Raw genomic sequence first — 144179 nt, forward strand, 5'->3', positions numbered from 1 at the left:
CAAAGCCTTCCCCACGCCTTCTTACACTTCTGGGTGTGGAAGATATGGAACATGGTGAGTACTGAAGGTGGTTAAACATGGGCTGCAGCGGCACTCTGTGACCCCGTTGCTCCTCCTGAAGATCCACCAGACGTCGGAGGATGTCAGTTTGATCACGCAGCAGCTCCAGTGTTGCATCCCGCCACCACTGATCTTCCTGCCTACACCTCTGATCTTCCTGCCGCCACCTCTCATCTCGAGCGTCTCTCCTATCCTCACGTTCACTGGCATCTTTCCTGTACTTTGCTACCACGTCCGTCCACTCCCCCAGATGAGCTCTTTCATTGTGGGTTACTTCCATGATTTCTGTGAACATTTCATCTCGTGTCCTCTTCTTCCTCCGCCTTATCTGAGCTAGCCTTCGGGATGGAGTAGGGAGCCTTGAAAAATTTGCAGCTGCATGAGTGGGGGGAAATAGTGATAGAAGAATTATAGAAGATACATTTCACAGAACAATGGTTATACTCTTTCACAGTGAACAACATTATTCACCTTACATAGCACATGTGATTTCACTACAAGGTCGCATTTGGATTCTTTTATTATTGAGTGCCTGCGGCTGTGGTGTAACAGATCAACACAGACGCAGGTCCGGGCATCACAATTCAGCTTGCATGCGGTCATGGTAAACCATATAAAGAGGCATATAGCTTCTCCCTGTGCGTCTTCTTTGCTCTTAACAAGGAGCAGCAGACGCCAAACCCTAAGCCTAACCCAATCCAATTCTCTAGAATTGCTCTACCCCTCCCCCCACCACATGGCTGGTATAATGGAAGATCACTGCTAATCACCCCCCTTTATCCTCCCACCCACCCCCCACTGCGTGGCTGATAGCTGGGAAGATTCCTGCTGGCCAAACGCTAAAAAGCTCAGCGCCATTAACCCACCTCTCCTCCCCCCGCTTGGCTACCTGCAAGGAAGGATTTCTTTTAAGCAACAGGCAAGCAGCCCAGTAGGAATGGCCATCCCTGTCCCCTTAATAAAATTCCTTAATTTCAACCAGGTTACCATGAACGATATCACTCTGCTGAGGATAACAGAGCGAGATAAAGAACGGATGTTTCTTGAATGCCTGCAATCACCGGGACCATACGCAGCTAGGCTTTGTCATGCAATGATACCCGATTACTTGCTACATGCATGGCATGGTAAAGTGTCCTACCATGGTGGATGGAATAAGGCTGCCTTGCCCAAAAACCTTCTGCAAAGGCTTTTGGAGTACCTCCAGGAGCGCTTCATGGAGATGTCCCTGGAGGATTTCTGCTCCATCCCCAGACATGTTAACAAATTTTTCCAGTAACTTTAATGCTTGCTAATGCATGCCAAGCCCTCATGGCAAATCAATCATTAAAAAATGCTTGCTTTTAAACTATGTTTTATATTTACAAAGGTACACTCACCAGAGGTCGCTTCCATGGCTTCACTGTCTGGGCTAGTGGCTTGGGAGGGCTGGGAGGGTAATTCCGTCTCGGTCACAAAAAGCTCCTGGCTGCTGGGGAGAATGGAGTGCTGTGTGCTCTCTGCAAGCTCATCCTCCTCTTCCTCCTCCTCATCTTCCCCCTCCGCTGAATCCTCATCCATGGCTGAGATTATAACCCCCACCTCGGAATCCAGGGACAAGGAGGGGGTAGTGGTGGCGCAGCCCCCTAAAATTGCATGCAGCTCAGCGTAGAAGTGGCATGTTTTTGGCCCTGATCCGGATCTTCCGTTTGCTGCTTTGGTTTTCTGGTAGGCTTGTCTGAGCTCCTTCACTTTCACTCTGCACTGCACTGAGTCCCTGGTGTCGCCTTTCTCCCTCATGCTATTGGAAATTTTTTCAAAAGTTTTTTCATTTCGTCTTTTGGAACGGAGTTCTGTTATCACTGAATCCTCTCCCCTTATAGCAATAAGATCCAGTACTTCCCATGTGGTCCATGCTGGAGCTCTTTTTCTATTCTCAGGAGACTGCATTGTTACCTGTGCTGATGAGCTCTGCGTGGTCACCTGTGCTGATGAGAGCTCCACGCTGGCCAAACAGGAAATGCAATTAAAAAATTTGCGAGGCTTTTCCTGTATACCTGGCCAGTGCATTAGAGTTCAGTTACCTGTCCAGAGCGGCCAGTGGTGCACTGTGGGATAACTCCCGGAGGCCAATAACTTCGATTTGCGGCCACACTAACTCTAAATCGATATGTTAATATCGATTTTAGCATTAATCCTCTCGTTGGGGAGGAGTACAGAAATCGATTTAAAGAGCCCTTTAAATTGATTTAAAATGCATTGTAGTGTGGACGGGTACAGAGTTAAATCGATTTAACGCTGTTAAAATCGGTTTAACAGCGTAGTGTGGACCAGGCCCCAGAGTCAGGCACCTAAGGCAGGGTTTGCAAGAAACACCAGAGAAGCAGGTGACACCACCTACCTTACAGTTCTTAACTCCAGGGCAGAGTACTCACACAGGATGTGCAATTCCCAAGTCCAGGTTCAATTCCCTCTCCCTTAGGTAGGGAGACAGGGATTGCACACCTCTCAGCCAATTGTCCTAATGCAGCTGTGGGATAGCCTATAGAGCTCTCTCAGTTGCTCCTGTTGAAGCTATTCCACTTTAGATAAGTAGTTAAAAAGCCACTGGAGCAGGAGGACTGGACCTTGAGTCTCCCACCTCCCAGATGAGTGCTCTAACCACGAGGCTAGAGAGTCATTCTCGTGCTCTCAGTCAGCATCCTCCCACCCCCAATTACTTTTTAAAAAATATTTATTCACAGTGGAACAGGAGAGACTGAGGGACCCCACATCAGAATATTGTCAGGGATCAGGGCCCGCAGCAGAGTCGGTCTTCTGGGAACCCAACAAGTACAGCTGGCCCGCAGCAGGCTACCTGACTGACTTCATCATCTCACTGGTCAGGAAGGGGAGCTGCTTCTTGTCTTGCTCCTATCTTGTTCCTGCTTCATTTCCCAGTCTTGCTCCTGGTTAATTCTTTCTACCTCACCTTGTTCTTCATTCCAATTTCCTCAGCCTGACCCTGGTTCTTGACTCTGGCTCTGACCCTTGGCGTGTCTACTGGTTTCTGATCCTGGCTCTGATCCTCACATTGGCTTCCTAACTTTGGTTCTGACCCTTGGCATGGCTGCAGGTGCCTGGTTCCAGCCCCGACTCTTGGATTGGATTCACTTCCTGCCTCCTGCTCTGATCCCTAGGTCTGACTCCTGCTCCAACTGCTAGGCCTAACCGCCCACAGCCCAGTCTCTATGGGTATGTGTAATAACCTTAGTCCCAGATTTGGACCTTAGCGTCCAAAATATGGGGGTTAGCATGAAAACCTCCAAGCTTAGTTACCAGCTTGGAACTGGTACCTGCTGCCACCACCCAAAAAATTAGAGTGTTTTGGGGCACTCGGGTCCCCCTGAAAAACCTTCCCTGGGGACCCCAAGACCCAAATCCCTTGAGTCTCACAACAAAGGGAAATAATCCTTTTTCCCTTCCCCCCTCCAGGTACTCCTGGAGAGATACACAGACACAAGCTCTGTGAACCCAAACAGAGTGAATCTCCCTCTCTGTTCCCAATCCTGGAAACAAAAAGTACTTTCCTATTCCCCCAGAGGGAATGCAAAAATCAGGCTAGCCATCCAACACACAGATCTCTCCGATTCCTTCCTCCCACCAATTCCCTGGTGAGTACAGACTCAATTTCCCTGAAGTAAAGAAAAACTCCAACAGGTCTTAAAAGAAAGCTTTATATAAAAAGAAAGAAAAATAAGTACAAATGTTCTCTCTGTATTAAGATGATACAACACAGGGTCAATTGCTTAAAAGAATATTGAATAAACAGCCTTATTCCAAAAGAATACAAATCAAAGCACTCCAGCACTTATATTCATGCAAATACCAAAGAAAAGAAACCATATAACTTACTATCTGATCTCTTTGTCCTTACACTTGGAAACAGAAGACTAGAAAAAAGAAACTACTTCTCCAAAGCTCAGAGAAAGCAGGCAGCCAGAAAACAAAGACTCAGAGACACAATTCCCTCCACCCAAAGTTGAAAAAATCCGGTTTCCTGATTGGTCCTCTGGTCAGGTGCTTCAGGTGAAAGAGACATTAACCCTTAGCTATCTGTTTATGACACGCCCCCCAAATTGCAGACAGTGGGGAAGCTCACTGGCGGCGATTTCCTTCTAGAACTTGAAAATAAACAGATTAATACAACACATAGACCTTTACATATACTCCTAAGTATATAACTAACAGACTTCTACATTTTAAGAACACTTTTTAACTACTGAATTCTGGGAAACTCTCACGGGAGAGTGCATCAGCTACTTTGTTAGAAGCTCCTGTGATGTGTTGAATTTCAAAATCAAAATCTTGGAGAGCTAAACTCCAACGAAGAAGTTTCTTGTTGTTCCCCTTGGCAGTATGAAGCCACTTTAGTGCAGCATGGTCAGTTTGTAGTTGGAACCGCCGTCCCCAAACATATGGGCGTAGCTTTTCCAGGGCGTACACAATGGCATAGCATTCCTTTTCACTGACTGACCAGTGACTTTCCCTCTCAGACAGTTTCTTGCTGAGAAACACGACAGGATGGAAGTTGTGATCTGTTGCTTCCTGCATGAGCACTGCTCCTATACCACGCTCAGATGCATCTGTGGTTACTAGGAATGGCTTGTCAAAATCCGGGGCCCTGAGCACAGGGTCAGACATGAGCGTTGCCTTAAGTTGGGTAAAGGCCTTTTGACACTCATCAGTCCACTTAACTGCATTTGGCTGGGTCTTTTTGGTCAGGTCGGTCAGTGGGGCAGCGATTTGGCTGTAGTGTGGTACAAATCGCCTGTAGTATCCGGCCAAGCCTAAGAAGGATTGGACCTGCTTCTTGGACCGTGGGACAGGCCACTTTTGGATAGCATCTACCTTGGCCTGTAGGGGGTTTATGGTTCCTCGACCCACCTGGTGCCCCAGGTAAGTCACTCTGTTTTGGCCTATTTGACACTTTTTGGCCTTAACAGTTAGTCCTGCCTGCCTGATGCACTCAAAGACCTTTTCCAGGTGTAGTAGGTGTTCGGGCCAGGAGTCTGAAAAAATGGCCACATCATCGAGGTAGGCAACTGCAAATTCTCCCAGTCCAGCTAGTAGACCATCTACCAGCCTCTGGAAGGTGGCGGGTGCATTTCGAAGGCCGAAAGGAAGGACATTGAATTCATACACCCCCGCATGGGTGACGAATGCTGACCTCTCCTTGGCAGGTTCATCTAGCGGTACTTGCCAGTACCCCTTGGTTAAGTCTATTGTAGAGATGAACTGGGCACGTCCCAACTTTTCCAATAGCTCATCGGTACGTGGCATTGGATAGTTGTCCAGACGAGTTACAGCATTTAGCTTACGGTAGTCCACGCAAAAGCGTATTTCCCCATCTGGTTTGGGTACCAGAACCACTGGAGATGCCCATGCACTGGTAGATGGGCGGATTATACCCATCTGTAGCATGTTCTGGATCTCCCGTTCTATAGCAGCTTGGGCATGAGGAGACACTCGGTAGGGTGGGGTTCTGATTGGGTGAGCATTACCTGTATCAATGGAGTGGTATGCCCGTTCAGTCCGTCCTGGGGTGGCTGAGAACAATGGGGCGAAGCTAGTGCACAGCTCCTTGATTTGTTGCCGCTGCAGACGTTCCAGGGTGGTTGAGAGGTTCACCTCTTCCACGCCACCGTCTTTTTTCCCGTCGTAGTAGACACCGTCAGGCCACTCAGCATCATCTCCCTGGACTGTAAACTGACAAACCTGTAAGTCTCTGGAATAGAAAGGCTTGAGAGAATTAACATGGTACACTTTAGGCTTTAGTGAGGAATTGGGAAATGCTATGAGGTAGTTTACAGCTCCCAGGAGCTCTTGGACCGTGAATGGCCCTTCCCATGATGCTTCCATCTTATGGGCCTGTTGCGCCTTCAAGACCATAACCTGGTCTCCTACCTTGAAGGACCGATCTCTGGCATGTCTGTCATACCAGGCCTTTTGCTCTTCTTGAGCATCCTTTAGGTTCTCTTTAGCAAGGGCTAAAGAGTGTCGGAGGGTGCTTTGTAGGTTGCTTACAAAGTCCAGAATGTTAGTTCCTGGAGAAGGCGTAAACCCCTCCCATTGCTGCTTTACCAACTGTAATGGCCCCTTAACCTCGTGACCATACACAAGTTCAAATGGTGAAAACCCTAAACTGGGATGTGGTACAGCCCTGTAGGCAAACAGCAACTGCTGCAACACTAGGTCCCAATTATTGGAGAATTCGTTGATGAATTTTCGTATCATGGCCCCCAAAGTTTCATTGAACCTTTCCACCAGGCCATTGGTTTGATGGTGGTACGGGGTGGCAACCAAGTGATTCACCCCATGAGTTTCCCACAGTTTTTCCATGGTCCCTGCCAGGAAATTAGACCCTGAATCTGTAAGGATGTCAGAGGGCCAACCTATCCTGGCAAAGATGTCTGTTAGGGCCAGGCACACAGTGTTAGCCCTGGTGTTGCCTAGAGCGACTGCTTCTGGCCATCGGGTAGCAAAGTCCACTAAAGTCAGTACGTACTGCTTTCCTCTGGGCGTCTTTTTTGGGAAAGGGCCCAGAATATCCACAGCTACTCGCTGAAATGGGACCTCAATTATGGGGAGTGGCTGGAGAGGGGCCTTGACCTGGTCTTGAGGCTTTCCCACTCTTTGGCATACCTCACAAGACCGGACATACTTGGCAACGTCCTTGCCCATCCCCTCCCAGTGGAAGGACTTCCCCAACCGGTCCTTGGATCGGTTCACCCCAGCATGGCCACTGGGATGATCATGGGCTAAGCTTAAGAGCTTCCCCCGGTACTTAGTTGGAACCACCAACTGTTTTTGCGGCTGCCATTTTTCCCGGTGTCCACCAGAAAGAATTTCCTTGTATAAAAGTCCTTGGTCTATAACAAACCGGGATCGATTAGAAGAGCTGAGAGGCGGTGGGGTGCTCCGTGCCGCCGCCCAAGCTTTCTGAAGGCTGTCATCCGCTTCCTGCTCAGTCTGGAACTGTTCCCTTGAGTCTGGGGTCACCAGTTCTTCCTCAGACTGTGGACTTGGGCTTGGTCCCTCTGGAAGCGATGTAAGTGATGGGGTTGTTTCCGTTGCTGGTGAACCGCTCTCCGCTGGTGCACCTGAGGGTATTTCAGGCTCTGGCTGAGCCTTTTGGGTATGGCTGTCTGTTGCTTCTGCCAGTTTTGGCTCGCTGGCGCCCTCTGGCGTTGAGTTTGAAGATGTAGTTGCACTTGCTGGTGCTGGTTGCTGTTCCAGTTCCGGGCCTGGGACTGGAGATGCTGTGGCTGTTTCAGTGGTAGGCATGGAATCCGGGTCCACTACCTCTGTCTGGGTCTCTGGTAACACAGACGGGGCCTCTGTGGACGGTTCAGGAACAGGAATGGGTCTGGAAGCTTGCCTGGTTTGGCTACGTGTAACCATTCCCACTCTCTTGGCCCGCCTCACCTGGTTGGCCAAGTCTTCCCCCAGTAGCATGGGGATAGGATAATTGTCATAGACTGCAAAAGTCCACATTCCTGACCAGCCTTTGTACTGGACAGGCAGTTGAGCTGTAGGCAAGTCTACAGCTTGTGACATGAAGGGGTAAATTGTAACTTTGGCCTTTGGGTTGATGAATTTGGGGTCAACGAAGGATTGGTGGATAGCTGACACTTGTGCCCCCGTGTCTCTCCACGCAGTAACCTTCTTTTCGCCCACTCTCAAATTTTCCCTTCGCTCCAAGGGTATTTGAGAGGCATCCGGGCCTGGGGATCTTTGGTGTGATGGTGGTGTAATGAATTGCACTCGCATGGTGTTCTTGGGACACTTGGCCTTGATATGTCCCAGTTCATTACACTTAAAGCATCTTCCATCTGATGGGTCAGTGGGCCGAGGTGAGTTACTGGAGACTGGTGAGGTTGAAGGGTAGGGAATCTGTGGCTTTACTTGGGTGGTATGTGGGGTCTTTGGCTGTCCTCGGTTGTAGGGTTTATGGTCTGTGTGCCCCCTGGGGTAATCGTTCCCCTTGACAGTAGCTTTCTTGCTTTCTGCCAGTTCCATCCATTTGGCTCCAATCTCCCCCGCCTCAGCGATATTCTTGGGGTTTCCATCTTGTATGTACCGTGTGATGTCTTCAGGAACACCATCCAAGAACTGCTCCATTTGTATGAGGAGGTTCAGTTCTTCCAAGGTTTGAATGTTGTTTCCTGTTAGCCAGGCCTCATAGTTTTTTGCAATGTAGTAGGCGTGTTTGGGAAATGACACCTCTGGTTTCCACTTTTGGGTTCTGAAGCGCCGACGGGCATGATCTGGGGTTATCCCCATCCTGTATCTGGCCTTGGTTTGAAAAAGTTTATAGTCATTCATTTGGTGCTTAGGCATTTCAGCTGCCACCTCTGCTAAAGGTCCACTGAGCTGTGACCTCAATTCTACCATGTACTGGTCTTCGGGAATGCTGTACCCAAGACAGGCTCTTTCAAAATTTTCCAAGAAGGCCTCGGTGTCATCACCTGCCTTGTAGGTGGGAAATTTCCTGTGCTGTGGAGCAATATTTGGCGCCGGGTTGTTAGGGTTGGCTGGCACATGCAGCCCAGCTTTTGCCAACTCCAGTTCATGTTTTCTCTGTTTTTCCTTCTCTTCATTTTCTTTTTGTTGTTTTTCCATTTCTCGGCGGTGGGCCGCCTCTCTTTCTCTTTCTCTTATTTCCATCTCTGTTTGTTTTATTTCCAGTTGTCGCCTGTGTTCAGCTTCTCTGACTTGCTCTTGGGCCTCAATTTTTGCCTTAGAAGTCATGATTCCTGTTTTCTTGTGTTGGGGTGCCCTCCGGTGTTTATCTTCTGCACTGCAGGTTCTCTGTTGCCTCCTGAAGTCTGCCTAGCAACAGTGTTTTTTGTCCTTTTCTCTCTCTAGCTAATGTTCAATGAAGGGAAACCAGAAAAACCACTTTATTTGCATGCCTATAAGTGCTGGTACTTGCCTCCTAATGGGAGGGCTATTGCATGACAAAAGACCCTTAACATGCAAGCCACAAACTGCGAGAGAGAGCAGAAAAAAAAATTCTCTCTGGTTCCCTTTTAAAACCAACTGTTTCTCTCTGCTAAAAAGCCCTTAGCAGAGAAAAGAAAAATATAATATTTCTACTGGCTTCTGGATTCTGTCTATCTCCCACCAGCTGCCACTCATGTAATAACCTTAGTCCCAGATTTGGACCTTAGCGTCCAAAATATGGGGGTTAGCATGAAAACCTCCAAGCTTAGTTACCAGCTTGGAACTGGTACCTGCTGCCACCACCCAAAAAATTAGAGTGTTTTGGGGCACTCGGGTCCCCCTGAAAAACCTTCCCTGGGGACCCCAAGACCCAAATCCCTTGAGTCTCACAACAAAGGGAAATAATCCTTTTTCCCTTCCCCCCTCCACGTGCTCCTGGAGAGATACACAGACACAAGCTCTGTGAACCCAAACAGAGTGAATCTCCCTCTCTGTTCCCAATCCTGGAAACAAAAAGTACTTTCCTATTCCCCCAGAGGGAATGCAAAAATCAGGCTAGCCATCCAACACACAGATCTCTCCGATTCCTTCCTCCCACCAATTCCCTGGTGAGTACAGACTCAATTTCCCTGAAGTAAAGAAAAACTCCAACAGGTCTTAAAAGAAAGCTTTATATAAAAAGAAAGAAAAATAAGTACAAATGTTCTCTCTGTATTAAGATGATACAACACAGGGTCAATTGCTTAAAAGAATATTGAATAAACAGCCTTATTCCAAAAGAATACAAATCAAAGCACTCCAGCACTTATATTCATGCAAATACCAAAGAAAAGAAACCATATAACTTACTATCTGATCTCTTTGTCCTTACACTTGGAAACAGAAGACTAGAAAAAAGAAACTACTTCTCCAAAGCTCAGAGAAAGCAGGCAGCCAGAAAACAAAGACTCAGAGACACAATTCCCTCCACCCAAAGTTGAAAAAATCCGGTTTCCTGATTGGTCCTCTGGTCAGGTGCTTCAGGTGAAAGAGACATTAACCCTTAGCTATCTGTTTATGACAGTATGTCTACACAGCAAAGAAAAACCAGTGGCTGGCCTGTGCCAGCTGACTCAGACTTCCAGACTTGGGCCCAAGCTGTGGACCCTCCCACGCCACAGGGCCTCAAAGCTCAGGCTCCAATTTGAGCCCAGAAGTCTATATCACAATGAAACAGCCCCGCAGACATGGGCAGCACGTGAACTGCCCCTTCAAGGACGCTATTCCCCAGCCCTGCCCCTTCAACCACCCCACCCCTCTGTCTTCAGTCCCGCTGGACTGGAACAGGAGCTGGGGCCTGAGCAGCAGCCTGGGGCTGCCAGGTCAGCCTCTGGGATCGGAGAAGCAGCCCAGGACCACAGGAGCAGCGGCCGGGGCCGAAGCAGCAGCAAGGGGATACTGGGTGAGCCCCCGGAGCCATAGGATCAGCAGCCAGGTCCAGGTCAGTGGCTGCCGCTGCAGGAGCAGTGGCCAGGACCAGGTGAGCCTCCAGGACCAAAGCGGCAGCTGCTGGTGCCAGAGCAGGAGCAGCGGCTGAGGATAGGTCAAAGATGCAGGAGGAGCAATGGGACTGGAGTATTGGGGCTGGAGCAGTCAGCACCCAGCAGGACTCTAACTGTTAGCACCCCTTAGGGTGTTTTTTAGTAAAAGTCAAGGAAAGATCACAGACTTCCGTGTATTTTTATTTATTGCCCATGACCTGTCAGGGACTTTTACTAAAAATGCCTGGGACAAAACCTCAACTTTAACTATTGTATTCCAGTTAATACAGAGTATAACTTCAGTGATTCACACTAGAACCAAATCTTGGTCCTACCAAAGTTAATGTCTTGCAACTGGCTTCATTAGCACCAGGATTTCCCCTCTGATGACTAAACAACTCAGTGCAAAGTAGTCAGTTTTGTGACTGAGTAAGTAAAGAATCACTTCATTAGGACAATACATCACAAAATATGCAGTTAGTTTATTCTGGTAATTGTAGTTTAGTTTTCATTATTTATAAAACATCAAGAATGAACATTCTGATAGTAAAATAGCTCGTAAATGGACCTTACTAATATCCTCACTGTAATGTTCTCTGCTATTTTATCTCTCATTATATGTGGGTAAATCTTTCCTTAGATGGGAGGAGAGAAGATTGTTTTGTATGCTAATTATAGTGTACGTGTATTAGAGAAGCTCTCATATGTGGTTATTTAACATAACTTTAATCTACAATAACAAAGTAGCACTGTCAGTTGCAAAGTTTTATTTCCAGATGGTTGAACCCTTCATTGCTCTCTAGTGCATGTTAGCAGAAATAGATAGGAATTCATATGCAGATAGCTACTGCAAATTTGACTGGATCATATAGGTGTGATTAACATATTTAACCATTTGTTGTTCTAGATTATCATGAACAGTGCTCACACTGATATATTTTACTGTATTGGGAAGATAAAATCTTACTAGACTAAGTAAGCAAAACAAGATTATGAAACTCTACGTTTGCTGTTAAGATGTCCAGTGCAACACACAGTACACAGATTATTCTCCAAATATATTGAAGTGTCCAAAGCTGTGTGAATGTGAAAGAAAAAACAAACAAATGTTAAATCCATTCCAACAGCAAACTTCCATTTCATCTTTCAAGACTCGATTAACCCCTGTCTGAGCGTGAACATAATTATTCTTCATGGGGAGACAATGACATGAATGTAATTACAATTTGCCAGGTGCACTGAATTAGAGTAAATCAAAAGGTCTGAAATGTGCTTTTCTCTAACAATTAAACAAAAAACAATTAACAGGATTTTGGTGCATTACTCTATATATAATATATCAATTGCATGGCAGACTACAAGGGCTGGTGCAACCATTTAGGGTACCTAGGCGGTCGCTTGGAGCACTAGGATTTGGGGGGTGGCATTTTCTTTGGCAGCGACCACGGCGGCCGGATCTTCGGTCACCCAGGTTGCCACCGGCATTTAGGCGGAGGGAGCTGGGGTAGGGGAGCACGGGGAGGGCTGCCTGCAGCAAGTAACGGGGGAGGGGGGGTGCTGCACGCAGGGGACCTCCCCCCCCCCAGCTCACCCCTGCTCCACCTCCACCCTGAGCATGCCGTGGCTGCTTCACTTTTCCCATCTCCCAGGCTTGCAGCGCCTAAGCTGATTGCGACGGCATGCCTGGGGAGGAGGAGAAGCAGGGGTGAGCTGCTTCACTTCTCCCGCCTCCCAGACTTGCTGTGCCAATCAGCTTAGGTGCTGCAAGCCTGGGAGGTGGGAGAAGTGAAGCAGCCATGGCGTGCTTGGCGTGCTTGTGCGCAGAGCAGGGGTGAGCTGGGGCGGGGAGGGGAGTGCCACAGGGTGGAGGGGGAGAGCTGCCGCAGAGGGGGCACCTCAGAGGGGAGGGGGGGAGCTGCCGCGGGGGGGGGGCGCCTCAGGGTGGGGGCTCGGGGACGGGGAAGGGCGCAAGGTGGAAGTTTCGCCTAGGACACGAAACATCCTTGCACTGGCCCTGCCTGTTTGGTGCTGGCTCTGTGTGTGTGTAGGAGAGGTGCAGAGGAAGTAGGAAGGATAAGAAATTTCACTGACATTTCACTGCAACAGTACGAACTGATGAATGTAACTCTGCACCAGCATCAGACAGACAAAGAATGCCCTCATCTAGGAGCTCATCCAAAGCCCATTGAAGTCAGTGGGTAACTTTCCATTCATTTCAATACACTTTGGATCAGAGCCATAGCTGGTTTGGGCAGAGAATGTTATGTAAATAATGGAGCTGGTCTGAGTATATTTTCATGAAAAAATTGGCTTTTTGTTGAAAAATCAATAATTTAAAACTTTTAGCTGACAACCCAAATTTCAAGTCAGATATGCCACTGTAGTGCCTCATGGGAGTTGTAGTTTGAGTGCTTCATGCCAACATTCTCCTCTATGGGCTAGACTTCCTGGCATGGAATGTATCTTCCATGCTGCCCCATAGCATGGTTCTTCCCCTTGCTGAGCTGCTGCAGTGCAACATGGGAGTATCTGGCCATGGTGCCTCATGGGAGATGTAGTTCAACTGGAGAAGCTGGACTGAAGAGAAGAATTAGGGCATGGGATACCCAAACCAAAGTACAACTCCCATAATGATCAATGGCAGCATGTCCGGATCAAAATAGTCAGTATTCAGCCAAAAAATTATGGTTCGTGGATGAAAACTGAAAACGTTTTGGTTTTTGTTTGTTCAGTTATTTAATGACAAGTCAACATTTTCCTTTGAAAGATATTTTCCATGAAAAATTTATTGTGTTAAAAAAAGTTTTCCATCAAAAGACAGATTCAACAGATAATTATCAACCAACTCTCATAAATAAACAGAAATAATAGTCATTACTCTGATCTATAATTATTTTAGTTAAAATAGTTACTTGTGTTTTCAGTATATAACAGTCCTTTGATACACTTGATTTCAAGACTTTGGCTTTGTATTCAGGAACTGGGTAGACACACTATTGGCTTCCCTGGAGATTATCTATGAGATAAAAGAAAAAAGCAAATCAAGTCACAGAGTATAGGAGGAGGGAAAAAGGAACACTAGCTACTCTATTCTCTTCAGAAGCCTACTACCCATAGAGGCCTAGGAGGAGCAACTCCTGTGAAGTAATGAGCATCTTCATCCACACACTTCACAGGATCAAACGCTAACTGCACTTGCCTTTATACAGAGCTAAAACCTAGCCTTAGCTTTGACATGTTTTCTCTCATCCAAGGGTTAGTTTAGCATTAATTTAAAGCCTCACATGGCTCTATCTCCCTCTTTCCTTGCTACATTCTTAAATTTTATGTTATACTTTTTCTGAATACAAAAAAATTGAAGTGGAATAAATCCAGGTGTCATCCTATGGAATACAAATTACAAGACACATCCACAGTGAAAAAAGAACATAAGAATGTCCATACTAGATCAGACCAATGGTCCATCTAGCTCAGTATCCTGTCTTCTGACAGTGGTCAGTGCCAGATGTTCCAGAGGAAATGAACAGAATAGGCAATTTCAAATGATCCATCCCAAGTTGTCCAGTGCCAGTTGCTAGCAGTTGGATGTTCAGGCACTTCTGGAGCGTGGAGTTGTGTCCATGATTATCTTACCCTGAACAAGCCACGAACCAAGTTTGGGAACCTCTGATTTAAGTGATAGATTATGTATCACAGTTAGTAGTTCTGCACTTTCATATTTATGTTCCTTCAGAACTCTTGGGTGAATACCATCTGATCCTGGTGACTTATTACTATTTGTTTTATCAATTTGTTCCAACACATCTCTACCATCAACTTAAAAAAAATGGTGTGGATGTGGGGATCTCCCCTACATCTTCTGCAGTGACAATCAGTACAAAAGCCACAATGGCTTTGTCTTCTTTGAGTGCTCCTTTAGCACCTTAATTGTTCAGTGGCCCCACTGATTGTTTGCCAGGTCACTTCTGATGTACTTTTAAAAAAAATGCTGTTAATTTTTGTTTCTTTAGCCAGTTGATCTTCAAATTATTTCTTAATCTGCCTTCTTGTATTTTTACACTTGAGTTTATGCTCCTTTCTATTTTCTTCAATATAATTTGACTGCCAATTGTTAAAGGATTCCTTTTTACCTCTAACTGCTACTTTTAGTCTGTTGGTTAGCCATGGTGGCATTTATGGTTTTTTTTTAAACTTTATTTATTTATTTTTATTTTATTTGGAGTATACACTTAGTTTGAGCCTGTATTATGGTGTTTTTAATTATTCTCCCTGTAGTTTGTAGGCATTTCACCCTCGTGACTCTTCCTTTTAGTTTCTGCTTAGCATCCTCCTTTTTTGTGCAGTTCCCTTTTTGAAGTTAAAGTCTATGAGGGTGGTTTTCTTTGGCATTTTTCTCTCTAATAGGATGTTAAATTTAATTACATTATTGACATTATTACCAAATAGTTCAGCTATATTCACCTCTTAGTTCAGATTCTGCGCTTCTCTTTGGACTAAATCAAGAATTACCTTTCTCCTTGTTGGCTCCAGGAGAAGCTGCTCCAAGAAGCAGTCATTTATGGCGTCTAGAAATTTTATCTCTGCATCTCTTCCTTAGGTGACATACACCCGGTCAATATGAAGATAGTTTAAATTCTCCATTATTATTGTGTTTTCTGACTTTGTAACCTTTCTAATCTCCCTGAGCATTTCAAAATCACTGTTGCCATTTTGATCAGGTGGTTGGTAGCATATTCGTACTTCTGTACTCCTATTGTTCAATCATGGAATTTCTATCTAGAGATTATATGGTACAGTTTGATTTATTTAGGATTTTTATTTTATTTGACTCATATTTTATATACTTTCTTTCACATATAGTGCCACTTTCCTATCAGCTCGACCTCACTCTGTCATCCTATATATTTTATACTGTGGTACTACCATATCCCACTGATTATCCTCATTCCATCAAGTTTTATGATGCCTATTACATCAATTTTCTCATTTAATGCCAGGCACTCGAGCGCATCCATCTTAGTATTTAGACTTTTAGCATTTGTATATAAACATTTGTACATTTTGTCAACATTCATTTGTTTGTGTTTGTGTTTCATATTTAAGTGGGACTCTTTTATGTTTGACTGTTCCTCAGTAGCTCTTACTTGTGCTTTATCAATTTCCTTCTTATTCTCTTTACTAGGATATAGAGTTCCCACTATAATAAATTCATCCCTAAGGGATGTCTCCATCCAGACTGTGCTTTTCCAAAACTGTTGGCTTTCCTCCAAGCCTTAATTTAAAAAATCCTCATGTTGAAAATAATGAACCATACTACTGACTACCTATATATTGATTGAATACAGTGGACTTTGTCTAATCCAATTGCTATTTTTTAAAAGTTTATTAGGTTTTGTTAATTGGTTGGCAGCTGCCAATTGTAGGAAATAAAGGACATTAGGAAGAGCATATTGCCGGTGCTGTTGAACATAAAATACTAGATATATTCTGACAAAATGGACTGATTTCAGTTGCAAGGCATCAGCACAAAGATTTGAAACAGGGGACCCACAGTGCAAGTCCTAATGTAAAGTAATTAAATCTTATATGTATCAAAATTTTTCATATTGTGTCAACTAGTCACCTGCACTTAAGGCTGCCCACCACTTCTCATTATTAGACACTTTTTTCAGTTGCTTATAACTTTGCCAAACTTTAACCATTCAGCCTTGATTTTTTTCATGCTTGATATCTGTTTCAGGCTGAAACGTTTTGGAAAATTTCAGGTCAAACAGTTCAAATGTTTCTGAGAACAAGATCAAAGAAAAATATGTTTCCTTACTAAAAAAATCCTTGCAAACATTTTGTTGAGAATGTCTAGCAAATCCATGCTTTCTTTACATTTAGTAGGGTAGTCACTTTAGTTTCAGGGATGTACTCTTTTCCATCCCAGGAAAATTGCCCCAAATTTGGACACGTTATAAATCTATGAAAAAAAATGTAGTTCTCACATGCTCAGTAGAGACTTGTTACAATTTGGCAGCTAAAATCTCTGAAGATTCTATTTATAGTGAGCATGATCCATCCCTGGCCTACCAGAATTGTGCAGGGCTTTCCCTGAAATGCCTTGTAACAGCAGAAGGCCATCACTGCACCAGGAACAGGAACTGGAAGGTCTGATCATATAATTAGAGATTCTATCATAATGCATATGCACAAGGAGGGAGATTACAGTTGCATGTGCAATCTTAATTACGGTATTTCCAATTATTTGAGAGTTTGATTTTGCCACCTTATCATTACTTTAACACAGCTTATGTTATATAATAATAAACATAATGATGTTTTTGCATGTAGCAGTGATACCCATGTACTAAAATGTGGAGCTATATGACAAATTTAAATTTAAGTGCAATTGATATAATCATTAGATCTGTTTAAAATTTTTATTGCAAATTAATTAATCTAATGTTCATCAATACATAAATGGTTCCGTCTTTGAGCGACTACCCGGCCTTTAAGAACAGAAATAATTAGCAATCTCTCCGTCTCTCTTTTTTTCTTTTCCCGGACTATAGACCAGGGATTGGCAACCTTTGGCACATGGCCCTTAAGGGAAATCTGCTGGCAGGCCGGGATGGTTTGTTTACCTGCATCATCCACAGGTTTGGCCGATTGCAGCTCCCACTGGCCGCAGTGTGCCATTCCAGGCCAATGGGGGGCTGCAGGAAGCAGCTCAGGCCCAGGGATGTGCTGGCCGCTGCTTCCCACAGCCCCCATTGGCCTGGAACGATGAACTGCAGCCAGTGGGAGCTGCGATCAGCTGAACCTGTGGACGCTGCAGGTAAACAAACCATCCCGGCCCACTAGCGGATTTCTTTGATGGCCACATGCCAAAGGTTGCCGATCCCTGCCATAGACAAAATACCTTAATTAGTTTAGTTTCCTTTTTTTCTTTGTGTGCATGTGAAGAACATATTGAAGGGTGTCTAAGATGAATAAATAAGTTTTGTGTTCAGTTTTTAAAATAGGTCAGTGATCACTCCTGCAGGAGGGAGTTCTGTAGTCTAGATCCCAATGCTGTGTAAGTTTTATCTCTGTGCAAAACTAGACTCACCCTATTGGTCCACAGTTTCATTTTTCCACTGAACATAGTTGTAAGAGGCCATGGTCATTGAGAGAATGTCTATTTCCTTGGTAGCTAGGGTAGCTTCTTCAGAGGTCTTTGAATATCACAACCAATGCTTTAAAGAAGTTTCACAAAATGCCCTGAAACTTTGATGAAGTTTGAAAATGTTTGCCTTTTTTGTTTGTTAGTTTTAGATTTTCATGGCCTGTGCTTTTATCTTGCTGTATTTCCAGCGTGATTTCTAGACCAGAGATGGTTTTAAATAATAATCTTTGGCATCTAAAATCTCTGAAGATTCCATCTTAGATACTTCTCTGACCTGAACTTTAAACACATTGACATTTCCCTATCATGCTAAGTTCTAAATTTTTTGCATGCTTTTTTCGTCGACCTTCCTGTGATTAACCTATCTGATCTTTTCACTCACTTTCCAGTTTTTCCAGAAGATAAAATCTTTTCTACTTTCCTTTCATCATATATATATTTTTTTAATCTTCAGCTCTCTCTCTCTCATCTCTCAAAAGGATAACAATAGAATCAAAGAATGGAAGATACTTGGAATTCCTTTAGAAACAGGGATATTTAGACAGTGGGTTTACAAGAAAAAGCTGTTTAATGTTGTTTAATTTCTTTCCAATTTTCCACTCTTCTCTCTCTCTTCACCCTTTTTTTAAAAGTACAAATACAGGATAGAACATCTGCTCAAAATGCCAAATTAATGGGACACATGATTCTTGTCAATGCAGCGCCTGCACTTAGGATTTTCAACATATGTCTGGCCAATGAGATATTAGTTGGAAAAGCTTATTATGTGTGATCTAATTTTCCATGTGTCCTGCCCAAAGCATTGCAGGGGTTTGACATTCAAATGTATGGTTACTGATTAAACAGTCTTCTTTTGAACTTTCATGGGAAGGTTTTATGAGAACGAGAAGCTGTTGTGTCACATATCATGTGATATTGGTTAAACTTGCTCTGTGTTTAACAAGTACACAAGTATTTAGCATTTGGAATAGGGAGAAAAAGCAAATGAGGGTCAAGAGTATTAAAGTTGTTGTGCTCAAAGTGAACATTAATGATACCTATTCAGTGTTTCATTATAAACTAATTCTGAATACTCATTTACTGGAAAAAATCCTGCACTCTGACAAATAAACTCATATTGCTGCTGAGCGCGATACTGTGTAATATTTTCTTTTGTATTACTATTTCACAAAAATACTAATACAACTCCTCCCTCAAGAAACAAACAGAAAAATTTTAAAAATACTACAAGAAACAAAAAGTCATCACAAAAATGTTTTTAGATTTTTAAATATGGTCCCCTTATTTACTGTGCACTCAGAATACAAACATAGATCTGAAAGAAGAAAGGGAAGCGATACTAACCAGTTTACTCTGATAGGTTTGTGTTAGGATGGTTTTTTTGTTTTGTTTTTGCTATTGTTTGTTTGTTTTTAATTGAAAAGTTGTTAAAATAACTTACTTCCCAGTACAGTTGTTTCCGTGAACCTGTCATGTTTCTTTTGATATTTTTGCACATCAGCAGTTTACAAGAATCTTTTTACTAAATGTTTTGCAGTTTTTGCATGCTCAAATTGTGTATTTTGTGACATTTGACTGACATACAAAATTTCTCAAGTGGAATTTTCTTGTGAAATCCACTTTCAGTTCAAAATTCGGAGTGGAAAAATATCATCTTTAGCAATTTTGGCCTGTAAAAAGAAAGCAATATATAGGTACCTACATGTACACCATTCAGAATTGACTTTTATCTTTATCATGCTCAAAATCTCCCACCTTGTTGTCTGGTCAAAGTGAAGGTCCTCACATTGTCATCAACAGCTGCTAGATAACTTTTTGACTAAGTACTTTGCTGCATCACTATTAGCTGGGTCCCACTCCTGCCACTCTGCACTTCTCTTCTTTTCCTTACCTCCAGCTATGGAGCTGTAGAAGATTGAAAAGTGAAGCCAAATGAGAATGTATGGACTTGAAAACTGAATTTGGGTCAGGAATTGAGGCTGATAGCAATATTGGTTATTGTTATTATGAGAAAGCAGATACATTAAGTATATTGGAAGTACTTAAGATTATTATAACCAGTAAATTGTAAACACTAAGTAATGAAATAAAAAATATACAAGCCAGTATTAACACAGTCATACTACATGTGAAAATATACTGTAAACCAGCCTCACTGTCACAAAATAATCAATTTAGACATGGGGAACCTGAAAAGGCTCAAATTGTAGATTCTTATCCAAAGCTTGGAGGACTCATTAGAACATGTGGCTCTCTGTACCCATGCAATCTCCATTTACCTGAAAGGACTGAATCAAACCTTCCCTCAGCAACTAATATACCCACTAGTTGTCTTCCTCTTAACGGAAAGGCTGGACAGCCTAGATACCCTCATCTAGAAAAACCTTTTGAATTCTACATGGTCTTTGGTGTGTGCATTTATTACTAAGGCTATGTCTACACTACAATTAAACACTTGTGGGTGGCCCGTGCCAGCTGACTCAGGCTTCTGGGGCTTGGGCTAAGAGGCTGTTTAATTGCAATGAAGATGTTCAGGCTTGAGCTGGCATATGGGCTCTAGCAACCTGCAAGGTGGGAGGGTTCCAGAGGTTGGGCTGCAGCCCAAGCCCAAATGTCTATACCTCAGTTAAACAGCCCTTTAGCCCAAGCTCCCCAAGTCCAAGTTAGCTGGCACAGGCCAGTGGCAGGTGTTTAATTGCAGTCTAGATATACCCTAATTGGACATCCCTCTCACACTGTCCTTCCCACTTTACTCAGGTCCCACTGAGACCTCTTTCCACTCAGCTTTCCAATGTGAACATTTCATTAATGTTTTGATTAAAAAATATTCTGCAAATATTTTTTGCATTTACATTTATGTTCTTATAATTTGTCCAGTATATTTATTATAATGAGACATTTTCCATCTCGTTATAATCTTCCACAATTTCACAGAAGTAATCAGAACCCCATCCTCTAGGCAGATATTTTAGCATAAAATCTCCCCCTTTGTGCTCTAACCTTTGGGTATACTGCACAGCAGAAGAGTGAAAGATTAGTGAATCTATTCACTAGTTGTCTTATTTAAATAAAAATGCTTCATTAGAAGAAGGAAGGAAGTGGCATTGCTTGACCAAAAAACTTCAGCTAAACTGTACTTTGGAGGAAATGTTTATATTTCGTTCCAGTATAACAGTGCTCAACTTGTGAAATTTAAAATAGGAAAGAGAGACTAGACATTTTAGAAAAGTCAGGATATAGTCTCTTGCAGTGCATTTTTTAGACACATTTTGCTGCACTGTGGAGCAAAAGTGGTGCTTCAGAAGGAACTTTAGGAGCACCTCAAAAAAAGTCATCTCTAGCAAAGATGATTTAGCAGTAGCCAAGGAAGGGATGAGCTTCAGCAAAGGCAGAAATATCCCAATCTTCTCTTTGACTTGGCAAGAAGATTACAAGAAGCAGCCCCTGGAAAGCCAATTCTAGCACATCTATACCCTAAGCTAGTCTTCAGGGCTTGTCTTCATGGTGCTTTAATTATCACCACAGGGATGTAAATTTTAGTCCACACCGGCATCTCACTCACTAACTTGTGCATATGGACCCTGCTGGTGCACATTAAAAGTTCTTTAGAGCACATGAATGTAGTGACATTTCAAATAATACTGTTATCATGCATTAAAGAATTTTTAGTGCTCAGCAGCAGAATCCACATGGGCCAGGCGATTTACTGTGCAACACGCTAGTGCACATTTCAATTTATGGACTAACTCACCATGCAGAAAAGTCCTCAGTCCTAGTCATTAAATAATTTCCCTGTTTTTAATTTTTATTTTCTGAACCTTCCATTATTATCACTGACATTTTTAGTGGAGACATTCACCTGACAAAGATCAGAGTCCTCATGCAGTAATACATAACATTTGGAGAAGAGATATGTTGCACTGAAATTTCTGCATAGAGAAGTGTGCATTATTGTTTGTTTTCAATGTGACTGTAGGTATTCTGTAGAAATCCAAAAGTCTTAGAACTCAAAATACAATGGCAAAATCTCTGGCACAAAATTTCATGACAACCCTTTTCACCCAGCTCTACTTACACACACTGAATCAACAACAGATTCATTGCTGTGGGGTTATAATAAGAAAATACTTACCATTAGTGATAGAGACCTTCATTTTGTTCTGTCAATCACATTCACACAAATATCTCATCATAGGAGCATCATAACAGCTTGGGTGAAAGGCAGAGCAGGACCTTTCACCCCCACGCCCTTGCTGTGCACCCACATCAAGTTTAGATAGAATTTATCTCTTAATATGGAGACTTAGGTCTAGTTGCCAGTATAGCTGTACTGGAATAGCTATATCTGAAAAACATTCCTGGCATAGACGCTGCTTCCACTGCCTTAAAAAAGTGCTTTTGCCAGTATAGCTTATACCAGTTAGGCAAGGAAATTCAGCTATACCAGCAAAAGGATTTTTGTGCTGATGTAACTGCCTCTCACTATGATGTTTGCTAGCATAGAGTGTCGCCAAAAAAAATCACACACCCCTAACTGACTGCTGTACAGCAAAAATGTCTAGATCTGGCCTTCTATAAGGTAAAATAATGACAAAGAAAGAGAGAAATTCTGAGTCCTCTCATAAGAAAAGATGATGTTCCGAAAATGGGAGTGTCCATTTCAGTGAGTTGGATTTGCAGGGTTAAAGAGGTTTACTTATTCCAAAACCTGCAGTAGAGTATATATTTCTCTAACTGAGATAGGATGGTTAATTAGAAGCATGCTTCTAAAACTATGGGGGTTTTATCTTTCTTCCTCTATTTTACTCAGTACTGTTCACATTAAAAAAAAATAGAACTAAAGGAGGAATTTGTGATGAATACATTGATTTTGTTCCTATCAAGTAAAAGATATTATCTTAGGATGCGCTCTGTTGGCCAAAACTATTATATTTGACTTTATTTTTTCTTTCTCCCCTAAATTTTGCTTTGCAAAAGAAAATCCTCCTAAGGACATGTCTAATGCCCTGCTACCCATCTCGAATCTTTACAGATGTTTCAACTCTCTTAGTGACCCCATTTAGGCAGCTTTTTAACTAGTGTCAGCTCCTGCAAACTGCAGTGAAGTGAAAGCAAAAACTGGCTGGCAGGTTCCTTGGCACAGTAATGACTTCTGTCTCCCAACCTGCAAGAGACTGAGTGAGAAAGAGATTACCTCCCAACACTTCCTATTAACGGTGATTGACATACCCATAGGATACATGCTTATATTTCCAACCTTGTCCGTCCTCCACTCCCAGAACCAAGTGACATTATATAAGTACTGAAAATTAGTGTAATGAAATATTTCTATAAATATTGCTAACGTAGCATCCTGTGTCTCAACATTGTTGTTCTCTACTCATTATTTTTAATTTGTATGCTTGAAATCAGTACCTAATGGGTAAGCATGTATTATCATTTCAAATGTACAAACACTTCCCTACTCCAAAATATATAGTTTTACTGCCCTGTTCAAATGGATAAAGCTATGTTTTTTAAATAATCCAAGCCATCCATCCCTCAAAATATTAGACAGTCATTAATTTACATCAGTGAGACAGGGAAAAAACTTAACCATTGTACTATTTTAAACAATATAGTCTATGCTGAAATGGAATTAATGGTCTTGGTGAATTAACTGTACTACAAAAACTACAGCCCCCACAGTTGGCATCCATGTTGGCAATTTCAGCTGAAAGGCCAAATACTGACTGGATACAGAGAGCAGTGGTCCCAGATACTTGGACAGGGTACTGGCGAGAAGGTTGCACTGCTGCGGTCTGTATCCTGTATGTTCTGTAGATTGAGGACCTTGGTTTTTAGCAATGTCAACCCATTAACACTCAGGAGCAGTAAGATGTGCTGTATAAAAAGTTATGGTTATAGTCATGTGGGTTGGAATAAAAAGGCAAATGAAGCTAGGATCCTTACAGTGGAAGGGTTGGTGGATTGATCTGTATGTTCTTTTCAGCAATGGGGACAAGGGAAGAGATGGGTAGTAAAATCTGAGGCAGCTGGTTCAATTTATGGGCAGGTCACCTCAAGGCAGAAGGGTGAAAGCAAGAGATATCTGGAAGGCTGCTCTTTGCTTTGGAATGGGAGGTCTCAAAAGGACAGCATTCATCAGTCCAAAGGTAAGAAAACCTGGGTCAGGAAAATACTTCATTCTGTGGGGGAGTATCCACCTGTGAGCCAGAGGCAGTGAGCTAGCACCTGGATCTAGTGTTAAATAATGTTATGTGCCTTACTGGGATGGAATGTAGAAGGACTTAGTTCACCAGTGAGATTTTCCTGAAATTATAAAAGCCTCACTTGGGGGTGCTCTGAGACACAGAATTGGTGCTGAGCTAGGAGCTGTGAAGGGAGGAACTCTCTAAAAGTGTTTTGCCTGGAAATGTTTTATTTAGCAGCTCTTTTGTCTAGAAAGCTATTCCCTCAGAAGCATTTTACCTTGCACTGGTTTTGTCTAGAGAAGCATTCTCTGGAGGCTTTTTATCCCCTCGTGGGAGGGAATGTATTTATTATATGTTTTTCTTAAGATCTTTAAAGCTTACACTATTTTTCACTTGGGCACACTTTATATCATTGCGCAAAATAAATACTACAGCACAGAAGGCCTATAGCCCTGAGCTAGGCTAACTTTCCTCACAGTCGCTCCAAATTTTTCTTTTCTTTTTGAATAAAAGAGAGTTAAGGTTACATAATGCAAAATATATTCTATTCCATCTCTTGAGAGGCTGGAATCAGAGAAGGTAAATAGGTCTTACAATACAATGTGTCTGACACTGAAGTACTTCTTGTCAAAAGCAACATAAATTCACCTGCACATGAGGAAAAGTGCCTGAATCTGTTTGGAGACTATTTTGGGCACCGCATGAAACTAAATGTTTTAAATTTACAGTATTTTGCTTAAGCTCCCCAGAATTAGGTTCATAACTTTCATTTGTATTTCATTCATTCCATAGCACAGTTGTACAGTTGGTCAAATTTTAGGTGTTTTTGCTTAAGTTGCTTGAGTGGCATTGCAACGTGGTATTACAAAGGGAACCCTTCTTTGTACAAGACGTTGATTGTATCTCCTGGCCTGAAACAGAAGAGTATAGACTAGGCGCATTGGAGAAGTGGCACATTCAGGTGTGGGGGAAAGCATGTGGCTTTCATCACTTTCCGGCTGACTTAGGATAAGTACTGGGCTCTGCAGGAAACCACATGTAGCTCTCTTTGTCAAGAGGAAAGTTAACATGGGATTGAATGAGGAGTCAAACAGTAAAGTTCCTCTGAACCTCCCCTCCCTGATAGAACTAAAACAAAAGTGTCTCTGCCTGCAGGTATATGGGATCTTGGGGAGCAATTACCACACAGGTGGGGTGCCAATTAATTTCTTTATTAAAGGAAAAAGGAAGTGGTGGGAATTTAACAATGAAATACGATGGGATGGGGTTTATAGGGTGTTTACAATAGACAATGATGGGGGGGGTTCTTCTTATTGAACAGTGTAGGGAGTTCTAACAGTGGGGTACAGTAAGTGGGGTTCAGCACAATGGGATACAGTACAGTCAATAAGCGTATCAAAAGAAATGCAAAATAAAATGGTAGCTTCTATATAAAATGGTCAACAATCTTAGATAGAATGTATTAAGTGGTTAGTGGCCTTATACACAATGTAACACAATGGTATCAATGCAAATACAAAGTATATCAGAAAAGTGGAAGCAACCAATGGGGTGTTATAATTACAAGTAAAATGTGAATCACAATGCAATAATACAATATGGGTGATAAGTGAAATTATGCAATGTAACGGTATAAAAGAAAAGTAATGACTTAATTTGTCAGGCTAGGATAGCAGATAATCTGTCAAGGAACAGGAGGGGGGAGGGGAGTGAATGATTAGTGGCAACTGATGAGAGGAGAGTGCGGCTGGAAGCAGCGAGAGACTCTGAAGCCCTGCAGGGTAAGGACAACAGAGCAGTGTGATGGTGACCTTCGGTAGGGGAGGGCAGAGGAGAAGTGTAAAGAAGGGCTAGAGAGAGGTTTAAGCAACAAGCGGACACCAAAAACAAAGGAAGAAAAAAAAAGCGGCAAAGGGTTTGGGAAGTTTCACAGGGGGAGAAGCAGCAAGGGGTTTGGGAAGTTCCGAGGGTGATGCAGACGAGGGGCGGGGAAGCAGCAAGGAGTTGGGAAGTTCGGAGAGAGTGCAAATGCGGGGGAAAAAGCAGCAAAGGGTTATAACAGGGAGACAAGGAGAAGCGCACAGAGGGGGAGATTGGAGAGGGGGAAAAACAGACACAGGAAAGTTCAGGGAGAGATTGGGACAGCGGGAAGACGAATTTAAGCAGCAAAAACCTTATCTATAGACACGGAGAAGTGTAGAACTGATAAATGAAATTGTTTTTAATTGTTCACTTTATTAATGTAACTTCTGTTCACCATTCACTACACTTGCCTACACTGTAACTTCTGTTCCATATTGTAATTCAAACCCCATTTTAAAACACTCACTCCATTTTGTAAAAGCTTCCTCCAACCTTCATTTTTGCAAACACTGCTGTAATCTTATTAGTTTAGTTTAGATGTGTGAATGAGGTATGTATGAATGATGGAATCAACCTCCAGCCCCAGCTTGTCCTGATGAGATAAAGTTCAAATACCAACTGCTGAAGACCTAGACAACAGCCCTAAACAAAGTAAGAAGCATCCACCCTAAAAAGAAAAGGACAACAGAACAACAGAAGGAAGATCAAAGCCAGGTTCAAGGCTGAAAGTCACAGTTGCAATTGATGGGTGATCAGTCCAAACCCAGAAGCAGCGTGACACAGCAAGACCTATAGACTTTGAATCCAAACTAAAAGCCTATAAAAAAGAAGGGTGAGATGAGAGACTCTGGGTAACATTCTGCTGCCAACATGGAAGGACATCAGTGCCTGCCCAACAGAGATCCAGCTTGTCCTTGTGCCCGGCTTTCCTGGCCAGTTAGCTGCCACAAGCTACGAACCCAAGCTGCAAAATCAAGCCATGAACTTAAGCTATCTTCAGGACTGGTAACTATGCAGCGGCTGTAGAACACCTGATGAATGTGTGTGTGTGTGTGTGAATGTGTGTATGTGTGTGTGTATAGGTATTAGGTATTATAATGTGAATGTGTGTGTGTGTGTATAGGTACTAGGTATAATGTGTGTGTATAAGAATTAAGATATTAGTTATTAGTCATAAATTGTTATCATAATAAATGTGGCATCTCTGCCTTGTCCCCTTTAATAAGATCCTGCTGGTTTTTACTGGTCTAATATAATTGGTATAACAGAAGTACACAGAGGGGGAGATTGGAGTGGGGGAAAAACAGACACGAGAAAGTTCAGGGAGAGATCGGGACAGCGGGAAGATGAATTTAAGCAGCAAAAACCTTATCTATCTTAACCAACGACTAGGCAAAACAACAAATATCACAATTCTAAGCAAAACTATAACAAGCAACTATACGGAGCAACAAAACAGTAAACTATAACAAAGTAGGTGAACTTACAAGCTCTACAATCTTAACAAACTATGACTTATTAAACTAAAAAAACAAAACCTATGGTGCACCTTATGCTATGGGGAAGTCACAGAGGGCAGAGTGGTATGTGCCCAGGATACAGCTCCCAAGGCAGCCCCCAAGGAAGCCAAAGGATGGTGGCTGTGGCAATGGATACAGCTGAAAGCAGGGAGCCCCGAGGCAAAGCCCACAGGAGCAGAGCTTAGCAGTGGCACAAACTTATTTTTAGCGGCAAAGCGCCGCGGAGTTTAAGAGAGGTTTTAAGACACAGACCGAGGTTTAGCTTGAGTGTGTGTGCTGGGGAAACAGAGCCAGCAGCTAAAATAATAAAATAAATGTAGGGAAAGTTTCACAGAGGGATTCTTACCAGTCCCCAAGGCAGCAGCAAAGGCAGAAGCAGCAGCAACATCAGAAGAAGCAAGGAGGGCTCGGTACAGTCCCAATAATCAGGAGATCTCCCAGGTAGCAATTCATTCTTCGTGGGAGGGGTTAAAAAACTGGGGGTAGGTTCAAAAATAAAATGAGAGCGGAGAAAGGACCCCCCAAAACCCCTGGCTGATCAGACCAGGCAGCAATGCAGGAACCTTTCTGATGTTTGTTTCAAAAATGTCTGTTTTTAAAGGCAAACTTAGGCAATGTCCCGCCAGTAATCCTGACAGGCTCCCTCTGTCACAGGGGAGGAGGCACAGGGAAAAACTGCAGGTGAGCACAGAGACATGTCTGGGCAGAGTCCTGTGCAATAGGTGACTCAAAAGCACATGATGCCTATGACTCATGCCCAGGATCTCAAAAACACAATAGGTCTTGCAGCTCTGGAGATTGCCTGCCCTACACCAAGCCCAGGTTTAACAAGGTGATAACAGGACTAACCCTTTGAACAGGGCAGTGGTCCCACTTAGCACGCAGCACAAGTGGTCTTCCCTTTGAGAAGGGCAATGGCTCTTCATAAACAACTTAAGGGGCCCTCCCTTTGAGAAGGGCAGTGGCCCTGGTAAACAACTTAACAGCCAGGGAAGGGTGGACACAAGAGGAGAACAAAAACAAAATGGAGTATGGGGACAGCTGTAAGAAACAAAATGGAATAGGGGGATAGCTGTAACAGACAAAAAGGATACAAAATTTTGGTGGGAAATATCAGTTAGCACAATGAGATGGGGAGGTGCACTTTCCATAAGTAAACATGAAGCACATTGAAGGAATTATAATATTACTAGCAACAGTTAGCCAATACACATCACCTCTCACTTTCAAAGTGCCTTACATCCAATAGCTAATCAGACCTTATATAACTTTGTGAGATAAATAAGAATTATGTTTCCCTTTTACAGAAGAGAAACTTAGAGAGATTAAATGACTTGCCAATTGCACAGAGGGAAGAAGTGCTAGCCGGACCTCCTTGGTTCCAAGTTCTGGGCTTAGACCACAAGTACTTCTCTTTTCTAAATACAAGGATTGATTCTTTTTTAAGTATCAGGAACTTTTTTCTCTTTCTCAGTACTTCTCCCTGAGCTCTGCTAGAGCTACATTAAGTAATACATAGTTCTTCAATAAGTGTGTACTACCACATTTGGAGGTTTTACGAACCAAATTGGCCCATATCTATTAATGCTGGAAAATATACAATATCCTATTGGCAAACACTGGCTTGCTTTAACATAATGCTTTTTTGTATTCTCTGAAGAATGTCTGTGTAAAATTTGATTAAGGTAAGCTACTGGCAGATTTGACATGCTCTAACAAGGAATTCTTTTTTTTCCTGCAGAAGAAAACCTTTTTATGTTGAAAGAACAGACAAAACATCTTGAACCACATAATGTCTGAAACAAATCACAATTCAAAATGTTGCACCTTAACCATATAAGATTAAATTTGTTTTCATGTTCAAACTTTACTTCACTTTAGCTTTAATTAATACAAAAGATACCAGAACATAACCTGAAGAAACATTTTGCTGGTATCTGATTTTTTTTTCACATGACTCCAGCAAAGCATTAAACCTTTCTAATTTATATAATCAGTCTTATTCCAACTCACTGCATGTGCAAACCATCTAGCAATTAAAATACAGAACATATATATTTAATCTATAAAAGCTTTCCTCACAGTGTCTCTGGGCATTGGATAATATGAATAAAAAAATACTTGTGAGACTTATTACTACCAGGCCAGCCACAAACTTTAACCCATATCAAATACTCCTCTCTCATAATGTAATTATGGGGAGGATAAGTGTCAGATCAGAAGAACTAGTAAAATTAAAAAAAATAATTAATTCCCTCCTCTGTATCTACCAATGAATATTTTCATCTATGTATGTATCTTTTAGGGTGTAAGGTCTTTAAATGTGTCCCACATAGATTCAAATACAATGTTGGAACTTATATCTCTTGGTCGATGCTGCTAACAGAATCAACCCCTGCAAACGAGAACCCTCGGGCAGGTAATTTAATTGTGATCTCTCTAGGTGGAAAAAGCAGAATCACTCAAGTGATCCCATTTTCCTCAACCACAACAGGGAGGTGGGTCAGCAAAAATATAGGGTATTAAATGCTAACAAGTGTAAAGTGTAGTTGTAACCAAAGTCAGTCCCAGGATATGAAAAAGACATATTAGAGAGACAAGATGGGTGAGGAAGAAGATATTTCCTCACCCACATTGTCTCTCTAAGAGGTGTAAGGGCATCAGCAAGGACAGCTAACCTACATTCATTGTTGGATGGTGATCATCGGCCTGCAAGACTAATGCACTCTCAATGCTGTAGCTAGGTCAAAAGGTAGTTAGTTAATTCTGCTATTGCAAAGTCAATTTTTAAGACTCCTATATCAGAAGATAGCTTATTTGGAAGATGTAATGTACAGGTCCAATTGAAATTCTAACTTCTGTGAAGTGTGACTGGATTTTCTCAGTTGCTAGATGTTTCAATTACAGTCATGTTTATATATTTTATGATTTAAGATGTCAGTGCTGCTGAGATAGATATGGTCTTATTTTTAACTTGCCTGCATCACGATTTAGTGCAATTTTATTTATGGCTAGTGATGGCTAGGTTAATAAAATATACACCACATATCACTGCTACCAATTGACATTGCCAAATAACTTACACATATGCTGTTTCAGAGAAAATGTCTTAGTATTTGCCATTTTTTTCTGGGGGTTTGTTGCTGGTTTTATTTTACTTCTACTGAGATTTTTTTTTAAATAAATAGTGCCAAAGGCACTCAGGATAGTAGATTGGTACTTCTTTATTGCCATATACCTAATTAAAAATGTCTGTGCCTTAGGTAAAGAAGGCTACCTATAATTTGCAGTGGCTCCTGTACTTCCTATAAAGAATGCCTAAAGTCTGTTGCAAATACTGATTCATAGATCTTAAGGGCAGAAGGGAACACTATGGTCATCTATTCTGACTTCCTTCATAATGCAGGCCATGGAACTTCATCCAGTAATTGTTACAGTGCAAGGAATTATTTTTCTTTATACTACAGTACTTAAAGGAAGTCTCACTGAGCACAATAACATACAGTTGAACTAGGTTGGGGCTAATGTTATGGAATGTTATGGAAAAGGAATTTAAGTTTTTAAGGATGACTTCTGTAAGTTTTTTGTCACAACTAGGAGGCTTAGAACCTATGTAGAACCTGAATATTTATATTCTGATTTAGAGTTCTTGACAAGCTTGTCTTTGGCGTGCTACTGTTAGTCTACTAGAACTGTGTGACTAACAACAGGGCAAAAAAAGAGCTGGACAGAAATGAAAAGAAATCCACATGTGCAGTCAATAGAAAGGCATAAAGGGAGGAACTTGTTACACCACCAATCAAGGCCAAGAAGGAACACCTGTGATTGACAGAGGAATGAAAAATAAGCAATTTTCATTGTCCATTCTGTAGTAGAAAGAAAGGAGTACTAGACTAAGTGCATAAATTTTAAAATTGTAAAGGAACATCTATTACTTTAGTTTTGGTTGGATCATTGCAATTTCATTCCAGTGTGTTTTCTAGTAATAGTGATGTTTTTGGGCCTCAGGTCTTCAATAAAGCTGCAAGATTGTCTGCTATACTTAAATCTTGCATGTTCTGGGACTTCTCAAATTAGAAATATACTACATATATAATATTCTAGGGAGGAGAGAGTGTTGGGGATCTCCTTGCATTCAGTAAGTAGGTCAGGAGTTTGCTTTTCATGATGAGGGAGGGAGAGTGAGGAGGCATTTAACCCTGCCTGATCTGAACCTTTCAAAATGGTTTAGATTCACTTTAATGCGGGTAAAGAATGAGGTTTGGTATACTCTTCTATGTACCTTAAGATTTTTTTCGTTTGTTTGTTTTTAAGATCTGAAGTGAAATTAAATTGCATTTTTTTTTCAATATCCTACGTTGTCATCTATGAATATAGAGAAAGGGGCATGGTCTAGTTGTTACAGCAAGGAACGGGGCTACACAAATGACTAATTAGTAGTCCCAACCCTTACATTGAGGATCTAATTTTCAGTGCTAGATTTATGCTGGTCTAATGATAGTGCATGTAAATCAGACATTTCCATGCAGTTGATTGATTAGTTACATAACTGGTAATTTCTGTGTAAAAAAATCTTCATTTGCACATAAAATTGTGACAATTGCCTGAGCATAAAGGTACATATAATTTTACGTATATAGTTACTGACTTTCTCTTCACTAATCCTAGACCAGGTCACAGGAATCTGTCAACCTCAGTTTCTATATCTGTACAATAGAGGGAATAATGCTTGGTCATCTACCTCACAAGAGTGTCGGGAAAACTTTTTGGATGATATAAAACACTAAGTGCTAAATCCTATGCTTTTTTTCCCTCCAGCTACGTAGCACAAAAAGCACTGGAGCACTTTTATTATCAACTCAGTTAAAGCCAAATTTGTCTGGAAGTCTGCAAAATCATACTTTCCAATTTCATGTTTTATTTTCCACTTGTGAAAAGTAGAAAAGGACTGACTTGACTGACATTAGAAATTGGGTTAAATCCATCCCAGTAAGTAGAGGATTAATTGTTAGACATTTTTTCCCCTGGTGTAAGTACCTGATATGCTTCGTTTCAGAAAAGCTATATAAACTTGGATGCTTGCCTTTGCCAGTATATCCAATGCAAATAAGGTGAGGACAGGAATTGAGGAACATCACTGGTGTACTATAATATTTTATGGATGTATTGAATTTTGGGATATAGTTTCCTCACCTTCACTTTTCTTAGTCTGAATAATTTATCCATTGGGCCTGATCCTATGAAGCCATCATTATTTTATTTTCATTGTAGTAGAGGCCAGAAGGCCCAATCTAGGACCAGGACATCATTTTTTCAAGGCATTGTATATACATCAGACCCATAATGATAAAAAGATACCCAAGGTTGCTTCCAAAAGCAAGTTAAGACTTTTCCAGTTATTATTGGAACAAGTAAGACTGTGTATTTCCAGGCTAATAAAAATCAAAGTTACTCCAATGCATAATACATAGATCCAAGAGGTCAGCAACATTTGTGTTACTGGGGAAAAACAATCAATTTTAGAATAGAATAGGACATTTTCCAACTATCTGAACTTCATTTGATCCTTACATTTCCTTGGCATCTTCTCCTCATTTTTCCCATTTGTATGTGCAGTTTGAGGATAGCAAAATATAATAGCGTAATTATCCGCATTTTTGGTATGTATATATGTCTGTTGTCTGAATTCTTCTGAGTATCTGATAAGAAAACAGTTCAATAAAAATATTCCAAAACTAAAAAATTCACACCACAGTTTACATCCAGTAATTACCAAAAAGGGAATTATTTAATGGTGATCTGGATGACTATAGGATTAACTATCATATGTACATTGACTTTAATACCAAGAGCTGTGTGTTTTCTGGCTGAAATACAAATACCATCTTGAAGAGAGCAAATCTCTAAGTTAACCATAAATTCAAGCAAGTTTCACAGCTTGCTGTATGCAAGAAGTACATGAAAAGCTGAATAACCTTGCCCCTTGCAGATTTTACAATGTTTAGTTCAGAGTCATGACATCAGAAGAAAAATCTTTTGAAATATGACAACTTAAATTTAACACAGTTGAGCTAATATGAATCCATATTCAATATACAGGGAATGAAAGTAGAGACCCAAAGACTCATGTTTTTGTGTTAATAAAATTAAATTTAAAAAAATCCTATGCAGCAGACTGACTAGTGAAAAAACCTGATTTATTAATTTAGTCAGGTATCCGAGATAATAGTTCTATTTGCTACTCTTTGTGGGCCTGTTTTACTCATGAGTCTTCAGACAACTACCATGTATTTAAAAATGTTTATGAACAGTGACATTTCAATGAAGAATTATTCTTCTGAAAATTTGTAGCAGAATTTCAGTGTTCATTGGTAGGTTTTGTTAATTGTCATTTGCCTCTTTAGACTGTCCAGTCATGCAACAGAATGGATAACATGACTTAGGTGACCAGTTACACTACATGAATAATGAGTAAGGCTGTGAGTCTGTCACAGAGGTTATGGATTCCATGACTTTCCAAGACCTCCGGGACTTCCGCAGTGCCCCCCTTACCGCAGCAGCAGCAAGGCTCATGAGCCCCCGGGTCCCTGCTCCCACTCAGCAGCAGTGGTGATCCTGGGCAGCGCACCACCAACCAGCGCTAGCCGGGGGCACCCATGGTGCCCCTGGGCCACCTCCATAGCACCCATGGTGCTGATAGACCATTCCTGTTTGGCAGGTTTCCTCTTATATCTTATAATGATGCTTAGGGGGAAAGCAAGAATGAAACTAGAAACTGTATAAATATAGAATAAGAGCAAATCTTTGCTCCATACAGCTCACAGCCAAGACAAAAGGTTAGGGGAAAGGGATAGAGTGAACAATGTGATGGTAGCAAATGCCAAAGTACTTCCACAGTTTGTTCTGTTTTGTTTTGTTTTTTGCAATGTTTTTGTTTTGTTGTTTAAATCTTGACATTGGGGTTGTAAGAAGGGGGTTGGGAAGAGCTGGAGTAAACAGATAATCAGCACAAGTTTAGTTGTCTAGAACTGAAACTGCAGTCTGATGACATCCCCAGTCTCCATTGGCCCCTGCTTGAACTGTTCTGTGCAGCTGTCATGCTGACTTCACTCTGCGGCAGCTCCTCCCTGAAGTTTTTATTCTCCCCAAAGGCCACACATGGCTAGTGGGGAGGTCTTAATTCTCCCAGAGGGTGCAGGAGTCTCCATTACACAAATCCAGATGTTACTATCCAAAAGGCCTCACTCTGAAAAACAAAGTTCTTGCAGCCTGTGAATATTTCCTGGAATGGATCTAATTTTGTCACCTTAGTCCATGAGATAAATGTTCTTGGTACTAAGTGGGGATCATCTGCAGGGGCTAAATGGGACATCAGAACTGCTTCCAAAGAAATGAAACATAAAGACTGCAATATTAATGTACCTGTTTCATTGGTTTCAGAGTTACATCTACCAAGTCTTGGCTATTTTTTCTCAGCAATGGGATTATCAAAATGAGGAACTGGTAGGAATGGCTTAAATCCCAGAATTATGTAGCATTTTATACTATATAACACCATTCTGAGAAGTGGAACCTTGCAGGATTGTTTTTCCAGGAACAATGCAAAAATCATGGTGTTAAACTCTGCTCTGGGAAAAGTCATGAATATAACAATAACTGTTCCTCCTACATTCTCCAGACCAGGTTCAAAGATACCCAAAGCTTGCAAAGAAGTAGCAAGGTTTCCTTTAAAAAGCAACTGGACCACTGATTGGTTCCTCGAAAGATAATGCTGTTCATTTCTTTTTGGCTGTTCATTTAGTCTCCTGTATGAGAGATTATAAGATTTCCTGCTCATCTGATTGCTATTAGTTAATATTGTAACTCAGTAAGTCTGTCTCAGCCAAGGGTATTTATCCAAACCTTGTCTGGATATCCGAAACAGTCATATTCCTGAACAAATCAAGGAAACAGTGGAAATCTCACAAGGCAGCCTGCTGTCCTGAGGTTTCCAACCCAATACCCTGCCAAAGAAATGTAGATAAGATTAAAAGTTTATATTATGTTTCCAAGATTATTTGATATCTTATCTGAACTGTGCTTTGAGTGAGATGGAGCACAGTTGGTATCACTGTATATTATCTCTGAGCATATCTATCTGCTTTGCCCACCCATTTTGAGACATAGCAGCCTTCATTGGAACTAAAGCCTCTTGGTGACATTAGCAAAACTCTGGTGGCTATTTGAAGAATACTGGGCTCTCAAGGGAGAGCTACAAGTCAAGCATAAGTGTTCCTCTGCCCCACTCAAACCCACTTTTTTAAAAGAAAGACCTTTTGACTGATATTTTTCGGACTTCAAGCAGAATCAAGGAACCCATCTTTACAAAAATAGCCAAGACAGTCATACTAGATCAATTGTAGTACAAGCACAGTGGCTTAATCAGAACAGGCAGGTAGCTAATCCCAAAGCCTTTACCTGAGATCATATAGACAGACGTCAGAAATTATCTGAAATACAGACTTTGGCTTTGTGAGTCTGAGAAACTTATAGACTCCATGTGTCACACCACATAGAGGTGAAACTTAACAGGTCTGGTTTTATATTTGTGTTGGCTCTGGTGAAACATAGACCCTGTTCAATCCAGATTTATCATTTGAAAGAAACAGCCTTAAAAGGGATCACATATGAGCCCTAGTTGTTAGTGCTATAATTTATAGGACTATTCTAAGTCTACCCATTAAAGCATCAGGTGATGTCTCCGATGCCACAAAAACATAGCTGGCTACAATTAGTCATGAATGTTCTAGGCTGATACCTTTATGCGTTGCCAATGTTCTCCATTACTGAATGCCTGAAATGTAATTTTAGAGGATAACTCCTCATTGATTCAGTGGTTTTCCAGCAGCAAATAACCGTTAGAGATTACAATGAAGTCTAAACGTCTAAAGTAGCTGGGATGCTGGCCAGGAATTTGCCCATAATATACAAGTAATTGCTAACTCTTATTGAATTAGAATAAAAGAAAAAAGTGATTGTGAGAGGACTGATTTTAAACCCAGCCTGTCAGGATGTCTTGTTTATATGCTGTTAAAAAGAAATTGCAACACTAGGAACATTGCTGATTTGGTTAACAATTATCCTCAAACAAATTTACCAACTTTCCATCCTCATAATGTGACTCTCTGCACTCATTAAATGGGCTCTGGAATAACAATTATTTACACTGCCAGTTTATGGTCTTAAACTGCAGCAAGGAAGAGTGAATAATTAGCTCATTTTAGAAGAGAAACTGAGAATGGGCTCTTACTCTGTAAACATGTATTATTCATAGCAAAGCAACAGATCGGAACTGCACCTAATGAATTTGTGAGATAAAAGGCTGCAACTTATAGGATCACATAATATCCAGTGGCATAGAAGAATCTTTGAGAAAGGGAAAAGAGAGTTATTTATATAATATAAAATATGTGGGACTTTAGGGGTCTCCAATAAATTCTGGGTTTAAATTTGTGCAACAGGTGCCTAATCCAAAATCCATTTGAAGTAAATGAGAGTCTTTCAGTTGACTTCAATGGACTTTGAAACAGGCCCCATGTTTATCACTTTAACCTCTCAGAGGCTCAGTAGGACTTCCAGATTGTTCTTTTGATATCTGCATTACTCCTTGCTGGTTATTTAAATTCAGCCATTTAATTTACCAATTTTGAAATGCTTGATGATAAATTACTCCCATTTCATCCACTAAATCTTGACTTTATGAAAAATTCATCCTTTTTCTTCTTTGGCCTCAGTAATAACTTGACTGTTGGAGAGTCACCTGGGCCATCTATTATTCATTCAAACTCTACTTCATTTTCTAGAGGGTGGGGTAGATATAAAAATGATGAATCATTCAGTAAACATCAAGGAAGTGTAGCTTCTGCAGTGCTTTTTGATTTTGTGAGTGACACTACCACTTTCAGGGTGACAGAGTTTATTTCCTGCTCTTCTCAAGATTGATTGGTACTCAGCAAAGCATGCCCCCTGATATCTAATATTGCTTTCCCTGTCAACAGTGTGAATGAAAACTGACATGCTAACTCTTTGAATTCCATTGAGGATAAATGCAGTAAATTGTAATGGTGATACAAAATAAATGTTGTACTATCTTCTCTGGATGGAATTGAGGTCTTTGAAAATAATCCAGCCCTCAATATCAGGACATTGGAGAATGTCAACAGTTTATTTTCCCCTTCTTTTTTAAAAAAGAAATGAGGGCTTCAAATATTCTCTGCAGAAGAAGACATGGTATGTTTTATAGTTTTTATTTTGACCTAGTCTAATCAAATTCTGCAAAAGAAAATTCAATCAGCTGAATTCTCTACTGCTTTAAATAAAATATCAAAACTTATAGAAGAATCTCTGGGAATAGCTTGCAGTAGGAATACTGAGAACTCCATTAATATAAATACAAGCATGTGCCAGGACATTACAGAAAACACCTCAACTCAATATGTATTGATAACACTAATTCCAATTAAATTTTTCTAACAAAAAAATATCATTATGGACAATAGGTTAAAATCAAGCTGTTTGTTCCATATTTGAAATATAAATATTAATCCGTATTCTCTTTAGGGTATTAGTGAATAGGAGCAGATGTGACCCACCTACTAGTGACAAATATTACTTGGGTTTTCATTCACCAAAACCCTGACTTTGGGGGTCAGGGCGGAAGAAATTACTGCATTTTTTATATTAAGAAAAACTTTGCATCATCTACAAGGATAGCTAAACTCAAGCTTGAATAACATCTCCTGCATCTGAATGATCTTCCAGCCTTCTAGCCTTAATATTCGGTTTTCCATCTCTCTCTCTCTACCAGTTGAGGGCCTGACATCCTGCTGCTTCTACAAATGGAATGCTCTTCTTTGTTGTAATAGTTACAGGGCGATCCTTGCCTCAGATCCCTTTTAATCCCTCAGAAGAACATACATTTGGGGCCTGGTTTTGCTACTGTCACCCCTCTTTGCAACCATGTTAACCCAACAGGCCCAAGTGCATTTGGCAGCTGTAAGCCCCATTTCCTCCAGGAGCCTATGACAGCAAGTGATCAACTGACCAGTGCCCCTTTTGATCTGTGTAGTCATCCAAAACTCAGGATCTTGCAGGTAGCCTGCATTCGGAGAAGATAATGATGTTGGAATCAGGTATTTTTTCAAGTAATACTGTTTGTTTACAACAAATGTACACAGAGTCCTGTCTCCCTGAACCAAATAGGAATCAAACACCAGAAGACAGTTTCTTTGCTCACTACTCCAAGTTTCTTTCCAGCTGGCATTTAACCCTAAAGCTCTCTCTTAGGCATTCCCCACTCCCACAGGGAAAAATTGCTTCTCTGGCTGTCTTTGGTTCTCTGCTGCTTCTCTCTGTGTGTTTCTATGGTGTTTCTCTTACACTCAGAAACACACTGGCAAGCCAATCAATCTCCTGATTTCTGCATTTATTATCTGACCTCAAGGAAACCTCTTGGGCTGTGTAGCTTAACTGCAAACACAGCCTTGCATGTGGCCTGTGTTTTGAGTGGTGGCTCCTATTGTTTCAGAAAGGAGCTCGATTGTTTTTTACATTTATCCTGAACGAAGAGTGGCTTACAACCACCAGCTTCAATGAGATTTCATCCAACTCCCAGCGCAAGACTCAAATACAGTTTCCTCAAAACACAGTATTATTTATTCATTCACCCAAAGGCACATAGAAATCAGAGATGAGGGTTAGAACAAAAAAAGTTTATTTCACCTTGCCTAAAACTTAATCTTTCCTTGCAAGCTTTGGTAAATTTAATTCAGCCCAGTTACCTCCATTTCTGGGTTGGAGAGATGCTTGTTTGCTGCAGTTTCTATCTCCTCTATTTATCAGATGAATCTCCAGCATCTGCTGAAATCCACTCAACCCCTCTTACATTTCTACGCCCAGTATCCTTTAATGATTTAATATGCTTTTTGATTCTATGCTAGATTTGCCAGGTGTCTGGTTTTCGACCAGAACGCCTGGTCGAAAAGGGACCCTGGTGGCTCCGGTCAGCACTGCTGACCCAGCCATTACAAGTCCAGTCAGCGGGGCAGCAGGGCTAAGGCAGGATCCCTGCCTGCCATGCCTCCACGCAGTCCCAGAAGTAGCAGCATGTCCCCCCACCCCCAGCTCCTACATGAAGGGACAGTCAGGGGGCTCCGTGTGCTGCTCCCACCTCTGTAGCTCCCATTGGCCAGAAACTGTGGCCAATGGGAGCTGCGGGGGCGATGCCTGCAGATGGTGCAGCGTGCAGAGACACCTGGACAACCCTCCTTGTAGGAGCCGGCGAAGGCTCATGCCGCTGCTTCTGGGAGCTGCTTGAAGTAAGCACTGCTTGGAGTCTGCACCCCTCCTATGACACAAGCTCCTGCCCCAATCCTGATCCCCCTCCCGCCCTCCAAACCCCTTGATTGCAGCCCAGAGCCCCCTCCTGTACCCCAGCCCTCATCCTGGTCCCACTCTTAAAGCCTTCACCCCCAGCCAGAGCCTTCACCCCTCTGCATCACAACTCTCTGCCCCAGTCCTGAGCCCCCTCCTGCCCTCTGAACCCCTCAGTCCCAGCCCGGAGTACCGTCCTGCACCACAAACTCCTCATCCGTGGCACCACCAAACCCCAGCTGGAGCCCTCACCACTCATACCCCAGCCCCATGCCCCAGATCAGAGCCCCCTCTCACATCCTGAACCCTTCATTTTTGGCCTCACCCCAGAACCTGCACCCTGAGCCCAGAGCCCATATCTCCTCCCATACCTCAATCCACTTCCTCAGCCTGGAGCCCCCTTTCATACTCTGAACACCTCGGCTCCAACCCCCCAGCTCAGAGCCCCATCCTGCACCTCAAACCCCTCATCCCTGTCCCCACGCAGGAGCCTGCACCACCAGCTGGAGCCCTCACCCCTTCCCACATGCCAGTCGCCTGAGCCAACTCGGTGAAAATGAGCGAGTGAGTGAGGGTGGGGAGAGTGATTGACAGAGGGAGGGAGAACGGAGTGAGTGGGGACTCGGAGAAAGGGCAGGGCAGCGGGGTAAGGGTGTTCGGTTTTGTGCAAGTAGAAGTTGGCAACCCTATTCTATGCCCTGGCCTAGAAGAATAAATCTTGTTAGCCTGGAGCTAGTTGGGGCATTCCCCAATTAACAGCTCCTCACCATTGTTTCCTTAATGACCCTTTTCTCCATCATTGTTTCATTTCCTGTTTGCTCGCCCCTCCCTACCCCCAATGCCCAGTCTCCTTTTATTTAACTCCTATGAAGTCAGGCAGGATAATATCAAATACGTAAAATGGGAGCATATGATATATATAAAAATTAATATATATAACTCCCTCATTTTCCATATTATCTTTCCTGCTAAGTCTCTCATCTCTTCTCCTTCAAATGCCTCGGTAAACCCCACTGTTTCCAAGTATGCTTTCTGCAATTGTCTCATCACTCTTGAGGTAATTGAACTGTTGTCCTTTTTTGTCTCACCTGTGCTAGACAGATTCTTTCTGTGTCCCATTCTATCTTGTAAAGCTCCATATTTGCCCTACATAAATGCTTATTAATAAGTAAAATAAATAAACAAATAAACTATCTCTAATATCCATTGATCTTAAGTTGTTATCAGTAAACCAGTTCATATAAAATAAGCACTGGCCACCCCAACCCCCCGATTTTTTATTTATTTATTTATTTTTACTGGAACAGATAAATTTATCAACTTCAAGGAAGTTACCAGCAGGCCTCAAGCCATTCTTCTCAACTGCAAACATGCATCTTCCCTGTGATTCCTGACAGGGCCGGCTCTAGCAATTTCGCCACCCCAAGCACGGCGGCATGCCACGGGGGGTGCTCTGCTGCTCGCCGGTCCGGCGGCTCCAATGGATCTCCCGCAGGTTTCCCTGCGGGGGGTTCGGTGGTCCCACTGCTCCGGTGGACTTCCCGCAGATGTGCCTGCGGATGCTCCACCAGAGCCGCGGGACCAGCGGACCCTCTGCAGGGAAGCCTGTGGGAGCTCCACCGGAGCCGCCTGCTGCCCTCCCGGCAACCGGCAGAGTGCCCCCTGCAGCATGCCGCCCCAAGCACGCACTTGGCGCGCTGTGGTCTGGAGCCGGCCCTGATTCCTGAAATGATACCAAGTACAGCAAATCCAGCAGTCTGTCTTCTAAGTCCAGTCCTAATCTTAGGGTGCTTTATGGTGCAATGAACCCTGATCAGGGAGACCTTGGAGACTGCACAATATTTGATTGGAATACTAAAGCCCAATAGAACTCTTCAGAAAGCTCTGCACCAAGGTAAAGTAAACCTTACAAAATGCCATACTTACATCTGACAATGATATAATAATGAAGTCCCAATTAGTTCAGAATGCTCACCAATGCAAGAAGACATTTGAGCATTCCCAACTGAGCAGTATCCTCTGCTTCAAAGAACATTTCTCTGCATGAAAGAAAGTATTGTTCATTATTTAATGTGTGTCTGACATCCAGGATGAATTAATTAAATCTGGAAATTGGCACTGCAGAAAATCCAGGCACAACAGAAAATTTAGTAAACAGATAGTTAATTAAAACAAAACAGGACACTTATCTCAACAGCCTTTGTGAAATAAAAGCGGGATATTTTGGGAGATGGTACTAAAAAGAGTGAGAAGATGTGACTGCAACAACGTTAAAAACATTTGCACATCTGGCTTAAATAAGACAATGATGTATATATTAAATTACAAAAATTAAACATTGATGTAAGGATGGAAGTGTCACACACAAAGAACTCTCCAAGTTTAACTGCTCAGAGCTAGACTATTTTGAGTTCACTTTGGCTCATGGCTGAGTAATTTGTACTAATCTTTAGAGTAACAAAATCTGAATTCCAGTACTGAACCATAGTTAGATATCCATAGATATTATAAGTGACTTAATAACATCAGAGATAGCGTCTGGCTTCTCCCGCACTGAGTGATGCTGCTCAAACTGAGGGAAATAGGGATGGGAGAAGGATCTGGTTTGGTAGTTGGATAAACACTACCATGTCCCTTTGGTGTGGAGAGATGAGGACTTGTGGTGCTGATCTGAAACTTCAGGAAACCAAATAAAGTTTATCTTTCTTTACCTGTCCATTCTGCCATTATTATGCTCACACCTGGGCAGGATTTTCTGGTGATACTGGAGATGACAGTAGGCAATTTTCCTAGTTATCTCTCCCTTTGCATAGAAACTCTGTACACTACTTAAGAACATGATCAATTTCTAGTTGAATGTTTCTCAGTCCTGTAAGAACAGTTCAGCAAATTTCTGGTGTAGCAGAAACTCCAACTGGACCTTGAGTTTCAACAGTGGTGCAAATCTGCTGGGTTCACTTTCATAGCTGACCAAACCTCTTCATTCAGCTGTATGTAGAGAGGTGACCATTAGCAGAAAAACTTTCTGGAATAGATTGTGGGATCATTTCTCCCTCTCCTCCATCCCCTACCTTGCCCCTCCAGCCCAGGGACTAGAAAGCCACCTCTCTTTTTCATTCTGGTACCTTGAAAACAGCTGTGTTCTCCAAATGTTGGATAGACTTTAAAGAAGAAATTGCAAACCAATAATGTAGCCCCTGGAAGGAACTGCCATCCCCCACTCTCCTTGAGAAACTGTGAACATTTTAAATGTTTAAAACATTATTACATGTGTCTTACCATTAGTAGCCTATGCTTCTTCCTCATGGGTTGCAAAAGTAGTCTGAGAACCAGGGATAGTCTATCAGTTGCATTCCTGGAATGCTGAAAGGTACCAATATTGTTATGTGGGGGGATTTCTTGGCTTCTTCTAAAGCAGTGGGAAATATAATGCTACCCTGATCTTTGACTCCCTGGAGGGAAACCATTCCACCAAGAGGGCAGGACAGCACCACAAAGACAGCAGAGAAAGACAGAGAAAGATCCTAAAGGACCTGTTTATTGGCATGGACAGAGGAAATAATGAGCAGTTTGAATTCCTGAAGGCATGGGAGAAGTTGGCTCATCAGCAGGAAGAGACACTGATGAACCAGTTCCTGGAGCAGGAGGCATAGCATAGGAAATGGGAGCATTTCCTCATGGAGACTGATAGAACTGGTAGATGAATGAGTTCAGGGTCCTCATGGCCACTACCTGTGATAAGTGATACTTAAGATCCTTAAGTGATACTTAAGTGATACTGAGTGTTCCGGATGACAGAAGTTTGTAAACAAGTGTGAACAGTTAAGACAAAAGCATTGCACAATGACCGCATTACTACTCAGCCACCAATCTCCACAGCATAAACCCAACCCCAAGCTGTTAACCCAGTGGAGGTGCCCTGTCTGTAGTGTGTAAATTGTCAGAGAAAACAAAGGCTAATGACTTTCAGTTGCAGGGGAACAAACCCATCGAGCTATGAAACCTACCAAATATGTGCTAATGTTCCATCATGTGCTTTTCCAGCAGCTGCATGGGGTGTGAAAGTGGCCCTTGACACTGACAGAGGTCATCCCCAGCCTCCCTGCTGTGCCAAGATGTGTGCACATATAACAGCCCTGATTTCCCAGTGTGCACATACTGCACAGAATTTGTAAACCAGGCTTGTCATGTGCCCACTTGGGATGGAAGCATTCACAAATGCAGCAGGCTCCTATTATATGACAGGTGTTGGCCATATTGGCATCCAGATGTTACGTAGGCAGCAGCCATGAGATTTAAGCTTTCCAAATGTGCACTCCATGACCATTCTGCAGCTATTGAGTTTGTGATTGAATTCCTTTTCTCTGGGTTCACTGATGTTGGGGTCTGGCTTAATGACCCAGGTTAGGGAGCAGGTCCTCCAAAATAACAACTGACACAGGCACACTGTACAGAGCAATGTTGTTTCTGGGGAATAAATACTCTTCTTCCCCTCTCAATTACAATCCTGATCTCATCAGCATCCTGGCATCATGAACCTTTCCAGTGTTTCCCAACTTAGTATTCATGAATCTCACTCTGTGGTCCACGTATCTGTATATGATAGTTCCTGAGAGGAGAGAGGGTCATCCAGATGCCATTGTAGAATGCAGAATGAAACAGCTGCTTTCCAAATCTCCACAGAGTGTTGTAATTGAAGCACTGGGCAGCCAGAAACAGTGAATCTGTTGACAGTTCACAGTCTTCCTCTCCAAACTAAAGAAATATTCTGTGGAAGCATCAGTATCAGACAGCTGGTTTAAATGGGTCCAAACCAGAGCTCTGTGAAAAAGACAAGTTGTTAAACACAAATTGGTCAAATTATGTAATTAACAGTTACCTCTACTAGGTTTCTCATTGTTCTTTGGATCTGTGTTCCTTAGCTGAAGAACAGACCGAAAATTATTATTAGCTAAAATAGCTTTTAAAGCAATCAAGAAATTACAGAAAGATGGTTAGACTATAGTGTAAACAATGTCAAAAATTGAACTCAGCATGGGATATTACAATTTTCGAGAGATAAGATGCATCAGTTCACTCAATGATTTAACAAAATCTTGTTACAAAGGCAAACTTTTATCCTATACTAGTCTGGCTAGGTGACTTTGGCACCAACATGGTGTGATGGGTTCCCCCTGGGGTGCCACCTAGAACTGGGATACCACTGAGTCCCCCTGACCCACCATCCTGGGCTCCCTTTTATACTGCACTGCTATGACAAGCTGCAGACATGCTCTCGGTCTTACAGAGGGACCTAGACAAATTAGAGGATTGGGCCAAAAGAAATCTGATGATGTTCAACAAGAACAAGTGCAGAGTCTTGCACTTAGGACAGATGAATCCCATGCACTGTTACAGACTAGGGACCGAGTGGATAGGCAGTAGTTCTGCGGAAAAGGTCCTAGGGGTTACAGTGGACGAGAAGCTGGATATGAGTCAACAGTGCTTGTTGCCAAGAAGGCTAATGGCATTTTGGGCTGTATAAGTAGGAGCATTGCCAGCAGATCGAAGGATGTGATAATTCCTCTCTATTTGGCATTGGTGAGGCCTCATCTGCAGTATTGTATCCAGTTTTGGTCCCCATACTACAAGAAGGATGTGGAAAAATTGGGAAGAGTCCAGCAGAGGGCAACAAAAATGGTTAGGGGGCCATAGCATATGACTTATGAGGAGAGGCTGAGGGAACTGGGATTATTTAGTCTGCAGAAGAGAAGAATGAGGGTGGATTTGATAGCTGCTTTCAACTACCTGAAAGGGAGTTCCAAAGAGGATGAATCTAGACTGTTCTCAGTGGTGGCAGATGAAAGAACAAGAAGAAATAGTCTCAAGTTGCAGTAGGGGAGGTTTAGGTTGGATATTAGGAAACACTATTTCACTAGGAGGATGGAGAAGCACTGGAATGGGTTACCTAGGGAGGTGGTGGAATCTCCTTCCTTAATGGTTTTTAAGGTCAGGCTTGACAAAGCCCTGGCTGTGATGATTTAGTTGGTGATAAGATCCTGCTTTGAGCAGAGGGTTGGACTAGATGACCTCCTGAGGTGCCTTCCAACCCTGATATTCTATGATTTTATGATTCTGCACTTCCACCAGCACATAGATAGGGACACACACAGATGCAGGCACATGCAGATAGGCTTTCTGACCAGACCTTGCATAGGAAGGCATCGCTAGGGCATTCTCAGCTTCTCAGACACGCATCCCCTCTAGTGTGTAAACCCAAAATTATATCATCTTGTGCTGCACAGGGAACCGTACAGCATAAGGTCATAGAATTCATCCTCTCCCGTAAATTTGTTATTTGAAATTTCAAAGCTTGGTTCCCATGCCAATGAGTGGAAAAATACTGACATCCCAAGATGGAGTCCAGCACCAGGTGATGTGGTCACATGTCCCTGTTGTGTCAAAGTAGCCATTACTGTCTGTAGCATCCTCAGGAAGGCTCCCCTCCAGGTGGAAGACAAAATTCTTCTAAGGGCTATTGTTTCCTCCTAATGACTCATTAACCTGCATAGACTGTTCTGAGTCAGCCATCTAGACTGAGAGCCTTTTGTCTAGTGAGCGTTGCCCAGGAATAACTACATGTGAAAATTAAATATAGTTAATATTCATAACTTCAGATACAAAAATGATACATGCATATAAATAGGATAATCGTATTTAGGAAATTATAACCTTTCTGATGACATCACACATGCCTTATCTTGCATAAAATACCTTATAATTATGCTATAATCATATCATAATATCACTGTGAAGAATATGAGGTGCAGTGTCATACATGGAACTATGGGTCCTTAAATATAGATCCTTATTTACTTCCAAGCACTTTTATATGCCAGTAGAATTGTGGAAGTGCTCATGACAGTTCAACAAAACCATTCTATAGCAGAATTTAGAAATTTAGATGAGTTACTTCATTATCGAACAATGTCAAGTCAGGTCACAATTACTTTGTTCAGAGGATACTTGTTAGCTATGGTTTGCCACTATTGATAATTACATCCCCAAATAAAATATGCAGGTAATTTTCAAGCTATTAAGATTTCTCCGGAATTTCATTCTCTTAGGTTCAAACATTGATTAAATATTCAGCTAATGAGCCAAATCAATGCTGCTTCCTCCTTTTGTCTAAGAATCTGCCAATTCCCTTAACGATAATCTGTGAGATTTTATAAGCTGAACCCTTTGAAACGCTAAAGATTTCACACAGGGAGGTGCAGTTTCCTCTTACAAATAAGACCAGGCTTTGTTATTTGTAATGAGTTTCTCAATCCTCCATGCTCTCAACTGAGTTAGCGATTCAGTGTAATTTCTAGACAACTAAAACTGAACTTGTTAGTGAAATATTAGTGTATAACATACATTTTAGTAATTCAGAGAGTTTTAACTCAAGGGCAGACTGTATGAAAAGAATTTAACAAAACCAGTGTGTCACTTTAGTAAACAACACAGGCATATGTATATTTCTATTTATCAGTTGTAACTGATAATGAAGGTGGATTCTCCACCTCAGCTGCACAGTTGCAATGACTGGTTTCTTGAGACAGTTTATGCAGGTGATTCACTCAAGGTGTTTTGACAGCTGTGTTCCTGATCACTTTCTGGAGTTCACAGCAGTCTTCCTAGGTAAGATTCAAAAGATAGGATTAATAGAGTGCTTGTCAGTGGCAAGACTTTAGTTGTTGCTAAGCAGGGAGCACTCTTGCTGGCTTGACGACAAAAAGAGTCTCTCTCATCCAGAAGTCTGAACAACATAGAGCATTTTCTACAATTTCTGCTGGTTACTCTTCTTGGCAAAGCTGCTGAGGGCTAATAAGAAAGTGACCCAGGCTTCTGGAAAAATTTTGAAATATCCAAGAAGGATACAATTTCTGTCCCTTCCCATCAGCCAATGAGAAAAGGATTCTTGCAACATTTTCTGGAAAATTTCAGTATCTTTGTGCAAAATATGCTGTGCCACAGGAGATGGTGTAAGATATGCTAGGCCATACACTCAACATCTGCTGGCTTTGCTCTAGCCAACAGTCTACTTCCACAAGTTATTTTTCCATGGACCCCTTTGTGATGTGATCTTTTGGCCAACTTTGCACAACTTCATGGTAATTCCACAGACACTTTTAGCTGTCAGAGACGTCGATTTAAAATTAAAACAAAGTCTCTTCACTCTCCTTGATGGTTCTGTCCTTGTTTAATAGTTCATCGTACAAATATATAAGATCATTTCTCATTTGCTGAAGTATACGAAGGGCTCACGTCTCTGTCTGTAGTATTCAATCACTTGATCTTCTCTGAGGACCAGGAAGGGATGGCACTGCTACAGCACCCTGAACACAGGAATCATGCACTTCCTGAACCCCAGAATCAGAGGCTATAACTGCTGATGGCTCCCTCTGACCTCTTTGCTTATCTAAGAGGCATCTATACAAGAGCATGGCAACCATGGCTGAGTGTCCTGATATGGCAGACACTGGAAAGTAGCTGCAGCGTTAACCACAGCTATTTGTGGTATGGTATATCTAACTGCTTCTCTCTGTCTCTTCCCCTTTATCCCATGTCTTCCTGCTCCATTGGGCTGTTCACATTCCATTGTAGCATGACCTTGAAGTTCACAGGAGTGGACTCAGGACAAATATCTGATCATGAGTTATGGATCCCACTGTTGTCCATGGAGTGAATTGTCAGAGCCAGGACTAATTGATGTGCTGGCCCAGCACCATGTACACAGAAATAACGGCAGGGGATCACAGCGAACAAAACAAAGTACAGTTCAGAGGGGACAAAAATAGAATGCACGCAACACCATGCCACAGGAAAGGGAAGAAAAGGCATAACAAAGAAAACAACCACCTCAGAATGGTGGTGGGTGGCCCCTGGGCCAACAAGCAGAGAAACCTCATCCCTGGGCATAACAGTCACCCACAAATGCCAGGCAGAATGATCGTGGCCAACAAAAAGCAGTTCAAAGATTTATAATCAGGAAGCTCTTGAAACAGTTGCCTCTGAGCTGCTCCTCTGCTTGGTTCATGCGGATATATTGGCCTGTTAGTTTCCTTGATCTCAACCATCAAGGCAGTGAGATCACCATAGGGCACAATACTTGTCTCTAGACTGCCTTTGTGGAAAAAGTGAGAGTCCTGGCCATTCAATCCCATTGGTTTGTGGGTTTCCTGGAACTCAACCACCAAGGCAGTGAGGGTTCCACCTGTGGAGTACTTTCCTCTACATCACCTTTGCATTGACACTGAGGGTGCCACTCACTGCCATCAGACTATTGGCTATGTTTCCACCCCTAGGGATGCAATGTAACTTCTTGGGTATATGTGTGAGCAATGACCCCTCCTGTTCCCCAAGCAGCAAGACACCAGAGCACCAACCTGGCTAATTACTTTGGCCATCAGCTGTGTGCTCTAGACAGCATATGACCTGGTCCACTGATTACTTCTGCTTGCTGTGCAGCAGCCCATGTTACTCAAGGAGCAAAGTCTCCAATGCTGCAGGAACTGTGCCTGGAAGTCTGTGGCAAGCAGCTGTTCTATCTCCAATCCACAAGGTCTTGCACGGTGCTTGGAAGTGTATGGCTTGCTCTAGGGGGTCTTCCAGTATCGAATACACAGCTGGTTGATGGGGATGAATGCTCAAAAAGAGTAGAGCCTTGCCTGGGGTCAAGAGTAGGCACCTGTAGATGTGGAGGACAGTGTCTTGTTCCCGTCTGTCACAGGGAAGAGGGACAGAAAATGAGACCAGCCCATTAATGGTCTGAACATTACTGTCCACAATGATGGAGTTTCCTCTCATAATGCACTCTGTTTGTTGCATCCCACAGCAGCCTGGCTATCTGTGCCTTCACTGATGATCATCCCTAAATGGTTTCACATGGCCATGATGCACACCTGGATTGGCCCTGCTAGATGGTGATTATGAAACAGCCTTGGGCTCCTACATTGAGGGATGTGCATGAGGCGGATAATTTTGTGGTTGAGTCGTATATTGGGGTGGCATGGATCCAATGTCCTTGCCATCCATTCAGGTAAAGCAGTATCCAGCATGAAATAAACTAAGGTGACTTGTGGGTAGGTCTGGGTGCCACCTGGATACTCAGGACAGGAGGTTCAGGAGCTCTGATTTCTTGGTTGACTCCCACATACAAGACTTATGCTAGTACTCGCTCCTATTTGTTTGCTTGTTTGTTTTTCCAAATTTCTAAATGGCATATCATAGGCAAGGGCCAATACCTTTCTCCAGTAAGGTTTGGGAACAAGCAGCTGAGTTCAACATGCTTCCTTCTACGCATTTTGGAATCTGGGCAGCTCCTCCTGAACATATCCCTCAAGCTCAAAGTGGGGACACTGAGTATGTCTAACAGACTCTAGCAGTACCTCATTCACCATAGCTGGCCGGCCATACAGCTGACTAGATCATAGAATCATAGACTTTAAGTTCAGAAGGGACCATTATGATCAACTAGTCTGACCTCCATCACAACACAGGCCACAGAATCTCACCCACTCACTCCTGTATCAAACCTGTGTCTGAGCCACTGAAGACCTCAAATCATGGTTTAAAGACTTCAAGGTGCAGATAACCCTCCAGAAAGTGACCCGTGCCCCATGCTGCAGAGGAAGGTGAAATCCCCCAGGGCCTCTGCCAATCTGCCTTGGAGGAAAATTCCTTCCCGACCGCAAATATGGCTGTCAAGTTTCCTTCCCCACTCTGAACTTTAGGGTACAGGTGTGGGGATCTGCATGGACTCTTCTAAGCTTAATTACTAGCTTAGATCTGATACACTGCCTTCATCCAGAATTCCAGTGTCTGGAGCACTTTCTGTCACCCCAAAACTTTCCCCTCCCTGGACTGCCTTGAGGGACTTCACCAATTCCCTGGTGAACACACATCCAAATCCCTTGGATCTTAAAACAAGGAGAAATTAACCATCCCCCCTTTTTTCCCCCCACCGATCCCTGGTGAGTCCAGATCCAATCCCCTTGAATGTTAAAACAAGGAAAAATTAATCAGGTTCTTAAAAAGAAAGCTTTCAATTAAAGAAAGAAAAGTAAAAATCATCTTTGTAAAATCAGGATGGAAAATACTTTACAGGGTAATCAGATTCATATAGCCCAGAGGAACTCCCTCTAGCCTTAAGTTCAAAGTTACAGCAAACAGAGGTAAAATCCTCTCAGCAAAAAAGGAACATTTACAAGTTGAGAAAACAAAAATAAGACTAACACGCCTTGCTTGGCTATTACTTAGAAGTTTGAAACATGAGAGATTGATTCAGAACGATTTGGAGAGCCTTGATTGACATCTGGTCCCTCTTAGTCCCAAGAGCGAACAACCCCCAAAACAAAGAGCAGAAACAAAGACTTCCCTCCACCAAGATCTGAAAGTATCTTGACTCCCCCATTGGTCCTCTGGTCAGGTGTCAGCCAGGTTTACTGAGCTTCTTAACCCTTTACAAGTAAAAGAGGCATTAACCCTTAACTATCTGTTTAAGACAATAGCAATCAGCTAAACCCTGATCATGTGGGCAAGACTCACTAGCCAGACACCCAGGAAAGAACTCTCTGTAGTAACTCAGATCCCACCCCATTTAACATCCCATCACCAAGCCATTGGGCATATTTACTGCTACTAGTCAAAGACCAATATCATTATACCATCCGCTTCATAAGCTTATCAAGCTTAGTCTTGAAGTCAGATATGTTTTTTGCCCCCACTACTCCCTTGGAAGGCTGTTCCAGAACCTCTCTCCTCTCATGGTTAGAAACCTTCATCTAATTTCAAGTCTAAACTTCCAGATGGCCAGTTTACATCCATTTGTTCTTGTGTCCACATTGGTACTGAGCTTAAATAATTCCTCTCCCTTCCTGGTATTTATTCCTTTGATAAATTTGTAGAGAGCAATCATATCTCCCCTCAGCCTTCATTAGGTTAGGCTAAACAAGCCAAGTTAGATGCCTCATCATTCCTCTGATCCTGAATAAAGTCAGGCCCACTAGGGATGGTCTGGGCATCTACTTCTGGTGGGATCAGAGAAGTCCCATCCCAGTTACAGACATAGGCTCTGTGGCTTGGGCTTTGCATGTATTCCCCAGTGCAACCTGTGATGGGATGTAGTGGGCCCTTTGTGGCCCCCTGCTGGAGGTCTCTCAATCCTACCACACCCTGCCCCAGAAAAGCAGCAATGAAGGTGGGTCACCCAGGCCTGTCTAGAGAGGCTGCAGGGAAGCAGCCAATCAGAGCACAGCAGGCCCAATTAAAAAGGAGCTGAAGGGCCTGAGCACTTCCCGGCTTGAAGTGATTTCCATCATATACAGGGTTTACAGTTTGGTTCAATAGCTTTCAGCACCCCTACTATACAAATTGTTCTGGCATCACCGTGAGGAAGGAGAGGAGTTGAAATCTTTAGCCCTGAGGTAAAGATGAATAGGAAGGTGCTATGTGGGAAGTGGCCCAGGGAATAGCATTAGCAATTACTAAAGGAAGCAGCACATGGGTCAGGACCTGGAGCAGTGGGCAGGCCTGAGTCCCCCTCTCCCCCAGCTGGCAGAGTGGCCTAAGACCTGAAAGAGGATAAATCTTGTTTAGAGGTCCAAGTGAAGGACAGGATTTAGAGTCTCCAGGGAAAAAGCCCAAAACAGACACAGACTTAAATCTTGCCCAGAAGGGGCTGAGGACTGAACTCAGAGACAGAGCTAAAGATGATAAAAAGGGCTCAGAGACAGGCCTTGTTGGACCTTTTACTCTGGAAGGGGTTCCTTCATGCATTAGACTATGTGTGACTTAACTTAAGGGCTTATCCACTGAACATCCACTTGAATAGGGCAACAGCCAACTTGAGGCACCAAGAAAAGGACAGAGTACAGGTTCACACCCGAGTGACAGGAGGCTCTCACAAGAGCTGAGTGTCCCTTGTGACACAAACCATATGGTTGCACTCTTGGGGGTGGGGTTCCCCTCCTGATCAGCGTGTGTAAAGTTACTCTTATACTTTGCCAGACTGAGGGCATAATCACCTGCCTAAGTAAATAGCCTGCATGCTGGCTATTTTCCAAGAGAGTGAATAATGATGTTGCATGTAGGGTTGTCTTGAAAATGTAGGGAAAAACCTGGGGAAATTTTCAAAATTTTATAATTTTTTTTTTAATTTTGAAATTTTGAGCACTCTAGAAGCTGATTGAAAAAAATAGGGGAAAAATCAATTTTCAGCCAACTCTAGTTTCAAGTAAAAGACTGAAACAATGAATGTCATGGCCAATCAAATTTGGTTTTGAAATTTATTAGTATACAATGAAGGTTCCAAGATGAAATATTACAATTTTCTACAGACATCATTATAGTAAATGTGGAAGGGGAAAAGATACAGTATTTTGACTGCATACATGAATGTGACTGCTCAGACAAAAAGTAGTGTATGGGGATTTATTGCAGATAAGAGAGATTATATACAGTGTCAAGATCATCAGCTCTGCCAACATCTAAAGTAAGAATGTTAAGAAAGTGAACTGCAGCAGTAGGAAGTCCAAGGGAGATTTAGGGAGTCTGTTTACTGATTTCTGTGTGTGTTGAATTGATTAAACAGTTTGGGCTCAGCATGTTCATGTCAAAATTCAAATCTAAGTATAAAATTCATGTGATTTGCTTTGATTGTAGTCTGGACCAAGGACCTTTATTCTGTGCAAGTTTATAGAAACAAGTGTGTTCCAAATCAATTTATTAGTTGGTCAGTGATAATCATTCAAGCAGACGTACCCTTTTCCTTGCTCTACAATAAGAAAAATACTCTTCCTCCTTTTCTTTCCTCCACTACTAATTTGTCAACCTTCCAGGGTCAATGTCCATTCCAAGTATAGGAAGAACAACACCATAAAAATGCAAAATAAAATAAATTGATATTTAAAGTTACGGGCTTCCTATTTCAAGCACCCTAAGGAATATAGGTTACTTTAATTCCCTGTCTGTCATAAGAAAGCCCTGGGAATGAAGGAGTAGGTTGAGTTTCGCTGAGGTAGACTTATATCTGCTGGGGAACACACTGAAAAGTGCCTCAAGAGTTCAAGACCATGCCCGAATCTATTGGTATTGTGAAGAACAATCTGATACTGGAACAATTCTGTGTTGGCACTCTGAACGAATGACCTGAAAAAGAGGAGTGTGATTCTCTGTGTTGCATAAAGATCTGGATGCAGCAGCTCAGAATTTGCCTCACTAGAGTTCATCTTCCCTGACATCCAGTGCCTGATTGACTGACAGATCTGTACTTTCATTTTTTCTTACATGAGAGAGCAGGATGATAAGAAGCTTGATAGTGAGGATGCAGTCTGTGGCGATTAAATGTTTAGCTAACCCTTGATAAAACTACTCGTCTTCCAGGATGTTTTAAAACTTCAATTTTGACCTCTGCAGAACCAGTGGGTTTAAAAGAATGAGTTATCCCATTTGGAAACTATTTCTTTCAAAAGATATCAAACTGTAAACTGTCAACTGAGAAAACAGGTGAGCTGCTTTTGCTTCTGTTGTTTCTGTTAATAATGCACATGCATAAAAGCATTAACAAAACATTGTCAAAGAATGGTAATGTGGCCCAAATATAGAATGAATGAATGGACACTGCCTCAGTGCATTTATGCCTCACAGGAAGGGTGTAAAAGCATGTGAGATTTCTCTGGACCATCTTTTTTATGCATGGAGGAAGAAATCTGTTGACTTTCCATTGGGAAATTATTTTTTAAAAAAAGTTAGGAGGATGGTAGTAGGTGTCATGGCGAGGAAAGAAGGTTCAGAACCTGTTCATGAGGGCAGGGCATTTCATAGTGCTGAAATTGAAAAGGGGACAAACCTGAGCTGTACATATGATATAAAACCTAGTTCAGCAACATCTGAGCTCCTTCCTATATACATTGCTACCATTAAAAAAAAATTGAGAGTAAACTGGAAATGTGTATACTTCTGTTAGAAATAGCCACATTTGAGTGTAGTGTGAAGATAGCACAAATAACATGGACATGTGTACTCTTGCAGGACTGTGCTAAATGCAGGATGTGTCAATGGCTTTATTTTTTTAAATCTGCTGTTAACCAGTATAGCAGTGGTTGTCAATTTTCTTGAGCTGAATCCTCCCATTCTCCCATGTATCTCCCAGTTCATGATAACTCAGCTCCTGGGTCCCTCACATCCCTGACATTATTGGTGCATCTCAGTCACACCTGTAAATGATATCACAATTGCTGTACCTTTAAAGGGAATGAAAACTGGAATTCAGGATGGAATAGTTTATGGCACTGAGATGTCAGTCAATCTGGCAGAGAAACTAGGGAGTATGCAATTTCTCAGGATTTTAGAGCACCTCAAATTATATAAGCTACAAAATAAATAAAAGCTACACTCCTCTTTCCCATATTTAGAATGGGACAAACAATTTAACTTTTACTATAATAGCTGCAATCCATCTTTAAGTAATTGAGAATTAAAAAGCTTGCAAAGCTGAGAGTTGAGACTGCATATTAAATCTTTAAGTCAATATAAATTGACGCGGTGAATAGCTAACTATTCAATATGCACTTTATCTGAACATCAGAATTCCTCCTGCTGTTATAGCAACACTATACATTCTTCAGGATAAACAATCCAGATTTAGCAAAATCTGTATATTGATTTTTCAAAGAAATATAAATTACAAATGAGATCAGTTTACCATTTTGCTTTTTGCAAGTAAAAAAAACAAACCTTCTTCTTGGTTTGGACTTGTTGCCTATGTAAATATTTTACATTGCATCCAATTCTCAAGATGATTTGTGACAAACCTGAATTAAAACTATGACATTTTCTGTTTTAAATAATTATTTCTCTGCTTCTCGGACAAGTGGGCAAATTTAAAAATGCAGCCCCAGTCTTGCCATTATACATACACACACAGAGTAAAATGTCACTAAAAGTTACCCAGCAGAGGTAACCACTTCTACCAGTGGACTTTGAGCATTTGGGAGATATTAAAGCAACTCTGTTATCAGCAAATGACTGACTGTGGCTGTTCTTTAATGTTACTAGTCACCTTATAAAGTAGAAGCTGTTACAGACTCCAGGAAGAATAACCAAAAGTTAGGTTTTCCCTCCATCTTTATACTCTATACATTATAAAAATCCTTTCTAGTGAGAATACATGAGATACACTTCCAGCAATAAGCTTAGAACATTTATGTTCCAGAGCAGGGTTTCTCAAACTTTTTCATAGTGTGGACCTGAAATTGATGATTCAGAGGCCACCTGCCCTCCCATTTGTGAAGCAGCTACAGCCGTCGTTTAAATAGAACATTTATTTTGTCTTTTCAATGTGATTTTAGAAATGGAAAATGAGAGGAATCAGCACCATGTCACAACTCTCCACAGACTGCACATAAGGGTGTTGGGGGCCAGAAGTGTTCTGTAGGCATTACTGGGAAAAAGATCCTCTGTTAGTATTACAACGAAAACACATCTTCCCTTAGTGTTAGAATGAAAAAGTTGGAAAAAGAAAAAAAACACAATGTAAAACATGTAAAAGATACAATGATGTAATATAAACATTCACGGCTAAAGCGTAAGTGGTTTGAAAGGTTATTTTGCAAGAGTAAGTTCCAAAATATGTGTATGTTTATCTGAAATGTTTTGAAATTTTTCTGCCTTGGACATCTTTTCTGTCTTCCATTTCCTTCTGCCTGATATTTACAAATCATCTGGATCCTTTAATCTCTTCCTTCAAAGTACAATGATCTCTCTAATTAATCCTCCATCTTGGCACAAGTGGTTTCCGTTCTTATATATCTTCCTTATCCCAGCCTGGAATCACAGAAGCACTACTTCTTTTTCTGTTATTCCACCACATATCTAATAGAATATCAGCTTGTCTGGCAGTCTCTGTACAGCTCATATTGACCAATTACGATACATTGAAAGGGCTTTTCAAAGTCCATTCTGACTTCAAGCCCAGGTAAACTCCAGTATGTAAGATTTGAAAAGCACAGTTAGCTCAGCAGACTCTCAGATTACCTAAATCATGACTATGTAAAATACCAGAAAAGGGAGTGGGAGAAAGTGGTGTTCAACAAATACATCTCTGTTTGGGAAAGGGGATTATTTATATAAATAAACTTTTTTCAACACTTGGATTGAAATTTGGTTGAATTAATTTTTCTAAACCAGTCTACCCTTTCCTGGTCATAATAGATAGAATACACCAATTGCTGGAATAAGAATTAAGAGATTTGTGCAGTTGATTAGAATTTATTTGACAAAGGTTTTAGATGGAATAAATCTTGAAAAGAGAATTCCTAGTGATCCCCTTAAAGATAAAACTCAGCTTCTGATTTTTCACTTACTTTCAGTCTGGAAGACTTTGGCTACACTTGAAATTTCAAAGCGCTGCCGCGGCAGCACTTTGAAGTGTGACTGTGGTCAGAGCGCCAACGCTGGGAGAGAGCTCTCCCAGCGCTGCACGTAAACCACCTCCTCTACAGGTGTAGCTTGCAATGCTGGGAGCCGCGCTCCCAGGGCTGCAGCACCGATTACACTGAGGCTTTACAGCACTGTATCTTGCAGCGCTCAGGGGGGTGTTTTTTCACACCCCTGAGCGCGAAAGTTGCAGTGCTGTAAAGTGCCAGTGTAGGCAAGGCCTTATTTTCCTAAACTTGTTTGGGTAACAGAATGTTAGTTTAGCTGCTCAAAGTTGGCTTTGGGGTAACCACGGAGAAACATTCCTGTGAAAAGAACTCTAAGGCCAAGGAAGCCTGTGGAGAAGCTGCATCTTTAAACGAAAACTGAACACTGGAGACAGCATATTGTATATCAGTAGTATTCATCTTGAAAAGGTAAAGTAGAGGATTAAGTACCAATTACTATGTATTTTGTGTTGCTGAGTTCAAATCTTCAGTATTACATTCTCATTGCAAATCACTGTTTGAGATCCAATTATTTTCTTAAAAAATAACAAAACATCAGTGTAGCTGTAGAAAGAAAATTATTATAAATTATACTGTATTAAATTATTTTTAGATTAAAACTACACAGTTTTGGGCTCATGTTTAATTCTTCCTATAGAAGGAAACATCTTCAGAGGTCAATAAAAGCCTGAGATGATCCCTGTACAATTCTTAACACAGGAATGTTAACATCATCTTAGCATATGCACAACATGTCTCAGACGGCATGTGACCAGGATTCATCACTCAGTTTGGTCCTCTGGTTGGATCATCAGCTTCTCTAGCTTGGGCCGGGTACTGATGGGGCATGCAACATGAACACTGATTCAGGTCTCTCACAGGTTGACTGAAACACCAAGAAGGTTTCAAAGTGATCTTTGTAAATTAATATAATAAAATGAAGTCTAATAATGTCTAGTTCTCATAAAGCACTTTTCATTAGTGGTTCACAAAGTGCTTCACAAAAGGTGTCAGTATTATCCCCATTTCACAGATAGGGAAACTAAGGCCCAGGGAAGGGAAGTTATGATGGATTGACAAGATCCTACAATATCCTGAACAAACCTTATAGAATTAAGATAAACTTTACTGAATTAAGTTAAATCTTATTGAGTTATAGTTAAGACCTTTGTAGTTCATTGTATTAGAAATGCAAATGTTTATGCATTATTGTGAGATTGTATGGAACTTCTTTGGTAGGAAGACAAGATTAATGCAATCTCTGGAAGGCATGAGGAAGCTCAAAGGTTTCTTTGGAACAATACATGTAAATTGGATTTCCTTAGGAACTACCTTGATGTGAGGAGAATGCAAATTCTCCCACTCTGAAGCCAACCTTTTGAAGATATGCACTGAGGACAGAGAGAGACCCTTTGTATACTAACAATCTCCTTCTGGAAACTTCAGTTCAAAGACTCCTGAACTCTTAAAAAAAAAAGGAAACTGAATATGTTATGAGTGTTCTTGTTTTGAGCTGAAGTTCTGAAGAAACACGTAACCACAAAGATGCCCCTAGGGTGGAATGTTAAAATACTGCACCTTCCAGAGTCCATATGAGAGTTAGGATGAAGGGTAGTAAGCTTATTAGAATGTGCATAGGTTCTCTATTGTTGTTGATGTTTTCTCTGTAATGCTTTTTACCTTAACAGTAAAGTAGGCTTCCTTAGAAAGAGCTGTGTTATACCTTATATGTGTAGGAACTGTACTGTTATCCATCTCTGAAGAGAAAGCAAGCAGGTGTCCCACAGCAACTAGTCAGTGCTGGGAATGACACAGCAAAGGCAGGAACTCTCCAGCCTGAGAATACCCTGGTCAGAAGAGAGAGAGATTGAGACTTGTGCCTCCACCCAAGAAAGACAACAGGTGAAAGCCCTTGCTGGATCACAGAAGGGAAATACAGGTGCAGTTGCCCTGAACTGTGACAGAAGTGACTTGCCCAAGATCACTCAGCAGGCCAATAGCAGAAACAGGAATAGAACATAGGTTTCCTGAGTCTCAGCTCAGCATGCTATCCTCTAGGCAGCACTGCCCCTTCTATTTCATACATCATAGATCTTGTATCAAACACAATAAGCCTGAAAGAATACCTTTTCAAAAATTCTGAAGATTTGTTTTACTCAGGAGCATTTCAGAAGGGGGTTAGAATATAGAAACTTGCACACATTCAGTAATGCCTCAAATATGGGATTTGTTTTCTTAAGATGTTTGCCTCACCACTGCAGCGCCTCCCAGACGGGGGGTGGCAAGTGGGGCAATTTGCCGCAGGCCCTGGGCCCTGCAGGGACCCCCACGAGAGTTTTTCAGGGCCCTTGGAGTGGAGTCCTTCACTCATTCCAGAGGCCCTGGAATACTCTCTCGGGGTCCGGGCCACCGAAGCTTCTTCCGCTCCGGGTCTTCGGTGGCAATTCGGCGGTGGGGGGTCCTTCTGCTCCGGGACCCGCCGCCGAAGTGCCCCGGAGACCTTCGGCGGGGGGTCCTTCCACCCTGGCACCCGCAGCCAAAGTGCTGGGTCTTTGGCAGCAATTCAGCAGCGGGGGGCTCCCCGCTGCCGAAGACCCCAGGTCCCCTGAATCCTCTGGACAGCCCTGCACCACTGCCACTTCTGATGTTAAATCGCCACATGTTAACATAGTAGAGGGGTGAGTAGTATTTCTTCACCCACATTATTTCTCACAACATTTCCCTCAAATAAAGTACCAGAAAAGGTGCTGGCCATTACCATGACCTTTTATAAACTGTAGTTTAGTTGCCTGAAATACAAGAAAATATTGATTTTTTTGTTCTCTTTTGAAGTATCCTTTCACACTCGCAATTGCTTATGATATCATGCCTTTCCTCCTGCACAAAAATGAACTTTTTCTCTTTCTAAAATTTATTTTATTGCAGCAGGATTATATTAAAGGAAAGCTAATTTAAGGGATGTGCACAGGGCCCAACTGCATTATGGATTTTTTTTTCATTTTCCTCTGAAGCATAGGGCAGATGCAAGATAGCAGACTTGATGGACCATTAGTTCTCCCTGTGAAATGGCAAATCTTATGTTCCTAAACCAGAGCAAGGAGAAGGCAGGAAGAGAAGATTCTAAGTTTTTAAAAAGTGACAAAGAGTCCTGTGGCACCTGATAGACTAACAGAAGTATTGGAACATAAGCTTTCGTGGGTGAATATCTGTCACTTTTAACAGATCCACACTAACACGGCTACCCCTCTGATAAGTTTTTAAAGTTCTTATTAGATTTTTGATAGCTCCAGTCTTCACTGCTTTACTGGGCAATAGTTTTAGACTCATTAATACTGTATTACTGTTCCATAGCTGACATTTTATCATCTGTTGAAACTGACTTTGAGCTCATGTCAGTGTTTCACTCCCAGACCAACTATATAGCATCTGTAAATATATTGTGATATTGCATGGCTTGTCTTGGAATAAGTGATTTGCAAGGTATTTCCATTTTAACAATCACTCTGGTGATAGCCTCAGTGACAACAGCAAAGATGCTACCATATGATGAATGAAATAAACTAAAATGTAAAAGAAGCTGGAATTCCTTGTCCACCACATGCTTAGAAGTGTAATTCTTTTCAGTTTGTAAAATTTACTGAAAATATATTTTTCTTTGACATTTGGAGCCAGATTTTAAAGTGTGCCTGTAAAAGTGTATGTGCGCTTTTCGATGTGGTCCCAACTTGCTCACACAGGTTGCTCATTCCAGGGGTGCTGCAACAATTTTTATAGTAGGGATACTGACAGCCATTGAACCAAACTATAAACCCTGTATTTAATGGAAACCACTTCAAGCCAGTGGGTGCAGCAGCACCCCCAGTTCCAGGAAACACCTGTTGGCCCAGTATGCAAATGAGGGGTGTATGAGTGTGTATTACAGTTAGCACTCAGACAAGTAGGACACACACGATTGTTCAACCCCTTTTTAAAATCTGATCCATAATCAGTGAGGATCTTGTTTTTATATGCATTTCTGATTCTTTGGATAGCTCCATTCCTTTCCTCCATTCCCTCTTTATCCTTTATGAAGTCTTAAGGACCCACCTCCTTTCCTTCCTTTCCCACCTCCATGACTCTCACACACTCCACAATTTCTGACCAAGGTAAAGTAGCATCTCAGACATTCCAGTCTAGGGGATTTAACCAATAAATATCAGGAAACCGCCTTCCTCCTTTTTAGACATTTTATCTTGAATCCCTGAATCATTACCATAAACCTTCCAATGCAGGGAAAATGAATGGAGACTCTTCCGTGACCATCAATACCCTCTGTTTATTATCTGTTTGTGGATACAAGTCACTCCTTCCCGTGGTGCTGGGAGGTGAACGTGCTGGCTTCACAGTGTTCCCAATCTTTGCTGTGCCAACCTTGGAAATAAGAGTCATTTTTAATGTAAAAGCTCCAAAGTAGCTGTAGTGCTATAAAATAATAATACATTTGTTAAATTGACACTTATTCGTGACTGTGAGGTTCAGAACCCTACACTGAAAGCTTTAGACTTATTTCATTTTAATTTTATGGGAAATAATAATGCAGACTTTCTAGGCATATGGGAATTTATGTTTCAATATAGATTATATAATTCAAGAAGACTCTTTATTCATATTTTTTCCAGAAACTCTAGACATTTTATGAAGAATTACACAAGTTTCTATAGAACACTTTAAACAAATATATTTCTCCTGGTACCCCGGTGCAGAATATATCAGAGGTCAGAAGAAATCACTTAGGAAGCAAAACTGACTGCATTGCCTTGCTTCGTACAAAAAATAGTAACAAAATGAGTTGATGCTGAAGTCAATTTCTCTTTATATCTCCTAGACTGGAATGCTTGAGATGCTACTTGACCTTGGTCAGCAGTTGGATAGTTGTCTGGCTATACCAGAAGGAAGAAAAGAGATAATAGACATGGTTTAAATAGGCCACAACTTTATTACTAAAGGTCTGAGAGTGCCTGGTAGATAAAAGTGTACAGTCCAGGTAATTCCATAATCATTTACATATACATGGGTGCAAAGGGTGCTGTCAGACCTTCCACCTTGCTCACCCTGGTCCTCAGCCAACCCGCTGCTCTGACCCCACTCCCCTCTGCAAATGAGGGTTAAGAAGGGCTATAAAGGAGGGGATTTGGCTCCCTAGTCATAGGAACCCCAACCCCCACATTTCTGCTCCTGAATTGCCCTGGCCCCTAGACCCATCTGGGCTGCTGCTGTTGCTGTCCCAATTAGGGTGACCGGATAGCAAGTGTGGAAAATTGATACAGCGGTGGGGGGATATAGGCACCTATATAAGAAAAAGCCCGGAAAATCAGGACTATCCCTTTAAAATCAGGATATCTGGTCACCCTAGTCCCAATCCTGAATGAGTAGGAACTAAATTCATGTACTGGAAACCCCAACCTCACCAGTCCCCATCTTAAAACTATAAACAAACCGTCACCATGAATCCAGAGGGACTCATCCATCGGTGGTTTTATGCCATGCAATGCATTGCATTGTGAGCTCCCTGGAAGAAAACACCATCCATAGCCGAAAGTGATTGGTTCCTATTCTCTAGCCTAAAGAAAACCTTTGAGTCATCAGTTTATCCAGAAACAAATCTAATGTTCTCCCTTGAACCATTGTTGTTTCTCTACAAAAAACCCTACCTATGCTCAAGTAAGTGTTCTGATGCATGGACCCAAACTCTGCATCAATTCCACTGGGATTCCATCTTTTCCTGACTGATCATGCTGGGGGTCTGCCTGTCTCCAGAACTCAGCATCCTGAGCTACCACTATCACCTGGGAACCCTGACCAGTTCAACCCTCAGGGAGTGGGTGAGATCCCTCCCTCCCTCTCTCTCTCTCTTCTTTTCTACCTCAGGTATTAACCTTTAATAGCATAACTGGTATGTTTGTTTAGCCTCTCCTTGTGTAGTTATCACTATTATTCAATAAATAATTTTTATGGTTAAACTGGTTGCTTCTCTCTCTCTCTCTCTCTGAATTTTACTCTTTTGTGTTTTAGTGCCCCGTTTACTCTGCAGCAATGCTTCTTTTATCTAAGCTAAAGATCCCTGTTGTGCCCAAAAATCCCTGTTTGCTCATCAAGTGGATTACTACCAGAACAATTGTAATGTGAAAGTGCGGATAGGGACATGCATATAAGGGTGGCAGCTGAAAGTGCTGCTTGGCCCAGCCTATTGAGTACAGGGACATATAAGAGGGGTCAGCTTGAAAGTGCTGCTTGACCCAGCCCGTTGAGTACAGGGACATATAAGGGAGTGTGCTGATTGACCCGGTCCACTCAGACTTGCTCTGTTAGTGTGTGTGCGTGTGTGTGTGTGTTCATCTGATTCTAGGGCTGGAGGAACCCAGCTCTGGGGAACCTAGGGCCTGCAGGATAGCTCTGGGAGGGGATTCACAGAAGGGGGAAGTAGAGCTCCATATGAACACACAAGTGACACAAGCAATACATTGATAGAATTACAGACTCCGCCACTTCCCCTCCCAGAAGAGTAACCCTAATAAATGAGCATCCCCCAAAGTAACGGGCATATCTGGTAACAATTGATCCCAAAAGAACAAAAAAAGCTACAAGAAATGCCGCCCTGAACAAAGCCACTTCTTGTCTGCAATGACATATGAGCTCTAGGATCCGCACCAGATCCCTAAGTGTACTAATAGTGATAGGACAACATGCATTATCCTTAGGGCCTGTGCTTCCAGACCACTCTGCTAGAAACCTCCAAATTAAAAAACCTGCTACAAGAATCTGATAAATGTGAGAGCCAACAGGCGAGTGGAGCAGGTTGCTAATGCCAGTTGCCAGGTTGCTAATGACACCATGTACTGAAGCACCCATTCCTCTATAATGGGCCATATCAGTGACAGGCCTTCCCGCTCCTAAAACTGTATAAAATCATTAAAACTTCTCTCATAGCTCTACAGTGATTGCTACACTGACAGTCATCATATGCCAAGGTACCACAGCACTAGCAATATATGTTAGGGTTCCTTGATGGCTCCTGGTGCCTGCTCCCGGTGCCAACTCCCAGAATGTGTCCACCTGAAAACAAGACAATGCATCTGCTATTCCATTATCAACTCCAGGCACATATATGGAGTAAAAATAGATATTAAAGCTTAAGCATCACAGTACAAATGAATTTACCAGCCTCATAACTCTGTGAGATCTGGAGGACTGGTGACTGATAACATGTACTACCACCATGTTGTCTCACCAGTAGCACACCCTTTCATTAGCAAACTCCATTCCTTAAATGTCCATTGCAGCCAAAATGGGAAACAACTCCAGAAATGTTGTCCTGCACTATTCCTTTCCGTATCCAGGTGGAGGGCCAGTTCTGAACATACCACCTGCCTTGGTAAAACCTGCAAAATCCATACCTCCCAAAGAATCCAAGTGGATCTCTAAATCACTCTCAAGTATCCATTCTCCACAATAAAACTCCATTAAAATAGCTTAGAAACTGTTCCTACTCCCCCAAATCTTCCTTCAGCTCTCTGGTAACTCCAATAACGTGGTGAGATCCAGCTATGTCCGTGGTGGTTGCTGCAAGCCAAGCACAGAATGCCCAACCAGAGCGACTACCTGGCAGGCAAACTTAATATACCCATTAATAAATTGCAGCAGATGGAGTGTAACTTTCCTGGCCATTCTACCTCCACTAATCAACCCAGTCGCTCCTGCAGCTTACCCTGAGGGAGTCATAATATGCTCTCCAGTGTTTAGCTCAATTCCCAGGCAAATCAGCAGAGTGGAAGACCCCTCTGTTTTTAACTCTGTGATGGGTACCAACAGGTTTTTAGCCAGGCTGACATATTCATCTGAATTCACCCAGCCAGCAAACAAAAAGCCATCTAAGTAATGCACCACCTTCCTTAACTCACCTTCCCACATCACTGCCCAGTGTAGCATTGTATTAGATTTCTCAAATGCTGAACAGATATTGCATATCCCATAGGCATAGTTTTATCAGAATAAAATTACCTGTCGAAAAAAGAAGCCCGAAAGGCTAAAGTCAGAAGGCTGCACTAGCAGCAGTCAAAATCAGACTTGATATCACACTTGGATACCAGCACTTCTGGGCCACAAGACCTAACTAAGTGCACAGCCTCATTAATGGAGGAATAGCACATGGAACACAAGGCTGAGTCTATTCCATCATCATTTTGAGAGGTGGTGAAGTAAGTGATATTCCTCCAGCATTTTCTTAGGGATCAAGCCAAGGAGAGAAACCTGCAAGTTCTGTATATGTAGATGACTGAATGGTCCTGCTACCCTATTCTCCTTTAATTCCCATATAAACATTTTCTTTACAATATGACCCATTCTCACTAAGGACCCCAATTTTTTGGACATCACATGACTTCTTTCCCCCACAAAGATGATCCTAAACCCAACAGTAAACCCATCTCTGAAATATGCCCCATCTAGCTTGTTAGCAAGGAGCACCCTTAACATTTTCAGCTTAACAGGACATGACATTCTTGTCCAGTACCCAATTTTTAGCTCAACCCCAACCCTTTCCTGTGCCTTGGCCCCCATACCCTGTTCCTGCCCCCCATGAATTTGTGGCTGGCACCTGACTTTCTCCCCTCTTTGTTTCCTCACTGCAGCTGTCCCTGACTGCTGTGGCAATTTCAGGCTGGATGGGCCTAAAGCATATTTTGTAAGCATGCCACATTTGCAGATGAAAACAACTGCTTTCATTAAATGCCCAGAAAATGTCATTACAAACCTCAGGCTTGCTGAGGAATGAACGGGTCAGTGTCAGTGTGGAAACCTGGTACCCATGGTGTCATCCACTCTAACCATAGTGTGTGATGTGGTACATCCCACCAGATGTCAGTTTGTGTTGCCACCCTCAATCTAAACTGTTTGTCCAAGTTAAATCAAGCCATGCCCCAAACGTATTACATGAACGATGCTGGGCTTCTGTCTGGATAAGACTCTGCAATAACACCTGAATAGATCAGGAAGGCAGCTTCCCAATTCTTCCATGTTCTAGCCACACTTGGCCACTTGGGCATTTCATTGCCCTGCTTGATCTTCCTCTGCTTACTGTCTGTCAGCACCTCCCAGGGCAGCAGTGATAATACGTTTACATAGTCACCGCTCAAAATGTTATCTTTAGTAGCACTGAGAAGGTGAATTTCCATTAGAGCCGCTACCCCAGCATAACCATATTGTCACTGATGACTAAGAAAATCTCAGTGCCTTATTGCCCCCCGGCTGCCCCTAGGACAGCAATTCTATCCCACAAGTTCACATTTCTGTCACTGGGTGAATTGTAGGGTGCCCATAAATCACCCCTGTCCCCATTATGGGGTTCCATCCCCTAGCAAGGGGCTGCTCCGCCTGACTCCCAAATTCAAGCCCATACTAGGTTTCCATTATTACCACTTCCAGACCTCTGCCCACCTATGGAAGCTCCCAGCTGCTGCAACAACTGAAAGGTAGCTTGTGATAGCTGTTTAATGCCATTGCTTCTGTAGTGTACGGACAGACCCAACACAACTCCCAGGACACGGATTCCCTCTCCCCTTCCTGTAGCTCATTTGCTAGTTCTGCTACCCCTAATAAGTTTGGTTTCTTCTGCCCTGCAGGGGGAAGGGGTAAATGACCTCTCTTCCTTCCCTCACTTAGGTCCCCTGACAGGAAAATTGGTCAAATTCCCTGAAACCCATTGTTGTCCCCCCCTAGAGACACCCATTGCAGCATGGGACAGAAGGGATTCACTTTCTCACCCTGCAACCTTCATCTGGTGCTGGCCACACTCACCCCTGTCAGCTGTGTCACGTTCCTGTCCTCGATCCATTTGTTCAAATATCCGTGCTCAGGGCAAACCACTACACCTTGTAAGCCTTGTAACATTGTGGAAACAATTTCGGAAGCAACCGCACGGACTACTTGAATCAATTCTTTGTCAATTCCATCCCTTCTACCCCCACAATGCAGTTATTTCGTTGCTGGGAGTGGCTGCTTCCCCAGAATGCATGCTATTTCCCGTAGAGGGGAATCCAGTTGGTAGACAGACCAGACGACCCTGGCATCTGCCAACCCTAGTCCTAGGTCCAAACACTTCTCCATGCAGCAAGGATCCCACTCCCTCATGTCCCATGGCCCCTGGAGTCCTACTCTGTCCCCCATGAGCTGGGTTTGGAACTCCTGCCACCATCTGCTCTAACACATCTTCTATGGCCAGCTGGAAAGGGGATGAAGCATCCTCACTTGTTGTTCTCACCAATCTGCTATGGCCTCACACTAATGAGTTTGAAGCTCCCTCCCCTTTCCCTTCTGCTACAAAACACCTGCTTCTGCTGCTGTTGTCTGGAAGGGCAAGGCTCTTTCCTCCACGCTTCCCTGTTCTTCCCAGTCTGCTACCATGTAGAGCCATGAGAGAGCAGAGTTTGCTGGGTTGCTGTTCCTGCTGCTCTTCCTGCTCCAGATAAAAGAGGGCATTTCCTGCACCAGCATGGAGCTAAATAGTGCCCCCTCTCTTCCAGTCATGGGTGGAAGGAGGGTAAGTGTCCCCATGCTGACCTGGTCTGAAGCTGCTGCAGCAAGTCACTCTGGCTCTCTAACCCTTAAAGGGGCCACACACTTTTTCCTACAAGCCAGACAATGCCCCCCCCCCCACTTACTATGCAGTGAAGTCATTCCTTGCAACTGTGTAGTACCATCTTTGTTTTCTCCAAGTCTTCCATGTTTGATCCGCCAAGGTAGTGAGTTCCCTCAAGTCCCTTTCATTCTTTGAGGGTACAGGATTGACCCTAGCACTTGAATTTTTTGACCAATTCTAATTGAGTCCTCTGTTTTGATACTATCTATTTTTACTACTCGTCCACGCTAGTTCTGATTGCTGCAAATTTCCTCAGTTCTTCACTTCCACTTTGCACCCTCCAGTTTTCACCACTTACCATTTTCCTTTGATTTATTGCCTTTTGAATGCCCAAACTACTCACTTGTCATTGTGATCCATGCCTTTGTGATACCACAGCTTGAGTGTTGTATTAGACGTCATTTGAAGGTATCCTGGAAAACCCTTGAAAACCTGCATTCAAGATACAAACAAGCACAGGTTTCAGCAACCAACATTTTGACACTTGGCTTTAACAAATGGTATGACCATGCATCTGGATGCCATAAGCTGCCTTTGCTTCTATGAAAGAACTATCATTGCTTACACACTATAGTTAACAGATACCAGGTATAAATTTGAGGATGTTGGAGCAAATAACCCAAAGCTTTGGTAGATAAGTTTCAATCCACAACATTTCTAGATCACATTGCAAAATTCTCTTAAGTAAATCATTCTCCAGAGAACTGCAACAAAAGAAAGCCAGCAATTAAACAAAAATAAACATGTTAAAGAAATTCATTTCTCGTACTGAATGATCCTATTTTTTTCAGTCATCTATGTACAAGTTCCCTGAATTCATGTTTGGTTATGCTTCCTGTAAGGTTCTGTAAGGTTTCATATGACAGGCATATGATAGGCAGGACACTGACAGCAATTTTACTAAACCCTAAATTTTATACATAGTAACATAAACATACATACCACAGACATTCATCTTTATTATGCTAAGCATAAACATTAATTAACCCTATTTCTATTCTATTTCCTATACGATAGCTAGGATGCTGTTGTCGTCTTTCTCTCTGCTCTGTCCAAAGATCCTTTTCTGCTCTGTTCCAGCAGCCCTGCTGCTGCTGTCACCCTGCAGTTGCTTCTGTTGCTTCTTTGCTCTTTTAGGTTGCTTTGGATCTTTTACTGGTTCTCCTTCTTCTCCTACTAACTTTTCCTCTTAACTCTCTGCTTTTTGGTTTGTTCTGACTGGAGGATAAGTATGCTAATATTAGGATTGAAAAACAAGCCAATAGCCTTTAAACTCTCTCTGATCCATATTTATAGACCAATCATAACTGCTAAGTCTAACTGTCAATCAAAGCTGGTACACAACAAGTCTTAGTATTATGGGATGTTTACTAGTATGGCCTAGGGACCCTCACCTAGTTTTGGACTGACTGACTCCTTCCTTCATTTTTGGAGTGACCTTTACCTGAGCTTAATCCATATCTGCCTACCAACACACTAGCCATGGGCTAAGCTGCTTAAACTGCCAATTCACTGTTCTTGACTGTGTGCCAACATTGTACGCGCACTTAAATGACCAAACTTTTAAACTATAAATCGTCACCTTATTTCTTTAGTATATGCTTAATTCAGGGATCGGCAACCTTTGGCCCATGGTCCACCAGGGTAAGCACTCTAGCGGGCCAGGACAGTTTGTTTATCTGCCATGTCCACAGGTTCAGCCAATGGCGGTTCTCACTGGCCGTGGTTCACTGTCCCAGGCCAATGGGGGCAGCAAGAAGCAGCAGCCAGCACATCCCTCTGCCCGCGCTGCTTCCCGCAGCCCCCGTTGGCCTGGAGCGGCGAATTGCAGCCAGTGAGAGCCGCGATCAGCTGAACCTGCAGACGCAGAAAGTAAACAAACTAGCCCGGCCTGCCAGAGTGCTTACCATGGCAGGCTGCAGGCCAAAGGTTGCCAATCCCTGGCTTAATTGTTAACTTATGCACCTTAGTGTTATTGTCTACTGCTGCCATCCCATTTCTTACCAAATTAATTAATTTTACTTCAGTTCTTCCCCTATTTTCAGTTAATGGTGGCAAAGCAATGTTTTCAGTGCTGTGCTTAAGAAACTAAATAGAACAGCTCAAAAAAATTTTGTATCAGAACTGGCACCCAGAAGAAAAAAATAAAAAGGAGTAGGGAGGAAGGAGACTGAAGACACATAGAAAAGCACATTAGTAGTAGGGTTGCCAACTGTCTAATTGCACAAACCCAAACACCATTGCCCTGCCCCACCTCAAGGCCACACCCCTGCCCTGACCCTTCTCCAAAGCCCCACTCCCTGCTCACTCCAGCCCCTCCACCCTTCCTCCATCACTCGCTGTCCCCCATCCTTACTCACCTTAACTGGGCTGGGGTAGGGGGTGCAGGAGGGAGTGCGGGCTCTGAGAAGGAATTTGGGTATGAGAGGAGATGAGGGGATGAGCTCTGGGTGGGAGTTTGGGTGCAGGGTTCAGCCTCTGGGCTGGGAGAGGGTATTGGGGTGTGGGAGGAGGTGAGGGGGGCAGCCCCTGAAAGCAACCAGTACATCCCTCTAGCAGTGGCTCCTAGGTTGGGAGGGGGTGGGGGGTCTCTGTGTGCTGCCCTGCCTGCAGGCTCCACCCCCACAGCTTCTATTGGCTGCAGTTCCCAACCAATGGGAGCTGCAGAGTTGCGCTTGAGGTGGAGGCAGCATGCAGAGACCTGCTGCTCCCCCACCCCCAGGGGCTGCAGGTACATGCCAGCCACTTCCAGGAGTGGTGTGGGGCCAGGGCAGGCAGGAATCCTGTCTTAGCCCCACCGTGCCGCCAGACTTTTAGCACCTAAAATTGCCTGGGTTGGCATCAGTAACCTCTGGGAGATAGGGTCTGATTCCAGAAGGGAAACCAGGAGGGTTGGCAACCCTCATTAGTAGTACCCATCAGGTTTAGCCTCAAGATCCTTGTTTCCTTCTTACTAGTATTACTGAGGAAAGTATAACCAAACTTTCACTCACAATCTTTCTCATCTGAGATATTCTTAAATAAACAGATTTATTCTAAATGGTATACAAACGTCAAAAAATTGTATTGCAAAATGTTAAACACACAAAACTAAGCTGAATTTGAAACCATACAACAATCAATCTCTAATCTTCAGACTTCTTTTGCAAGACGTGTAATAGAAGGAATATAAACACACTGAACAGCATCAGTACAGAAAGCAAACAAGTCTTACTTGAAATAAATCCATAGCAAATCAAATAAATACAAATCACTTTCATATATAAAAAATGAGATAGTACTGCTATTTCTACTGAAAACTCATCTGACTGGTAAAAATGAAAGCTAGAATCCAATCCTGTTCCCACTCAACTCAAAAGGGAATTTTGCCTTTCAGCTCAATGGAAACATGATCCAGACCCCTAGCTGGTATTTCCTCTACTGCCAAAGTATTTTATGTTTGACTATTGGTCTTCTCAACAAAGTCTGTTATTTGAAGATGTTTTGCTGCTTAAGAAGAAGAAAATGGTATAATAAAAAACAGTCCCTAAAAATCCAACAGTTTTTGCAGTGAGAGGTTTTATTTTTATCATTTTTAAGGAAAACACCTAACAAATGTGATAGAAAGGACATAAACGAATCTGTTAAATGTACGGAGAAGAAAACTATCTCCCCAAATTGCAGTTTCTACCATTTGGCGTTCACTGCAGTTTTGTCGTTTTTCTTTTGATAATATGGTTAAAAAACTATAATTAAAACTTTTTACAAAGTCATTTGCACTCCCACTGTTTCCTCCTTCTAGATCTGAAAAAGTTTTCAAATAATTATTTGTTTGTGTGAAAGTCATTTTACATCTGCATTTTTGCCTCTCATGTAATGGTGGGAAATGGAAATAAAGGGAACTGATGGAACCTTAAATAGCATTCCTCCTTGATGCACATAAAACATGAGCCTGTTCTCTGATGTAGGGGTGGAGAGCAGGGAGGAGGAAGGTACAGTGTGCTTGGGACTTATTGATTATTGCATTTTTTGTGTTTATAAGGAAATATAAAATAAAATTCCAAACAAGTCAGGATAATGACTGATGGGCATAATTTCACCATGGGGCTCCACACAAAGTTTTCATTAAATGACTATAAATTGCTTGCATCTGTTTTTCCCTCCTTGGGACATGTATGGTTTGGATAGAGGGAAGATGGTATTTACTGTCATTTAGAGGCTATAATTTTCCAAACTGAAGTATCTTCATTTAATGCAACATGAACCACGTCCTCCAGGGCCATTTTAAACAGATGTTCAAATGGCTTTAGATCTTTTCCAATTTAATTCAGTCTGATATTTGGTGCAAGGTTTCTACTGATTAAAAACTGCTTTAGTATTTAGACATTATTACTATTGTTTTAAAACCGTCTGTCCCAACTGATTCAACACAGGCTTTCTACATCTGCTAAGACTCCTTTCATACAAAGATTTCTTTATGCACAATGATGACTATCTTTCAATATTTCAGTTTAAAAATATAAATCTATATGAGATAAATGAATGCAACAAAGCCTTAAACTTTTGTTTGTGACTGTAACTTTTAATTCAAAAAACATCCAAATCAGAATTCAACTTTTTTTTAAAGTTTATTCTGACAGAGATTGCATTAGATATCAACTCAGAGGAAATGAGAATAAAGCCCCTTTCCCAATAATGATAACAGAAACACAGGTCTAGAATTTACTATTTGTCAGTCTACCTTCATGTTTTCTATAGCATCTCAGCATAGAATTAAACACTTGCCATATAAATTGGGTCTGTATGGAAAGGAATATTATTGTCTGTGTATGTCATGGATGGAGATACAGTCTGTGATTGTGCTGTTGACCTTTGTTTGCTTCCATTGCCAAAATGAGGCCTTTGGTGGTGATCTGCAAAGCAGATTGTGGAGAAGCTGTTGAACAGAGGCCTGGGACTCACAGCAAGTTGCCTCATTAAAGAAAGGAGCCTGGTCCATTCTGCATGAGCTGAAGCCTCTGCACTGCTTTTACTTTCAGCCCTAAATACCACAGGTTGCAGTAACCAGTTTGGAAGTGATGAATTGTAGGCAGTGGAGTCAGTGACATCTCATTACTTCTCCAAGTTTATGAGTTCACCTCTCCTTTTCTCGGAGCCATGTTCTTCTTCGGTTCCCGACCAAGTCCCTTTCACTATTTCTAGTAAGGTATATGTCTACACAGAAATGCCTTTAACTTTTTCCCTTCCTTCTATGGGTGTAGATGCTGTCTTTCCATGCATCATGAGATCCGCATTTTCCTTGTCAGATCTTCCTGCCCCCCAAGCAATATATTAAATAGTTGGGTAAAATACATTAATTCAAACCTTGTTTAAAACTTAAATCAAACCTTGAACTTCTGAAGTTTCAAGGGGGGAAATGGCAAACTTATTTTTTTAAATAAAATATGATTTTCCCCTAGTATTCTGAAATGAGCCAAAATATCATAAAACCCCAAAACCACTAAGGTTTTTCTAGCTCATATTAAACTGGCAGTTAATGAAATCTCATGAGAGAGTGATCTTTTGAGATATGTAGCCTACAGAGGTTTCAATAAATATAGACTATGTATGAAATCCTAGTCCCCTTTAAGTTAATGGCAAAACTCCCATTGACTTCAATGGGGCCAGGATTTCTCCAAGCTGTATGTGTAAACTGCATATTTTGAGATGCACACACCAGTACACATCCTTATGGCAAAATAATGGGATATATTTTCTTTGATGTGCATGCTTAACTTCCATTATTACTCCTTAGTTCAGAAAGATTGTTCACTCTCCAAGACTGTGGCTCATTCCCCTGATCCTGCAAACATTAATGTCATAATTTTACCCTCATGAGCAGTCCCCATACACAGACTGCCTGCTTGTGTGTGTGAGTGGCAGATTATTCCACGTCTGTCTATCTTAGACCGTCCTCTGAATCATCAGCTACTAGCGACTTTTAGAAACAGGATACTGGACTAGCATGGCAATTCTTGTATTCATATGGGGTAAAATTATCATCTGTATACATTGACACTTGCAGTAATGAGGCATGTGAATGTATGTTTGTCATGACCATCATTTTGTGACACGTTTTAGGATTCTCTGAATAAATCATGAACTTTGTAACATTGCCCAGACTTCTAGCAAGCAAGACTCCTCCTATAACTTTACAAGTTTGTGTGCATGTGTGTATTCAATATCACAGCATATGGAAGGTATTTTAATAGTTTAAAATATTCTATTGCAAAATAAAAACAATTCAATGAAAATAATTGGAGCTCATAATTACTATAAGTTTGTGATATTTGAATGTTTTCATTTTGGCTTTTCCTATTTTTGCATGAAAAATAACCTGCCTTTTTCATAACCATTTATCCTTGCCCTTGCTAATGAGACTACCAGCGTGTGTGGGACTTGCAGTGTAGAAAACTATCTGTTGGAAACTGGACAAAGAACATCAATTCTTTTTACACAAGGCACAGAACAGGCATCAGATGACAATGACTTTGTCATTACCAACCTGAGCTAGGTTCAGATCAATTATCTAAACCAAATAAGATTTATCTAAGACACCTATTCCCTTCCTAACAAATATTAACATTATTTAAATTAATTCAGGACAGAATTGAAGAGCTGCATAAAGAGGATCATTATAGAAAAATGCAAATGTAAGACAAAGTTTTATAGCAGCTTAAGGTGTGATACATCTTGTACCAAGGGAGTATAGCTTGCACTATTAGAGACAGACTCAATAGTTAAATAGGGCTTTTCTGTCTCTTAACTACTATGATCCTGTAGCTACCAGAAACTTTTAACTGAAATCCTGACTGTACTTCATAACATTAATTTTGCTCCTTATACTGCTTTGTTTGATTATAGAAACTTAGTGAAATGTTTATGGCTGATTAGAGGCTGTGTAAGTAATATTCCTTTCTCACTAGTGTTGTGTTCAGTTATGCTACAAATAATCTTTTTTTTTTATATTAAAAACTAGCTAGAATTTTGGTACCACACAGAATCACTGATATTATTCTTTGTATATAGTCTTTTGTGTCTTAATAGAATGTCATAACTCATCCCAGTATCTATGTTCTTGTGATTTTTACATTTTGTGTATTATGACATGATGCTGAGTGTGATTTAAACTATGCAATAGAAATCTTTGCTGAACAGGAATGTCACATATTCTTAAAATTCTTTCCTTACTAGTCATTATTCATTCTAAACCTGCATAATAGCATCTTTGTTATGCAGAAGATAAAATATTTGGTTCTTCAGATGAAAACAAATATCACTCAGTCAGCATTTGTTCACCTTTTCTGATTTTCATGTAAAATATTAAATTCAAAAATAAATATTAATTGTCCTATTAGAATTGAAAATGTTCATATTCACTTGGATACATTTTGCAAACATATTTCTTTCTGTGAGAATGTTGTGTTATGTGTCAGTTATTTTCCCTAAGACTCCTCTGTGAAGCATAAGTTCCATTTCAAAAGATTCTCTAAAAAATACCAGACCAGCCTTGTAATTCATTTCCATCACCACTAGCAATCCCTATAGGACGTTTCAGAATAATTGAGTAATTTTTTTGATGGCTTAAGATTTTCCCCAGCCAAAATGCTAATACAGAACAGTCTTTAAGTTTTGATTCAAAGGCAGTAGAGAAGAGAATCACAGTAGTGAGGGCAGGGATAAAAGAACACTAACAATCTCAAATTCATTCCCAAATTAGAAATAGCACTCTCTATAAGCTTTCCAGTATATTTTTGCAACACATCATTCCAGCAGCATTTTTCTTCCTCTTTTAGGTTTATTCTATATTTTTTTAAATTCTTTTCTCAATGAGTACTTAGGAACTTCTATTATTCAGCTAGCAGTGCTCATATTTTGTGTTCACTTATGGCAATTATTGATATGTTAATCTTGCTTTTCCAATACAGCTTTGGGTTTTTTGTTTGTTTGTTTCCTGTCATGATCCTGCACCATATAGGGACTGACTTCAGAGCTTCTTTCTGAGCTAGATACACACCAGATATGTTCAGTATAATAGGCTTTAAAATGCTCTGCCCAGGTTAACTTATATAACTGGGATCGGCAATCTTTGGCACACAGCCCCTCAGGGAAATCCGCTGGCGGGCCGAGATGGTTTGTTTACTTGCAGCGTCCACAGGTTCAGCTGATCGCAGCTCCCACTGGCCATGGTTCGCAGTTCCAGGCCAATAGGGGCTGCAGGAAGCGGCAGCCAGCACATTCCTCGGCCTATGCTACTTTCTGCAGCTCCCATTGGCCTGGAACTGCACCAGTGGGAGCTGCAATCGGCCGAACCTGTGGACGCTGCAGGTAAACAAACTATGTTGGCCCGCCAGCGGATTTCCCTGATGGGCCGCATGCCAAAGGTTGCTGATCCCTGTTATATAAGGCATTTTACACACACTACCTCCTAGTGGTTGAACAGTATAATACAGTTTAGCATTCCATTCTATTTCCCTTATGTTATATGAACTAAAGAAATTGCAATATATTTGTAAACCCAAAAGTTTTTAAAAAGTTGTTTTCTGTGATTCATTTCTAAGCAGAACAAAAACCCCATATACTAAACAAGCTGTGACACTCTGACTACCTTTCTCAGACCTAACGAGCTCTGTGTAAGCACAAAAGCTTGCCTCTTCCACCTACAGAAGTTAGTCCAATAAAAGATATTACCTCACCCAACTTGAGTCTCAAGGAAAAAGTTCGTAATTTAAAATGTTATTTAAAATTAATGAGCTAGATCATCAAAATATTGTGTCTTAATTTTCAGTGGACCTATGATGATTTACATTAGCTGAGGATCTTTGGGTATGACTACACTTGCACTTCAAAGCGCTGCCGTGGCAGCGCTACCGCGGCAGCGCTTTGAAGTTTCGAGTGCGGTCGCAGCGCCAGCGCTGGGAGAGAGCTCTCCCAGCGCTGCACGTACTCCACATCCTCTACGGGTGTAGCTTGCAGCGCTGGGAGCCGCGCTCCCAGCGCTGCGGCACTGTTTATACTGAGGCTTTACAGCGCTGTATCTTGCAGCGCTCAGGGGGGTGTTTTTATCACACCCCTGAGCGTGAACGTTGCAGCGCTGTAAAGCACCAATGTAGCCATGGCCTCAGTGTTGCATACTGCAGTCTTTTAATAACAATGATACCCTATACTGCAAATTTTGTAAAAAGAGATCATTGGTGTCCATGCTATTATAAAAGCAGCAAAGTATCCTGTGGCACCTTATAGACTAACAGACTTTTTGGAGCATGAGCTTTCGTGAGTGAATACCCACTTCGTCAGATGCATCTGACGAAGTGTGTATTCACCCACAAAAGCTCATGCTCCAAAACGTCTGTTAGTCTATAAAGTGCCACAGGATTCTTTGCTGCTTTTACAGATCCAGACTAACACGGCTACCCCTCTGATACATGCCATTATACTTCCCCACCAAAGTCTCAGGTTATATTACTCAAATCGCAATCAATTATTTCTCTAAAGGACTGTAACATGGGGACTGGTTCAGAGATTGACGAGTGAGGTAGTAAGGTTGGTCCATGACACCACTGTGTATAGGCACCTTAGAAAATTTAAATAATAAAGTAGTTTTATGGGAGTGTGGAAGGATTTTTGTTGTGTGGTTTCCTACCTCTGATGTCTCTTGGATCAAATTTTGTCACCTCTCTTTTCAATAGGGGTGGAAACAGCGTGCTCCTATTTTGAGTTGGAACGAAATTGTGGTTATTCCCAGGGGTTACAGACTAGCAAGGCAGTTCCTTTGAACACTGGGAATTTATAAGTTTGGATGCTCAGGTGGCACGTGAGGTCTTTAACTTAAACACATTTCCTTAAGTGTTTTCTTTCCAGTTGAACATTCAGTCTAATCCTGCATCTCTCACTTATCTGAGTATTCCTTACTATCCCAAAGAGTCACTGAAACCAATGAAACTATTCATGTGAATAATAGCTGTAGGACTCAGAGGCCTGTGGGTACTATGAATTGAGTGCATACAAATACAGGATCAAATTCTCCTCTCACTTGCACTGAAACAACCCATATTGAAATCAATGGGGTATAACTGAGAGGAGAATTTGGCCCATATTGTAAGTCAAACACTTAGGGCTGTGCAAGCCTATCTGCTGCCATGGAGGAGGTCCCTACACTGGGTAAACCTATCCTGAGGATCAATATTAAAAGAAATAGGAACCCATAGAAGCCCAGAAATGGGCAATAAAGTTCCACCAAATTCAGCGGATTCTAAATATCTCTCTTGTCTGTGAAGTAGCCCCTGAGGGCAGCCAGGAACAGCAGGAACTGCGTGGATGAAGAAGAGAGAGAGGAGATTAGGGGCTCATGGTGAGCTACCCAAAGGACAGTTGCTTATTTTTAATTAGGAGAGGTTATTGTGAAGAGAATTCAAGTGCTCCTCATTTCTTTTCATTTTTCCTGGGAACAGTGGAAATCTTCAATCCAACAATTCCCCTCCCCTTGCAAACACAATAACATAGTCTGGCTGCCTTAGTGAGATCCTTAGTGTGGGTTGACAAATCTGAAACACTGAATTGGACGGACACAAAACACCTGTAAGTCATGATGTGAGCATTACTCATTTGTTGGCTACACCATCCCGTAATCAGTTAATAGTTACATCAAGTGTTTTCTGTCTGTAATTCACTTAAGGCATAGTAACTTGTTAAAAATAAATCTGAATGCTTTAAGATTCCTTCTGGAATTAACATGCAACTATATAGAGGGTAATGGAGGATTGCTGTATGGCCTATTCGCTTTTTGGTTTGGTTTGGTTTGGTTTTTGCAGGGGGACAGTTCAAGGTGTCTTCTACTTGCCCACTAATTAACAAGTATATTCGTTTCAACAATAGTTTATCAAACAAATTGATTATTTCTAGGTCCTGACCTGCTCTGAGGAAACTGACATTTCCAGGCAGCCACGGTTAGAAACCAACTGTGGACACAAGAATAGCCATATTGGGTTAGCTTATTATCCTATCTTCTAACAGTGATCACTGACAGGTGTTTCAGAGGGAATGAACAGAACAGGCAAACATTGTATGATCAATTTACTGAGTGATTCATCCTCTGTCATCCACTCCCAGCTTCTAGCAACAAAGGCTAGGGACACTCAGAGCATAGTGTTTTATCCCTAACTGTCTTGGCTAATAGACATTGATGGACCTATCCTCCATCAACTTATCTGGTTCTTTTTTGAACCCTGTTATAATTTGGGTCTTCACAACACCACCTTGCAATGAGTTCCACAGGTTGACTGTGTGTTGTGTGAAAAAGTGCCTCCTTTTTCGGACTGGGTAGCTCCAACATCTCTCCAGAAAGCTAACACATGAAAGCACCCCTATTGAAGTAAATACTTTAGTGCTTTCCTGAATAGGAATGTAAGCAAGCACTTCCATACTTTTCTGAGCTTTAATAGTAGTCTCTAGAAATAGATCATAAATTCATGCAACATCTCTATGTAATGGCAAGGCCTACATTCAAAAGTTTATGTGCTCATATGGGTAAAATTGTAAATTAGAGCTAGAATAATCCTTTCCCATGATGTGGAGTATCCTAATTTTGATATAAAATATAGTATAAGCATTATAAATTGTGGGAAATATGGAGCGGAGTTCCTGTTCTTTTTACAGGACATAAGTAGTTAAATAATTGCAGAATGTTTGTATACAAAATATTCTGGGCAAGGAGGGTAATCCTTTCCAGTTAAATTAGTTCAAATGCTCAGCCATTTGACAATTGGATTAAGGTAATTTTAAAAAATCTTAAATTGCTTATGAAAATCTTGGATAGATGCATAAATTCTTTTAGGATTTTGAGTTTTTTCCTAATGATGTTTGATTCCCCAGTTGCATGACACATTTCACTTACATATAGCAAGTGTCTGGTCTTTCAGGTGTTCTTAGTTAATATTTCATGCTCAGTTAATATTTGCATGATGGTCAGAAATTAACACAAATGTTAATATCTTTCTGTTAAGCAGTCAAGATCTACTCAAGAAGTCTTGTACTATTTTTCTCATTTGGATTTTGGCTAACTTGAATAATTTCCTATTTACATGTCATCATACAAACTGTTTTCCAAACTTGGTCTGTATGTTTCTTCTTTTTGTTAATTTAATACGTATAATTTTAAATAGTTTGTATGTGGCAGCCTAAAATTATATTGTTTAGACTTTTATTCGTAAGAATATTGAGTTTTATTTAAGACATTGGTAACTTCTAGTCCAGACTCCTTTTTGTTGTGTGAAGAGGAAGATGAAAATGTGAAAAAAATATGGATATGAGATCAAACTTGTTTACCCCAGGTTCTTCTTTAGTACTGATGTACTGTACCCAAGAAAGAAATAATAGCTTTGACCGCAAACTTTCAGGATTTTTGTATTATCCAGATATGAATTGTATGTCTCTGATCTTTTCATATAATGGGCTCAATTAAACAAGCAATTTGTGGGAAGGATTAGAGTCAGATTTGACCCTAATGTTGAAGCCCCATCTCTAACTTCTAGATTAATATTAACTGAAAAAGGACGATTCTCGCACATTATATTATTACAAATTCCTGAATCGTAAATTCAGTTTCTTACTAATTCCGTATAAGTCACTTGCATTGATTGGTCAAATTGTGATTACTCTGTACTTTCAGATGTCTTTTGGATATGCTTAGGCTACCCTCCGAGCACTCTGTTTTTACCTTTAACTTCTGGAAGGCAGTTCCTGGTGCCTATAAGCACTGTTGAGGCTCTGATGACATTCCTACATATATACTGATTTCAGAGGCAGTACTTCTAGGCATTAATAATTCAATATGCTCTTTGAGATGAGTCAGGTTAACTGAGTATATATTGTAGCAATAGGACATAAAACTGCACTGTGTGCAAATGCAGCCTTTTCCCAAACTTGCACATCACCTTTCAATTCCCTTAAATAGATGCTCCAATAAAATAACAGGTAATTCCGGAAATGATGTTAGGCATGAGAGATGGAACTCCTGCCATAGGTAGAAAAGTTCTTTTTGATGAAATACCAAAGAGTGACCATTCTTTCTTGCACAAGACCCAGCAGTAGATTCCATTTTTACATCAGCCCCCTCAACGTTTCACAAAAGCAATCTTGTTGCTATAGAGTTCAAATGTAGGAATCCGTACCTCTGCAGAAATTTTTCACAAAGGAAGGGCTTTTAAACCAATCCAAAAACATAATGCACAATCAGTTTGTTCGATAGGGTGCTTCTTTTTAGTTGAATTACTTAGCTAGTCCCTATGAATATAAGAACCCAAGGAAGTCATGCTGACTTGCCTTTGCCAGTTTAAATTTTGAATTCTTAAAGTGGAGTTTGACTTCTAAGCAAACGTTTAGCATGATAGACACACAAAAGGTCTAAAATCCAGAATATTTATCATTTTTGAAAGTCTAGGTTTACTTACATATATACATGTACTATAGGGCTCTGAATTAAGCTAACACTTCTAATAAATCTGGGGTTGACTAAACTTTAAAACAATCAGCTTCTTGAATAAATTAATACATTGCTTTATGAATACATTTAGTTTACTCATTTATAAAGAAAGGAATTTACTTAATGCATCATTACATGGCAAGGCAGAGGTAGCAATAACAGATCATTTTCCTGAATTGACTTATCTTGAATGACTATATGACACGACTGCTTAAATAAGTACTTCATTGTTGCCAAGCTTAGCAGATACGTGGCAGAAAGGCACCAATTGTGTTGTTTAGAATATATTATGTTATATCGGCCTGATTCTCTCTTACTACACAACTCAGTGCTAAAGGAATTAAACCAGTGTAAATCCAGGGAAAGTAAGAGGAGAATGAAGACAAGCAGGTCCTTATACCTTTTCAAATAGGAAGTCAAAGCAGCAGCATGCTAATGAACAGGTAAATGAAAGGGGATGAATTCAGAAGTGCCAGAGCTGCCTAGTAGAATCATGGGAAGCCACACTGCTCATAGGTCTCAATAAATGATTTGTGGGGAAAGGGAAAGAGGGAGCAGGAGAGAAAGTGGAAAGGACTCTACTGTGACAGGGTAAGATAATATCTAGAATAAAAAAAAAATCCCCTTGGTGTCTTCTAGCCAACAACACTGGAAAAAAATTAGACTCAAGGAATGAGGGTGATGTATGATTTTATAACAATAGTCATCTATGCATTTCTGTACATAGTGCTACCAACTTCTTCTTCTTTAACAAGATTAGCAGAACTTTTCTGGAACAAAAAGTGCAGGAAGCCTTATACTGAAATGCTCTAGCACTGCTCCTTACAATTCTAGTAACAAACTTATACTTTTACTACTGATAAACCCTTGAGAACATTTTTTAAACTTCTCCCAGATTATGGGCCTAAAGAAATTTTATTTAAAGTTACATTAATCTTCTCTCATATCTACCCTCCAGACCCTTACTTCTTGTTGCTCTTTTCTGAACTGTCTCCAGTTTATCTACTTTTGGCAACAAAGTAAATAGAATACTCTAGGTGAGGTCTCACCAGAATCATACAGACAGCAGCTTTAAGATGGGTGCTTTGTTATATGATGCTGCCTGCACTCTTTCAAAGAGCCCCAGGATACAGAATCACCCATTTAATTCAATTGTCTAATCTGTCTTTGCAGAATGAATTCATATCAGTATTCTAAAAATGATATGTGAGTAGCAATAATTAGAGAAATCTCCAGCCCCTTAGAGCTATTTCTCCAAAGCGGCTGAGGTCATACGGGTCATTCAAAGCCCTCTATCCTTTCCAGCCACCCCACCTAATGCAAAGGATCCCTCTGTGCGCACTAGGTCCAGCAGCTTACCACATGGGGAACAGCAGCAACTGGGAATAGCCTTCCCAGCCTCCTGATAGTATCACTTACTCAACCCTGAAATCCTTACCATGGATTTCTTTCTTATCTACTGCATTCTTACTGGTTGTTGTTTTTCCTTTTCATTTCATCCCTCCAGTACCACTACAATTCTTCAGCTAATCAGGCTCATTTTCCCTGGCTACTGGACTTCTTATCCTCATCTCACCTCTCTACTATCTTCCATATTTTGTTCAACATCTTTATTAATGATCTGAACGATTGGATGAATTACACCCTCAACAAATTCACAGATGACACTAAACTAGGGGGCAAGGTAGATACACTGGAGGGTAGGGATAGGGTCCAGAGTGACCTAGACAAATTGGAGCTTTGGGCCAAAAGAAATCTGATGTGGTTCAACAAGGACATGTGCAGAATACTGCACTTAGGATGGAAGAATTCCATGCACCGCTACAGGCTGGGTACCTACTGGCTAAGCAGCAGTTCTGCAGAAAAGAACCTGGAGATTACAGTGGATGAGATGCTGGATATGAATCAGCAGTGTGCCCTTGTTGCCAACAAGGTTAATGGCATATTGGGCTGCATTAGTAAGAGCATTGCCAGCAGATCAAGGGAAGTGATTACTCCCCTCTATTTGGAAATGGTGAGGTCATGTCTGGCGTATTGCATCCAGTTTTGGTCCCCCAACTACAGAAAGGATGTGGACAAATTGGAGAGAGTCCAGCAGAGGACAACGAAAATGATCAGGGGGCTGGGGCACATGACTTATGAGGAGAGGCTGAGGGAACTGGGCTTGTTTAGTCTGCAGAAGAGATGAGTGAGGGGGGATTTGATAGCAGCCTTCAACTACCTGAAGGGGGTTTCCATAGAGAATGGAACTTGGCTGTTCTCAGTGGTGGAAGATGACAGCAGAAGGAGCAATGGTCTCAAGTTGCAGTGGGAGAGGTCTTGGTTGGATATTAGGAAACACTATTTCACTATGATGGTGGTGAAGCACTGGAGTGGGTTACCTGGGGAGGTGGTGGAATCTCCATCCTTACAGGCTTTTTAAAGCCCTGATTGACAAAGCCCTGGCTGGGATGATTTAGTTGGTGTTACTCCTGCTTTGAGCAGGGGGTTGGACTAGATGATCTCCTGAAGTCTTTTCTAAGCCTAATCTTCTATGATTCTATGAATTTTCCTCTTTCTTTCTCCTCTCTTCTCCCTGATTCACACAATCCCTTTCTTTCCCACAGTACAATGTCATGCACTCCTCACCATTGTTAGACTGTAAACTCGTGGAGCAGGTGCTATTTCCTTCTGTGTTTGATATAGGGCCTAGTACAATGGGGCTTTTGCTCTTGACTCTGTTTTCTCAGTGTTACCAATATGTGGTGTGACGCAATGCCAAGTCTATGTCCATTGTATGCAAAAAATGTATCACAAATCAATCAAAAATTCAGTGTGGCTTTAAGTGGAATATCCTTTTAACAACTTTCTGAAGATATTATACTATAATCAAGTCCTTCTATCTGAGATTGCCTCAGGGGGATCCCTCTCTTACCCCTTCCCCCTTCTCTACCTTCCTGCAAGCTCTGTTTTTCCTTGAACTCCCAAAGAAGGCTTTTATTACTGCAAGCAAAGCCCATACATTAACTAAGCCTTTCTTATTACTTCACCCCAATTAGGCACATCAACTTTTCTTATAAAACTTGACCCAGCTGCTCTCTCAGGTTCTCTGGCTCATAGGCAGCTATTCTGCTTCACTGCAATATAAATAATAAAGAAATTCAGAGCCATCCATACTAAGTCACTATAATAACCATATTCAAATTTTGCCAAGAAAACAAGCCTCTAAACAACTTGAGGGAATAGGGAAATAGACTGTAGATACATTGTATAAAGCAATGTAGAATACTAGATAAATAGTATGGAACTTTAACTAGAACAGATCTCAGCTGGTTTCAACTAGCATATCCCCACTGAAGTCAATGGAATTTAATAGTGCAAGATATGTGAATTTAGTCATGACAGAAAATTATATAAAACTGTTGACAATTAACTCCAATGTCCTTCAAAAATGGGACAATACGGAACCAGATAATCTTATATTAGGACAAGTTTCTTTAGTTGTTCTTTAACAAACAACAAAAAGATAATAAACAAACCTATCCCTGTCTGTTACTCTAGTTGCACCTCTCCTCTCTTCACCAGCCTCTCTTGATGCCATATTACAATGGAAATTCATGTCTAATTGTTTGTCCTTTGTTAACCTGGTATTCCTTTTAACATGAGAAATAGGAGTTCAGAGATGATTAGTGAAGAGACAGAAAATATAAAAACTGTTTAATTTAGAGAGGAGATGAATAAGGGGGGAGAATATAATGGTGGTGTTCAAAATAATGAATGTATAGAGAATGTAAATCAAGTAGTCTAACTTACCTTTTCTCACAATGCAATTGAAAGAGGAGAAATGTAAAAGTAAATATGGAAATATTATTTTACACAATGTATAATTATCCTGTGGAAGTCATTGCCCCAAACTATTGATTGACAGAGATCGTATTAGAATACAAAACAGTATTAGACATTTATAGGAATTGGAGTGTTAACGTGATATTAGAAAAGATTTTTTAAAATGAGAAAAGATCATCGGTGCTTCTGGGCACTAGCCAGCGTCTTAACTTTTGGGGTTCTGAAAGAAACTTCCCCTCTGGCCAATAATTTCATAATCGCCTACTTCAGAATTTTTTGCACCTTCCTCTGAAGCATCTGGAACGGTGACTGATGGAGACAAGATACTGAGCTAGATATGCCACTGGTCTTCTCCAGTATGGTGATTCCTACGGCCTTACTGCTGTCCTACACGTCACATTCTTCCCCGCCCCCAAAAAAGTCAATGGATTTAAAAAAATTATTAATACATCTATATGTGTGTGTGTTTGCCTGTGTGTATATAGACAGAAAAATACAAATTTCATTTTCTAATTTTTTGCCCCTATTTTTAATCCTCTGGGGTCCCTTCCTCTCTCCCTCCCCGACTTCTTCTTCTTCTTCTTCTTTTTTTTTTCTTTTTTGCAACTCCTCCCAAAGTAATAGACACAAATAAACTAGTTCACATACAGACACATATACACGCACGGGCGGACAAATACGCACACACCTGGCAGCAAGTCCAAACAAACATTTAACCACACCTTTTAAAATCTCATTAAAAGGTAAACTTTTAAAGGTTCAATCCTGCAAAATACGCACTACTAGATGTAGTTCTTATTACATTGAGTAATATCATGTAATTCAGTGTGACTTGTCACAGAATGAAGTATATGGTAAGCACTCCCTGAAAGTCAAGTGTTTCAAGGTGCACACCCAGAAAATGAAGCACCCAAAATCAGTAGTCTCATTTAAATATTTAGGTCTTAGTTTTTGCTTCTTAAAGACTAAGATCTAAATGTATTTGCAGAGTGTCTTTTCTATTCTTTAATTTTCTACATTATAAAGCATTGTACAATTTTAAAATTCAAGGGCATGTCTGGGTTAAAGCCCCATGGCTCAAGAGACGAAAACTCACTACAACTTTTGACCTTCAGATTTTAGTGTTTAATTTAAGTCCTCAAAGTGTTTCCTCCTAATGTTCTGTGGCGATGTAAGAATATAACTGAGTAGCATTTGAATTAGACAGAGGTCAAAGAAAATTCCCACTTTAAAAAAACAACAAACAAACAAAAACCATGATGTGACAGCCAGCATACTCTGAAAAAATTCTGAGTAGCTAAAAAAAATCTTAACTTGGATTCTTGGATAAAGGAAAGACTTTATTCATTAAAGTTTAATCTAATAGCACAGCTTTGCAGGTAGGATCAAAAGCTGTTTAGTTTTTTTTTTCTTTTTAAATTTCATTTTGCACTCTACCATTACACTGGGAAAAAAAGAAATTTGTTACATCTAATGGTGCCTCTGCCAGAAGGTGACCTCGTTCTGTGCTATTCCCCAAATAATCATTTACAATGTTAAGTTTTCTTCCAGCATAAGTAAATATATTCTAATTTATTTGTACTTGACAGAGTGTTTCACATTGATAGACAGCTAGTTGAGAAGTTAAAAATTATTCTTTGAACTCTTTCTTTTTTTTTTAATTGCTGAGGGAGTTAATCAAATTTATTTTTTAAAGTAAGATTGCCTTTTAGTTCAGCAAGATAGCAGGATATATAACTCATCTCTCACAGAAATATAAATTTCTAGATCACATCAGAGAGCTTGAAAAAAAATCCAAAAAGGCTTCTATGATTACAGAATTTGCAAAGACTGCATGGAGACAAGAGGAATAGAACTTCTTTTTTTCCTTTGGCAGATGGAGGAATGGAAAACACTTGAAATAAAACGACCTCTAAATATCAAGCTTTTAGGCACTGACCTCTTACATCACATCACAGAATAAAAAAAAAAAAAAAAGCCCTGTTCCCTGTTCAAGAAAATCTTAAGTCTCCTTTCTTGATTTTTCTTTCCAATTTGAAGTGCTTTCTCTGAAAGCTGTTAAAGATCTTCCATAACTTTTCACATATTTTGTCCAAATTATTTATTTGGGACCAAGATGAAGTGCAGATACTCTTCACTAAAAAGTAAAAGGTTTAAAAATTTTGATCACAAGGGTTTAATCCGAATCAGATTGTTTATTTGATACATGAGGATGTCTATCAAATGAATATGGTAAATGTCTGTACGTGTTGTGCTTCAATACTTATCACAGGCAACTTAAAAAGCACTAATTTAATTTAAACTTCAAACATTTAGTATAATGTGAATGTATTTTCCAATCCAAATAACAGTTTAATTGTATCTTGCAGAATGAATCTTTGTCATTTGCGACATAGCTTTTGATTATACCAGGAAAATAATTTTGAATCCATCACTGTTTATTGTATTGAATGATCCACAATTATCTCCCTAACTTATTTATAAAGTAATTCAATTTTTTTCTCCATGTAATATAAAACAAAGAGGCAACTTCAGGAAACCAATTTATTAGGAAAAGTCAACACAGAAAGAATGTAAGCAGTTTCAGAACACTTTACTTATTAACTTTCCTGATGGAATATACCATTCTAGAAAATGGCTGTCGACTACTGATGATTGTCTAGGCCTCCAACCTGCAAATACTTACAAATGCAAGTAATGTTAGGTACATCAGTAGTATCACTGAATTCATGTGGATAAGTGTTCATAGGATCAGGGTCTTGTTGCCTTCAGACAGGAAAGAAAATTGGTAGTGTATCTATTTTGAATCCTTTCATGATTTATAATCAGAAAGTCATGTTTAAATGGTCCTTCTTATGCCTTCTGCACAATGCTCATGAACTGGTCTACTGATACAACTGAGAGGAACCCGATGCTTAAGAGGGCTGCAGCTGTGGCTGTTGTTGAAGCAAAATCCCAGGCTTGGAAGGATTTTGGAGAGACCATGGAGAATGACTACCAGACGATCTCAAAAGTGTTCTGGCAAACCATTTGTTGCTTTAGGAGGGGTCGGCAGAACATTGCCCAGGCTATACTCAGCAAGATTTATGGAATGCTGACCTTGACTGAGGAGATCATAGAGAGGTGGAAGGAGCACTTTGAGGAACAACTCAACCTGATGGACCCGTCTCCCTTTCAGGAGGCAGTGCTGGAAACCTCTGGTGAAATTGGATCTATTTCTGATGCTGAGATTGATACAACAGTAAAGTGCCCTTGTAATGGTAAGGCAGCAAGGTGGACGAGATTCGTCCAGATATGTTGAAAGCACTGGACAATGTTGGAGTGTCATGGTTAACATGCCTCTTCAATGTTGTATGGAAGGTGAGTGCAGTACCTCTGGACTGGTAAACCGGGGTGCTGGTCCTGATCTTTAAGAAAAGGAAACCACAGGGTGTATTCCAACTACAGAGGGATCACACTCCTAAGCCTCCCTGGCAAAACCTATGCCAGGGTGCTGGAGAGGAGGTTATACCCATTAGTTGAACCTCAGATTCAGGAGGAACAATGCAGATTCTGTCCGAGACATGGAACAATTGACCAGCTTTTTGCTCTCTTGCAGATACTTGAGGGGTTGTGGGAGTTTGCTAATCCTGTCTACCTTTGTTTTGTAGATCTAGAAAAGTCATATAACTGCATTCCCAAAGATGTCTTGTGGGAAATGCTGTGGGAGTCTGAGGTGCTACTTTTGCATGCTATCCGGTCCCTCAACTCTCAGAGTGAGAGTTGTGTTCATATTCTTGGCATTAAGTCAAGTTCGTCCAAGATGAGCATTGGACTCTGCAAAGGGTGTGTCTTGTCCCCATTCCTCTTCATGATTTTCATGGACAGGGTATCAAGGTGCAGCTGAGCTGTGGCTTGCATCCGGTATTGGGAAGCAGAGGTGGCATCTCTTCAGTTTGCAGATGATGTTGTCCTTCTTGCTTCTTCAGACTGCAATCTCCGATGCACACTCAAATGTTTTGTTGCTGAGTGTGAAGCAGTTGGGATGAGAATCAGTACCACCAAATCAGAGGTCATGGTCTTCTCCTAGAAGAAAGTGGACTACTCTGTCCAGGTGACAGGGGAGCAGCTACCCTTAGTGGGAGAGTTCAAGCATCTAGGGGAAATGTTCATGAGTGATGGTAAGGACGAGCATGAAATCAACCGGCAGATTGGTGCAGTGGGAGCAGTGATGCAGGTGCTGTACAGTTCCATGGTGGTGAAGCAGGAACTGAGTTCTCAGATGATGCTCTTGGTTTACAGGCCAATCTACATCCCCATCATCACCTATGGTCATGAATTTTGGGTAATGACTCAAAGGATGAGATTGCTGGTACAAATGAGGTTTCTGCACAGGGTGGCTGGGCTTACTCTCTGAGATGGGGTGAGGAGCTTGGCTATTCAGAAGAGCCTTGAAGGAGAGCTGCTGCTTCTCTGGATCGAGAGGAGCCAGTTGAGGTGGTCTGGGCACCTGATAAGGATGCCCCCTCTGAGGCTTCCATTGGAACTCTACTGGGCATGTCCCACTGGGAGGAGACCATGAGGCTGACCCTGGACATGCTGGATAGATTAAATCTCCCAGATGGCCCGGGAATGCTGTGGAATGCCCCCAGGAGGAGCTGGAACTTGTTGCAGAGGAAAAGGAGATCTGGTCCTCCCTTCTCTCCATGTTGCTGCCACGACCCTCACCAGGAAAAGTATCATAAAGGAAAAAGAAGAAGAAAGAAAGAATGTTTAAATGATGCTATGTCACTTATAAATTGACCTAGAATATGAATTGATATCATAAAAGATATTGGTTCTTATCAGGAACCTAGTCAGCATTATGACTGGCAGTGGGGTCAACCATCTCAATGGCAATTCTCCCCCTGGCCTACATTCCAATGCGATAGCATGGTGATGAGCTGAGTTACAGATAGATAAATAAAGAGGAAATCAAGAGCGGCCAGAGACAGACCTCAAAGTCTGAGCCACCTCCTTCCACCAAGCTCTGCATTCAAGAAGATAATGCACTTTTTTCCTCCCTGAAGAACCCCATTTTATGGTGTTTGTCATGGGAGCAGACAATGTAGGACACTGTAAATTCAAAGAAAACTTAGGAGACACCGCCTAATATGTGAAATTCATTTATTAATATTAGGGGCCAGATCCTCAGTTGTGGCAATTTTGTGTAGCTCCAATGAAGTCAGTGGAGATATGATAGTATATCTGGGCAGAGATAACTGCTTACATTGGACACCTACGGAAGTACTGGACTCAATCTCTTGAAGTCTTCAGATCAAGACTGGATGCGTTTCTGAAATATTTGCTTTAATCAAACACATGTTATTGGACTCCATACAGGAGTAATTCAATGAAATTCTATGGCGTGTATTGTACAGGTCAGACTAGATGATCTAGTGGGCCCTTCTGGCCTCCAGATCTATGAACACATCTTCATTTTGCTGAAGCTAAGTAAACATTATAATTATATAAATGCATTTGCAAACTAATGTCTAGGTAAGCTGAAATATCACTGAGAGATAGGAATAGGGATACCTTTAAATTACAAGAATAAATTTTAACATGGATTATTAACTTCAGGCTGTTAAAGAACAGGTAGATATTTCTTTCTTCCAAATCAAAATTGTAGCATTCACTTTGAACTGGTATAAATGCCTACCCAATGTGCAGATTATTGCTGAATCAAGCCCTTTTACTAGGACATCACAGTTATGGTGTGATTCTCTGGTCACACAGAGATACTCATGTAGCTGTGATCTGAGCTAGTGCACTAAAACAGTAGCGTAGTTGTGGCAAGATGGGCAGTGGCAGCAAAAGCTAGCAGCAATCAGGATGTGCCCACAGGCTTGAGGTGGGATTTTACTCCAAGTGGCTAGCCCAGGGGTTGGCAGCCTTTGGCACGCAGCTGATCAGGATAATCTCATGGTGGGCTGCAAGACATATTGTTTACATTGACTGTCTGCAGGCACGATCAACATAAACAAAATGTCTCACGGCTCACCACCAGATTACCCCGATGGACCACGTGCCGAAGGTTGCCGACCCCTGAGCTAGCCCGTGGCACCATTTGTCACTGAGCTTGTTACCATCGCTACACTACTATTTTTAGCATGATAATTAAGATGAGAGTTAGCATGAGTATCTCTACGCAAGCTGGGAATCATACCTCTAGCCTATTGTGTAGACATAGCCAGAGAAAACAACTTCTCAAGGAAGATCTATAACAGATCCAGTCAGACAACTCTCCAGAAACATGCCATGCTGTTCTATCTAATTTACTTTTAAAAGAGGGCTAACCAGCAGCCCCAATGTTGCTTCTGAGAAACTACCTTTATGATGTCAAAAGAATCTATTCAGATAAATTGGATCAAAGTTCTGCCCCAAGTTACAGTGGAGTTGTGTGTATACAAACTGGGTCCAAACTTGTTTCCTTTCTGTCTAATGTGGCCTTATATTTTGTTATTATTTGCATTGTGGTAGCACCTGTAGGCCAGGACCTATTGTGCTAGGCACTGTACAAACATATAACAAAGAACCAGTTCCTGCCCCAAAGAGCTTTCAATCTGAATAAAAGAATATAGACTGAAGGTGAATATAAAACATAGATGGCGAATACAAGGAAATAATGATACATGCTGTCAGCATGATGAGCAATGATCATAACCCACCAGCTAACTAACCATCACTGATTTTTTTTGTAAAAAGAAAAGTGTAGAAGAGACATACGAAGGAGGTGTGAACATTTGCAAAATGTTTTTGTTTCCTGTTTTATACAAGTAGGTATCATGGCAATTCTTCAATCTCTTAAATCATCCACTCTGTTTGGGAACTAACCAATGTGGCAGATGGCTGACTATCTGAACAAAATCCTAATAGTTTCACTCCTCTCTAATTACCACTAGAAAGTTAATTTCCTGGGGAAAAGGGGGTCAGGATCAACCTAAATCATCATACAAAAAATGCTGTGTAAAAAATATGACTGGAACAGGTGGCCTTCAACTTGTCATGGTTTGAAAACAGCTAACAATTATTAGTTTAATGTAAATATACAATTACAAAAGAAACCCTCCAGCAATATTTCAGGAGAACTCAAATGACCAGACTTGAGGAAATTAATGTGAGTTAACAGTTGCACAGTAGTTGGGACATGACAGAATTCAAAGTACAAATTACTTTAAAGCAAAAAGAACTTTAATATTATTCTGTGCTTTTCTGTGTTTCCCTCTGTATTCAATGTTATAATAATGCTAAATTAAACTCACACTGCAGTTTGCATGTTTCATTTTGCAAACAATGTTGCAATTCCATATGTGCTGGCATTTAATGTCTTTATCGATGCCTACAGGGCTGGCTCTAGGTTTTTTGCCGCCCCAAGCAAAAAAAATTTTGGCTGCCCCCTACCCCAGCCCTGGGCTTCCTCTCTGCACTCGCCTGCTGCCCCAGCCCTGGGCTCTCCCCTCCACTCGCACCCCCTGCCGCCCGAGCACTGGGCTCCCTCCTTTCCCCCCCACCAGTGACCTCCCCCAACCCACAGTTCCCTGCTGCCCCAGGCCTGGGCTCTCTTCCCCTACCTGCACTCTCCTGCTGTCCCAGCCCTGGGTCACTGGTAACTCGCTCCCAGGGCGGGTCATTCAGCAAGAATTTTGGATGTGCACAGAACACAGACTGGATTGGTTCCCATATGGTTACAGAACTGCGGTAAAGTGGAATAATTTTCAGCTTGTGTGATTGGAGGATATCTGGATGCATATTATAAGACTGTCCTACATGAATGAGGAAAAGTTGAGATGCCTTTATTATTCTTTTGTTCCACTCTTTGTTTCTATGGGGAATTTGCCAATGCAATATCACTGTCTTCCTTTTAAACAAATAAAAAAAAGGGGGGGGGGGAGAAATAGCTTTTGAAAATAGCAATTCCAGTCCTAAAAACCACTGGGAAGCATTTCTTGCTTCTTCATTTCTTATCCTACTTTTTCTACAGCAAGTTACAGTGGATCAGTATATTTGATTTGGGAGAAATGAAGTAACAGCTGCCCAAATTGAGCTTGAGCACTCCTGAATTTAGAGGTCTTCAAATCTGGAAGGCAGATGCTAGATTCCCTTTCTGAATGTTAGCTAAATCCAGAAAGGAAAAGTCAATTTCTGCTTCCATGGCTCAGAAGTGGAAATCCTCCTATGTGCCTGGTACTGTATCTAAAGCTGCCAAAGTCCCCTAGCAGAGCCTCCTCTCCCTTACTTTTCCTTTAAAATTCTAGAGGGATCCACATACCTCTCTTGCTAGGCTTCAGATAGAGTGGTGCACTGTCCATTTAGTCCACCCAATTCCTTCTTTGTGGGCTGCACGGTGAGGTCACAGCAGTATCCCTAATGCAGTCTGGTGAAGTCTTCTGAAGGGGACATCTGGGGCAAAGCCTTCTACTCCTTGGGCACACTTGTTCCTCATTCACAGTGTGGCCCCTTCCGACTCACAGTATGGCTCAGCTACCTCACTCTCTACCCCTCCCTTTCCTGTTGATAGCTGCCAAGGCTTTGCTGGGAAATGTAATTCTTTCCCTGCTCCAGGGCAGGCTCTATAGGCAGGGAACTAGACAAGGAACTACAGCTCCCAGGGTCCCATGTTCTCAGCCCCCATGGTGGATCCCCAGCTGCTCTGTGGCTCTGCTTCTGCAGGGTTGTGAGAGGGGAGCAAGTCAGTTTAAAAAAAGAAAAGATGGCCAAAATGACGCCACCTGGAAATGTGCTGCCCCAACAGCTGCCTGTTGTGCTGGTGCCTAGAGCTGGCCCTGGCCTAGCTTGGAAACATTACCACCCTTTAGTTCTTTACCCAAAATAACAAGTAGTTCAGTATTTAAAGTCTTGTCTAAAAGGAGATGTAATCTGATAGCTCTGATAGCTGTAGTTCAACAAATAGTGACAATCTGATTCTCTCCATCCCTGATTTACACTCTCATCACTACACATTTTATGATCTCACTCCCACAATCTCTTCACATATGGAACTCTCAGCTTCCTTGAGAGTTCCATCTGCTGGGACTTGCAAGATCAAGGGTAAAGGCTTTCAAGTACCATCACCTGGAAGTAGAGCATAGTATTATTCTTGCAGGTATAACTGCAACATTGTCAACCGCTGTTTTGGAGATGTTCGTACACAATCCATACATACATAACACAGTGATTTTCAGAAGCAGCCTGTCACCAGTTTATGTATAACACTTGCATGATGCACTTAAGATATATATTATGACAATAGTGTGTTGGGGCAATGAGTGTCAAGCCTGATATGAGTTACAGCATGGGCAAGCCCTTTATCGCTTGAGATTGAGGGACTTCCAGGGTTACAAAGAGTTACAGATGTGTGCTGGACATATGTTCCTAAAATGTGTTTGGGAGGCAGTGCATAAACCAGCCTACCCTAGGCAAAGGAATGTGGATTTTCCTGTCTGACCAGCCTGGTCACAGGCAGAAGACAATGAAAATATCTTTACATATAAGGTAAACAAAGCCATCTAGATAAATGAGCAGCAGAAAAGACCATTTAACAAACATGCTGTAGGACAGAATCTACACCCTAGGAAGACTTTCTGGGTCTTGAGGCAGAGACAATGGACTTTGGTAATGTAATGGAAGCAAAACTACCTTTAAGGATCCATCACTGAGTGGATATAGGGTCGGTATAGAACCCTCCAACATCATGAAAGTTGGATCTCCTAGTATGGAGGGTTAGGAGTGCTGGTAACTTGATGTAAGTAAGACAACTACTTAGGCAATGATTGTAACTTGCTAAGATTAAGAACATTTTATTTTGTTTGTAACCATACCTCTCTTTCTCTTACTTACTAATTACTTAAATTTCTGATCTTGGTTAATCAACTTATTTTATTACAAAATTATCTCACTGCTGAGTATTAAAGGGACGTGTGAGTCTTCAGCTAACGTAACAGTCTAATATGTGCTCTTTCTCTTTGGAGGCAGTAAATTTAATAACTTTTGTGAGCGTCCAGTGAGAGAGACTGGACAGTGCAGGGAGACGACTCTGGGGAACTAGATCACTACAGCAAGAGAGCAAGGAGGTTTTGGGGTAGGTGGAGTCCTGGTGCTTCTTCCTCTGACTGCCAGCAGCACAGTGGGTAGAGGGCAATGTGCTGCATCACAAAAAAAGGGGGTGACAAATGTTATATTCCCCTCAGCCCAACTGGGAATGCCTGAGAAGTATTTATTATTGTTATTATTATTATTATTTATTATTATTATTCCATCCTGCCCCTTACAAGGGGTTGTGCCCAAATGAAATGATTTAGCCATTGATGAGGATCTAGCATCAATTCCTGCAGATATTTCACATTGGCACTAACTTTAACTTTTAAAGTCATTCAGCCAGTTTTTCAGGCAACACGATAGTGTTTATAGCTAAGTGTTTATAGCAAAATCACTGAATTTTGAGAGTAGGGTTCCCTGAGACATTACAGCAAATGCCTTGTCACAGTTCAAAGTTATTTCAGCACTGATGATATTTTTGTATTTCATCTGCTGCCTGTTAGAATCAGATTCTTCAAGGATATAGACATTTTGATGTCACATTTTGCAGCACAGTTAAGAGATGGTAAAAAGAAACAGATAGGGAACCTGAAATGTTAACGCACTTGCTAACATTTCATTGCTAGATATATGGATTCAGACTTCAGATTAATCTTATCTACCAATGGGAGGGACACAGAGGTCATTTATCCACTTCACAAAGATGACACATAGTTTGGTATAAATGGTAGTTTCTACTCAGGTAAAGACTAATACTTAAATGCTAGAGACAGTACCAGTCAAAACTGGTCGAGGTACATAAGGATACATTTTAACATGTTTGCTTCGGTTGCCCCTTATCTGTTGTATTGGTCTCTCACTTTCACTTGCACAAATTTTACACCACCCTTACCCCAAGGAAAAGTTTAGAAATGTAAAGTCCAATATCAAGTCCACTAATGGGCTAGCTCCAGTGGTATACCCAGATTATTTTCACTGGTAGTTCAATACAGACGGGGAAAATATTTTCTGTGTATTGAAGCACAGAATATTTAATTGCAATTTTCTTCAGTCATTGGTAAATGGAAAACAGAATCCATAGCCAAAATCTGCTACCCTTCCACTTGTTGAATTGTACCTTAATACACAAGAGAGTATACAACACAACATCCACAATAACCCTATACTTTATCACCCTAATCCCTCAATCATTTTAGTAAAAAAGTGATGTTAAGATACAAAATTCAGTCTAGAGTCTCAGTGTTACTAGACCCCTTGTATTCTATTTCATTCATTTTTTTAAAGAATATATCTTGCAAAACTTAGCCTCCATAAGGGAATCTATGATATTTTTATAAAAGGATCTCAACTCGTATGTCAAAATAAAATCAGAAGAGTAGTTGCAAAATATAATTTCTCTACTGCATAACTTTCCATTTGATTCCATTGTCCTGAGACCCCAAACATATAACAAAACCACACTGAAATCAACAGGTAATTAGAAAATGAACGCAATTCAACTTTTAAACTGCAAGTTAAATTTGATAGTAACTTTAACAGAAGTAAAAGATTATCACACTGACTCCCTGACAGTTCCTGACTCCCTGACAGATTTCAGATGCTGGTCCTGATGTAAAGGTTTAGTTACTTTGAACATCAAGGCCCAGATCCACAGAGGTATTAAGACTCCTAACTTCCATTGAAATTGAATACTTTTGTGGATATGGGCCCAACTCACTTTCTGCTATTCATGTGAGTGTAGCAGTAAACTGGGACACATTAACTAATTGACTTCAGAGGCAGGTAGTTTTCAGTGAAGGACCTCAGCTATTGGACTGCTTATTAACAGAATAAATATGATCTTAAATCCAGCCATCCCTCTAAATCCCATCTAACCTGTGCACTCGAGTGCCCATCACCATGGTATTTAATAGCCAGATCATGGAGATAGTCTCAAACAATATTGAAGAAAATGGCATAACAAGAGAGAATGTGGGGAGCATGGTCCATCTGAAGAGCACTTATAGATTTATTTGTAGAAGCCCCAGTTTCTATGATGATGGGCATATTAGAAATGCTCAGAGAGACAAAGCTTCAACCTTCATTTCTTGATTCATTGTCTAAAATGGGCTGAAGACTAGCGCTAAATGAGATTTAGAATTTTTGTCCCACTGGAATTTCCAACATTTCAGCCTTTGTTTTTGCTCCAATCTTGACAAAAATTATTAATTTCAAAGTGTTTCACACAATGCAAATTATAGGACATTTCCATTGGGAAATATGAGAACATTTTGTTTTCATATTGTTTATCAAAATGACACATTTCAACATTCGCAAAACTGAACTTTTCATTGTTTTCTTTTGGTTTATTGAACTGACTGAAAAGGCCCCATTTTGAGTTGGTTCAATATGAAATTGCATTTTCCATATATTGCTGCCTTGCTTCATGGGAGCTATAATCCAGGAGCCTGATGTCTCCATTTTCCCTAATGGGCCAATATCCCTGGCCAGACTACAACTTACATTATGCACCATGAAGCTCATCCATTAAAAAAATCCATACTGTGTTCTGAAAGACATAGTCCTCCAGAAAGCCTGGCCCATAGGAGAGATAGGAGACAGACCCAAACTACAGCTCACAGAAAATAATCCACTGATAGGGAAATGCAGATTAATGTTTTGTTGAACTGGTTTGAAAATATACATTTTGGGTCTGTTCAAAAAGCTAAATATTCCAATCTGGGTTGAACATGACCCACAATGAAATATTTATTTTCAATTTTCAGCAAAATCAAAATAGTCCCATAGAAAATTTCAGTGTTTAGAAATTGCATTTTCCATTGGAAATTTATTCCAACAGAAATTCTTCAACCAGCCTAAAATTGGAAACAGGTTCTTTTTCCCTTTTGGCACTAAATAATCACAATATTTTAGGAAGTGCAATAGTGATTTCATAGTTTGATTTCAGTCTATAGAAGCATAAATAACACTTTCTTTATAGTGACCCAGTTGCTAAAATCTTGTGGATTTGTTCTTGTCTGGAAAAAATATGTATATTTTAATAGAGTTATTTAACCAGTGTTGACTTACTTCTTTAGAAGGACCGGACACACCCTCCATACCAGGTATTCTTACTCCAACAGTGCTGCCTGGTTTCTTCCTATGATCAGTCCTGGCAGTGGAGATTTTGCAGCATAGTCATGAATGATTGGGATTAAAGGCATAGGTATAAAGATCTCTGTGTTTTAATACAGCAGCTTCATGCCAAGAAATATTTCTCTCGCTTTTATGCTTTCCCTCCTATTGACAGAGCTTCATTTAGCATATCCAGACACTGCAGCATCAAGCCAAGAGCAGGAATTAGGAAACATATAAAGCTCTACTGTCCACTTAAGTTGTCCAGAACAACCTACCCTAGTGAAGATGTATTCCAGTTCTTCCTTGTGCCTTACAGGTAACAGCATTATGTCTGTTAACAGCCCACAAACCTCATCTATATGGTTGCACGTTCACTGATTATGGGGGCCCCTTTAAATCTCATTGATAATCTCAGTTTTTATTTCAGGTTATTCTTCATCTCTGCCACACTCATCCAGAGTTGGCTTTGAACCAAACAGGCCCGTGATGTCAAGCTCCCTGTTGGCTCACCCAGTGAGCTGACTACAACCGGAGGGGGCTCTAGCTTTTTTGCTGCCCCAAGTATGGCAGTCAGGCAGCCTTCGGCGATGCACCTGCAGGAGGTCTGCTGGTCCCACGGCTTCGGCATACATGCAGCTGAATTGCTGCCAAATCCACGAGACTGGTGGACCTCCCACAGGCAAGCCGCCAAAGGTTGCCTGACTGCCGCCCTCACAGCGACCGGCAGGGCGCCCCTAGTGGCTTGCCACCCGAGGCACGTGCTTCGAGTGCTGATGCTTGGAGCCGCCACTGACTCCAACAAAAGGAGGGGTACAATTCAGCTGCTGGCAGCTGGCACAAAGTGAAAATAAGAAATGGAAACCTTCCTCTGATCTACTCCTTTGCACAGAAGCTCAGCAGTTGCAACAACTGCACCCTTGAGAGGAAGCATTCTGGGGGGCAGAAGACATAACCAGCCTTATTCCTTTTCTCAGAAGTCACTGAGGTTGGGGTGGGCAAAAATGAGCTATCTCAGGGAGGGAAGAAGACTCGGAATTCTACTGAAAGGGGAGGTAGAAATTAGACAAAATATAAGGAGGGAAACTTAGGGGAAAAGGAAAGAAGCTAATCCGTGTTGCTGTCCCCAAAGCATTCTTGTGCCTTGAGGTCACAATAAAATCTCCAAAGGGACTGGCAAACTTCCCATGGATTAATCACCAGAATGTCTTACTGTTAATTTAAACAACTAAAACAACCATCATTAAACTCTTACTTTAGGCCCTTTTCAGAATTCCTTACTCTTTATTCAGGCAAAATTGGATTGTTTTGATGTTTTCCCCAAGTGAAAATCCTGTCTGTCATATTTAAGTCTAGCATGATTCTTTGCAGATGAATTGCACAACCTTGAATATGGAGATTTACTGTGTAATAGAAATATTGAAAGACCATTCATTAGCTGGAAGGGTGTCAAAGAGTCAGCAGCTGAAATACTACAACACTGCCAGATTGTATATTACAAAAAACCTCAGATAAAATTATATTTCAACTATATGAGAGCCTATAATTGAAAATGTATCTGGCTTATCAGACTACTTCATTGTAGTATAAAATCTTCCAGTTTTATAACAAAGTTATTAAGTATTGCGTGCCATCGTCTGCTTGTTTAGAACTACCTGAAATGAATTGGGCCAAATAAAGTTACTGACAAATATGGGGAAAATATAGCTTTCTTCATATGCATTAAAATAGACACTTTTGCAGGATAATAGAAAACCCTGAAGCCAAAATTATAGCACCGTCAGAAATATGGGTTTAGTTGACTTGTTTGGATTAGGTAGGGAATTTCTGTCTGGCAAAGCAGGAATGGCTGGAAAAATTTAGAATGGTTTCTGTGACAGGCAAAGGAAGGAATTGAACCTGTTAGACTTTTTACTATGTACCCATCACCCTCATGGCACCATCCCTAACCAGTTGTTGTTAGCCAAGGAAAGATTTCATAATGTTCAAGTCTACAGTACTTTGTGGTTTACCACTCACTGTACTGTCATCCACTCTGTACTTGGCTATACTCAAGATCCAGGAAGGTTTTTAGTGAGTATACACATACAGAAGTAGAATTGTATGAACATTAAGAGTACATAACTTATTTGTGGAATCTGGTGCTTTTTTTCTGTTTGTCAGCTATCTAAGCAAAGGTCAGAATCTCCCCCCATGCCTTATAAATATGAAAGCCTAAATAAATTATTGGGACTTACCTTTTCTCCAGCAGATATTGGATGGAAGAAGGGATCACTTTAGGGAGAGCAGGAAATATTGCAGGAGAAAATTTTAGGACATCTGAAATCTTTCTTGTTTAAAAAAAAGAAAAACATGTAGGAGAAATTCAGGGAACCATGCGGATAGCTGGGGGTAAGGCCAAACCTGGGTATTACCAGCAAAGTTTCTGTACTTTTGATAGGATGTGACTTCACCCTGCTGCACAGAAATATCAGCCTAATTAGCATTATATGACTCATTAAACAGGACTGGTTAGTTGCTTTTCTGTATAGGAGATATGATGTAAACGCACAGGAGGAGGGTAGCATGTAGTACACATCGCTGAATAACTGTTCCTCTGTGCTGCACCTTTAAATCTCTACAGATTCTGCTGTTTATGGAAGCATGCAGCCATTTGGTCTTTGAAAAGAGTAAGGAATTTCCTTTAAATTGGCTTTATATTGCCACCTTGTGATTTCCTGAGACCAGCTATTATGCACCCTTTTTTCAGATTAGCAGATAAATCCTGTCTTGTAATGGACACACACTGATGCCTCCAGCCATTGGTTTACAGTGGCTTTACAGTCTTCACAAGCTCTTGCTCTTTTTTCCAATGCTTGCAAATTATTTCCTGCCTTTCATGAAAGTTCTAACACCTTTACTATTAGCTCCTAAAAACAATAAAGGGAGAGCCTTCAGAAATGTACAGTAACTGAAACCTCCGTACTTTAGCTTAATGCCATTATCTTAGAGACATAAGTAGATGCTTCGAGCACTAGATTGTACAAGCTGATGGCCCGGGTGATGGATAACCGCCCACCCCCACTTTTTATTAGTATTAGATGCAATCCTGTGTGGGTGAGAGGGAATGGACTGTAAATGGTGAAAAGCTTGTACAATTTAGCAACAGTATAACTGGCAGAGTAAATGTATGTGTGTTAATGGGGTATGTTGGGACAGTGACGAAAGAGGGCAGAGTTAAGATGACATGGACAACTTTAATGGTGCATTTCCTGGTTTTCAGATGTTTGAGTTTTGCGCAACTCAACATTCTGCAAGGCTACTACATACCACCAAGCAAACTTAACTCTTTTAATGTCGTTTTATTTTTAATTTAATTATTTTTTTAAAATTTGTCATCCTACTCTTCTGCAACAAATTTAGTCTTTCCTTCCCTTCCAGCTGTCTGCTCAAAAAGGGCTTTGAATAAGTCAGGCCCACTGAAACAAATACAGAAACAGTCATAGCAGATACTTTGGCACTGGTACTGAAGGGAGAAGGTGGGGATTAGAGCTCAGTCAGGACCACACCTCTCACCCAGCACTTCCTGAACTCAGAGTTGTGCAGTGGTGCCACCCCCCACCCCTCCCCAAGACCATATGGGTGTGGGGAAGAAAGAAACTCCAGGGAAAAGCCAGCCCCAGAGTTCAGAGGAAGCAGGAGGAAATTTAAGGAGCAGCCTCAGCAGATTCTGTAGCATGGCTGTTGTACACTGAGGATATTATCATACTGCTTTCTGCAGTTTTTACACCCTGTGCTGATTGAGTGTTTGCTTCAACCTTCTCTCATGGTCTCTTCACCTCAGTCCACTCCACTTGGGCTCCATGCTCTTCTGCACCGTCCCCTACATCTTCTCCCTTGCTCTTTCCCCCTCAGCCTTATCCCTTCAATATCTCTTCTCCTTCCTTTGTCTTTCTGTTGTAGCTAATCCCCTCCTAACAAAACCCCACTCAAATAATTAAAGAAAAAGCCCTCCTCCTCACCTCCCTGGTCCCATCAAAATTGTGAAAAGAATTAGTGACAGCTGCAAACTACCACTGTTTACTCTACTTGTCTGTTCTCCCCACTCCCGCACCCCATGTCTGTCTTGTCTGTTATAACTGTAAGATCTTTGGGGCAGGAAGAGCCTACTACTCTGTCTGTACAGTGCCTAGCACAATGGGGCTCAGTCTTAGTTGACCCTTAGGTGCTACCATAATAGAAATGATAATAAAACAATAAGGAGAGCACTTTAAGTGTGAATACCCTCTTAGATATGTATTGGTGCTTTTACTTTCTCTGAGCGTATTGTGGAATAAAAGATCACGCAGTCGAAAATTCATAAACTAATGGATAAAAGAAGTTGCAAATACTGACTGAATAAATCAGTAAATTTTCCCTGAAGCCCAAGAGAGTTTGGTGTTCAAATCCCACTACAGAATTTAGGGACCTCGCTCTTATGTATCTGATGAAAATCCCAACCTTTATTTTCAAGAATGTTTTTTCCTCTGTTCACCCATAGTTACAGAGGAAAGTAAATTTCTTTTTACAGGAATAAATTGGGTCAGTCATGTCTTGTGCTGTTTTGTTAGTTCAAAAATAGGTACGTTTCAATGGCTTTTTTAAAAAAAATCTTTCTATGTAAAAAGACTGTGTGTTCAGCAGCAAAAGGGGCTCAAAAAGCATCTACAGGCCTTAATATTTAATATAGAGAGCTGTGAAGCAGCTAGAAAAGCAACTTCTTAGAGAATGTGTTTTTAGACTTTACTGTATTTAGACAGTGTGTGTTGCTTGGTGATGAAAAAACAATTATTTTGATTAATATTTATCATGTCTAGTGGCTAAGAAACAATCCACATCTTATGAAACAGAGTTAAATTTTAAACCCTTTCAATGGCTAGGAAATTATTTTTTAAACAAATTTTTTAAACAAAAAGAGCTGGTGGAAAAGGAACCACGTTAGTAAAATATTTAACAATAAGTGCTGGTCAATTGCTGGAAAAACAATGTTTGCTTTTTAATGTCGAATGTTAAGAGGCACTTGGCTGCCACAAAAGCAACTCTTTTAATACTGTTTAACACTTAAAAGCCACTTGGCAGCTGGAAAAGAAATGGCTCATAAAAATGTTTAATGTATACAGTTGCATGCTAATAGGAGGGACCCACTCCTTCCATTCAGTGTTTCACATTGTTGCTGCTCAATTGACTGGAAAGTAACTTATACAATATCTTTAAAGCCTAAGGACTCTAAGTGGCAATAGCAGAATCTAAAGCGTATGCCAAATTGTGAATAACAGACTGAACACTGTTCTTTGATATATTGATTCATAAATTGGCTCCTCAGCCTTTCTTCAGTCTTTCTTACCTTTCAGTGTCTGATTTTTACTGGTTTCATGCAAATGGAAAATATGGCCCAATATCCTCTATAATGTTACCCAGTCACTATGCAAAATCACTGCAAAGAGAATGGTAAAAGTGCATCCAAAAATAGTGATGGCTAGACTTCCCATGACAGCTTCTGTAGCAAAATATTTCTCTGATGAAAGCCTACTTTGAAGCATTTCACATTGAATTGGACAAAGGCAGTCTGCTAGCCAAGAAAATGAAGGATCTTGCATCCATCACAAGCAAAAGAGCTGTTTAGCTAATGACACTTCAAGACACACTATGTATTTCCCTTAACATCAAGAAAGCTACACATATTTGCAATGCAAAACTCAGCTTGAATTTTCTGATGTGCTGCAATTTCCTACTTTAACAGAAACTTTCCTAGAAATAAGTTCATCGGAGGAGGCACACTCTGGCTATTCATAATGATACATTACAATCATGGACTACTTGTCAGGTAAAGGAGGAAGGGGCAAATGACTGGCAGGGAGAATAAATATACACACAGTGTGTGCTCTTCAAGAAGGACAAAGGAATTTCTTTGAGAAGTTATCACAGTAAGAAGTTCAACATCAGCCAGCAAAAAAAGAAGTAGAGAAGAAAAACTACCTATTAGATCTCAGTTACCATTCACCTGGTTAGCGGTGACTAATCTTCATAGCTCATTGTGATGGGATCAAGTTTAAATAAGTGTTTTTGGAAAATGTTTTCCTTAATAAAGAATTCTGGAAAAACAAGCAACATTTCAGGCAATCTTTGAGATGCGTTCTGGTGGCACAGCCAGGGACAAACCCTGCTCCCCCTTGTGTTTGTGCAGAGAGCCCTCATGCAAGAGAACCAGTCAGGTTCTTCTGCATTCTGGTAGCAAGAAAGAGAAGGCAGGATCTGAGAGTAGGCTAGGTAAGGATAGGCATTCCTTGTGATGATGGTAATACAAAGCGTGCTTCAGAAAAGGCTGAGAGAGGGACAGAGGTGGGGCTGGAAGATCTATATGGATGGATATGTGAAGTTTTCCCCGCCATCCCTAGAGTGACAGGAAGGTATTAGGGCCATGGAGTCTATGCACAGACAGCAACTTTGTGTGTTTCACAAAGGGTTGTAGGGCGACCAGACAGCAAGCGTGAAAAATCAGGATGAGGGGAGGGTAATAGGAGCCTATATAAGAAAAAAGACCTCAAAATCAGGACTGTCCCTATAAAAATGGGACATCTGGTCACCCAAAGTGGCTGTGTCCTTATTTGAACTGGGAAAATGACTGTCTCCAAGGATTTTTATACAGTTTTAATGTGATTTAGCTAAATTAATCCCCTAGTTGTTTGTGGATTTTGTGTGCCTAAATGCCGGCAGGCAACCACTTAGCAATTCAGGGTAATAATATTTTATGCAAAACTTAGATTCTTTGAATAAGTTCAGCTGCTTGTTAAGCATGGCCAAGAGTGCTGGAAAATTGTAAAAGGCCACCAGTCACACAGATTGCGTCTTACCAGGGCACACTTGCAAATTCTGTTACATTGGTATATAATGACTCTACACATAAAACTTTCCAAAAAATAGTACATTGCTATGGGCTGTGGGATCATCCCTATGCACGCCAGCAGGAGGTCAAAAAGAATGCCCATATAAGCTTGGGCTTTTAAAACACCATCCTCCAGTGCTACATGTTGGGTTGTTCCCTTGTTGCCAATGGGGCGTCATTCATAGCTTCCTTGAAAGAGGTTGTTCCTGATACCAGAATGAGTAAGTAAATCTGTATGCAATCAGTTGTTGCTGTTTGAATATGGAAAGTGTATGTACTTCTCTTTCAAAACAATAAAATTAAATTAAAAAGCAGCTTTGGTTTTGCATCAAGTTTGATATGAGGCCAAATTATTTTTCACAGACAATTTTTCTTCGTATTTCACAAGTAATGAGAATTCCTTGCCACAGCGCCACCATCTGGTCTACTGTCCTCCACAAATTTTCTGCCACATTAGAACACACATTTCTCTAGTCCATCTGGGAGAGTAAGGGACTCAAATGGGGCACCCAGAATGGCCAATCATTGTGTTGCTATGACATACAAACTATAGGGCACAGATCTTCAGCTGGTGTAAACTGGCATGAGTTTATTGCCATCAGTGGAGCTATATCAGTTTATAGCAGCTGAGGCACTGGCCTTGCTTTTGTAATGATAGTTTCCGTGTGTACTAATCCCTCTTTAGCAGTCCTCAGTCTCATTCACCTAATGCCCATATTATTGTTTTCATGCTATTTTTTGAGCCACAATCCTGTAGCAAATGTTACACATGAAAGGTGTGGTCTGTGCCAACTTATGTACTCATTTATTCAATTCTCCTCACATGTGAAAATTGCCAGGCCGAACTTTGCTCTAAATGTCTACAAATGAATTCATGTTGCAAATTAATAAAAATTGAATAACCATTAAAGTGGCTTTTATTTGTCTTCTCAGCATTTTGCCTTCTCTGCAAATCTGTCATAATCATTTAAATAGTTTCATTGCACTTCCCCAACTCCTCACTGCAATATGAGAGCTGAACTTCATACAGCACTTAATATAAACAGTCCTAATCATAAACATTTACCTCCCCATGAAAGATATTCTGCATCCTTCTCGTAATTTACATATCCAAATACTCATAAGTAAATAATATTTCTTGTGCAGTGATATTCTTACTGCCTGCTGCTGTGTACTCTAAGTTGAAGAACTCTGTGCAATATTTAAGAACCTTTCAGAGCTAATAGCATTAAACTGCTTATATTTTGTTTTATGATTTTCTTTAAAGTTAATCACAGGAAACTGATTTCACAATTAATTTTGTGTGGCCATATTTTACTTTCAGTCTTTAAGCAGAGGTCTCCATTGAGATTAATGATGAGTTCTAAGTATAGTCTGAGTAGCACTTTACTTCACAAGTAGTCCTGATTTCTGTGGAACTATTCATACAGTAAGTTGATATTCAGCATGAGACAAGGTCTCAGAATCTGACTATAAAATATGATGACACAAAATGGCTCTTGGATTTTTAGACAGCTGCTCACCTACATAAAGACTTCTGAAGCTATTAGTAAATAATATTCAGTGAAAACACAGACAGGGCTAAATGTCTTTGGCAAGTCATATTCACAGAAGTTTAACTTCCCTGCTCATTACTTTATTCAGACTGACTTAAAACAAACTCTCAGTCACCACGTACATGGGATCAAAGGGGTCCAAAAAAGAAAACAGCCTGAAGATGCAGTTGTCATTCTATTATCTACCCCTATCTCTTTCAATCTCCCTAATTCTAATAAAAGGGAATACTCATCAGGGATCAACATGAAAGCAAGACTTTCATTCACATAAAACATACTTAACTTTCTGCTTGTCAAAAACCCTGTGCCACACTATCCAGGGTAGTCCCAAGAGGTTTCTGGCTTTATTCCTCAGGTCCACCACTTTGGTCTGGTTCCATTACTCCTTTCTACTGCTACTCTCCTCTCCCCTCCTTTCCTGGACCATGAATTATGTTACAAAGACAAGAGTATTTTATATCTCATGATAATTTTGTAATGTGAAACTAGTGTGAGGCAGACACTCATGTCCCATTTTTAAGAAGGCTACATTCTCTCTCTCTGACCATTCTGGGGGATATAAAGGGACTGTTATAGTTGTGCTGTGCCCTCGACTAAAGATTTATTATGAGGGTGAGGAGCCAGATTTTATGCGGTTCCTTCTAGGGAAAAACAAAGATTTATCAGATATTTTCCTCTTCCAGTGTGATGAACATGACTGCTGTTGAGTGAATCTGTATGATGTTCATATAAGAGAGACTAGTCTGGAAGTGAATTATGTGCTGATTGATTTAATAATACAGCTCCCAGATATGATAGAATTGCTCATGAATTCATGGAACGACTGGGTGCTTACACTCGGGAATAGCTCACTTTTTCAACAGAGTTCTGTGGGAATCCAGTCTGCCTAGAATCTGGCACCAAGGAAGGTAGTTGCCTTTTTTAATCTGCACTTGCTTTTGAGCTTCAGATTAGTTTCACTTCTAAGCATCTGCTTTGAGGTGCTTGAACATCTAATTTTGCAGAGAATTTCACCATCTTTGGAAGGGATGCTGGCACCAGAGCAAGTTGGTTTTTGCCATGGTTGTAGTACATGTGATCAAGTGCTGGCACTTACAAGTTTCATCAAAAATGGATTCCCACATAAGCTGAAGTCTGGTTCAGTTTTCTCTGACCTGACCACAGCATGTGATATGGTTTGGCACACAGGCCTTTTGGTGAAATTGCCTAGAACTATGCCAAGTTGGTTAGTATGTGCAATGGCTTTGTTTTTGAGAAATCACCATTTCTCTGTGCATATTGGTGATAGAACAAGTGCTTGGAGGCACCAGAAGAATGGCCTTCTGCAAGGATCAGTTTTATCTCCAACATTATTTAATTTATATTTGAATGACCTACTATATACCCCATCTTGCAAGTTAGTTAATGCAGATGATATATGCCTCGGCACTCAGAGACATTCCTTTGACATACTTGAGAGTGTTCTGAATGCAGATATAGCAGCTGTGGCTGATTATTGTCATCAGTGGCTCCTGATACCAAGCGAAAGGAAGACTGTGTTGAGTGTCTTCCACTTACATCAGGCACAAGCAGGCAAAGAGCTGAACATAATTCTCAATAGTCAGTGAATATTCACATGATTCACGCCCGGTCTATCTAGGCATTACGATGGACAGAACTCTCACATATCGTGATCATCTTACAAAGGCAGTGACTAAGGTCAAAACACGCAACAACCTACTCAGAAAACTGGCCAGAATGACATGGGACACCAATGACCAAACATTACACACTTCAGCCTTTGCACTCTGTTATTCAGCAGCGGAGTATCATGCTCAAGTATGGGCTCGCTCATCTCACACAAAGATGATTGATGTACAACTTAATTCCACATCACATATTATTTCAGGCACACTTAAATCTACTCCACTACCATGGTTAGTGGTTCTCTGGAATATTGCTGTGTCCAGTGTTCACAGAGAGGAAAGCACAGCAAAGCTCGTGATGAGATTCCTTGATATGCCACATCTACCATTAAAGACTTGTTTAATCCACCACATGGTTGTCTGCCCTCATGTCACCTGTTGTGGATAAATTTACCAAGTAAGGGATTTAAGGTAGAGGACATATGGCGAGATTCGTGGTCCACAGAGAAAGTGACCCCACTCAGCGTCAACCTAGAGGAGGCAGTGGAGACTTCTGAACCAATTTTTTACCAGACATGGAATTTGTGGTGCAGCAAAATTTTGGTGGCATTTTAGAGACAGTCCACTATGTCAATGTGGGCAACCACAAATCATGACACATATTGCTGAGGACAGCAAAATGACTCAACTTCCTGGCGTTTTTTGTGCCTCAAACATAATTGATAAGAAAGCTGTGGTTTGGCTTGATTGGATTTCATATGCCAAATATATTAGAGAGACAATGTGGGTGAGATAATATATTTTATTGGACCAACTTCTGTTGGTGAGAGAGACAAGCTTTCAAGCTTACACAGAGCTCTTTGTGTTCCTATTGTTTCTCTTTACCCAAGAATTATAGATTTTAATACAAGAAGAGATCAATATGATCGTCTAGTCTGACCTCCTGCATAATGGAGGCCATGGAACTTCACCCTGTACCAGACTAGACTTTCACTCTGAAACCAGACTCAGTGGCTTCACTCTCAAACAAGTGCAAGCAAGGATGAGTTATGGAGGATATGGGACTTACGGCAGGAACCCAGAAACCTTGCTATCGCAGCTATAAACTGCACATCACAGTACTAGAACAGGTATACTTCCTACTTGAGTATTGTCCTTCCTGGAACTCCTCGGAGATTGTGTGATCCAGCCACTATGCCTAGCACTGAAGGAAGGTGGGCTAGCTCATAAAACTCCTGAGTTAACTTCCCCCCCACAGAAACACTGACTCATTTATCTATAGCTTTAGTCTGGGAAATGTGAGCCTTGTAGTGGACATCTGCAATACTTTCAAATGTATAATATGTGGTGGATAACTCACTATATGCTCATTTAAAAGCATGAAAAATATAGACCTCTTTGATGTTCAGCTAGAAGTTATCCTAGTCCAGTCTTCTGGCTCACTTCTGAAAATTAGATATCAGTGTGACAATTGTCAATAGAAACGGTAAGCTGAAAAGCTACCTCAGCATCAGCCATAGGCATACACCTGCAAAATGCAAAATGTTTCTGCATTCTCTGTATGGTCTGATAGCCATTGGAAGGCAAGTGAGATAAAATGTATTGGAAATCACTGTGAAGAGTTAGTTATTTGCTTTAAAGGAAAAGAAATGGGAAATGCACATTTTCAACTCTACATTCCATATATTTCATCTAGGGGCAAAGGGTATGATGAATCAACTGATCTCATTGGCTGTTTTTTGGTGCTATTTTGCGAGTTCTCTGCAAGGAACTGCAGAAAATAGTCTATAATATTTTTAATGGCTGTGAATGCTGATGAGACAACATTTGATGCAATCTCAAGCATCCCTTTTCCAGGCAATTTCCTTTTGGTACAACCAACTGGAACTTCTTTGGATACCTGGTGTGTTGGATTATTCATTTACCAACAGATACCGTGGTTCTATGCAGGAGTCTCAAGTTGATTGAGTAATATGAATATTTCCTGCAGAAATCCTCAATCTCTTCTGCAAAGACTTCACTTTTTACAACCTATTTTTATTTCATTATAACTGAGGAAATCGATTTATTTGCCTAGAATTCATGACATAATCCTGCTACTGCTCCCAGCAACACCTCCCTCTCCAAACTAATTTTTATTGCATTATGTACAGAATACAATTATAGAACTGTCCACATACTCAAAATGCAGCTAGTATTTTACACCACTTACAATGCTGTTGCTCCAGTATTGATTATAGGTTTCAGCATATGTTGGGAGAATGGGGGAATTGCCACATAAGTATTCTGAGCTGCTGCATTCTTTTCAGAATATTTAATGAAGCCAAGCCATGTGGTAAAGTACTAATTACGCAAATCTCTTTCTAATGCTTGTAATCATTTTCCATAAATAGACCCGCCTAGATCATTCATAACCATTTGTTATTAGTGCTTTTTGTTTTCCTCATTCAGCCACTGTAACAATCCAAGAAGTTGTCTGGAGTTATAGTCAGTCTGTGTTAAACAGTTAGTTTTGGTCAGAGATAATCAACAAAACTGATGCTTATGTGTATTACAGTGGTGTCAGATCATGGATCAGGGTCCCAATGTGCTGGGAGCTGCACATAAACAATGGGAAAAAAATGGTCCCTGCCCCCTGAACAGCTGACGGTTTAAATAGATGAGGAGAGGAGTGGTTAGAAAACAGACAAGTAATCACCAGGTACCAACGAGCAATTATGATTAGTGTAAATAGAAAGCATCACAGCACACCAGCTGCCTAGCTATTGTTAAGTGTTTAGAAGCTTCATGGTAGAGTTGAGTTTTAAGAAGCAAGAGGAAGGTTTATAACGTTTGTGGATTTGTGACTTTTTACAGGACGCTCCTCCTATGCATAAGGGGCAGCAGGGGAGAAAGTATGCAGGGAAAACTGGAAAGGCTGGAATTGTCAGCAGAGCAGAAGCAGGGATCAGTAACGCAGCTGGTAGGATGGACAAACCAGAAAGAGCCTTAAAAAGTGAAGAGATGTTTGTGTTTAATGCAGTGGAGAAGGGGGAAGCTAGTGGAGGGCTGCAGAAGAGGGGTACAGGGAAGGTTGCAAGCCTGGAAGATGATCAATTGTCTTTCTATGATGGTTCCCTTGGCTGTTGTATTATTGCCAATGCACTCTAGATTTTTTTTTAAACACATTAATTTTATATTAAAACTTCTAGCTCCTTCAGTATTATTTTCTTGCTGTTCCTAGATATTTTTTATTCTAGGGAGTTGCACACTTTTTAGCTTGTGTAGGCCAAATTTATTTGATTCACTAGGGCCTCCATTCTCCCCTACCTTCCACTAGCTCCATGTGCCACCCTCCCTCCCACTCTGTTAGAGGAACTCCCTGCAACTTTCCCCTCCCTCATACCAAGGTATCTGTGTACCCAGCATTCCTCCCTCTGCCACATGTCAGGGTCCTCCAATTTTTCCTCTGCCAAGGATTCCATTTCCTCCCCTCTCTATCAGATTCCCTCAATCTTCCACTCATGCCAGAGATTCTGTTTGTTTCCTCTATTCCAGAGTCCCTCATTATCCTCCCATAGCAGGGGCTCTCTGTTCCCTCTTCTATCCCCCATATCAGGGTCAGTCACTACCCCACATTGCAGGGGCTCTCTCTGCCCACATTTGTCCCTTTCCCGCCATGCTCATGTGTCCCCCTTTCTTTCTCCCACCCTCCACCAAAAGCTGTGTGCATGTCCTCATTCCCCTCACTTACCCATCTTTAGTCTTCATTTGTAGGGTTAGTCTGATAAATTGTATAAAAGTGATGATATTGTTATTCTGGAAGGTATTAAGGGGTGCCACCAACCAGTTCTTTGATCTATAGACAATTAGAGGTGCAAGAAGTTGTGGCTGTGCTAATCAGACATCAGGGGCTCCAAATCCCCCATTTTCCCTCTTAGTTTTCCAATTCCCCCTGAAAATCAATAGGGTTCTGGCCACTGATGTCTAGAATGTTCCTGAAGTGTGATCAGATATGATGTTCAAGAGTTATCATGTTATTCACAAACAGACAGACAAACTGAGAAAATCTACCAAGTTGAGTAAGGCCTTTGTAAGTTCAGCCAACAATAAAATTAAGGTAAAACATATCCTGGAGATAACAATAACAGTACTTTCAACTATATTGCCCAACAATGTTTGGAGTAAAAACAATGACATTGTATGTGAGGAACATAAACTTAAAATAAATAATAGCAGGAAAATAATAAAGATTTTTTTCTTTTATCTTCTTGACATGAAGTCGCTGATGTGGAGAGCAAGTGATTTTATTTCCCTGTGTCAACATGGATTGAACTCTTTGCAGACAACAATGGATAAAATCTACGAAGGGTGTATCTTTCAACTCCCTCTGTGGTCCTGAAATGGAGCTACATTTTATTTTATTTAAGATGGCCATAAGCTTTCTTCTAAGAATAAATAATAGGTTTAGGTGTCACGTGGATGGCTCTTTCTGTCCTCAATTTAAAATGTGACAGAAAAAATAAGCACAAATCCAGAGTGGTTTGGCTTCATTGTGAATGCCAGCAGTGGCCCTAAAAAAAACAGATTTTGTCTGTGAATTGTTGTCATTTAAGCTGATTCATCTGAAGTGGATATATTAATTTTGTTGAAGAGAGGATGTTGGAGAATATTGCTGTGAACTAAAGGACTGGAAGCCCATATGGTTTAAAAGATATATCTCCCAAGATCTCTCAGGAAGAAAAGTGAAAGAGAAAATCTCACAACTTCTGCTTGTTAAAATTTGGAATCCTGGTTACTTGGTTCCATGTTTCAATAGGAATAAAATGGTTAGATAAAAACTTTTGATACTGGTCTCATAATTTTAGCATTTTCATAATCCAAACATTAAAGTGTTATTTTTAGCTTCATTCACATGACATCCTTGTCTGCCCTGTAAATTACAACTCTGAAACCTGTATAAGGGCTAACATGCTTCAGGTTTAATATAGACATATTATATGAAAAAAAATTCAGTAGAAGTAATACACTTGGGGGTAGACTGGTGGAACAGAACCCTTTCTGGTAACATTTACTAACTATTATTTCCAATGTCACATATATTTGGCTGTAATGTATAGATTCTACATCTGTTTAATCCATATTATTTTATGTACAGTGGGGAAAAATAGAGAGATCCAAGTCAGATATATATTTTGAACACAGGACATATATTCAAATGCCCACTGATTTCAAAGGTCCGCTAATCATATGTGCCCAGCTTGAGACACTTTGGGTACTTAAAACCAAGTCACCTAAAATTAATGAACACTCATGAGAAAGTGGGGCTTGGTCAATGGAAGTTTTGCCCAAGAAAGAAGGGGTAATAACCATAGGATTTAGCTCTGAATACATGTATATAGTAATTCAACACAACTCTAAATAAAGAATGCGTTTCTCATTGTTCTACTTGAAGTTCTGATCTGCCACTATGATTGCTACAGCACATAACTATTTTGTTTTCTGGTAAGCTTCCAGAATAACAAGCATAAGGCCTGACTCTGCTTCTGTTGAGGTCAGTGGGAGAATTGAGCCTTTAGCTGAACGAAAAATGAACTGTTTCCTGCCAGCCTCAAACCAATATCAGTTATTGTGAGCATAAGACAATATGTAATGATGTACAAGAGAAGAAAGGCCTGAATCATCTTATTTTCTAATATGGAGTGTCAGCCAAGAAAAGAGGACTACTGGATCAAAAATACCCCTGCCCCTCCCCCTTCACAGAGTTAATCAAGGCTTTGCCATGAGGATCCATGTGCAGGATCTATCTCTTTGGTCTGCAGTTGTCTCTGTTGTTCCTGTGTAAGACAAAATGAAGCCATTATAAGCAGATGCTCAGTAAAGGGGCACACAGCTCATTTATCAGTGCTTCTTTCCCCCTTCTAAACCTTCAGGGGATCTTCCTGGACAAACTGTTCAGAGAATTGATCAAGTGACCTATGGCATCCTCTGGGGTTAGCCTGTTGAATTGATATGGGGGAGAGACTACTCCTGTGAGCAAAGGCTACAGACTCAGCATGTCTTATGTTCCAGTTCCTCACTTGGTAAAATAGAAAGGGGGTGGGAGCTCAAAAATAAATTCAAGTAGGATGTGGCATTCTATACCTTGGGGGGGATCATCCTGGAACCCCCACATTCCTCATTTTTACATAATTATTATCTTACATATAACGCATGCCTTGTAAGATATTGGGGAAAGGTTATGATCTGCTGAAAGTCATTTCTCTATCCATATATGTATATCATTAATGCATATGAAGTTATGAGAATTGTGTTGTATGGTTATCATCAAAACATGCTGTAAGTTGAGGAATTGGCCAGATATTAGCTCCCCAGAGGCAACAGGAAGGAAAGTAAACAATACATGGGCGGGGTGTCAAACAACCCATCAATAACCATAGCCCAGCAAGGGAGCTACAATGCAATGACTCACCTGCATGAGACCACACTAGAAGAATTGTTCTACCTTGCCTGGAGACTCAGCAATGCCCATCCAGACATGCCTGAACTTGTGTTTTCCAAGCTGAAAGTATAAAACTGAACACGGAGACAGGGGGACAGGCTTGGCCTTTCTCCTTCACCGACTTTTTGCCTTACACTTATAGTCACTTAAAATCTATCTTCTGTAGTCAATACATTTGTTTATCTTTATCAGTGAGCTTGTATGAAGTGTGTGGCAAAACTGCTCAATGTGAAAAGGCTGGTGTATATCCACTTTCCATTGACGAGGTGGTGAGCCAATTAATAAATCTGCATTATCTGTCTTCCACTGCTCAAGACACACACTTCATACAAGCTCACTGGTAAATCACACAGAGAAAGTCACCAGAGCCACATCCTCACAGCTCCCACTGTACACTAGCAAGGCATTGTGAGAGACAGCCCAGGCTGGAGAGAGTTCAGGGGGCACAGCGGTCCCACAGTCTCAGGCTGCACCCATTATACCTGTTAAATAGGGAAATAATTATATTTTTCATTAAATAAATATGAATCCATTGAAGAACAGAGGGCAGGAGAAACTATCAGCAAATCAGACATTTGTTAAAAAAACCTACTTTGTTTTCCTTAATTAAAGGCAACATAATTTGTTTGGTAGATGGATAAACATAACCCTTAATCCTTGTGTGCAATCTTCTTCACTGATCTCCATAGATGGTGAATATTTTGGATTACTGTTTTGCCACTGACAATGTAAAAAGGCTCATTTAAAAAAGAAACAACAAAACACAACAACAATAAAACTCATAGGAAGAAAGTTTGAATATTATGCTGAAATCTACAAGCTCTCTTTTTGTATTTCAGCTGGAAATAGACAAGTCTTTTCCAACCCATAGTATCTATTCTGTCCCCAATGAGTTTATAACATCATTCCCACTGGAAACAATAAATCCAGAGGTTAAGTTCTAAAAAATGAGCCTCTGGCTTTATTCTGTTTCCTGTGTAAATAATAGTATCTTAAACTGTCATACAGAACTAATATAATAGCACCGATTGGTTGGGAGGAAAAGCCTGATAAAATATAAAAAAAGAGCCAATGGATTTTAACATTTCTATTTATGAAACAAACCTAATAAAACAGTCTATTTTCTTGTTTTGGAATGGGGGCTTTTTATATACTGGATTTTCAGTTTGTAACCTTTAAAAATAATTTTTAAACTGTTGGGGAAAAGTATCCCCAGAAAAGACAGCTTGACACAAAAGCTTCTTCATTGACTCCATCTAGGATTACAATAAAGATTTATTGGAAGAGCTAGAAGCACTGTATATAATGTAATGTTGTGTAGGGACGGTCAAAAAGTGTTGAAAGGAATTTCAAATTCTTGCAGTTTTTTTCAACAATACTAAGGAAATGATCATATCTTGATAATAAATATTAGTGTGGCAATTGTGACTAGGTGGCATTATTATGCATAGTCTTCTAAGTTTAGGTTTTAAGTATGCAAGCAAGTTTTGACACTTGGAAAGACATATGGGTTATTGTTGGTTTGAGGTTGTGTCAGGTTTTTGTGTAGAGACAGATTCAGGAAGAAGCTATTCAAGGATTTGGAGAGCTTTCTTTCTGTCTTGGGCTCTGATTAGAGTCAATACTTGACGCAATGACAGGGCTGGGTCCTGGGTAACCTGTGTGCACTGGCTAGTTACCAAGTTGAGGTCAGGAGATGATTAGGGGGGTTGGGATACCAGGAAGTCAGAGTGAGACACCAAGTTTCAGGTGGGAGTCAAGCCAAATCAGGAAGTCAGGGTTAGACACCAGGTTACAGACAGTAGGCAAGTAGTGGAGTCAGAGTGGGGGGAGGGATAACTCAGTGGTTTGAGCACTGGCCTGCTAAACCCAGGGTTGTGAGTTCAATCCTTGAGGGGGCCACTTAGAGATCTGGGGCAAAAATTGGTCCTGCTAGTGAAGGCAGGGGGCTAGACTCCATGACCTTTCAAGGTCCCTTCCAGCTCTAGGAGATTAACAGGAGAGTCTAGGGTTCACAGCAAAGCAAGGTCTGTTCAGACTGCTCCCTCATGATGACTTCCTGTTTGTATACTGGCATGAACCAATCAGTAGACTGCAGGGGGCCACCATTGAAGCCCTTCTGGGTGGTACTTCCTGCAGAGTCCTTCAGGAGAAACCCAGGCTGAATTCCTAAAGTCAGTACAGAAGTATCAAATACTACAAAACCATGTAGATCCAGGTCCCCCAAATTCTTACAGGCATACGTTGCTCCCTGGTAATCAGAATTGGTGTTGGACTGAGATCCCTGGAAGAAGGGGTTGTCCTGAATATTGTTTGGCCATCTCATTTCAAGGGTTGCATATGGTGTAAATAAAGTGAATTACATTCACAATATAGACAGATTCCACATCACTGATTTTGACTCCACTGTGAAGTCAACCTGCAAAGCTCTAGAAGACATCTGCTATCTTTCAGCAAAGGGGTAATTTTGGGGTCAGAAGAAGGGACAACACTATGCGTTTCTAAGAAAGTTATATTTTCCTGAGACACAGTAAAGAAGTTTTGAGACAGAAATGAAGTTAGCAAACTTAGAAATATAACAACGGATTAGGGAAATATAAGGACTTCAATAACTCAGACATAGGTTTGGGGTTTGTTATTGAAGTGGATGGGTGAGATTCTGTGGACTGCATTGTGCAGGAGATAAGACTAGGTTATCATAATGGTCCCTTCTTACCTTAAAGTCTATGAGTCTATAAGGAGAAAAGGTAAGCCAACATTTTACTGTTTCAACGATGATTTTGCAATGAGAGTAGCACGAGATCCTGAGATACTGCACTGTAATTACAAAAAATGTATCAGCAGCACATATAGTGCTGAGGTTCCAGTTGTGTCTAGCAACAAATGGGGCCAGACAACTACAGTGGGTGTACCTATGTAGCAGAATCCCACCTCTGAAAGCTGAACTTCTTGTACCATATACTCAAGTGGAGTAAATCAACGTAAATGGATCTACCTTGGTTTATATCAGCTGAAGATCTGGCCCATCATATGCATCTTGTGCCTAAGCACAAGCGTGACTTTAACCCTTGTTTGTGGTCTATAGACAGCAACTACCTCTTTTGGGGTAAGACAATAGAAGCTGACTAAGCTTGTTTCATCTGAACATCACTCATTACATTTCTTTCCCCACCAATGCTGTTTATTTTGCACTTTCACTATTTACAAAATGGGGGGATTCGTGACTACTAATAAATTTTAGCTGCCAGCCAGATGCCACTGATTGTGACTTGAAAGGAATCTGGTGTGGGTTTGCAAAGACTGTAACTTGCAATTTCCACTTACTGATATCCAGGCTGGGGGTGGCATCCAATGTGAAAGGTGCCTACCAGTGGAATCTCTCAGGCAGCAGGTGGGAGAGCTACAGGAGGAGGTGGCGAGGCTGAGGAACATCCGTATCCATGAGCAATTCCTGGACAGTATCCATGTGGAAACAGCTGACATAGCTGTCCCAGTTCACAGGACTACTGACACACCAGTGGAGGAGAAGATGGCTCAGCGTGGACACTGGCAGCTGGTTACTTCTGGCAGCAGGTAGTGCTCCACCCCTGCTGCGAACCCTCCTGCTGTGGTAATAGATAACCGTTATGCTCTTCTTGATACAGGAGAGAAGGAATCACCCCCAACAGTTAAGGAGGGGAAGCCTCATACCCCTAAGGCTGAGAGGTTTGCTGCCACCACTGATAATAAGAAACGTAGGGTAGTGGTGGTTGGAGACTCTCTGCTGAGGGGGACGTAGACACTTATCTGTCACCCTGACCGTTCATCTCAGGAGGTATGCTGCCTGCCAGAGGCCCGTATCTGAGATGTTACAGAGGCATTGTCGAGGATTATCCAGCCTTCTGACTACTACCCCATGCTACTCATCCATGTGGGCACAAATGATACTGTGAGGTGTGACACTGAGCAGATCAAGAATGACTACAGGGCTCTGGGAGTAAGGGTTAAGGAGTTTGGAGCGCAGGTGGTATTCTCTTCGATTCTTCCTGTCGAAGGTAGGGGCCCGGGCAGAGACAATGCATCATGGAGGTGAATGCCTGGCTGCAAAGATGGTGTCGCCAGGAGGGCTTTGGCTTCCTCGACCACGGGATGCTATTCGAGAAAGGACAGCTAGGCAGAGATGGCGTTCACCTTTCAAGGAAGGGAAAGGCCTTATTTGCGCACAGACTGGCTAACCTAGTAAGGAGGGCTTCAAACTAAGTTTGATGGGGACAGGTGAGAAAACCCCACAGGTAAGTGGGGAACAAGACCTGGGAGATGGGTCGGAAACAGGAGGGAGTATGGGCTATAATGGCAGAGAGAAAGGAGGGTCAGGGCAAAGCTGGGAGGCAAGATCAAACCAGTATCTTAGATGCCTATATACAAATGCAAGAAGTATGGGTAATAAGCAGGAAGAACTGGAAATGCTAACAAATAAATACAACTATGACATTGTTGGCATAACTGAAACTTGGTGGGATAATACACACGACTGGAATGTTGGTGTGGATGGGTATAGTTTGTTCAGGAAGGATAGACAGGGGAAAAAGGGAGGACGTGTTGCCTCATATATTAAAAATGTACACACTTGGACTGAAGTGGAGATGGACATAGGAGATGGAAGTGTTGATAGTCTCTGGGTTAGGCTAAAAGGGGTAAAAAAACACGGATGATGTCATGCTGAGAGTCTACTATAGGCCACTTAATCAGGTGGAAGAGGTGGATGAGGCTTTTTTCAAACAACTAACAAAATCATCCAAAGCCCAAGATTTGGTGGTGATGGGAGACTTCAACTATCCAGATATATGTTGGGAAAATAACACCGTGGGGCACAGACTATCCAATAAGTTCCTGGACTGCATTGCAGACAACTTTTTATTTTAGAAAGTTGAAAAAGCTATTGGGGGAAAGCTGTTTTAGACTTGATTTTAACAAATAGGGAGGAACTCGTTGAGAATTTGAAAGTAGAAGGAAGCTTTGGTGAAAGTGATCATGAAATCACAGAGTTTGCAATTCTAAGGAAGGGTAGAAGGGAGTACAGCAAAATAGAGACAATGGATTTCAGGAAGGCGGATTTTGGTAAGCTCAGAGAGCTGATAGGTAAGGTCCCATGGGAATCAAGACTGAGGGGAAAAACAACTGAGGAGAGTTGGCAGTTTTTCAAAGGGACACTATTAAGGGCCCAAAAGCAAGTTATTCCGATGGTTAGGAAAGATAGAAAATGTGGCAAAAGACCACCTTGGCTTAACCACGAGATCTTGCATGACCTACAAAATAAAAAGGCTTCATATAGAAAATGGAAACTAGGTCAGATTACAAAGGATGAATATAGGCAAATAACACAGGAATGCAGAGGCAAGATTAGAAAGGCAAAGGCACAAAATGAGCTCAAACTAGCTATGGGAATAAAGGGAAACAAGAAGACTTTTTATCAATACATTAGAAGCAAGAGGAAGACCAAGGACAGGGTATGCCCACTGCTCAGTGCGGAGGGGGAAACAGTAACGAGAGACTTGGAAATGGCAGAGATGCTTAATGACTTCTTTGTTTCGGTCTTCACTAAGAAGTCTGAAGGAATGTCTAATATAGTGAATGCTTACGGGAAGAGGGTAGGTTTAGAAGATAAAATAAAAAAGAGCAAGTAAAAAATCACTTAGAAAAGTTAGATGCCTGCAAGTCACCACGGCCTGATGAAATGCATCCTAGAATACTCAAGGAGTTAATAGAGGAGGTATCTGAGCCTCTAGCTATTATCTTTGGGAAATCATGGGAGACGGGGGAGATTCCAGAAGACTGGAAAAGGGCAAATATAGTGCCCATCTATAAAAAGGGAAATAAAAACAACCTAGGAAACTACAGACCAGTTAGTTTAACTTCTGTGCCAGGGAAGATAATGGAGCAAGTAATTAAAGAAATCATCTGCAAACACTTGGAAGGTGGTAAGGTGATAGAGAATAGCCAGCATGGATTTGTAAAGAACAAATCATGTCAAACTAATCTGATAGCATTCTTTGATAGGATAACGAGCCTTGTGGATAAGGGAGAAGCGGTGGATGTGATAGACTTTAGTAAGGCATTTGATATGGTCTCGCATTATATTCTTATCGATAAACTAGGAAAGTACAATTTAGATGGGGCTACTATAAGGTGGGTGCATAACTGGCTGGATAACCGTACTCAGAGAGTAGTTATTAATGGCTCCCAATCCTGCTGGAAAGATATAACAAGTGGGGTTCCGCAGGGGTCTGTTTTGGGACAGGCTCTGTTCAATAGCTTCATCAACGATTTAGATCTTGGCATAGAAAGTACGCTTATTAAGTTTGCGGACGATACCAAACTGGGAGGGATTGCAACTGCTTTGGAAGACAGGGTCAAAATTCAAAATGATCTGGATAAATTGGAGAAATGGTCTGAGGTAAACAGGATGAAGTTCAATAAAGATAAATGCAAAGTGCTCCACTTTGGAAGGAACAATCAGTTTCAGACATACAGAATGGGAAGAGACTGTCTAGGAAGGAGTATGGCAGAAAGAGATCTAGGGGTCATAGTGGACCACAAGCTTAATATGAGTCAACAGTGTGATACTGTTGCAAAAAAAGCAAACGTGATTCTGGGATGCATTAACAGGTGTGTTGTAAACAAGACACGAGAAGTCATTCTTCCGCTTTACTCTGCGCTGGTTAGGCCTCAACTGGAGTATTGTGTCCAGTTCTGGGCACAGCATTTCAAGAAAGATGTGGAGAAATTGGAGAGGGTCCAGAGAAGAGTAACGAGAATGATTAATGGTCTTGAGAACATGACCTATGAAGGAAGGCTGAAACAATTGGGTTTGTTTAGTTTGGAAAAGAGAAGACTGAGAGGGGACATGATAGCAGTTTTCAGGTATCTAAAAGGGTGTCATCAGGAGAAAGGAGAAAACTTGTTCACCTTAGCCTCCACTGATAGAACAAGAAGCAATGGGCTTAAACTGCAGCAAGGAGATTTAGGTTGGACATTAGGAAAAAGTTCCTAACTGTCAGGGTAGTTAAACACTGGAATAGATTGCCTAGGGAAGTTGTGGAATCTCCATCTCTGGAGATATTTAGGAGTAGGTTAGATAAATGTCTATTAGGGATGGTCTAGACAGTATTTGGTCCTGCCATGAGGGCAGGGGACTGGACTCAATGAACTCTCGAGGTCCCTTCCAGTCCTAGAGTCTATGAGTCTCTGCAGGAACTTGAAAAAATACATAATGAAGAGCATTTCTCCTCATATATAAACCATGAATTGTTTATCTCTTCATAAACATGGGACTTCGAGTTTCCTGAATTGTTGCTGAAAAGTTACATAATTTCTCCATCATCCTGGATTTGTTTACAGGCAAACTAGGAATATACAGTTGTTTGTCTCTACACAGTCAGATACAGTAGATAGAAGTCATACAATTCAGATCTAAATTGGTGAGGTGGAGGGAATAACATTAAATTATATCTTCCTTCCTTTCCCTTGCTTAAATTTAGTGTCTAAGGGAAGTCATAGAATTTAAGGTCAGATCAGCAGATCATCTAGTCAGACCTCCTGTATACCACAAGTCACAAAACTCCACCCAGCTAGTCGTCTCCCTAGACCAAATTATTACAGTCCTCTGGAGACTAAATGATTGTGTGCCCCAGGGAAAGAATAGGAGTGAATGAGGTGCACCAATTCCCAAGGCTCTTGCAATGGCATGAATTAAGGTAGCTACAACTAGATGGTCTTTGCAACTGATCTACTCCCCATTCTGCAGAGAAAGGCAAAAACCCCAACCTCTGCCAATCTGACCAGGGAATAATTCCTTCCTAATTCCAAATATGGTGATCAATTAGATCCTGAGCATGTGAACAAGAGGGAATGCTTGGCCCCACCTTATAGCACCAGCCCATCCTGTTCAGTGTTCCATCTCCAGCTTTGGCCCTCTCTGATGCTTCAGGCAAAGGAGACATCCTCTACCCCATGCAAAAAAAAAACAAACAAAAAAAAACAAAAACAGAACACATTTGGGGAAAAAATTCCCTTCCTGACCTCTACCACTTACAAAGTTTCTATTGAATAGTCTTCTATAGTTTACTCATCCACTTCTGTAAAAGCAGCAAAGAATCCTGTGGCACCTTATAGACTAACACTTCTTGGAGTATGAGCTTTTGTGGGTGAATACCCACTTCGTCAGATGCAACTGACGAAGTGTATTCACCCACGAAAGCTCATGCTCCAAAATGTCTGTTAGTCTATAAGGTGCCACAGGATTCTTTACTGCTTTTACAGATCCAGACTAACACGGCTACCCCTCTGATACTCATCCAGTTCTGATACCTAAACTGTTTGATGTCCCAATTATTCTATAGAAAGTTTCTGACATAAAAGAATATTCAGACATTCAAGTCCCCTCAGGGGCATCCTCCATTCTGATCATACGTGTCTTGAGAAATCTCTCATTGATAAAGCACTTTATCACTAGGCAATTGTGTATCCAAGACTTCACAGAGACTTTGCCAGCTGAGTACACTGTGAGTCTAGAGGTATGTCTATACTGCAGTTCAGCACCCACTGCTGGCTTGTGTCAGCTGACTCAGGCTCACAGGCTTGGGCTGCAGAGTGGTAACACTGCAACTTTGACATTTGGGCTGAGGCTGGAACCTCAGGGTCCCAGAGCTCAGGCTCCAACCTAAGCCCAAACTTCTCTGCTACAAGTATCAGAGGGGTAGCCGTGTTAGTCTGGATCTGTAAAAGCAGCAAAGAAGTGCCACAGGATTCTTTGCAGGATTCTATAAGGTGCCACAGGATTCTTTGCTGCTTTCTCTGCTACAGTTTCGCAGTACTTCAGCCCAAGCCCCAGGAGTCCAAGTCAGCAGACATGAGCCAGCTGAGGGTGTTCAATTGCAGTGTAGACATACCCTAGAGCAGGGGTGCTCCCCCCAGGGAGTCACGAGGTTATTACATGGGGGGTCACGAGCTGCCAGCCTCCACCCCAAACCCTGCTTTGCCTCCAGCATTTATAATGGTGGTAAATACCTAAAAAAGTGCTTTTAATTTATAAGGGGGGTCACACTCAAGAGACTTGCTATGTGAAAGGGGTCACCAGTAAAAAAGTTTGAGAGATCTCATTTCCAATAATACAGCATTAGCTCTTAATTCATCTCTCATTCAGATTTAAGTCTGGTCTCCAGACTTCTACTTCAGAAAGTCATTCATTTGTACTGAGTTCTTTATTTCCTAAGATAAAATCTGGTCCTGAATATTCATTGTTTTTCAGGGCAGCAAATGTGAACAATCCTGTTATTCCTAAATTGAAAGAGTTTGCTGATTATTAATATCCTGTGGAATCTTCTAAGAGAAGTTAACTATATTCCATGCCACAGTAGATTATCTTTAAAACTGACATCTTTGTATCTAGCCTGGGCAGTCAAAGTAACAGATTTACAACTGTCTGGTATTTCAGAACCCTCCATGAACATAACCTAGTCATTATGAGTTTCGGTTATATTCCAGATAAGGCTCAGATAAATATGTGATACTTTTCCAACAGATTGGAAATTAACTAGAGAGAATTCTGTATGTTCTTCTTGTTTAGTTTATAAAGATCAAACAATTTCAGAATAGATTATGGTACATTACTGAACTCTTCATAAGAGCTATATTTTGTCACATTTATACATTCAGTCCTAGGTTATTGCCCTGTTTCACTTTTCTTATTTTTTGCATAGCAAATGTTAGTCAAGATGTGGTAGAAAAAAATAAGACAGGTTAGTTTTAGCGTAATTCAAAACACTCATTTCACCTACAACTGATCGAAAGCCTGTAGAAGTCAATGGGATTCTTTCTATTGGTTTCACTGAGTTTTGGTGCACAAATGGGACTCTTTCTATTGGTTTCACTGAGTTTTGGTGCACAAAGTCAGTACGAGGATTTTCAAGTTTAAGAATATTGTTGGCTCACTTGTCTCCCATCAGCAAAATTCTTACATTAAAAGAGCTACATTATTATTCTTGAGCATGAATCATGTTAAGAATACCTGTGCACAGCAATGAGAAAATAGTAGAATGTGCTTCCTAGAAACTTTTCCAACTAGACAATTTTGCATTTCGTTAGTGAAGATTTTGTCAAAAGCTCTGGTAGTTTCTCTGGCTTCCATAGATTCTGTGGAAATCTATCATCAAGATTCATGTGGACTATAGAGTGCTTCCAGGATGGTCCCAAACGAAAAGGATCAGATAAATTCTATATATATAAAATGTAAGAAAAGGTATATTCTGCCTTTACACTACAACTGATCAGAAATTTACTGCTGGAATTATTTTTTTTTTTCCAATGGAAAATGCAGTTTCTGAACAATTGAATTTTTCTATGGGAAAATTTTTGAATCAGAATACCTTATTTTGTTTACTGACCCAAAACAGTTTGTTTCAAATCAGTTCAACATAATATTAAATTGCACTTCTCTCGCAGCACATTGCCTTATGGGAATTTTAGTTTGAGCTCCCAGTCTCTCCTATGGGTCCAGCTCCCTGTAGGACTCCATCTCCTATAATACAGTGTGGGTTTTCCTTTGACTGAGGTTCATGGGGCTTCATTTGGGGTGGTCACATGCTTTGAAATGCATCATGGGAGATGTAGTCCGGCCAGGGGAGCTAGCCCATAGAGTAGACTAGGCAGCAGGTTGCCAAGCTATCAATCTCATGAGGCAAAACTCTGCTATGAAAAAATGCATTTCATTATTAACTGACTTGAAACACGTGTTTTTGAGTCAATTCAATAATCCAAAATGAAACATTTCAACTTTTTCAAAATGAAGTATTTTGACAAAAAATTCAAAATGTTAACTTCTGTCCCAATTTGGGACAAAAACAAATGTGGAAATGTCAGAATTTCCGGGGTACCTAAATTCGAAATTTCACTCAGCTCTACTTGGCAAATTGGGAGTAGAAAGAGTACAGCTATTCCCCATTCATATGGCAAGACACTGTACTGTTACAACTCAAAATTTTTATTTCCTCCAAGTTGCTGAAATGTCATGAATGACATTTCAATGAACTCCTTTGAAAATTAAACAAAAAGTAACTGCGACACAACAAGTTGACTTTCATAAAGTGTACTGACTCTACCATTCACAGAGGTGCATTACTCACAGCTGATGTGCACAGCTCCCAGGACAACTAAATAAATTGATTTAAAATACCTCGTCATCAGAGAAACTCCCAAGCTACAGTATGATGGATGTTGTTTATCTGCAAAAGCCAAGGAGATATGAAATCACTTTCATAAGAAAACAATTTGGAACAGGTGTAAGTTGAGATTGCCTTCACAGAGTATTTCTATAACATTCTTAATCATTTTCACTAAGGTCTGATTTAATTGTAGCTGGAATTCCATAAATTATAGAAAACTATCCAGTGCAGATAGGACTGACTTTCTAGATATGAATGACGCCATACCAACTGCAGGAAATCTATTCCTAGCTAGTTGTTAGCTGCTAGTTAGTTGTTACTTGACCACTCTCTGGTAGTCCACACAATCTACAGCTACTTCATCCCATACTGGAATTGGTAAACTGAATGGAAATGTGGGCATTTCCACTGGAGTAAGTGGACACGTCCACTGATGCCAATGAAAGCAGTGCCCACTTTCATTGATGTAACACATGTAATGGCTTTTGTGCTGAGCACGGGCTATCCAGGAAGCATAATGTGCAAGATTACACATTTCCTCGTATCTTTGTCCATTTCAGGGAACCATACCTTTTCACTCAATAGAGGTTTAGCCTTCACTAAATGTATGACTCAAGTGTTCCATAGTCTGTACTACATATTTTGTCTAGTAATGATACGTTCTTTCTTTTCATTAAATGGAACCTTCCGTATGGTGGCAAATCACCTTGACACAAAATTATTCCATGATGCAATATTATTTTAGTAGGTCCTATGGAATTCTTATCAGAGTAATCACCATTTGCCAGCTTCATATTCAGTTATAGCAGAGATTATCCAGTCCAATTTAACCTCTTTAATCCTTTGTAGACAATTACACGTGTTTAAATTTATGCATAAGAACATCTATATTGGCTTCACATGCATAAGTGTTTTCAGGACTGGAGTGTTATTTTTCTGAACAGACCGTTTGACACAACATAATTCATCACTTTCTCTATTATAAGAAGTTTCATTTTCTCATTGTGGTAAGATGACAGATAACCAGCTAGAGAGTCTTTGCCATCTCAAACCCCATTTTTCTATTTTTCTGGCTATTTAATATTTGGGATTCCAGATATTAGTGAAATCAATTTTTGGTGGTCTATAACTACTCAAATTAGCTCCACAAAGGTCAAGATTATTTGCATCCCCAATCAATAGTTCAAGCTTCCTTCCCTCCTTGCAATTTTTTCTGCTCCATCTTGGTTGTGACGAGAATATGAAATTATTTTGTGGATGTTACTGCTTGCTTTCTGGTTTCAAATTCCTCTCAGCTTCACAGGGCTGTTGTATCAGAACAGGAAATAGTTGCAAATTGACTTAATTGAAAGATTATGTTTTGAGATGCTGTTTTACATTCTTTAATTTGTTGAAATATTATAACATCTTTAGTCAAGTTTCTCAAAGGTACACATAGACTGGAATAGTTCTTAATAAATCTAGCACAATAATTTGTAATGCCCTGAAATGAGAGCACATCAGTAGCAAAGCTAGGTCTATCAATATGTATAATTGCCTGCACTTTCATAGGATCTGGACAAACTCCCTCACTGGAAAATACACATCTAAATAATTACATTTTATTTTCTGCAAAGTAACATTTTTCAGTGGTTAGAGTTAGAATATGATTTTTGTAACAAATCCAAATACATCTCTCAGGGCGCTGTGGTACTGTTGTTTTTCTTCCATGAATTCTAGCATAACATGATCTAAATTAAATGCATTTACTGTAGGTTGTAAAACGTATACAATAGTATCCGTTTTCTAAAACTACTGCTGCAGAGGAGATTTCAAATTACCTTTTTGTTTCTCCTTAGACTGCTGTTGGTAGTGGAGGTCATTATTACTCTGGAATCTTCTTCTAGCACTTGCAGAAAATCATCTTCATTAAGATCCCTTTTAGAATTCTTTTTTCTTTGTATTTAATATATATACAAAATGTAATCCCTTGTTGGTGTGTGCAGGTCTCATATCACTCAGGGGCCAGCTGGCCTCAACTGGAGCCACAGCGGCTATGCCTCCAGAAAATATTGGGTGAATATCTTTATTCAAGAAACTCACTGTTGTACAAATGACTGATTTGGGCATGGTCTGTGCTCTATTCCAGAGGGCAGAAAATAACCTTTATTTAAATTCAGCAAGGAACTTAAGCACATGCCTAACTTGAAGCACCATCTGAAATCCCTCTGATGTCACTGGAACTGATCATATGCTTAAAGTTAAGCACTCATTTAAGTACCTTGCCAAATCATGGCCCTTATATATAACAAGGCATTCCTTTTATTCAGGGAGTCCTGGATAATCTTTCTCATTCACAGACTGCTCAGATAGTCTCTTCTCAGAAAAAAAAAAAAAAAGAAAAGAAAAAGAAAAAAGCCACGCAGTTTGTACCCAGGTTGTCTCTTATCATAGGGGAGATCTGCTCTGTTTGTCCCACTCACAAGTATATTGGATGACCTTTCCTTTCACCAAGGAAACCATTTGTCTCATAGGCTGACTGTAGGTCTCAAGCCCCTGAGAGCCAGCTCCTTTTAAGCATAAAAAATAGTTTTCCTTTCCTGTTTCTTCCTGACTACTTACTGCAGCTACAGGATCATCCCCCCAGGTTTCTGATAGGGGATGCAGGTGGCTGATTTTATTCCCCATCTTCAGGACAGGTCATTAATCTCTTCCTGCCCTGGCCCAATGAGATGTTTGTACACAATATAACAGAATTTCAGTTTCCTTTTTTGTGTTTTCATTATGCCCTTGTCATGTTCACTGATTATACCTTTGTTGTGTGATTTAAGTACAATCTCTGCTCCTGATGCTTTTCTCAGATGCCTTTGTTTTCCAGTGTGTTATATACTTAGAAGGTGTTGGGCTAAGGAAAGGAAGCGTCAGCCCTAGTTTAAGGCCTCTACCTTGCTTCAGGGTAGCTGTCATCATTACCTAGCATGGAGTGAGAAAGTAGTAGATATTATCTGCTGCATCTCCTACACTGTGTTTTGGACCAATAGATACCCATTGGCCATGTCCCCACCATTTCCCTGCCACCTACACAATCCTCACATCTCTCTATTCTTATAGGCCTTGACACTTGAGAAACTACGGTGGATAATAATGAGAACTCTTTTTCCAACCACTCAGGCAGCCTGGTCATTTAAGGGAGTATATTTTTGTGGTTATAAATGCATATCTCTGTGTGTAATATATGGGCTTTTTTTTTTTTCTAGATAGCTTTCAAGTTAACTTTCAGGGCTTTTATCTTTCATCACCTGAAAGCACTGAGCTTCCTTAGTATAGTCTACCCTGAAATACAAGTCTTGAGTGATAGGTTTTTCAGGAATTCACTCATTTTAAAAATATGTATATATTTACTTGATGTTGTGAAGGTTTATTTACACTGTTCACTAGCAGGGAAACTGAATATATATATATATATTCAGGTAAGGGTCTGTGTGACTATAATGTAATTGCTATTCTAAGTACATGTTTTTATTCCAGGTAGATTTTGATAAATGTACTATCTTGAGCTGACAGTATCATTTTCTTTCATCGTCTGTTATTTCAGTGCACTTGTTCATTTGAAAGGGGGCGGGGTGCTTTATCTTGATTTTAAAATAATTGGAGATTGAGAACTGAACAGGGGTTAGACTGTGGTTGGGGAATAACTGTCATAGAAAAGCAGAAATGTTGTATTGGCTCCCACTGGGTTGGCTATTTGTTGTCTGCATTTGTGGTAGGGAAATCATTAGGTAGATGCCTGGATATAAGTACATGAGAGAGTGTCATCCAAGTCAGACATTTACATATTGCAAATATGTATTTCACATATAAGGAACAACGGACAGTTTGCAAGACAAGAGAAGAGCTAGGCACAAAGTGTGTGGGCTGCACAACATCTTTTACCTCCAAAACAAGTCACACAGTATTTTATAATCTCTGGTAATTAGAGTTATTGTGGGATAGTACAGAAGTCTTTTTTTTTCAGGCATCAGTGAGCAATTAGGATGTTGCTATGTTAGGCAGCAACTGACATATCATGCAAAGAGGTTCTTAATGATAAAATGCTGTACTCAGAATTAATATTAAATTACATTAAATATGTATAGAAACTGAGACTTTGGAGGCATATATTAAATAAGAGGCTTGGGAGAAAAAGTTTAGGTATACCCACATTAGAATGAAAAGTCTAATGAAAACACAAAGCTTTTTATGTAACTCAAAAGCAACTTAGAGTGTTCTACCAAAGACGTAACATGAGAAGTAGAGTGGATCAAAACATTTCTAATGAAATGTAGTTAATAGATAAGATACCTACAAGATGACACTCAAGAATATGACCTGGTTTTGTAAGACCAATGGAGCTTCTTGCTGAGCACTGCAAATGGCTTCTTCTGTGCAGTGCCTTATGTGGAGCTCTGATTAGCCTCTGATTAGGATAAGTAGGAAGCTGTGATTATATTGACTTGGAGTAAGATTTTTAAAAGTATTTTAAGTGCCTCAAGATGCAGATGCTGACATCCATCAGCAGGTCGCTATAGCCTTAGGAACGAACATTCAGAAAATGGACAAAAGAATGGGTCCGGTTCTGAATCTCCAAGAATGGCAGGTAGGAGATATGGTTATGTATCAACAAGTAAGGGGAAAAGCACATAATCTCGGTCCTATTTGGGCAGGACCTGTTAGAATCTGTAACAAGGCTAGCCCCACTGTCTATCAGCTAGAAATTCGGTCAGGAAAGAAAAAACATACTGAAGTGATTTCACTCCTCACAGCTAAAACGATGGAAGGGAAACCATCCCAGTCAGTCTTAGACGAAGCCCAGTGTCAGGCTGGTACTCCCGGCTTGGGAGAAACATGATTCAGACATCAGTGAGTCTGAATAAATTTTAGCTTTAAGACGCTTTACCACTCCCTCGCTCTTGAAGGGGTTGGGGGGGGGCAGTCTATGTGTGTTTGTGTTGCAGAGTCCTCTGTCAGCAGATGGCCAACAGCCCTGCCTGCAATGTGGTCCTGGCTGTGTATGTTGCTATCTGGATTCTTGCATTTCTGGGTCTACACTTCTGATGTTGGTGCACCAAAAGCTGTTGTGATTGAGACAGAGGAGAACCACATGGAAGACACTGGAGTGTGAAGTAATCAATACCCTCGACACTGCTCCAAGTCCTGCATATGTCTCAGGGGAAAGCCTCCACTTTCTTGGACCCCAGACGGATATAATCCCACTTCTGTGAGGTTAAAATGTTTGAACAAAGTAAACATCACTGTCGGAACGAGTGGGGAAACAACATATATAATGGTTTGGACTGTAAATGATAGTCCACTTTGGTGTTTAAAGAATCCCACAATGACTGGTGGAAACATTACTATCCTCATGCATACTGTAATATCCCCTTCCCCTTTTTGGCCCAGGAGAGCAGATTTATTAGTGGGAGGAATTGGAAAATACTACCCAGATAAATTAGGCTGTCGTTGGGTGGGAACAAACAGACTACTGCATAATTATAACCAACCTAGATGTGCACAGCTGTGGAATGACCTACCTGAGAAAACAGCCCCTGGAAACAACACAATCTGTTTTAAATTAGAATATGCCATCTACCTCACGGGAAAGCAGACAAATTTGGAAGAAAACAGAATTGCAAATAGTCACACCAGGAGAGGAATGGAAGATCCTCCTGTCCTGTTCCAACTGAAACCAGTGGCTGCTCAAAGAGGAGCTCCTGTCTCCATGATTTGGAGAGCAGCCTCAGTTAATCTGGTCTGCTAGTGAGGAAATTATCAACATATGGGTTAGCATGACAGGAAAATGGCTTCTGTGAGGGCTTCATGGTGTAAAAAGTTGCAATGTTTGAGTTTTGGACTCACCAGTCACCAATTAAATTGTTGTACAAGCCAATGTCAAAAAGCAGTTGGTGACTGACCGTACTCACTCCCTCAGAAAGGTATTCTAGACCTAAGTTTGACAAAGGTCTCAGCGACAGAGCCCCTGTGTAAGCAATTAGTTCCACCCTTATTTGAAAGTTGGAAAAATTGGATGGAAACAGAGAATATTCCTAAACCAGAAAATCCTAGCAGGGAACATAGAAGGATAAAAAAAAGACTCATGGGGAGTAATTGGAATGGGAAGAGCCGTCCTTAACAGCATTAAAGAGGAGGTGCTTGCAAACAAGATAAATGTGATGGGAGCTCACATAAAAAATTTGGCTACACCTATTAGGGTATCATTCAAGCAATTATGCTCTCTGCAATCCCAAGTAGCAAATATCTTAGAAGAATGGGGAAAAACACAAGAGGAACACCATCGCCACCTCTTGCAGGCTGTTGGCACTCTGCAAGCTAACGCTTCTTTAGCTATGGTTTGTATGCAAATACAAGTATGGATGATTGATGTAGTAAAAGATATGATTCACAGTGGTATGAATGGGGTGCTTCCAATAGAAATCAGAAGCATCGTTTGGAAAAAATCCACCCAAACTGAAAGAGAGTTACAGGCCTGGTGGAAAATGGTAAATTTCACCTATAATCAAGAGTCAGGGGAAATCATGGTCTTTGTCTTGCTAATGTACCAAGCAAAAATAAAAAGTGTTTCTCCCATTGTGGCTTTAGGCCTCAATATTAATCAGACCGTAATGGAACCTATCAACCACAGAGTGTGGGTGGTGAAAGATGATCAAAAATGGAAAACAGTAGAGTTGAGAGCCTGTTCAGAGGAATCTGGAATTAGATATGAATGTAATAAAAATGTTCTCCAAACTCAGGATGTATATTTGGAAATAAGTGAAGGAAAGTGCTATTATGCTATTAACCCATTTGTAAGTAACAATTCTGTGTTCGTATATCTAGGAAATCATTGTGTATGTCTTAGAAGTTGGTGTCCTACGTTTCTTCTTAATTTTGTTCATAAAGTAAATCATAATCCTTATGAGAATAAATGTTTCTGTCATATTGTAGCAATTAGGGGATGTGATTTTGAATTTCATGTACCCTAATTTAAATATAGTCAGTTAAAAGTGTCTTAAACTTTATATTCTGTTGTAAAACCTGTGCCCTTTGGAATGGATCTAACTGCTTTACAAACATTGCTTGTACACCCTGATTTGCAGAATCAATTACGTACTGCAAAACAGGAAGGGCACAGAGTCATGGAGTATGTCTACACTATGGGATTATTTCGATTTTACATAAACTGGTTTTGTAAAACAGATTGTATAAAGTCAAGTGCATGCGGCCACACTAAGCACATTAATTCGGTCGTGTGCGTCCATGTACCTAGGCTAGCGTCAATTTCCAGAACGTTGCACTGTGGGTAACTATCCTGTAGCTATCTCATAGCTCCCGCAGTCTTCCCCACTCATTGGAATTCTGGGTTGAAATCCCAATGCATGATGGTGCAAAAATAGTGTTGCGGGTGATTCTGGGTAAATGTCATCACTCATTCCTTCTTCCATGAAAGCAACGGCAGACAATCATTTCGTGCCCTTTTTCCCTGGATTGCCCTTGCAGACTCCATAGCATGGCAACTATGGAACCCGTTTTGCCTTTTGTCACTGTCACCGTATGTGTACTGGATGCCGCTGACAGAGGCGGTACTGCAGTGCTACACAGCAGCGTTCATTCGCCATTGCAAGGTAGCAGAGATGGTTACCAGTCGTTCTGTACCGTCTGCTGTGCCATTGTAAATTGGTGATGAGATGACAATTATCAGTCGTTTTGTACCATCTGCTGCTGTCATGGGAGCTCCTGGCTGGCTTTAGCTGAGGTTGGCCGGGGGCGCAAAGACAAAAATGGGAATGACTCCCCGAGTCAATCCATCCTTTATGGTTTATCTAAAAATAGAGTCAGTCCTGCCTAGAATATGGGGCAAGTGTACTAGAGAACCAGTGTATCAGAGAACCAGAGAGCACAACCGCTCCGTATCAGATCCCGCAGAAATGATGAGCTGCATACCATTCACGGGGAGTGCCCCTGCAACAACCCAGCCTGTTGATTCTCTTTTCCCCCAACCTTTCTGGGCTACCATGGCAGTGTCCCCCATTTGTGTGATGAAGTAATAAAGAATGCAGGAATAAGAAACACTGACTTTTTAGTGAGATAAAATGAGGGGGAGGCAGCCTCCAACTGCTATGATAATCCAGGCAGGACATTAAACGGTGGTGGGGAGAGGAGCCCAGCATCCCGCTGCTATGATAGTCCAGGCAGTACAGAATCTTTTCTTAGACATGAAGATGGGGGGGGGCTGATGGAACTCAGCTCCCAGTTGCTATGATGAGGACAGTTACCAGCCGTTCTATACCATCTACCGGGAATGACTGGGAGTCATTCCTATTTTTACCCAGGCGCCCCCAGTCTACCTCACCTGAGGCCAGTCAGGAGCATTCACAGGCTGATGATGACGATGGATAGCAGTCATATTGTACCGTCTAACACCGGGGAAGGGAGGGAAGGGGAGAGGATGCTGCTGTTCAGTGCTGCAGCAACACATCTACGAGCAGCATGCAGTAGACATAGGGTGACATATAAAAAAGTCAAGAAATGATTTTTTTCCCTTTTCTTTCCCGGGGGGGGGGAGTAAATTGACGACATATACCCTGAAACACCCTGGACAATGTGTTTGACCCTACAGGCACTGGGAGCTCAGCCAAGAATGCAAATACTTCTAGGAGATTGCGGGGACTGTGGGATAGCTGGAGTCCTCAGTAGCCCCTCCCTCCCTCCATGAGCATCCATTTGATTCTTTGGCTTTCCGTTACGCTTGTCACACAGCACTGTGCTGTGGCCTCTGTCTATCATAGCCTGGAGATTTTTTCAAATGCTTTCTCATTTTGTCTTCTGTAATGGAGCTGTGATAGAACAGATTTGTCTCTCCATACAGCAATCAGATCCAGTATCTCCTATGCAGCCCATGCTGGAGCTCTTTTTGGATTTGGGACTGCATCGCCACCTGTGCTGATCAGAGCTCCATGCTGGGAAAACAGGAAATGAAATTCAAAAGTTCGCGGGGCTTTTCTTGTTTACCTGGCCAGTGCATCCAAGTTTGGATTGCTGTCCAGAGCAGTCACAATGGCGCACTGTGGGATACCGCCTGGAGGCCAATACCGTCGATTTGCGGCCACACTAATCCTAATCCGATATGGTAATACGATTTCAGCGCTACTCCTCTCGTTGGGGAGGAGTACAGAAACCAGTTTAAAGAGCCCTTTATATCGATATAAAAGGCCTTGTTGTGTGGACGGGTGCAGCTTTAAATCGGTTTAACGCTGCTAAAATCGGTTTAAACGCATAGTGTAGACCAGGCCTTGGTTACCATGCACCATAATGCCAATGAAATTAAACAGGTATTTGCAAGAATTGGCCAGGATGTGTTGCACCACTAGTAGGAAGTGTTATTGGGATAGTCCCCCACTGGCACCAGCATCCTACACCCCATCATAGTAATCTTAGGTGCCAAATATTAGTGGTTTTTATTACCAGCCTAATGACATGCTGGACCTGGAGCAAAATCCAGCAATTGAAAGTCCCCTGAGAGATGAGTCAGTGGTTATTGCCACCAGCACTCCTATCCATGGAAAAGGAACATATCAAACTTGTCACCTCTCCCTCAAATGGATAAAGAGGCTAAGGCAATCGCTTGTCAATTGCTGTGCTGCCGTGCTAAGTATGGGATGCCAACAAGAAGATCATTTGCTCAGTCTCGGCTGAGAGCCTTGAGCTTTCGTTGGATCTCAACTCAGGTGCACCCAGAAAAGGTATGACAGCGATCATGTAAAGGGCCCCTTGTGTGAAAGGTGACCTTTAAGGAGGGGAAAGTGTTCGGGGAGATTTTGGCAAACCAGTAAAGTGCCTGAAACCACTCTGGCTTATTGCTAAAAGAACTAAGTTAGCAGGCTATAAAGTGGCCATGCAGCTTGACCGAGGCAGGAGGGGAGGGGGGTTTGGGTGCGACAGAAAGGGCAGCTTGACCCCACATCCTTCCTGATAAGAATTGTGTTGAAGTTGCTGATACAAGCATTTTAGAAGAGAAGGATGTTCCCCAGCAATGTCTATTGGGGCCTCAAGGCTGCAAATTCTGGGAAAAACCCACACCTGGTTAATCAATAATCAGAAGGAACCTCTTGCTTGACCATTGAAACAGCTTACATAAGTTTTCTTTAAGGGACATGTCATTCTATTACTAATGTATAAATAAGGAGGGGAAGTCTGAGGTAGTTGGACTCTTTTGGACTCTCCCTCTGGATACATCTTGCGATCCCAACAACAGATGCAAAATTTGGCCACCAGAAGCCTGCCGCTGTTTCACTCAAGAGCCACACTCAGCTTTGGTAATTATCAAGGGTTGGGGGTGTTTTACTAACCTGTTGCGGACGTGTGTAAGTGCTTGAGGCTAAGTAAAGTTCAACTTTAAGTGAAAGCACTCTTCTGTTGTCATGTTTGTGCCAGCCATCGATCAGTCGGATAGCCGTGTTTCCCCTGATTTATTTCCTGACACCACCTCGCACAGAGTAAAAGTTACCAAGAATTTTGGGTTGACAGAATCCCGGGTAACACAGAGAGGCACCTAGTTGGATGTTCAAAAGCATATCAATATTTAACTTCCACTGATTTCAATGGGGTGAGGCAGCTAGGTGCTTTTTAAAATGCTACTCGGTGCTTATCTGGATCTTTAGGTACCTATATATCTTTTAAAATCTGGTCCTTAGAGTTATGTGATTAAGCCAGTAGTTTTCTACTTTGTTCTGAAAGTTCAAGAACGGGAGTGATATCTACTAGAAAGCAGAGAAGAGGAATGCAATGAATTCTACTGAGGAAAAGTACCCTTCTTTCTTTGTATTGTTGTTGTTCCCCTTAAGAAATGCATTTAGTTTAGGAAGGACTATGGCTTCATATGGTATGACTGAAGTAAGAGGCTACCAAGATCAATTATTGTGACAAACAAATAGAAGATAGAAGAAAATAAAAATACCAACCAAGTAAATGTTTAAGTTTTCCCATTCAACACTGTGGTGCTGTAATGTTTTACTTTTCCCATTTCTGCCACTATGTTGTACTGTCTGAGGCAGTTAATTAGCAGCCCTTTCTAGTCCACTGGTATGAGTCCATGACACTACCCTTGAGCAAGTAATATTGGCTTTTCCCGAGTGCCTGGATCCCAGGTAAATCCAGAACACTGGGGAATTGGCTTAGAGTGAGAGAATGGAAGAAACCATCTCAACAGGCTTCCTACTCTTTCCTTTGAGTTCTTTCGTGCTGTGATCACAGCTTGCTCCATCACAGAGTCTTCAATGAATAATTCAACTTTTTTTTTCATATTTTTCATAGGAATTGTAGATGAAAAGTATAAAAGATTTTCTTCTGGCTTCAGCTACTAACCTGAGCTCTGCTAGCATTAAAGGAACATAATGCTTAAAGATGTAGTTTGCAGTCCAGCCACCTCCAGGCTTTCATATTCTAAATTAATGTTTTCAATGGCCTTTGTGCCTGGTTTACTTTATTGGGTTTTATAAATGTCTGTAAAAGTGAGGGTATCCAAAGCGTCATTTACAAAACTGCTTTAAGCATTTTTCCCCATATATTCTTGAAAGATAACTGAAGGGACATCATTGGAATAACAGTTCTCTTCTTAACAACTATAGCAGTGACAGTGTAAGCCACTCATACTATTTTACCACCCTAACCTGGTACATCCACATTTAGAGGTGAAAGGATCATTCATTCTTTACACCCATTCATTCTTTGCTCTCTCTGATGAGACTTCCAACATGCATACCCATATGGTAGGTGGTACTGTTAAACGTAGTCTTCCACATTCTTTTTCATAGCAAGTGAACAAATGCTTAGTTTTAAGAAGACATGCTGTGTTGTGGTTTGTTTGGATTATGCAAGGTTCTGTTCATTGAAGAGGAGCTGTGTGAACAGCAGGAAAGTTGACTTTCTGGCTTGATCTCTAATTAGAGTGGATTCTTGAGGTAGAGTTTCCATCTGGGAACTGAGAATGGTGTGATTCCTGAAAGAAGTGATTGTTGTATCCTGCTTGACCACCTCTGTCCCAGGATTCAGGTATAGGTTTAAATACAATACTTAGCGCACGTCCAGACTAACCCGCGGCATCGGCGGGTTAAAATCGATTGCTCGGGGATCGATATATCGCGTCTAGTCTGGACGCGATGTATCGATCCCCGAGCGCGCTTACATCGATTCCGGAACTCCATCAACCCGAAGGGAGTTCCGGAATCGACACGGAGAGCCGCGGACATCGATGCCGCGCCGTCCAGACGGGTGAGTACCTCGATTTTAGAAATTCAACTTCAGCTACGTTATTCCCGTAGCTGAAGTTGCGTATCTAAAATCGATTTTAATACCTAGTCTGGACGTGGCCTTAGAATATACCCAGATTCTCTACAGTGCTTCTTTGTTATTTCAGCCACTGGGAAGCCATCTTGCATGGCACCAAATATTTATTATTGCTCAGCAGAGGGGTGACACTGGTGTCAGAATGAATGATGGGATCAGAAGAAAGGATAAGAATAATGCTACTTATCTATGAGGACTAAGAACAACAACTCATTGCACAGCTGGGATTTTCAAAGAAACCTTAGGCAATAAGGTGCCAGTTCCTATTAGATTTTGTCCCAAAAATTGGTCACATCAGGTCAGGATGCTACAATAGTATGAAAAGGTTTTTACTAGCACTGCCAATGCATATGCATGCTCAATATTAGACTTCTTTTAGTGAGAATGTAGGTCAGGACATCAGTTATATTTAGTGTTCTGTGATTTCATAGTAGAGACTTAGATTTATGGTTGAAAGTGTCTCTGAAGTACCTCAGAAATAGTCCTCAAAATGTATATCTCTCAGAATTCACAGCTTTCACAGGGAATGCAGATATAACAATAAGAAGAAAAATAAGCAGACCTAATGAAGGATTTAGTGAAAAGTTTATGATTACTCATAGATTTTGAAGCGTAGGGATTAACTTAATCAATTTCAGTATGTAAAAGGTCTTTTTGGCCTGTCTATACTAGAATTTTGGGACTTGCCAATTAGAATGTATTAGCTCCTTTGAATTCTAGTCAAGACAAATTCCTAGATTATGAAGCCATTGGATAAAAGATTGTCTTAATCATGTATTTGCACAATGCCTATCACAACTGGGCCCTGATCCTGACTGAGACATGTATGTCCTGCTGTACAAGAATAATAAATAATAATAACTGAATTTAGTATATAAAGTGTCTCTCTCTAGGAGGCATCCAGGCATCCAACCTGTTTATAAACAAAAACACTCAAAGATTAAATCCTACAATAGGAAGAATCTTTGTGGTTTGACCTTAAGGGACATTTCCGTGTGTGGTCTAGACAAGCCCTGCTGATCAAGGAGTAATAATGTGAAGCAAACTTCATCTCTGCTTCCTGGCATGAGGAAAGAGGGTAATTAAGGCAGAATTAAGTAGGGATTTGTTGTCTGGTTTAAAGCAATGTACTGTAATGTGGACTCCTCCAGAAGATACTGAATTAAAGTAACAAGTTGTTAATGAGGCACATTCAGTTGCTCTGCCTCACAGCATGAAAACTGAAAAAACAATCACAGTATTCTCCAGACACACAGCCAACAGAATGGAATTTGTACATTAACTTTGGGAACACTTGTGTACATACCTTGTCATGCCAATAAAGATTAAAAATATTTTAATTTCAAATTAATTTTCCTGGTTTTCACTGGAGAGAAATTATAGCACAGAACTGACAGGATACTGGTAGCAAGAAAGTGCCCTATGGAATACACTTCACACTCCAGGTGCAGTTCTATATTGATCACCTAACAAAACTATTGCCTGATCCAAAGTCTACTTAAGTTAATGAGTGTCTTTCTATAGACTTTGGTGGACATTAGGTTGGGCCACTATGCTGTTCAGTACCAAATGTTTTCCAGTCCTTTACCAGGCCCAAATTTAAAATTTATGTTACTCTTAGCTATTGTGTATAACTGACAGAAAAATGAAAACTAGCATTGTCAGTATGAATAGATAGCAGGGGCGGCTCTAGGGATTTCATCACCCCAAGCACAGCAGGCAGGCTGCCTCCGGCGGTTTGCCTGCAGAGGGTCTGCTGGTCCCCGGCTTCGGTGGACCTTCCGCAGGCGTCCAATGAAGCCACCGGACCAGCGGACCCTCCGTAGGCAAGCCGCGGAAGGCAGCCTGCCTGCCGCCCTCGAGGTGCCAGCAGAGCGCCCCCCGCTGCTTGCCGCCCCAAGCACACACTTGGCGTGCTGGGGCCTGAAGCCGCCCCAATAGATAGAAATTTTATTAGACTTTAAAAGTGGTTAACAAAATACCATCTGGAAATAGAAAACAGATTTAGAAAACAGAAAAAAAAGATAAGACAAGACTCTGGTCTCAGTTAAGAGGACTTTTTCAGAATGTGTAAAAAATAAAAGAACAGAACTAGGCCTTGTTCTCTCTCTCTCTTTCTTTTAATAGCTTGAAAAAAAAAGTCTCACAGACAAAAAGTTCCTTTAATGTTGTTTTCAATATTCTGTCACAATTATTATCAGTCCTTTCCCTTCATATAAAACAAGCCCTTTTTTCTTTCTACGTGTTGGGACCAATCTTATCAGAGAGCAAAACAGATCCTTTTTTTTTAATATGCAGTTGAAACAGTGAGAAGAAACACTTCAGACTAAATGCTGATGGGCCTCGTTCTCCCTCCACTCCTTCTTTAGAAAACCAATTGTTGATAAAAAAAATATACTAAAAGTTAAATTAGCTCAAGAGGTTGTTTTTTACTTAAAAGGAATGCTAGATATCTCAGGTGCTAAGCATAATAGGAGAAACCACAGGCTCTGTTTTAAAGAGGTTCACCAGTTTTTCAGATACTTGAAAGAAGCTGTGATCTTACCAGGCAGAAGAGTTGCAAAGGAAACAAAGTGTATTCAAAAATGAGAAAAAGTCTTTAAAGAAAGAAGTATTCCAACATTGGAGGAAAAGAGCTAATATAATAAAGAAAAAGCACTTCCAGGCAGTTGAAAGGAACTGGAAAATAAGAAAATTACTGAGTGAAAAAGTTTAAAAGGTGAAAATAATGAAATGTAAATAAAGGAAACCTAAACCAGAAACAGGCTGGCTAGAATAAATTGAACAGAATTTACAAGGGAAGGAGGAAATAAAAAAGGCGATTTACTTCAAAACCAAAGTCCCTTCAAAGGGATCTGAAATGTGAAAGAAAGCTGACCTAAGTGAAATGATGCGCAGTTAAAACTGGAAAAATAATTAAAAATAAAGTGATTGGAAATATTAGTCTGAAAAATATCCAAAGACTTTAAAAGAATGCAAAGAGCTGAGAGAAGGATAGAAATTACTATTGGTGATTGAAATATAAATCCTCAAATAAATAAAATAAGAACTTGATTCAAAGTATAAAGAAAAATATGGTATAAAAAGCCACAAAAGGCTCATATTTGTTAATTTCCGAAACCTCCCCCCAGCAGAAGACTTCTGACTCTGATTATAAATATTTAAATCAAAACAGGAAACCATTCTTTTTCACCAACAAAATCCAATGCTTCCATTTGATTGGAACTACAGTTCAATCCTTCTCCACTCCCCCACCCCACCCCTTCCCCACAGTTTACATACATAGAACATAAAGAAACTCAAATTCAAAAAGCTGATATCTTGTATTATTATTGATATTACAGTGGCACCTAAACCCCACTACAGAGCAAGATCTCATTGCACTCTGCATATACATAATACGAGAGAGCCCCTACTTCTAACAATGAGACGTAGCTCATCTTACGCTGATTCTTTCAGCCACACAGAGCCCCACTGACTTATTTGGGCCTCCACACAGACAACGAGGTCTGTTCATGCATAGCCAATGTGTGTAGGATTAAGGCATGAATAGAAAAGGCAGACAGGGTCAGAGGAAGGCATTATTAGTGTACTCATTGAGCACATGGAAAACTGAGGCACAGAATGATTTTAATAGATTGCTGAAAGTCACTTGGGAGCTAAACTCAGAGCAGGACAAAGAATTGCATCTAGATTTCCCATGTCCCACTCCAGTGCATTGCTCACAAGACTAGTCTTCTCCTTTTTGCATGGTGAATTGAGTTTTGGCTGTGACAGTTAGATGTTCATATGCTTTTCCCTGCTTTTAAAGTTTTGAATTCACCACTGCCTCAATTTGATTTATTGGCTTGCTTTAGACTCCACAATCTAGATTAGATAAATCATATATTAAACAGTCTCACTTCATACTTAAGTGTGATTTTTTTCAGGTTCCAGAGAATATGAAAAAAATCTGAAATTAAAAGACCATCCCATCCAGTTTTTATTATTTCCCAGAACAGCTTTGAAAAAAGAATAGACTACCTGAAATTTCTCATCCTCACATTAGAATATATATTTATAAAATCACAAGCCAAATATTTTGTTTCATACTACTAAAACCATACTCTTTTTAGACATTAGATTATTTTATTTGTAAAAATATTATTAGTTACTATTCTAAAAAAGTAACTCTAAATACAGACTCTTCTAAAATTCATTCTGATGGTAATAATAGTGAACATATGTTTCCTTTGCAGAAAAACTCAGAAATATGGAATAAGTAGTTATCTGAGTACATATCCTTAAATAGAAAAGATTAGCTAATCCTGCATGGACCAGATGGTAGCTACTTTCCATATTATGGAAACTTTTTCTAACTCCACATAAACAAAATGTTCTAGCCTTTGTAAGCCATCTTTTATTATTATACCCTTAAATATATAGCACCAGACTCTGAGCTTGCATAAGTTAATAGATCTAGGCAGATTTACATCCAATGAGGATCTGGCCAACATCCTTAGGCATTAAAGGACAAAATTCTTCTTATCCTCCTATATTCCATGGGCACAAAAGACTCTCAGTGCAGTAGAACTGTTACTGTTTCATTACATAGGTAGTGATATGCTATAGAGATCATGCAGGAGGATTCCAAATCCCTCATTATCCATAGAGATGGGGGTGGGAGGTACTTTTTATATCTGTGCAGGCAAAGGGATGAGAACAGATCAGGAAAAGAATGAGGGCACGAACCTATACTGGGAGAATGGAAGGACAAGAATCACTACTACAACCCAGCGCCTGATGCAGGAATAACTAGGTGAAATTCTAAAGACTGTGTTATACAGGATGTTACACTAGATTGTCCTTGTTCCTTCTGGCCTTAAAAAATTCTATGAACCTAAGTGTGCCTACGCTGGTGGTTTTTGAGTTAGTCATGGCAGGATTCCATTTCTTTCTATTAGATACTTCCCCTTGAATGTGGGAGGAAGAATCTAGTAAACTGAGACACTATCCAGCTCCTTCTGTCACAAAGTCCAAATGATAAGGAGCCCTTACAGTGAAGGACTTCTGCAAGGTCATGGGAGAAGGCAAAAATGTCGCTGAAATGTAGCATTTCCCCATGGGCTAGCCCTGCATATTCATCTGATCAGAGATGGAAGGTGGGGAGACATTTTGTACCCTATTCCCACTTTCAGTAAATCTGTCAGGTGCAATCAGGACTGATACTTAGATTTTAGTTAAGTCTTTGATAAGGGTTTAGGAATTATTCTCATCAACATTAGGGCAAATTAGCTCCTATCAAATTATTGTCATGTGGAATGAAGGCTGGTTGAGGGACCATAAACAAATATTTATGAAAAATAGAAATGCACTGAGTTGGGGGAGATGACTAGTTGGGGACCAGCATGGATTTGTGTAAAAATCAGCATTAATATCTTAGAGATCTAGAATTGAGAGTAAACAGAAGATTAATGAAATTTGCTGTTGAGAGAGCTGTAAATACCAGTGAGAAGAGAGAAATACAAAGGAACCATTGCAGTCAGAAAATAGTACACCTGGGGAATCTGTTCTTAGCCCAGTGCTATTCAATAGCTTTAGCAATGATCTGGAAGAGAATATAAAATCATTGCTGGTAAAACATGTAGATGACACAAAAATTGGAAGAGTGGTAAATAATGAGGACAGGTCGGTTCTACAAAGTGAACTGGATTGCATGATAAACTGGGTTTATTTGACCAACATGAAATTTTATACTTATGTGCAAAATCATACACAT

The sequence above is a fragment of the Gopherus flavomarginatus genome, chromosome 1 (assembly GCF_025201925.1).
Source record: "Gopherus flavomarginatus isolate rGopFla2 chromosome 1, rGopFla2.mat.asm, whole genome shotgun sequence".
NCBI classification, from domain to species: domain Eukaryota; kingdom Metazoa; phylum Chordata; order Testudines; family Testudinidae; genus Gopherus; species Gopherus flavomarginatus.